This window comes from Budorcas taxicolor, chromosome 9 (genome assembly GCF_023091745.1).
Source record: "Budorcas taxicolor isolate Tak-1 chromosome 9, Takin1.1, whole genome shotgun sequence".
Taxonomy (NCBI): Eukaryota; Metazoa; Chordata; class Mammalia; order Artiodactyla; family Bovidae; genus Budorcas; species Budorcas taxicolor.
The window spans coordinates 44,756,420-44,900,598 of NC_068918.1; the positions used below are offsets into that span (position 1 = coordinate 44,756,420).

Genomic DNA, 144,179 nt, shown 5'->3' on the forward strand with positions numbered 1-144,179 from the left:
ATGTCTCTTTGGACCTTTTTATTCTGTTTTCAACAGTAATAGTCACTGCAGCCTTTATACCCCTGTGAACTTCTAGTGGGGATTCTCCTTGGTCCTTCACAGACCAGGGGAGAGGGTGGCAATCCCAGCAGTCTGCCACTGAGGGCTGACCATAAGGCATAAGTGCCCCTCTTCATAGGAACACAATTTCCACTCATTCTCGAAATTCTTAACTCTCAGTTGATCATTTTCATGACTTTTGCACGGACAAGTCAAAGAACCAGTTTATAAAACTACTCTGATCATTCCATTTGGCATTTTGGAAGCATCTAAATACATATATGGCAGAAAAATTTGACATTTGTGTTCTGCCTTATGAGGTAGAATATTGTAAATCACACCCATAGATGGTTCTTTGAAGCAAATTAGATAATATATATCAAAATACCTTAAAACAATTATGAGTTATGGAAAAATAAACCTTGCTGAAATATATAGGAATTAATGGTAGAAAATTTGAAGAATATATATAGTTTGTTGTCCTAATAGTGCTATAACATTTGGTACTGATCAAAAAAAGCTTACCTTCTCATTAATCAACACTTAACTTAAAAATACCTGGTGGGGAGGTGAGTGGGGCGTACGGGATTGGGAACACGTGTACACCCATGGTGGATTCATGTTGATGTGTGGCAAAACCAATACAATATTGTAAAGTAAAAAAAAAAAAATTATAATTTTTTAAAAAATGAGAGAAAAAAATAATGAACTAAATCAGCCAAAAAAAAAAAAAAAACAAAACCTAGTCACTCTTGAAGAAACTCAAAACAGCGATGAAGAGACTGGGAAGATAGTGAGATTTATTTTCTGCTTGTATATAGTCTTTTGTATCTTTTGAATTTTGTACCAAATGACCTATTTTAAAAACTAAATGAAATCTTAAAAGACTAAACTTACTTAAGTCACTTGTTCTTGATGATAGAACATAAGGACTAGAAGAGATAGATCAATTTTAACTCCTTATTTTACAGGGATAGAAACTAAACTCCAAAGAAGATGTTTATAGATCTAGTATTTTTTCCAGAAAAATGGAATATATCTTCCAAATAAAATTTTGTAAATACTTAGAAGGAAATACCCACATTGCTAATCAAGACGAATTTTAATAAAACTTCTTTTCAGACTAGATTACTAGTTAGTAAAGATTGAACTTTAGGACCAAATTGTTAAATAGAAATGAGATTTTCTTTAAAATCAGCGGAAATTTAATGCCAGTTTAGTGACCCATTTTAAAGAGTTTTGCATGTACCACTGTTTTGGTAATTTCACACAATTAGTTTCTCAACTTTGCTCTGCATGATCTCATTTCTCTAAAGGAAAGAGAAAGAATTGACTTCCACTTTCCAATATATTAGTTGTACAACCAACCACTCCTTACTTCAATAGTTTACTAAAATAATTAAATCTCAGTCATTACAGGATGAGGAAAGATAGAGAAAGAAGGAAGGAAGATGTGGAGACGTAGAAGAATTATAGAGAAACTTGGAGAAAGGAATCCCCTATAGATACAATAAGATATTTAGAGAGAAAGCGTCTAGTGCTGCAGTCATTTTGACATTTTTCATTCTCTTTAAAAAATACTTCTGATCTCAGCCCATTTTCACAGTATCACTAGATCTAGGAGCTGAGAGGGATTTTTGAAATTCTCTAGTTTATTCCTGTCATCTATCATGTGAGAAAAACTGAAGTCCAGGAAGGCAAATTGACTTTTTTTAAGCTTACAGAGTGGTCATTGAAAAAACTTCATCCAGAATTCAGATCTCCAGGCTCCTTATAGAAGCCATTTGCTATCACTGTTTTCATACAAATACAGGCAAAACTTTGTTATGAAATGACAGCTTTGGTTACCACTGTGATTTTTTTAAAAAGGGAAGAGGTGAAGTTCACTTCCGTTCAGTCGCTCAGTCACGTCCAACTCTTTGCAACCCCATGGACTGCAGCACCCTAGGCTTCCCTGTCCATCACCAACTCTCGGAGCTTGCTCAGACTCATGTCCATTGAATCGATGATGCCATCCAACCATCTCATCCTCCGTCATCCCTTTCTCCTGCCTTCAATCTTTCCCAGCATTAGGGTCTTTTCCAATGAGTCAGATCTTAGCATCAGGTGGCCAAAGTATTGGAGCATTAGCATCAGTCCTTCTAATGAATATTCAGGACTGATTTCCTTTAGGGTTGACTGGTTTGATCTCCTTGCAGACCAAGGACTCTCAAGAGTCTTCTTCAACACCACAGTTCAAAACATCAATTCTTTGGAACTCAGCTTTCTTTATAGTCCAACTCTCACATCTATACGTGACTACTGGAAAAACTATAGCTTTGAGTAGATGAAACATTTTTGGTAACGTAATGTCTCTGCTTTTTAATATGCTGTCCAGGTTTGTCATAGCTTTTCTTCTAAGGAGCAAGTGTCTTTTAATTTCATCACTGCAGTCACCATCTGCAGTGATTTTAGAGCCCAAGAAAATAAAGTCTGTCACTGTTTCCACTGTTTCCCCATCTATTTGCCATGAAGTGGTGGGACCAGATGCCATGATCTCAGTTTTCTGAATGTTTAGTTTTAAGCCAGCTTTTTCACTCTCCTCTTTCACTTTCATCAAGAGGCTCTTTAGTGCTGGCACTATCTGTACCCAGCACTCTACCTTTTCACAGTGTCCAGGTTACAGCCTCACATGCATGAAGAGAGGCAGTCATTACATGCCTGAAGGCAAGCTGCCACTAGCTGTACAAAACCATGTCATTAGCCTCAAAAGCAAGTACATGTTCCCCCCAACATTCGAGACAATTCAATTTCTATTGGTTTTTGCTATAGTTGTGTGTGTTAGTTGCTCAGCGTGTCTGACTCTTTGCATCCCCATGGACTATAGCCAGTCAGGTTCATCTGTCCATGGGATTTTCCCAGGCAAGAATACTGGAGTGGGTTGCCATGCCCTCCTCCAGGGGCTCTTCGCAACCCAGGGATCAAACCAGATCTCCCACACTGCAGGCAGACTCTTCTGAGCTACCAGAGAAGCCCTTTGTTATAGTTATTACTGATTAACTGTGCAGTTGGGAAGAAAAGCTTTATCTTCTGCATCCTCACCTAAAAAATTGAGGTAATGATGTGTGTGCATGTGTGGTGTGTGTGTTTGTGTGTATGTCTGTGTGAGTTTATATGCTAGGAAGAGGGAGTTTGGATTTGGGTTGGAGAAGGGGTGGAGATTAAGGCTAACTAGTTTTCCTAGTATTTATGCCTGAAGCAAAACAATCCTCCTACCCAGAATGTGATTTAAAAAAATACAAGGCAGGGTTATATCCTGTACTTTGTTGATAACACTAATCAATAATTACAAGCTACTCTCTTGACAGTTTCAAATTTGTTGGTGATGGAGTGGGTGGCCACTGAAATAGTTACAGGGTAATCTTTAAAATCAGCTCTAATTTTTATCTGTTCTCAGTCTCAGAGATTTAACCAGAGTCAATTCTTGGTATCTGTCAAAGGAAAATGATTGGACCCAAAGTATTCATGGCCTTCACTCAGCACTTGTGGGTTACAGCTTTGGCAATACAATGTGTGGATCTCAGGTTGTTTATGCTAATTCTGTGTATAAAGCAAAGGGGAAAATCTGTTGTCATTCCTTTGGAAACCAAATGTTCACAGTATTAGTTGACAAGTACTGGTTACGATTTAGTGTTAATTTCATTTTCACCCCAGAGCTCACTCAATGTGCGAATTTTTAAGGCCTGCCAACCTGTCACACTAGCGGTAGCAGAGCCCCCTGCCTTGTTCAGGCCTGTGTCCCTGGCACCTGAAAGAGAGCCTGGCCTAAGTATCTGTTGAATGAATGCAGGAAGAAAGTTGAAGCTTTGGCCATAGGAAAACTATTTAGGGTCAAACTGCCACTCCCCTCCTACTTTAGAAATCGGACTGATCCAGAGTCTTTAAATGACTGTCTTTGAATAACATTGCTTTCTGTGACCTATTCCTGGTCTAAGTTCTTTAGCATAGCGTTTCAGACCTTTCAAAATCTGGCATCTGCGTTGACCTGGTTTCTTCAGTTTTAAACCCAACAACATCAAACGGTTCTCTGAACACGGTGAACTTCATTTCTGTAGTTTTCACAAAGAGCTCTTGAGTGCCTAACATAGTGCTTGGCAGTGAAGGTAAACCTGGGTCTCTCCTTGTGAAAAACTTCTACTCTGGCATGGGAGAGACTTACAAATAAGCACCTTACTCCATCACTCTGCCACCAGACCAGAGTCCTGGCTCTAAAACTCCACAGCTCTCCATATGTCAGCACACACTGTGCACCATAGCCCTAGTTAATCGTCCTTCCTGCTCAAAAGGGAGCTTCAGGCAGGACAGATGCTATGTTGGCCCCAAACTGGCTCATGTCTAGCATATTATCAACACATGCTGGTCACTCACTAAATATTGTGGATGAGAGGGAGTGCGAGGAGAAAGGAGAGGGCATCTGGACATGAAAACTTGGATGTAGGCACAGGATGCCCTGGAAATTTTAGGAGATTTCTAGAAAATGTCAGGTAATGCTTCATCCAGAGCTGTAACTCAGTGGTAAAGAATCCGCCTTCCAATGCAGGAGATGCAGGTTCCATCCCTGGGTAGGGAAAACTCCCGGGAGGAGGAAATGACAACCCATTTCAGTATTCTGGCCTGGAGAATCCAATGGACAGAGGAGCCTGGCAAGCTACCGTCCATGGGGCTGCAAAGAGTCAGACACAATTGGGAACCCATGTGCATGTTTAGATCTGTAGCTTGAAGGTGGAATAAAAGCAAGTCTCTAAGTAAAGGTGGGCTTCCCTGGTGGCTCAGAGGTTAAAGCGTCTGCCTCCAATGCAGGAGACCCAGGTTTGATCCCTGGGTTGGGAAGATCCCCTGGAGAAGGAAATGGTAACCCACTCCAGGCTACAGTTCACGGGGTTGCAAAGAGTCGGACACGACTGAGCGACTTCACTTTCACTTTCACTTTCTAAGTAAAGGTGGGGAAAAGCAGCAAGGACTCCACACAGCTGTGTGGGAAGCAGTAGGTGGGGGTGTGGACTAGGCTAGAGATCATTGCTACAGCTGCTAGAGGGACCACACTTGGAGGGTGGTCCATACCTGGATAGGTGAAAGGTCACTTACTGTTACACGTCAGAACTTTCAAAACTCAACTACACGTTGCTATGAATAATTTTAGCCTACTGCTCTCTTCTTGCTTGGCTGAAAACCATTCTGTTAAGCAGGCCTGGGACGTATAACATCAACTGAAAATCTCTCTTATTTGGCATTTCAACAGTTTGCATTGATGACTTACATTTATACTAAACTAGAATTACAGTTGTTACTGTTGTTCAGTCGCCAAGTTGTGTTCGACTCTTTGCAACCCCATGGACTGCAGTTAGCCAGGCCTCCCTGTCCCTCACCGTCTCCCGAAGTTTGCCCAAGTTCATGTTCATTGCATCAGTGATGCCATCCAGTCATCTCAACCTCTAATGCCCTGTTCTCCTTCTGCCCTCAATCTTTCCCAGTATCAGGGACTTTTCCAGTGAGTCAGTTGTTGGCATCAGGTGACCAAAGTACTGGCGCTTCAGCTTCAGCATCAGTCCTTGCAAAGAGTATTCAGAGTTGATTTCCCTTAAGATTGATTGGCTCGATCTCCTTGCAGTCCAAGGGACTCTCAGGAGTCTTCTCAATACCACAGTTTGAAGGTATAAATTCTTTGGCTGTCAGCCTTCTTTCAGTCCAGCTCTCACACCAATACATAACCGTTGGGAAGACCACAGCCTTGACTATATGGACATTTGCCAGCAGAGTAATGTCTCTGCTTTTCACCACACTGTCTGGGTTTGTCATAACTTTCCTGCCAAGAAGCAATCGTCTTCTGATTTCATGGCTACAGTCACCACCCACAGTGATTTTGGAGCCCAAGAAGAGGATATCTGTCACTACTTTCACCTTTTCTTCTTCCATTTGCCTTGAAGTAATGGGGCCAGATAACATGATCTTAGTTTTTTAACATTTAGTTTTAAGCCAACTCTTTCACTCTCCTCCTTCACCCTCATCAAGAGGCTCTTTAGTTCCTCTTCACTTTCTGCCATTAGAGTGGTATCATCCACGTATCCAAGGTTGTTGATGTTTCTTGCACCTATCTTCATTCCACTTGTAACTCATCCTGCCCGGCATTTCTCATGATGTGCTTAGCATATAGGTATAAGCAGAATGACAGCAGACAGCCCTGTTATACTCCTTTCTCAATCCTGAACCAATCAGTTTTTCCATACAGCATTCTGACTTGCTTCTTGACCTGCTACAGCTTTCTCAGGAGACAGATAAGATGGTCTAGTATTCCCGTCTCTTTAAGAGCTTTCCATGGTTTGTTATGATCCACACAGTCAAAGGCTTTAGTGTAGTAGATGGAACAGAAGTAGACATTTTTCTAAAATTCCCTTTCTTTCTCTATGATCCAGGGAATGTTGGCAATTTGATTCCTCTTCTTTTCTAAACCTAACTTGGACATCTAGAAGTTCTTGGTTTGAGTAATGCTGAAGCCTAGCATGCAAGATTTTAAGCATGACCTTGCTAGCATGGGAGATGAGTACAACTGTCCTATGGTTTGAACATTCTTTAGTACGATCCTTCTTGGGAATTGGGATGAGGATTGACCTTTTCCAGTCCTGTGGGCACTGCTGGGTCTTCTAGATTTACTGACATATTGAGTGCAACACTTTAATAGCATCATCCTTTACGGTTTTTTGAATAGCTCTATTCCAGCAGAGTTTGCATTTATACAAAGAAGCAGGAATATTTTTGAATTAAAAATCATATTAAAGAATCTCTCATTTCTCTCAGACTTCTAAACTGGCCATGTAAAGGAATTTGTCTTTGGAAAGTTTTGGAGGTGAAATGTTTGTCCCTTCACTTGCTAATTCTGTTCTACCTGGGAGGTCTCTTAACTGAGAAGCAACCGGGCAAAGGACCCCACTCAAGTGTTTCCCACTTCCCTCCAGTGGGATTTGCCAAGGCATAGGCCTAAACTCTGCTCTCCTGGAGGGAGCCCACTGCAGCCACCTGGCAACAGGAAGGAGCACTGAGTCCGAGTTATTGCTGCTGCTGCTGCTGCTGCTGCTAAGTCGCTTCAGTAGTGTCCAACCCTGTGTGACCCCATAGACGGCAGCCCACCAGGCTCCCCCATTCCTGGGATTCTCCAGGCAAGAACACTGGAGAGGGTTGCCATTTCCCTCTCCAATGCGTAAAAGTGAAGTTGCTCAGTCGCATCCGACTCCTAGCGACTCTATGAACTGTAGCCCACCAGGCTCCTTGGTCCATGGGATTTTCCAGGCAAGAGTACTGGAGTGGGTTGCCATTGCCTTCTCCATACACAGGCTAGTTTTTATTAATCAGAATGGTAAATTAGGATTCTCTGATTATTTTAACTTTGTAGTTTAAAACTTAACAAAAACAAAGTGAAGGAATGAATACTGTTATTTCTAAGCTCTTGGCTCAGTCAAAAAAGAAACAATAAATAAATATTTTAATTACCTTGATCAGAATAACCATTGATTCTATTTTAAATGTCTTTAGTAATTTAACTTGTAATCTAGTCCCTCTTTAGATTACAGTTCATAAGATCTTTGAATTTTGAGTATCAGTTTTTCAGATAGAATTCTGATAATTACCTACATTTATTTTCATTAATCAATTTTTTTCAGATCACTTGGTATCTGAGTGAAAAGTATCATAAGCAAAGTACTAATGCTATGCTATGCTATGCTAAGTCACTTCAGTCGTGTCCGACTCTGTGCGACCCCATAGATGGCAGCCCACCAGGCTCCCCCGTCCCTGGGATTCTCCAGGCAAGAACACTGGAGTGGGTTGACATTTCCCTCTCCAATACATGAAAGTGAAAAGTGAAAGTGAAGTCGCTCAGTCATGTCTGACCCTCAGCGACCCCATGGACTGCAGCCTACCAGGCTCCTCCATCCATGGGATTCTCCAGGCAAGAGTACTGGAGTGGGGTGCCATTGCCTTCTCAAAGTAGTAATAGGTATTTTAATAATGATTTATGGTTTACAAGGGCTTCCCTGGTGGCTCAGACAGTAAAGAATCTGTCCACAATAGGGGAGACCCATGTTTGATCCCTGGGTTGGGAAGATCTCCTGGAGAAGGGAATGGCAACCCACTCCAGTATTCTTGCCTGGGAAATCCCACGGACAGAGGAACCTGGCAGGCTACAGTCCACAGGGTCATAAACAGTTGGACACGACTGAGCGACTAACACACACATGTGGTTTACAAAGTGCTTTTGGGTCTATTATCTAGAACAGTAATTCTTAAACAGTTTAAGCTTAAGAATATCTTATAAAAGCAAAAATAAACAAATAGGACCTAATTAAAATTAAAAGCTTGTGCACAACAAAGGAAACTATAAGCAAGGTGAAAAGACAGCCTTCAGAATGGGAGAAAATAATAGCAAATGAAGCAACTGACAAAGAATTATTCTCAAAAATATACAAGCAACTCCTGCAGCTCAATCCCAGAAAAATAAACGACCCAATCAAAAAATGGGCCAAAGAACTGAATAGACATTTCTCCAAAGAAGACATACAGATGGCTAAAAACACATGAAAAGATGCTCAGCATCACTCATTATCAGAGAAATGCAAATTAAAACCACAATGAGGTACCATTTCACACCGGTCAGAATGGCTGTGATCCAAAAGTCTACAAGCCATAAATGCTGGAGAGGGTGTTGAGAAAAGGGAACCCTCTTACACTGTTGGTGGGAATGCAAACTAGTACAGCCACTATGGAGAACAGTGTGGAGATTCCTTAAAAAACTGGAAATAGAACGGCCTTATGACCCAGCAATCCCACTGCTGGACATACACACTGAGGAAACCAGAATTAAAAGAGACACGTGTACCCCAATGTTCATCGCAGCACTGTTTATAATAGCCAGGACATGGAAGCAACCTGGATGTCCATTGGCAAAAGAATGGATAAGAAAGCTGTGGTACATATACACAATGGAGTATTACTCAGCCATTAAAAAGAATACATTTGAATCAGTTCTAATGAGGTGGATGAAACTGGAGCCTATTATGCAGAGTGAAGAAAGCCAGAAAGAAAAACACCAATACAGTATACTAACGCATATATATGGAATTTAGAAAGATGGTAATGATAGCCGTGTATGTGAGACAGCAAAAGAGACACAGATGTATAGAACAGACTTTTGGACTCTGTGGGAGAGGGCGAGGGTGGGATGATTTGGGAGAATGGCATTGAAACACGTAAAATATCATATAAGAAACGAATCGCTAGCCCAGGTTCCATGCAGGATACAGGATACTCGCGGCTGGTGCACTGGGATGACCCAGAGGGATTGTACGGGGAGGGAGGTGGGAGGGGGGTTCAGAATGGGGAACATGTGTATACCCATGGTGGATTTATGTTGATGTATGACAAAACCAATACAATATTGTAAAGTAATTAGCCTCCAATTAAAATAAACAAATTTAAATTAAAAAAAAGAATTTCTTAGCACCTAATAAAAGTTATTTACCTCTCCTTAAGAATATATTCACATTTCTGTGTTCATGGAACTTTTTCAAACTTGGTGAAGCCAAGGTTCTTGGAACTAGGCTGCTGAGTGGAGGTTGCCAACTACATCTCAAGAACAAAAATCCAGCCACAATCTGTGTTTGCATGGCTTGAGGCCTAAGCATAGCTTTTACATTTTTAAGTGATCAAAGAAAATCAAAACAAGGATACTTTTTTTGCTATGTGAAATTTATGACATTAAATTTTCAGTGTCTATATAAAGTTTTATTGAAAAACAGTCTCTTTCATTTACAGTCTACGGCTACTTTTGAACTATCACTGCAGAGTTGAATAGTTTTTGAAATCTAAAATATTTATTGTCTTTTCCATTTACAGAAAACATAAAATACATTTTGTGTTTTTTAGTTATATTTTGTTGAGTGTTTATTAAATTATACTTAACTAGGGTTTGAAAAGAACTTCTGCATACTGCTTAAAAAATATAAAATTATTTACTAAATGACTTTTTAAATAACATTAGAAATTATTAATATGGTGTTTGGAAAATTACTTAATGACATGGCAAAATTCTCCTAATACTGCTATAAGTGGGAAAAAAATAGGAATTAAATAATCAGTGTCATCTTGACCACATAAATATTTTTGAAGAGTAGAAAACAAGTTTAGAAGAAAATATGCTCAAATGTTAAAATTATTGATTAAAGTTATAGATTTTTAGAAAGAGTTTTTACTGTTCGTTACTTTAAAAATTGTACAATGCGTAATATATCACTTTGAAAATAAGGAAAACTATTGAACAAAATTAGATTGTAGTAATACAGTTTATAAAAAAAACTCTCAGTGATTAGAATCTTCTGTAATGGTGTAAGTGTAGAAATGTTCAAGGCATCAAATTAATAGAATGAATTTAATTACAAGGCCAGAAATAATTTTTACACCTTCCTTCATTTACGTGAGATGATAGCTTGGTGTCAGATGCATTTTTTCCTCCCTGCATGCAAATTATATCTGTGAACTGCTAAACAAATGTTGAATTTAATGTGAAGAAAAAATTTTTACATAAAGGCAAAGCATTGTTCTATACTGAGAAGCCTTGGTCAAATTTTATCATAGGCATCTCCTTGTTCACCCATGAAATGGTTATCAGCACAGTGGAGAGATTCATGATATAAGAAAAATTGAACACCTTGACCAATATTTTTATAGATATTAATACTATACTGACTTTATCTACTTGAATGAATGAGTGAATATATGAAGGAATGAACATGACTTTTTGATTCTGTCAGGAAAATGATGAATAGTTTGATACCTTGACCAGGACAGCTATTAACAGACTTTTAGAAAGTATTAGGAATTGCATGATAATGGCATTTTACTTAAATTGTCTTAGGAACAGCAAGAATCATTAAATATAAAAGATCTTTAAAGAGAACAAAATCAAGCTGGAAAGCAAGAATCTCAGAAGCCAGTTTCCCCATCATCTTCAGTGCATGTTATCATTGCAGTTAAATTGAAAATAAAACCTAAAGTGTATTCTTAAATAATGAGAAGGGAGAACCTGATACGTCCAAATGGTCTACTGCAAAATAAAACTCAAGGTCCATTGATAATTCTCTGGCAAAATGAATAAGCAAAGGAAACTCTTAAGGTACAGTAGCAGCAGAATTGTATAAGCAGAATTTGAGAAGATATAAAAGTAAAAACGACTACTGGTAGCATTATTCTATAACAAAATTGTACAAGATGGGTGTTTTTATTCCATTTAAGGAAGTGAGGCAAACTAATTTGCTCAAGTTCACAGAGGACTCAACATGGACCAGACTTCAAAGCTTTGACTCTTTCCTCTATATCACACTATCACTCTTGCACTGACTTTTTAGCCTTGCAAATTTATTTAATGAATTTAAAACTTTTTTCCCCCGTTTCCAGTGGGTTAACAGTGCAACCCAGAGGCAGCATTTGTAGAGAAGCTCATTCTATTACATCAGATCTTAAATCTTTGTTCCCTGTCTCCATGCCTCATTTTATGGTCTTTGGATTGTGTCAATAAAATGCATTCTTTCTTACTGATCATCTGAAACTTGCAACAGTGTGTAAATGCTAGAAAGTCAGCAATAACTGCCATAGTCCCTTGCTCTAATGAGGCATACAGTCTTATAGATGATAAACAAATGAGACTATAATGCGAACCCAAGAGGGTACATTGGCAGTTTGAGAATATGCAGAAGTGGTACCAAATAGATTTGGGTAGAGGGTGGTCTGTAAGTTGTTTCAGAGAAAGGAGCACCTGAATATGACTAAGGTGAGTTAGGTCTGTGGGCAGAGAGCTCTGTGGAGAAGTGCCCATGGAGGCCTGGCAGAAAAGAGGCATTTGCTCAGTTCCTGTTTTGCAGAAGGTCATGTGCTGTGACTGAGAAGTAGAGTGTGTTATGTGTGTGTGTGTGTGTGTGTGTGTGTGTGTGCGCACATGTGCATGCCTAGGTGTGCCCATCAGTGCAATAGGAAAAACTGTTTTGGAGAAGACTATGGAGGCCAAATGATAGGATACTGAAAGAGGAACTCCCCAGGTCAGTAGGTGCCCAACATGCTACTGGAGATCAGTGCAGAAATAACCCCAGAAAGAATGAAGGGATGGGGCCAAAGCAAAAACAATACCAAGTTGTGGATGTGACTGGTGATAGAAGCAAGGTCTGATGCCGTAAAGAGCAATATTGCATAGGAACCTGGAATGTTAGGTCCATGAATCAAGGCAAATTGGAAGTGGTCAAACAGGAGATGGCAAGAGTGAACATTGACATTCTAGGAATCAGTGAACTAAAATGGACTGGAATGGGTGAATTTAACTCAGATGACCATTATATCTACTACTGCAGGCAGGAATCCCTTAGAAGAAACGGAGGAGCCATCATGGTCAACAAAAGAGTCCAAAATGCAGTACTTGGATGCAGTCTCAAAAAGGACAGAATGATCTGTTTGTTTCCAAGGCAAACCATTCAGTATCACAGTAATCCAAGTCTATGCCCCAACTAGTAATGCTGAAGAAGCTGAAGTTGAATGGTTCTATGAAGCCTACAAGACCTTTTAGAACTAACACCCAAAAAAGATGTCCTTTTCATTCTAGGGGACTGGAATGCAAAAGTAGGAAGTCAAGAAACACCTGGAGTAACAGGCAAATTTGGCCTTGGAGTATGGAATGAAGCAGGACAAAGGCTAATAGAGTTTTGCCAAGAAAATGCACTGGTCATAGCAAACACCCTCTTCCAACAGCACAAGAGAAGACTCTACACATGGACATCACTGGATGGTCAACACCAAAATCAGATTGATAATGTTCTTTGCAGCAAAAGATGGAGAATCTCTATACAGTCAGCAAAAACAAGACCAGGAGCTGACTGTTGCTCAGATCATGAATTCCTTATTGCCAAATTCAGACTGAAATTGAAGAAAGTAGGGAAAACCACTAGACCATTCAGGTATGACCTAAATCAAATCCCTTATGATTATACAGTGGAAGTGAGAAATAGATTTAAGGGCCTAGATCTGATAGATAGAGTGCCTGATGAACTATGGACGGAGGTTCATGACATTGTACAGGAGACAGGGATCAAGACCATCCCCATGGAAAAGAAATGTAAAAAAGCAAAATGGCTGTCTGGGGGGGCCTTACAAATAGCTGCGAAAAGAAGAGAAGCGAAAAGGAAAGATATAAGCATCTGAATGCAGAGTTCCAGAGAATAGCAAAGAGAGATAAGAAAGCCTTCCTCAGCAATCAATGCAAAGAAATAGAGGCAAACAACAGAATGGGAAAGACTAGAGATCTCTTCAAGAATATTAGAGATACCAAGGGAACATTTCATGCAAAGATGGGCTCGATAAAGGACAGAAATGGTATGGACCTAACAGAAGCAGAAGATATTAAGAAGAGATGGCAAGAATACACAGAACTGCTGTACAAAAAAGATCTTCATGACCCAGATAATCAATATGGTGTGATCACTCACCTAGAGCCAGACATCCTGGAATGTGAAGTCAAGTGGGCCTTAGAAAGCATCACTACGAACAAAGCTAGTGGAGGTGATGGAATTCCAGTGGAGCTATTTCAAATCCTGAAAGATGATGCTGTGAAAGTGCTGCACTCAACATGCCAGCAAATTTGGAAAACTCAGCAGTGGCCACAGGACTGGAAAAGGTCAGTTTTCATTCCAATCCCAAAGAAAGGCAATGCCAAAGAATGCTCAAACTACCGCACAATTGCACTCATCTCACACGCTAGTAAAGTAATGCTCAAAATTTTCCAAGCCCGGCTTCAGCGATATGTGAACCGTGAACTTCCTGATGTTCAAGCTGGTTTTAGAAAATGCAGAGGAACCAGAGATCAAATTGCCGACATCCACTGGATCATTAAAAAAGCAAGAGAGTTCCAGAAAAACATCTATTTCTGCTTTATTGACTATGCCAAAGCCTTTGCCTGTGTGGATCACAATAAACTGGAAAATTCTGAAAGAGATGGGAATACCAGACCACCTGACCTGCCTCTTGAGAAACCTATATGCAGGTCAGGAAGCAACAGTTAGAACTGGACATGGAACAACAGACTGGTTCCAAATAGGAAAAGGAGTACGTCAAGGCTGTATATTGTCACCCTGCTTATTTAACTTACATGCAGAGTACATCATGAGAAATGCTGGGCTGGAGGAAGCACAAGCTGGAATCAAGATTGCCAGGAGAAATACCCATAACCTCAGATATGCAGATGACACCACCCTTATGGCAGAAAGTGAAGAGGAACTAAAAAGCCTCTTGATGAAAGTGAAAGTGGAGAGTGAAACAGTTGGCTTAAAGCTCAATATTCAGAAAATGAAGATCATGGCATCTGGTCCCGATGGGGAAACAGTGGAAACAGTGCCAGACTTTATTTTTTTGGGCTCCAAAATCTCTGCAGATGGTGATTGCAGCAACGAAATTAAAAGACACTTACTCCTTGGAAGGAAAGTTATGACCAACCTAGATAGCATATTCAAAAACAGAGACATTACTTTTCTGACAAAGGTCCGTCTAGTCAAGGCCATGGTTTTTCCAGTAGTCATGTGAGAGTTGGACTGTGAATAAAGCTGAGCGTTGAAGAATTGATGCTTTTGAACTATGGTGTTTGAGAAGACTCTTGAGAGTCCCTTGGACTGCAAGGAGTTCCAACCAGTCCATTCTGAAGGAGATCAGCCCTGGGTGTTCTTTGGAAGGAATGATGCTGAATCTGAAACTCCAGTACTTTGGCCACCTCATGTGAACAGTTGACTCATTGGAAAAGACTCTGATGCTGAGAGGGATTGGGGGCAGGAGGAGAAGGGGATGACAGAGGATGAGATATTTGGATGGTATCACCGACTCGATGGACATGAGTTTGAGTGAACTCTGGGAGTTTGTGATGGACAGGGAGGCCTGGCATGCTGCAATTCATGCGGTTGCAAAGAGTTGGACATGACTGAGTGACTGAACTGAACTGATAGAGGCTAAATTATTCAGGGTCTTGCGCTCAGGGCTCAGTTGCTCAGTCGTGTCCAATTCTTTGCAACTCCATGAACTGTAGCCCTCCAGATTCCTCTGTCCATGGGATTTTCCAGGCCAGAATACTGTAGTGGGTTGCCATTTCCTTCTCCAATTCAGTCTTAACTAGTAAGAAAAATAACTTGTGCTTAATACTTATTCTGTGCCAGACACTGTTGTAATTTTAATACATTTATTCCTCATTTTAAACCTAAGAAAGTGTTATACTGTCATGATCTTCATTTCATATGAAAGGACATTAACACACACACACACACACACGTGTGTGCACTAAGTGACTCTTCTAAGTTATCAGATTTAGTGAGGAATACAACAGAGATTTGAGCTCCAGCCAATCTAGCATGAAATGTATGGTCCATGAACCAGTATTATCAGCATCACCCGGGAACTTGTTAAAAATGCAACAACTGAGGCACCAACCCAGACCTACAGAATCAGAATATACATTTTAACAAGGTGGTTCCTGAGCACTTTAAAGTTTGGGGACTTCTGCTGTAACCCACTGAACTCTGCGACTTCTCTTTAACTTTGAGAAGGAATCTGGACATTATCCTAAGGCCAGTGGAGAGTCAGGAAAAGGCTTGAAGTAAGAGATAGTAAAAATAAATCTATTTTTAGACCAATAGTTTCACGTCAATGACTCTGGCTTCAGTATGGGGAGTGAAGCCAAAGAAGGCAATTCTGGAGGCAGGGAGACCCATGAAAGGACTACTGTTCACCAAATAAAGGAGGATGGCAGCCTGAAATAGGGTTATGGCAGTGACAAAGGAGGGAAGCTGGTGAGTGGATGAGGTAGTGTGAACAGAATTTGGAGATTCTTTGGGTATATAAACTGAGGGAGAGGTGGAGTCAGTTCACCTCCAGTTTCTGGCTTGAGCAACTGGTTGTATCATGGTGTCATTTTCTGTACGAGGATACTTAGGGGAAGCAGGGTGGAAAGTATGAGAGGTGGTTGATGAGTTTACTTTTAGATTAAAATGAGACGAGAGGACTGTGGGAAAGTCAAGGAGAGCTATTCAGTCAGGTCCGAAGAGTGAGTGCGGGGAAACCACATAAATTCCTTGGACATTTTGAAAAGGATCCCAGGGCAAATTATAGGGCAAAATTTCTACCTGGCTTGCCCTTCATGTCCCTCCACTTACTCCATTGTATTCACTAAGGTCTACACCTGCTCTGGGAAGTCCTATATTCAGCAGACAATCAGACATAGAGGTTTGTTGCTCAGGAAAGATATCTTAGCTGGACATAAAGATTTCGGACTCCTAAGAATATAGAATAGACTGTAACTGAAGCTGTGACATTGCTCAGAAAGAGAAAAGGAGTCTAGGATACAGGGAAGAGGAAGAGGAATCTGTGAAACTGCCTGAGCATAGTGGTCTTAGAGGTTGGAGAAAAACTAGCAGTTGGACATCATGGAAGCTCTGGGTAAAGAGTGTTTCAAGATGGGAAAAGTGGAGACTAAGGTAAAATGGTTCTGAAACAGCACAAAGAGAATAAGAAAGAAATTTCTGCTGGATTTAGCAATACACTAGTGATTGATCACCTCAGTGAGAGCTGGGGAAAACTGATGAGGATCAAAGCCAGACAGCAATAGATTGAGAAGTGAGGGCTAAGAAAGTAGGGATTCTTTACAGTGTAGACAATACTTTCAGAATATTGATCTATAAAGCTTAGGAATGAGGGTAAACTGGAAAAGACCTGGTAATGAAGCAGAAGCTTTTCAAGATGGGGGATTTGAATATGCTTAAATGCTGAAGAGAGGAGCCAATAAAGAAGGAGAGATTAAAGTCCGTGATCCCTGAAGTAGAGGAGATGAGATAACGGGCACTGGTTTAGATCTTTCCTTTTATGCCCCAATCTACCAATAGGTCGGTATGGGGATTTGGGAGAATGGCCAGAGAATAGGGAGGCCCCGCTTCAGTCACCTGTTCCACATTCTGGGGTCTCTAGAGGCTTAGTCCTATCATTTTTCCATTCTAAGCCTTCGTCTCCACAGAAGAAACTTATGATATTTGAATCTTCCACTTTTATATCAGTAGACATGCTATCCAGAACAAGTATGACTATGGATTAATTATGCATCTGCTTCAAAAATTAACCCTTAAATGTCATCTTCAGCTAAAATCTTTGCCTTAACCTTACCTGTCCTTGGGTAAATTGAGAGAGACAGACGTGCTTCCACCTTAATCCGTTTAAAGACTGCATAAACCCACCAACTCCAGGTTTTGTGGAGAATAGTAGTTCCTAATCAGGACACCTCAAGAATATTCAAGAACAGGTTTCAAGAGTATATCAACCCCAGAACTGTAAAGGGAAAAAAATCTATATACAATGTGCCTTTTTCCTTCTGATACATGTCTGTTGATTCTCAGATTGTTAAGAGAATCTGTGATCCCAAGTCTAATGTGGAGATAGTGCTCAAGATGATAATTTTGGAGGGATTCGAGCTGTTATGGTAGGAGGGAGTCCCGCATCCTCTTTCTCCTTCCCCTCCTATTCACAATTCCTTCCAGGGGGCCAAAAGGTAACCAAGAAAAATGATGACAATCAGAAAGGATAAAGAGAATTACAAGAACATGGAAATGTAAGGTTGTTTAACTGACATCTGATTCAGAACTTTCCATGTGAACCCAAGTATTTGGTTTCCAATTCTAAAGAGGTCATTTCCTAGATTGAAAATGTGAAAAAACAAATCTAAGCTTATGCAGCATGTTCTAGAAAAAAATTTATCTTCAATATTATAGTAGAAAGTTGCTAGCCTCGCTTAAGGAACCCAAATTAATCCAACTTTACTCAGAATGTTGTTGGCAAATATAATAAAAGTAAGAGGTAGATTTGTCAGTGAGGTGATGTTACATTAAAGCACAAATCTGCTGCTCTTGTTTAGGTAGAACAGTCCCAGAATTGGCAACTAATGACAACACATGGGAATAAATAGAACAAGTGTAGAAAACAGATGTCAGAGTTTACCTTTCCCACCAAGCAGTTTGGAGTATGGCTTTAGGCACAGATCATAACAAATATGTTAAGAAATATCCTGTGCGATGTGTATATCTGCAATTGTTTGTGCTAAATTTTAACCCATATATGTTGCTAATAAAAATCCTAGAACCTATACATGATAATATTGTGAATGTGAAATGACAGCTAAAATGACTTGTTACATTTTATTTATAAGAATTACACATTTTATTAATGATTCTTTTTGGTTCCCACATTTCCAAAACCCAAATTGACAAGTTGAGGTGTTGCATTTGGTTTTCAGATGGATGACAGACACCAAAAAGAATCTGATTAGAGAGGGAAAAAGTATAAACACATATGGGAACCATACTTCTGCTTTCATGATACTATCTCAGTTTCAAGAAGCAATGCTTTAGATTCATTTAGCATATTACACATGGGTCAGACACACAGACATTTTATTTCAGTCTTATAAAGCCTAAGATTAAGAATTGTCTTTATGCCTGCTTGTGAAAAATAGGCAGTTTTTCTTTTTTTTTTTTAATAGCAGGAATCTCACTAACTCAAAATCTGTAAATGACTTTAAATTGTGCTCTGGATATATAAATCCAGCCATAAAATATCCTTAGTGATAAAGTTAGTCATTCAAATAAATTAAGCCAATTAAAACCCCAGAATCAAGTCATTCCCTTTTTTATGAATATAATGAAGCTGTATCTCCAATTACAGACAATTTTCAGAACTCAGGAGACAACTCAAGAGTTATTTGGCTACTATGTTGCCTTTATACACATGGCATCAAATTGAGAAATCTGAAAAGCTCAGCATATAAAGTTTGATAACTGCTGGCTCAAATGCCTTTTAAAAAGTTTCTAAGAAACTTCAAGATATATACTTGCTTGCCAAGTAAAACCAAGTCACCACAAAGTTTCCTTTAAGTAGCAATGAGAAAGTTTATAAGAATCTCCCGCACTTAAAAAAAAAAAAAATTAGAAATGCAAAGACAACATTAAGGAGAAGAAAACAAAACTTACTTTTTCTTAAAGCCTCTTCTTCCAACAGTTTAAACAGGATGAAAGGAGAATATACGATGATTTACACATTTATATGTTACCTCCAAGAGGTACAGAATGGGCCAAAACTATCTGAGGGTCCCTCCCAACTGCAGCCTTTTTAACTTTGTGGAAGAAAATAGGAGGGTGTGTGGGTTTCCTCCAAGTCTTGTGACATGTACATAGCTGACTCCTACTGGACTGAAAAAGCACTCGTCAATTTTTACTTAAAATTATGAGTAGCAAATTCTCTGCAGGACATCCTTAAAGGGAAATCCTGCCAGAATTAGTACATGAAACGTCTAGATAATCTCCAGAAAGTTTAAAATATAAAGTGTACATACAGACATTCACATACACTCAAGAAATTCCCACTGCATAGTCTAAATTGAGGGTATATTTAAATTAAAAAAGTTTTTCTATAAAGGATGATGTATTTCCTGTTTTTTTTTGTGTGTGTGTTGTTGTTGTTGCTGTTATTTCAGTGACAGAATCCTTCTTATGGGTTGCTGTGTGCTGTGCTTAGTTGCTCAGTCACGGCCGACTCTTCGACCCCATGGACTGTAGCCTGCCAGGCTCCTCTGTCCATAGGGATTCTCTCCAGGCAAGAATACTGGAGTGGGTTGCCATGCACTCCTTCAGAGGATATTCCCAACCCAGGGATCGAACCCAGGTCTCCTGCATTGCAGGCAGATTCTTTACTGTCTGAACCACCAGGGAAGCCCCAAAATACTGGAGTGGATAGCCTATCCATTCTCCAGGAGTTCTTCTTATCTCAGGAATCAAACTGGAGTCTCCTGCATTGCAGGCGGGTATTTTACCAACTGAGCTAAAATCAGATCTTCTTATAGGTTAGAAATGGACAAACTACAGAGATTTTCTGTTGAAATATCTGGAAAGAGATGAGGCCCGATGTTCTCACCTGCAGCGTTTTTCGTAGCTTGAGAGACGAATCGTGGGGTGTGGCTTCTATCACTGCCTTCCTGGGAAACTGGTGAACTTTGAACCTTAGACTTGACTCGGATAACTCAAAGTAGTTACCTGCTTCTTGCACCTGTACTGTGGACCTGGCATTCCCTGCTGCTGCCTCTTTCCCTCTGAGCTGGCAACAATTGTTACGTCACGCCCATGGCTGTATGACTTCACTTAAGCACAGACTCAGCCTTTTGAAATCTGAAGTCAAGACTTAAAAAGTGGCCAGATGTTTCAGGAGATGGATCTAAAGAAATGTTTGAATACTGAACTAATCTACAACAGGAATTCTCAGTGGGTCATATTTATCTATAAAGCAGGTGACATTTACTTTTAATCTCTCTGTTTAAGGCCATTTCTTCAGTTTGTAAAGGTGGGTGAGGAAGGAAATGTTCTGCTTTCACTCCATCTATTCCCAGACCAAACTTGACCTGTCCTTGTTCCAGGTGCCAAAGAAATATGTTAGTGTTTTCTGAGGTCAAACTCAGTTACCTACAATCAAAAAACCTGAGCTAGGGAAATATATAAAAGCAATCAACTCAGTGCCTTGTTATTCACCTGACTTTGATGATAAAGTTATTATAAAAATGAAAACATTGTGATGAGCTGCAACAAATTGATTCAGTGAAAGGACAAAAGAACATTCAAACTATTATAAAAATTCAATCTAACATAAAATCTATTATTAGTAATAGCTTTTAATTCTCATGATGCCACGGGTAGACCGGCATTAATTTTCTCCTTTTAAAGGTGAGGAAGTAGAGTCCAGGAGTTATAAAGTCGCCTATGTCCCCATGTAGTTATGGAACCCTCTTTATTGCCCCCGTGTTTCCTGAGAGGGTAATCTTCATTCACGCATCCAACCTAAGATCCTCCTGCTCCATTCTCAAACTACTCCACATAGCTCCATTAAGCTCATAAAATATCTTAGTTAACACTCTAAAGAGTAACTGTCTTTGATCTTACCTGAAATTTCTCATCTCTGCCATGTCCATTTCTTTTTGAAACTCTCTTTCCTTGGTTTCACTAAGTCATTCTCTCCTAATTTTCTCCTTGGGCTTAGCATCTTCAACCTCCTTTCCCTTTATTCACCTCACTCTTCCCTAGAATTTCATTCTCAGTTCAGAATGCTTCTCTACCCTCTCCATGGATTTTCTCATGAAAACAATTAGCAATATATTATGACTGCTAAACCTGTATTCTCAGCTGGTATTGCTCTCTAAGGTTCTAGGCCTGTATCCTGTGGTCTCTTCGCTGTCTTTGCACAGAGGTCCATAGGCATCCCAAACAAACACCTTTATCTGTTCCCCACCTCCCACTGTTCAGATGAGGTCTGCCGCATTTCCTGTCTCAGGACATGGCACTGTCACCTAACCCATCGTACCTTGGACTTCTCACTTTCCTCAGTTAGTCTCCACCATCCCCATCCTCAACTTCTGGTGGTTCTACTTTGTTAAATATTTCCTAGATTTGTCATTATCCCTGCATTCTGGCCGTCACATTTCTCACTTGGATTGTTGTTATCAGTCATAAAACATTTGGCGTCTGCCTCAGTCTAGTCCCCTTCTATAATTTCTTTGTATCACTATAAAACAATATTTAAAGATATGTTTATTGAATTATAAAATACACGCTTCTTGCAGAAAGTCTGAAATAATGAAAAACATTGTTTAAAATGACTTGCAATCCAAGAGACAGTCACAATTCATCACTCAAATATCTTTGAAATATTCTGTATGCATACATGTAGCTATACAAGGAAATGTTTATGAATTTTCATGCAAATACTTACACAGCTATAGTTAAATATGTTTAATAAGAAAATCAAAACCACACTGCATATATCTTTTTTACTTAATATACTGTGATTTTCCAAATCAAATATTTTTGAAGTGGCTGCAAATAATGGCTGCAACATAATGAAGTATGTGATGGAATAACACTTCCTCTTTTTTTCTCTATGATCTGTTTTCTTCAACATCAAAACTTAGCCTCAGCATTTATAATTTATGACTCACAAGACTTAGATTCTGGTGGGAAAGAGAGAAGAAAAAAAATAGAACACTCTAAGTTCATTAATTTAAACTTAAACATTTAATTTAAGGCTGCACTTTACTAGTAAGACAGTTTAGTAGGAAAACAATTTGCTAAAATGATTTTTTCTTCTTTATAATGAATAATAGACAAAGGAGAAAACCTGTGGGGATTTTGTCTTAGCTTGACTAGTCAGAGAAAGGACTTTTCTTTGGTGGAAGACTGCCTCCTTTCCTTGAGAGATGTATCATCCACATTTCTCTTCTATCAGAGGCTGGGGGGAAAAGATTTGTACACGTTTTTAAGTTCACATTTTACTTCTCAGGAGACATTGATCTCACAAATAATACATACATTTTAAAGGATTTTGGCAAACTGTCAAATTGCCTTTCAGAATGGATGATCCTTTTAAAAGACGATCACCTCACTTCCCTGGTTCATCTTTAAAGGCAACCTCTAGCTTTTAGGAGAATGGCTAACTTCTCAGCTTAGCATGTAAGCCATTTTGTGATTCCTCCTCCTCTAGTCTCTCTAGCTTCATCTTATACTACTTCCCAAATCATTTTTCATATTTCTCATACTTTAGGAATTCCAAAATTTCTCGCTTCATATTATCTTAGTAGTCTGGAATCTCCTTTTCTCTGCCCAGAAATGCCCTTACCAGGCTAGTCCTACTTTTCTCAAGAGTCACCTCCAGCTGGTTCAGTCCCCCTCCCTGCAGTGCAATACAGTTTGACTTTCTTCTATGACATCCTCTGCTTGCTGCTCTCCAAACACTGTATTGAACTGTAACTGTTGATTCTTGCCATCACCTTGAAAGCAAGACACATTTTTAAGATTTGTATTATTATTCTTTGTACTTAGTTGTCTTACAGGATCCAGGAGATTATTGAGCCAAGGATTGAAACTCACCATGTCCTTCCTTTCCTCCATCACACCCCAGTATAATCCCTTCCTTCCTGCTCTTCAAACATGCATCCAGGTTAAGTCTTACTACTAATCGTTGAAGAGGAACAGAGGTGCAAATAGAGACAAGCCTGGTAACACAGATAAAACACAACATTGGGAACTTTAAAAAATTTAATACCTGTTTAATGTAGTAGTTCCTTCTTTTTGTGTGTGATGTAAATGGATTAAACAGTTTTTGAAGATCCAAAAGTCAGGCTTGCTTTCTTAACGATTTGGAAAAAGTCTGACCTGGGTTTGATTTAAAAAAAAAAAAAAAAATTTATAGTTGATTTACCATGTTTCAGATATATAGCAAAGTGACTTTTTAATGCTATATATATGTATATATATACACACATACATATTATGTGTGTACACATACACACACAGATACTTCCCTGGTGGCTCAGATGGTACAGAATCTGCCTACAATGCAAGAAACCCGGGTTCGATCCCTGGGTCAGGAAGATCCCCTGGAGAAGGAAATGGCAACCCACTCCAGTATCCTTGCCTGGAAAATCTCATGGGCAGAGAAGCCTGGCAGGCTACACAGTCCATGGGGTCAACAAATAGTTGGACAAAACTGAGCGACTAACACTAAAACACATGCACACAAAAATATATACATATATATTTTTCAGATTTCCCCCCATTGTTGGTTATTATCTGCTATTGAAGTTTCCTGTGCTATACAGTAGGTCCTTATTTCTATTTTATCTGAAATTCCTAACTTATCTCCCCTCTACCCACTGCTATCCCCTCTGGTAACCATGAGTTTGTTTTCTATGTCTGTGAGTCTGTTTCTGTTTTGTAAATAAGTTCACTTATATGGGCTTCCCGGGTGGTGCTAGTGGTAAAGAACCCAACTGCCAATTCAGGAGACATGAGACTCGGGTTTGATCCCTGGGTTGCGAAGATCCCCTGGAGGAAATGGCAACACACTTCAGTATTCATGCCTGGAGTATCCCATGGACAGAGGAGCCTAGAGGGCTACAGTCCATAGGTTCACAGAGTCAGACACGACTGACGTGACATAGTACACATGCATTTTCTAGATTCTATGTGATACTGTGTCTGTCTGACTTGATTCAATTAGTATGGAACTCTAGGTCCATCCGTGTTGTTGCAAATGGCATTATTTCACTCTTTTTTGATGGCTGAGTAATATACTATAGGAAAAGTGAAAGTTGCTCAGTCGTGTCTGACTCTTTGCAACCCCATGGACTACACAGGCCATGGAATTCTCCAGGCCAGAATATTGGAGTGGGTAGCCTTTCCTTTCTCCAGGGGATCTTCCTGACCCAGGGATCGAACCCAGGTCTCCCGCATTGCAGGTGGATTCTTTACCAGCTGAGCCACAAGGGAAGCCCAATATACTATATATCTCTTTATGTATAATATATATGCCCCATCTTCTCTTTCCGTGTATCTTTTGATGGACACTTACAGGCTTCTTTTATGTCCTGGCTACTGTTAAGTAGTGCTGTTGTGAACACTGGGGTGCATGTCTCCTTTCAAATTAGAGTTTTTGTCTTTTCAGGGTATGTGCCCAGGAGTGGATTGCTAGATCATATGGCAACTCCATCTTTAGTATTTAAGAAACCTCCATACTGTGCTCAATAGTGGCTGCACCAATTTATATCCCCACAAACAGTGCAGGTGGTTTTCTTTTTCTCCATACCCTCTTGAGCATTGTTTATAAACTTTTTGTTGGCCATTCTGACCAGTGTATGGTGATACACCTCATTGTAGTTTTGATTTGCATTTTTCTAATAATTATGTTATTGAGCATCTTTTCAAATACCCATTGACTATCTATGTTTTCTTTGGAGAAATGTCTATTTAGATGTATTGCCCATTTTTTTTATTGCTTTTTTGTTATTGAGTTGTATGAGCTGTTTGTATATTTTGGAAATGAATTCCTTATCAGTCATCATTTGTAAATACATTCTACCTTTTGAGGGTTGTCTTTCCATTTTCTTTGTGGTTTCTCTTGCTGTGCAATGCTCTTAAGTTTAACTAGGTCCCATTTTAAAACTTGTTTTTCTCTACATTACTCTAGGAGATAGATCAAAAAAGTTACCATTTATGTAAAGGAGTTTTCTGTATGTTTTCCTCTCTAAATTTTATAGTATCCAGTCTTACATTTAGGTCTTTAACTCTGTTGAATCTACTTTTTTAATATGGTGTTAGAGAACATTGTAATTTCATTCTTTTACATGCAGCTGTCCACTTATGGAAGAGACTGTCTTTTTTCCACTGTATATTTTTTCCTTCTTTTTCTGTAGATAATTGACGTTAAACACATGGGCTTATTTCTAGATTCGATTCTGTTTCACTGATCTGTGTGTCTGTTTTTGTGTCAGTATCATATTCTTAAGTCAGGGAGCAGGATTCTTCCAGCTCTTTCTCGAAACTGTTTTGGCTATTTGAGGTCTTTTGTGTTGACATACAATTAACAATTTTTTTGTTCCAGTTCTGTGAAAAATACAATTGGTAATTTGATAGGGATTACACTGAATCTGTAAAATGCCTTGAGTAGTATGGTTATTTTAACAATATTGATTTTTTTAATCCAAGCACACGGTAATGTCTTTCCATCTGTTTGTGTGGGCTTCAGTTTTTTTTAATCAGCATCTGAGTTTTCTGTGTACAGGTCTTTTGCAGTTAAGTTTATTTCTAGGTATCCTATTCTTCTTTATATGGGTTTCCTTATTTCTAAAATTTCAGTTAGTGTATAGAAATGTAATGGATTTCTATATATTTATTTTGTATCCTGCAACTTGACTGAATTCATTGGTGAGCCCTAGTAGTTTTCTGGTAGTATCCTCAGGATTTTCGATGTATAGTATCATGTCATCTGCAAATAGGCACAGTTTTACTTCTTTTCCAGTTTGAACTCCTTTTATTTCTTTTTCTTCCAATGCTGTGGAGTCCTGGGTTCTATTTATTCTGTTTGTGCAGTGTGGCCTTCAGAGGGGAACAACTTGAGTGAATCTGTAGGCTGTTTTAATAGCCATAACTTTAATAGTGCTCTCAGATTTTGTGGAAAATCTACATGCCAGAATTTATATATCTGTTTCTTTCATTTTCCTTATATACTGTGTACACTGGGGTCAAAGCTTCATTGGTATTAGTCAAAGACAGTGAAACTTCCATTGTCCCCACCCCTACTTAACTCACAGAAGTTCAGTTCTTGATAGGAAAAAAATCCCATTTGGCTGTGGGTCAAGTGGCATTTCTGAGGAAGGAATGAACTGTTTCTTTTCACTCTACAGACACACTACTTCAAATTACAGCTGCACTTTGACTTCACCCTTGGTGCTTCATGGTCTGACTAAAGTACATTCTCCCAAAAAGTTCAAGATGTGTCTACATTCAGGCTAAGCCACTTCTACATTTATTTTTCTAATTTTGTGTTAAGGTCTTTTTGGGAAATACACTGATTTTTGGTTAAGATATGCCACTGTTCACTGACTCTTTTTGATGGTCAGAAATGAGTTTCCTTTGACTATTCAAAAACAAATGGTCTGGAGATAGAACATATATAAATACCTGAGCATATTATTCAAATATCCCTGCCATTATGTGCAACAGTAAGAAGTACTAACAGCAGATAAAAGTTTAGCTATACATTTGCTGAAATCCAGGTAACTGAAAATGATTTATTAAGGTGAAATGGTTCATGAATGGCAAACTTGCAAGGAATGAAAGACACAGAGGACTATGGAACTATTTTTGTGTACAAACATAATAAAATCCTCTAAAAATATTCAGAATAATAATTTTAAAATGTAAATACACATGTACATCAATCCTAGTAATTAAGATAATAGATTCAAAGTACACAAAATTTAATAGAGAACTTTATTCTAAATAACATTCTTAAATCTGCCCATTAAGAGCACAGTAAACATTTTTTATTAATGAAATTAGATTTTTACATATAAAATCAGCTAAGTAATTTTATTTACAAAAATAATAAAAATTGCTTATTTAATGTGGAAAAATAACCATTTTGATAAAAGAAAATAATGAATGTGTAATGCAACAAAGTAAGAATGGCTTTTTGTTTCATTGTCTGATACTTTGACTTAAATGTGGATTACTTTGGTATCTCTTGAAACCTAAGTAATAAGATCCTTAAACAAGCACTGAATAAAAAAGTAGGCTGGGTATGTTCTGGAAGCTGAATCAACATGACTAAGTGGAGTTTGTGGTCACAGAAAACTTGTCATTTTCTTCCTTTGCCCTTATGAAAATACATTAATAGAAAATTACCAATGGAAAATACTTTAAAATTTGTAATATTCCTGTCAACTTTGACATTGCTTAGCAAATTATATTAACTTCTTTCAATCAGTGTTAATACTTTGTCTAGAATTAGGGTAGAGGTAGACTAATCTTTGTATTCAAACATTTTAAAACATCGTCTTAAATGCCATATAAGGAATAATATAAAATAGTATTTTTTTAAATATTTGAGATTTAATTTACTATATTTTAAATAGTTAAATTCCTTTTTTATATACAGTAAGTTGTTGCTTAAAACTCATTTGATTAAAATTATTACTCCAAGGAATTATTTGTCTTTTAATTGCTAATCTTTACAAATTAAGAATACCTATTTCTTAAGTTTCTATTTTGAAAAAAAGTTCCAATGATTTAAATGCATTATAGATCCCCTACAACAAAGTATTAGGTGACAGTGTCTACTGATATGAAAAATGAAATTCAGAAATGCAAACTGGGTTACAGAAAACTATTTGTAGTACATTTTTAGTAAATGTGATTTAACACCTGTAAGTAGTAAATTACACTTTTCCTCTCACTCTTGTTAGCATCTTATTTTAGAATAGAGCACAGAAATGCATGGGGCTCTCAGGTATTCTTCTATATCTGTAAACACATCCCTGAAGCCCCCAGACGCAGAGAAGTTCACTCTTGTGGGGGAAATGAGAGGCCCTCTATCTGCCAGGAATAAGAGCAAGGGCTTAGTAATAAAACAAAAACAATAGCTGGCAAACTTCTGTATTTTAGGTTTGAAGCATTCTCTATTAATTTTAAAGAAAAATACACTATTATTTTCATTTTGATACCAAAGGTTTTCCCTTTCTTTAAAAAACACTGACCACATTTTGAGTTTCTATGTAAATTATATTTACATATGTCACCTGAAATCTAGTAACACAACAAATGAGTCCTTTCCTGGAGATAAAAGATATCAGAAAATTTATTTTTCATTCAGCTTATATGAAGAAAATAATATAATGTATATTGAAATGTATAATTTTTAGAATAATGTGAAAAAGAAACCTTCCATGGAGAGCCCAATTTACAAAAACTTACATTTTGTTAACTTACAATGAATACAATGCTACTGTTTTAACTGAATTGTGGGTGTGGGAGGTGCTATTGAGGGGATTCTGGACTGTGAAATGAGGGTTTTTTTTTTTTTTGGTAACCACTCACCTTTAACTTTGGGGGAAAAATATTTACTGTATGACAACATTAAGTAAATTAAAATCATCACTCTTCTGTCACTGATGACTTCCTCGATTTGAGAACAAGGTCTTTAATGGATGAGGAAAGCTCCTGAAGTTCTTTACGAGTTGTATTAATGATATCCTCTTGTTCTTTGTCTAATTCATCACTCAAGGGATCTTCTCCCTGCCCAGTCTTCTTATTTTGACTGACTAAATGCTTTACAACCAAACCTTGATACTTTACTAAAAGAGTATGTTGATCCTATGAAAAGAGAAAGGAGAGGAAAGTTAACGAACATGATTTAATTTTCTGTGGGACAAAGTAAGATTTATTCAACCATTATACACTGCAGGTCTTCATCTTTACAAATTACTGGTCACAGAAGTAGAAGGCTGAATCTAGCAAGGTCCTTGCTCTCAAGGAGGTTCCTTGCTCTCAAGGAGGTTAGTTTGGGGGAGATAAAACATGAATACAGATAATTTTAATGTAAGTTGACTGAGCTGGGTTCTATCACCAAAGATAAAGTGACATGAAAATTCAAAGAAGCCAGTTTACTTCTAGCTGAGAAGTCCCTCAGAAGAATGTGTGTTGGGTAGGACTTTTTGAGCTGATCCTTGAAGGACAGGTTAAACCTGCATAAACTGAAATGGAAGACTGAGCATTATTATATCACTTCCAAAAGCTTAATTTCTAAATTCAGAATATCCTTTACTATAGATCTTAAAGGATCCTGAAACATTCCTGAACTAGACTGAGTTTTAAAAATCAATCTCCTCCTTCACTGTTCCCACTCTAGGAAGCAGAAACATGATGTTAATACACTCAAAATATTCAGAATCTAAAAGTTTTAAAAGTTTCAAGTACACTGAAAATATAATACCTCTGGAATTTTACTATTCAGAAAAGCAATGATCTGGGGGACACATCTTCCAGGTGCATGGAGCATGCTATGGGTTGAGAACTGAAACAACAGAACCGACGTGAGATGCAGGATAAGAGCAGGGTCTTCTGTGACTTTTAGCTGTTCAACCAGTGCTTGTCGATGCTGAAATAGTACCTGCCTAAACAAAAGAAAGTAACACAAGCATGTTATCATATTCTAACAAGTTCTCACCAATTTCAGTTCTTCCCTTCTGTATTCATTTTTAGGTTTCATAAACAATTTAAGGGACCATTTATGCAACAGACACAGTTCTGAACAGCACTGATAAACTAATATGCTAAAAAATGATAGAAAAACTATATAGATAGAAAAACTACACATCAGAGATTCTCAAAGTATGCTTTTTATTTTGAATTGTTGGGTATCACACAGAAGTGCACTGGTTTAAATAAGGCTTCCTATAAAGAAGGTCTTAAGGCTAGTAATTATTATTAATTCCTAGGCTTGATCAGCTATGGGATTAAGAACTCTGATACCTTATTCCATTGGGTCAGAGAGGGACACTTAAGGATATGAAGACTGACTATGTTTGAAGGTCTACAGCCATTTAGATACAACAGTTCTCTTGGCAGGATTCAGACAGACTTCAATTTCAGACATTAATTCAGTGTTACCTTTCTCTTTTTTTGTCTCCCTTCTTCAACATAATATCACAAGCTTCTGCTGCAGAATCCAGACAAGCAAGAAAGTCTTCTATGCTCTGGAAAGGTGTTTAAACCATTATTTACTTTTATAAACAGTCGCCTAAAGAAAAGTAGTCATTTAATACTGTTTTATAATAATTTTATACCCCAAATACAATTTTTAAAAAGGTCATTTTGTCATTAGTTTTGAAACTGTGATTTAGGACTAGACAGTAAAGTGTCCCCAGCTTCGTTTCTCTCTTCACCCTCAAAAGGGATGTCCTGAGTGTAAATTAATAGTTTTAAATTTAGTTTTCAGCTATTTTGATAAAAATCTATTCAAAGATCACAAATTCTAGTTCAAATATCTAAATACAGTAAAGCTTTATTTACCTTTTCATTCAGAGAGTTGTGGAGTTTTGTGAGAGGCACTTTTGTTTCTTCTGATAATTTGCTTAGAATTTTTTTTCTTACCTATAGGGAAAAAAAAAAAATCCGTTGAGATTGTATATGCACTACATGTCAAAGCTACAGAGTACATCATGAGAAATGCTGGGCTGGATGAAGCACAAGCTGGAATCAAGATTGCTGGGAGAAATATCAATAACTTCAGATATGCAGATGACACCACCCTTACGGCAGAAAGCAAAGAAGAACTAAAAAGCCTCTTGATGAAAGTGAAAGAAGAGAGTGAAAAAGTTGGCTTAAGGCTCAACATTCAGAAACCAAAGATTATGGCATTTGGTCCCATCACTTCATGGTAAATAGATGGGGGAAACAGTGTCAGACTTTATTTTGTGGGGCTCCAAAGTCACTGCAGATGGTGACTACAGCCATGAAATAAAAAGATGCTTACTCCTTGGAAGAAAAGTTATGACCAACCTAGACAGCACATTAAAAAGCAGAGACATTACTTTGCCAACAAAGGTCCGTCTAGTCAAGGCTATGGTTTTTCCACTGGTCATGTATGGATGTGAGAGTTGGACTGTGAAGAAAGCTGAGCTCTGAAGAATTGATGCTTTTGAACTGTGGTGTTGGAGAAGACTCTTGAGAGTGCCTTGGACTGCAAGGAGATCCAACCAGTCCATCCTAAAGGAAATCAGTCCTGAATGTTCATTGGAAGGGCTGATGTTGAAGATGAAACTCCAGTACTTTGGCCACCTGATGCGAAGAGTTGACTCATTTGAAAAGACCCTGATGCTGGGAAAGACTGAAGGCAGGAGGAGAAGTGGATGACAGAGGATGGGATGGTTGGATGGCATCACTGACTTGATGGACATGAGTTTGAGTAAACTCCGGGAGTTGGTGATGGACAGGGAGGCCTGGTGTGCTGCAGTCCATGGGATCACAAAGTTGGACATGACTGAGTGACTGAACTGAACTGAATATACATTCAAACAAAGCAAAACAAAAAATGTGTATTATTCTTGTTCTTAAATTTCAGACTGCAAACTCGGGATAAAATACACTAAAATACTTTAACATCAGAAAGCTAGTCAACAGCCAGCCAAAGAGGCTAGATGCAGCCCGCATTCATCCCATTTGCTCCTGCAGTAAAAGAGGAGGATCAGAGAGCTTGTGAGTGAATGAGCACATACCCACCGTTCATCTTGCAAGAAAAAGAGAATTTGGGGTAAGAGGCTGCTCCTTATCTTTTCCATTGTGGTGGGAAGAGTATTCTTCCCTAAGGCCAGATGAGGGAGCCCCACTCATGAAGATCAAGCGTATCTATAAGTGAGGGGACTTGAGCCATGGATAGATGGATGCTATACTGTCTGGTGTGTGGAACTTTACTGCACTCTGCCCCAGATGTGCTTTGTAAAGTTTGGTGGCATTTGTGGACAGTCTTATGGCTCCTCCTAGTGCAAAAGTTCTAGAGGAGGTCTTACTGGAATGGTGTGGGCAGCAGGCTCTAGAATTACAGTGTCTTGGAAGACTGGACAACCTACTGACTCCTGCCCTCCATGTTACACCAATCTTCCTGTGGCCCTTGAAGGGCATGGGACAGAACTCATTTGTTTCCCACAGTGGAGGCTGGCATGCAGGCAGGTACGTGAAACAGTCCACGTAGCTGGCACTCACTGTTCAAGCTGAAGAATGGAAGGGACACAGTCCCTTTCTAGGGCAGGAGGAAGAGATAAATGGAGCTCTGTTTGGAGGTTTAGGGAGAGTCCTTGATATGAGGAGGAGTTGCATGATAATAACATTTCCCCCAAACTGCCTATTTCACTTATGTGACAAATGTCACATCAGGAGAGGCCACAAGCATGAGGCTGATTTAGTTTGAACTGGATCGATGCCAGTGATATGCAGTCAGTCTCATAAAGGTACTTTTGCCTCTTTTATTCTTTCTAATCTCCAACTTTAAGTGGATCTAGGGTGGCTCAGAGGTTAAAGCGTCTGCCTGGAATGCAGGAGACCCGGGTTCGATCTCTGGGTTGGGAAGATTCCCCTGGAGAAGGAAATGGCAACCCACTCCAGTACTCTCGCATGGAGAATCCCATGGAGGGAGGAGCCTGGTAGGCTACAGTCCATCGGGTCACAAAGAGTCGGACACGACTGAGCGACTTCACTTCACTTCAGAGTGTGGAAGGAGAGGGGGATGGGGCAGACCATACTTTTCTTCCTCTAGGCAAATGGGAGCCATAGCTCCACCTTACACTGCAAAAAGGGAAGAGAGGAGCTTTGAATTTGAGATTAGACTGACTCCAGTTCATTTTCTTAAATTCTAAATAAATGATACAGTGTCATGAAATGAAAATAACTGCAAAGTTACAGAATCTGGTCAGAACTCTGATAAGGGATGTGCAACTCAACAGGAAAGAGGGGCTGACACAGCAACAATTAGGAGGAAATAAAACCTGATTTCAAAATAACTAAACACCATTACTCTTCACCCTCTCCCCACCTTGTTCTGGTTGTCTCATGGGATTCTAAACTGTTGTGCTAGCCTAGACCTCTAAGGACTTGTTAAAATTTCAGCTGCTTTACTTCTAGTCTCTGTGACAGACACCTCTTCTCCCTATCTATCCTACCTCTTTGGATAGTCACCTTCGTTCTCTGAAAGGTTATCTGGTGAAATTAAATCCAATCTGAGTCATCTGAAGAGCTTAAAAGAAGATTTTGTACACTACAGAGCTTATTTGTGTATGCATGCTTAGTCAAGACCAACTCTTTGTGGCCCCCTGGACTGCATGGGCCAAATTCAGACTTAAATTGAAGAAAGTAGAAAAAACCACTAGACCATTCAGGTATGACCTAAATCAAATCACTTATGATTATACAGTAGAAGTGAGAAATAGATTTAAGGGACTAGATCTGATAGAGTGCCTGATGAACTATGGACGGAGGTTCATGACATTGAACAGGAGACAAGGATCAAGACCATCCTCAAGAAAAAGAAATGCAAAAAAGCAAAATGCCTGTCTGAGGAGGCCTTACAAATACCTGTGAAAAGAAGAGAAGCAAAAAGCAAAGGAGAAAAGGAAAGATAAAAACATCTGAATGCAGAGTTCCAAAGGATTACAAGGAGAGATAAGAAAGCCTTCCTCAGTGATCAATGCAAAGAAATAGAGGAAAACAACAGAACGGGAAAGACTAGAGATCTCTTCAAGAATATTAGAGATACCAAGGGAACATTTCATGCAAAGATGGGCTCGATAAAGGACAGAAATGGTATGGACCTAACAGAAGCAGAAGATATTAAGAGGATGTGGCAAGAATACACAGAAGAACTGTACAAAAAAGATCTTCATGACTCAGATAATCACAATGGTGTGATCACTCACCTAGAGCCAGACATCCTGGAATGTGAAGTCAAGTGGGCCTTAGAAAGCATCACTACGAACAAAGCTGGTGGAGGTGATGAAATTCCAGTGGAGCTATTTCAAATCCTGAAAGACAGTGCTGTGAAAGTGCTGTACTCAATATGCCAGCAAATTTGGAAAACTCGGCAGTGGCCACAGGACTGGAAAAGGTCAGTTTTCATTCCAATCCCAAAGAAAGGCAATGCCAAAGAATGCTCAAACTACTGCACAATTGCACTCATCTCACATGCTAGTAAAGTCATGCTCAAAATTCTCCAAGCCAGGCTTCAGCAATATGTGAACCGTGAACTTCCAGACGTTCAAGCTGGTTTTAGAAAATGCCGAGGAACCAGAGATCAAATTGCCGACATCCACTGGGTCATCGAAAAAGTGAGAGAAAAACATCTATTTCTGCTTTATTGAATATGCCAAAGCCTTGACTCTGTGGATCACAAGAAACTGTGGAAAATTCTGAAAGAGATGGGAATACCAGACCACCTGACCTGCCTCTTGAGAATCCTATATGCAGGTCAGGAAGCAACAGTTAGTTAGAACTGGACATGGAACAACAGACTGGTTCCAAATAGGAAAAGGAGTACGTTCTGGCTGTATATTGTCACCCTGCTTATTTAACTTATATGCAGAGTACATGATGAGAAATGCTGGGCTGGATGAAGCACAAGCTGGAATCAAGATTGCCAGGAGAAATATCAATAACCAAAGTATGCAGATGACACCACCCTTATGGCAGAAAGTGAAGAGGAACTAAAAAGCCTCTTGATGAAAGTGAGAGAGGAGAGTGAAAAAGTTGGCTTAAAGCTCAACATTCAGAAAATGAAGATCATGGCATCTGGTCCCATCACTTCATGGGAAATAGATGGGGAAACAGTGGAAACAGTGTCAGACTTTATTTTTGGGGGCTCCAAAATCACTGCAGATGGTGACTGCAGCCATGAAATTAAAAGACGCTTACTCCTTGGAAGGAAAGTTATGACCAACCTAGACAGCATACCGAAAAGCAGAGACATTACTTTGCTGACAAAGGTCCGTCTAGTCAAGGCTATGGTTTTTCCAGTAGTCATGTATGGATGTGAGAGTTGGACTGTGAAGAAAGCTGAGCTCTGAAGAATTGATGCTTTTGAACTGTGGTATTGGAGAAGACTCTTGAGAGTCCCCTGGACTGCAAGGAGATCCAACCAGTCCATTCTGAAGGAGATCAGCCCTGGGTGTTCATTGGAAGGACTGATGCTGAAGCTGAAACTCCTATATTTTGGCCACCTCATACATACGAAGAGTTGACTCACTGGAAAAGACCCCGATGCTGGGAGGGATTGGGGGCAGGAGGAGAAGGGGATGACAGATAATGAGATGATTGGATGGCATCACTGACTTGATGGACATGAGTTTGAGTAAACTCTGGGAGTTGGTGATGGACAGGAAGGCCTGGTGTGCTGCGATTCATGGGTTCACAAAGAGTTGGACGCGACTGAACTGAATTGAACTGGACTGCATGTAGACCACCATGCTTCTCTGTCCATGGGATTGGACCTGTGTATCCTGCACTAGCAGGTGCATGGATTCTTTGCCACTGTGCCACCTAGGAAGCCCAATAGCGTATTTATCTTTTTTAAAAGAGGTGATGTTCTCCTGTTACTTTTTATACGCTAACAGGAAGTAGACGGCCAAGCACGCATGTTATCATATTTATTACAGGCATTTTCAGACACAATGACTACTATTTCCTTTACAATGACCAGTATTTCATTATTACTGTTAATAGACTGGTCATATTTCCAGTCCTGGTAGCAACTGTATATACAGTGTACTAAACCTGAACTAAAAATCTGACAGATTTCTAAAAACTCCTTCCTGAATCTCATTTTGCTTTTAGGATGTGAGAAAAAATGTGCCTGGACTTCAAAGCAAAACACATTAAGAGTGGCAAGAGAAACACTAACTTACTTCACTGGTAATGGTTGCAGGATCATCTACTGCCATCATTAAGTCCGAAGCTAAGAAGTTGAAAATGAGATTAGTGATATCAGTACACACTGTTTTCAGCAAGTGTTTGGTAAGAGCAGCCTGGGTATCATCTGGAAAATAAAGATGCTTTATTAAAATGAATGTCTGAGAACAACTGAGAATCAATGAAAACACACTATTAAGTACAATACCTGTAAAGAACTTCATCCCTTTTTCAAATAATCGAATATTATTGTAAAGGTTTGAAACCTCTTCTTGCAAGTCCTTGATCGTGCGCTTTCTACCAGTTCCAGAGGCCGAAGAAGTTGAAGACATGTAAACTGAATGTACCACCTCGAGGTAAGTTTTATTTAAAGGTCTATGAATAAGATAAATATATTTAGTTCATTAAAATGCACTGGGTTTATGTAGATAGGAAATTTTGCTTCTATGGAAATAAGGCTTTAAAAAGATCTCTATTTTTAAAAAAATAAGATTTGGAGAATGGTTCACAAGAATTTTTCCTCTAATTCCAGAAATTGAGAATAATTAATTTGAAGTTATAATCAAATTTATTGCACTAAAGACAACAAGAAAAACGGTTTTAACAAAAGCTTCAGTTCAAATTCAGTTCAGAGCAGGTTATAAATGTTTCCCATCCTCAGGAATAAGAAGTTATAACTTAAACTCTCAATTTCTAAAGTACTATAAAAAGATCCATATTTTAAAAAATCCTTATGCTAAACACAGAATAGACTTTTAAAATGTAGTGGCAAATAGTTAATAGTAACTATTTCGACTTTTCATATATGAAAAATATAACAATGTTACGTATTTATGCACAAGAGCATTCATTTAAAATTTTTAAGAATTGACTACAAAAGCTCTATTTCTAAATTCAAAAAGTTAGATACACTGGGCTCCTGGATTGCATTTAGAGAAGCTTATACACACAGACTAACTTGTGGGAAAACTTCATGGTAGTTAGGGATAGTCGTTATATACAATTTATTTCTGTATAAAAATAAATTTAGCCTGGCTCATTTACAAGGTAGTGCTATCTAAATTTATTCTCTCTGAGGGCAGTTTGTTACTTTATTTTCTCTCTAAAAGTGCACTGTTTATCTTCTGTTTGACAGAGAATAATCTTTTCATTGTAGATGTTACTTTTCATGCAATGTTGTTTTTCTTCCAACTAGAACTGGAAGAGAGAAGGAGAAGAGACTGCCTACACATTCCTGCCCTGTATTTTTGGCACTGCCTTGCCCAGCACACTTAAATATTTGTTGAACTACTTCTATAAGCAAATAAAATCTGGAATTCAGTGACTGTTAAATTTGAAGTTTTGAAAACACCAATATTATATGTTTTCAATGAGGCTGTGAAAATTTTAATAACTCACTAAATTTCTACCATAAAACCAAAAACATATACTTGCTTTATTAAATACTCTGCAAGCTCAGAAATAAACTCCTCAGGGGCATCTTGTAAGTGTTTTCTTAAAAAATCCTCAATCTCATCCTGGAACATAAAAGTAATCTCTGGTTTCTTCTTTCCTGTAATAAAAATGAGCCACAGGAAAAAACAACAAAAATAAGCAACCTACAAGCAAATAATGTATTTAATAAGATAGTAATTTATTCATTGCTGATCATAAAGTCTCTAATGTTAACTTTTGTCACCAAAATTGCCCATGTCAAATAGAAATAAGCAATGAAAACACTGTTAAAATAGAAAATATAGTGGCATTTCAAGTAATAACATTTTAATTTGTTTTCTACATGTCAATCAAAAATAGTAACGATGATTCTTCCCCTAATCTAATTTGGATGATGCAAATATCTGGAAATCAAAACAATCAAGTGGATTGTTAAAATCTTAGGATAATTTTTTTGTTGAACAATGGATATGGAGCAGACTGTCCTTCTTTATAAATATTTACTAAAAATCAAATCATCCTTATAATCAAGTGAACCACAATTCTAGTAGAACGAAGCTAAAAACTGTCTTTTTGAACAGGCATGGATGAAAAAACCTACAATTTTACAGCCATAATTATTTTTGCTCTCACAAAAATAATTCTATGCCAAGGAAAATTTGTATGTAATGGAAATAACTGTTAACTGAGGAAATGTCATGCCTACTCACTTACTTGGAAAAGTATGGGTTGCAAAGAAAGCTAACAATATTTCCATAATTAATTGTTAAAGTATAAAAAAGTGATTACTGCCAGCTAAATTAGGTTCCTGCCTCTAAAATAAAACCTTAGAGATAACAGAATAGCTCAAAAATCAATTTTCAGTATGCATCAAGATCTAAGTAGAGCTACTTCTTGTAGCTTTAGGATAGATAGGAAAGTACTATCCTTTTTTTTCCCCTGAGTTCTGCTATTCATTCCTGCTCTCTGACATCAAATAGTATGTGACTTCTGTCTGCTTCCTGTAGGTATTTGACTAGTTATTAAACTGTATTGTTTCCTTCCAGTAATCTTTTACACAGAGTTGAGCATGTATTTTAGCTGAGAATCAAACTGCATCCCCCATTTCTGAGGTTACAACAAAACAATTTTTCAAAAGCACTGAAACTGCCTTTTTTAAAAAAAAAATTCTTTTCTAGCTCCTCTCCTACTAAACTATACACAAAAGGACTATCACAATGCCTCAATTACTTAAGACTACAGATTTTAGAGAAGTATTTTCTTAAATGCCCCTTCACTAACTCCTTGTTTAACCTCTGAGGAACTCACACCGAATAGTTTTAATGCTAATGAAAAGTAAGGGTTGAGTTCACAGTTTCTAAGATAATTTTCTGTTAATTAATATTGCTTTATGTATGTTGAGAACAGTACCTATTTTGACTTATTTTAGAATACTTTAGATGGATCTTAAGCAATTGTTCTATTATAAGTAGTGGTGTATTAACATCTGAAGTCTTGTCACTTGATATTTATATTTCCCAAGCCAATAAATAATAAATTCTGTGGAAGAGGTACAAAAAAAATCTCAAATCATCATTTCAAGTTTCTCTTTGTGCTGGGGAAAAGGAGAAGGGGAGGTATCATAGTTTCATTAATTTTTAAAACAAACATAAAAAAATCATACATTTAGAAAAGCAAAGTAAGGTGTGTCTTGCTAACTTAACCATACCAAATACTAACTAAAGTCTAGATAAAGAAAGATGCATATATCTAGTTCCCCTGCTTAGATAGAAGCAACCAACCAATTAGGTATTACCATAAAAATTAAACATGGATAAAATTATTTTTAACTTATATTTGCAGAGAGTCACTTTTCATAAAATGTTCTAATTTGCTTTGCATGGAAGCTGGGAGACCATAAAAATCTATGCAAGCTGTAACTGTAAAATGTTTCCAATAAACAATGGGAAAATTTATGATTGTTCTGTAACCTTTTAAAAACATTTGTGAAAACATTCAAAGTTTTTATTGCTGGTTATGAATATATATGGAAATGGAAAATAAGACTAATAATTTTAATTTAGTACACTGTAATTTAGTGCATCAGAAACACTGAGAATGAAAATGTTTTCTTTGTAAAAAGCTAATCAATAATAATTTGAACACTGCTTACCTTCTTCTCATCCTGTAACTTAAAATACAGGGCAAGCATCTTTTCTAGGCCTGAGCAAGCTGTCATATTCCCTTTATAACTCTCAATCAGCTTCCAACATTTTATTCTTTGCCCTCTCAACACTGTGAAACACTTATGAGAATTCCTTTAAGGTGAAGCTTTTTTGTCAATTTCACGCCCTGCTGCTGCTGCTGCTAAGTCGCTTCAGTCGTGTCCAACTCTGTGCGACCCCAGAGACGGCAGCCCAGAGACGGCAGCCCACCAGGCTCCCCCATCCCTGGGATTCTCCAGGCAAGAACACCGGAGTGGGTTGCCATTTCCTTCACGCCTTGAAGACATCTTTATCTTTTTTGTCATAATCATTTCGCTTATTTACGTCAAGGGTGCCTTTACCAAGCTCCTCTGCACAGTTAAAGTTTCTTGAACAGAGGCAACTTCAACATTCCCACAGTCAGGTATTTCTTCTACAACTCCACTTATTCTTGATTCATATTTCCAGTGTTATCACTTTCCTTTGCCACACATTCATCTTTGTTGGCCAATTTCCTCTTTTGATTATCCATTTTTGTAAAATGTCACATGGATTTATCGCTGGGGGACAAGGAGGTAACACAACTACATGCTGTGTTTTCAGTGCATAAAGCAAGGTAAGAGACGCACAGTGATCAGTCTCTGACAAACTTGGAAATAAGCGATGTGACTGTCACGGATCACGATGCACACCTGTTATTTATGTGATCTGTGGACTAAGGAGCCAGCAGCAAAGTCTGTACCTTATGAAATTACTCAGTTAGTACACTACCCTGGTAACTGAAATATGAGCTGCACTGCTGGGGTACTGGTGTTATTTAATTGTGAAATTGTGCCCACTGAAACTCTGCAAAGCAAGGACTTCCTGCATAATCACAGACACCTCACTGTATGCATCTTAAGAAAGTAAGTTAAAAAAAAAAATCACACACATACAAAGGAGAAGCGAAATGAGCTACACACCTGTGTGAGATGACTCATCGTCACTGTCATCATCTTTTCTTCCTTTCTTCTTGGTTTTTTTAATTTTGTACTCTCTGGCATTGCCGCCACCTCCTCCTCTCACACTTCCACTGCCCTCTGGTGGGAAAATGACATTAGTTAGTATTACCTAATACTGTTTTTAGAAATGATGACACTATATTGCCAAATAAACTTAACTTTTAGCCACTTTTTAATGTTGTGGTTTATTAAAATATTTTTAAAATTCAAACAATAAAAATTAATAAATAATAAGGAAATATTTGAATTAAAGCAACTCACTTAGATAGCCTATCTACTCTAAATGCAGTCTCTCTCTAATAACATCTATTTTCTGAAGCTTTGACTTTTTCCTGGCCAAACCTATCCCTTTACCTTCCTTCTATCTTCCTCAAAAGTACCCTAAGTTGCTTATCTCTGTTACCACAGCCTCACTAACAGCCCCTATTCCAGTACCTCACAAATCTGGTTTTGTCTTCTTGATTGAAAGATTATTCCCCAGGTTTGCAGGAGACATGCTGACTCTCCCACCATCCTAAAAAAGAATGAACTTCTTGACAGTAGGGAGCCTCTCTCACTAATGTTCTCATCCTCGGGGTTAAGGCAATGCTGGACAGATAACAGGTGCTCAATAAATACTGACCATAAATTGGTTAAGTGGAAAAATATCAATCACCTACTGGCTAAATAAAGACTAAAAAAATACAAACCAAGAAACAGACTAAGACACTATCAATAAATTAGAGGTATTTCTCTATTATATATCTACATTTAAAATATCTATTCAAAATAAAATAATAATGGGATTATAACATTGAAAAATATTGAAAACATATTTCTTCATAAAAGATTCATTTTAAAAATAGAATGATATATATATAAACAAAGATTTTTTTTCTAAACTCTAAGTAGAATTCCCTTAAAGTCAAAGTGAACTGAAGTCACACAGTCGTGTCCGATTCTTTGCAGCCCCATGGACTATAGAGTCCATGGAATTCTCCAGGCCAGAATACTGGAGTGGGTAGCCGTTTCCTTCTCCAGGGGATCTTCCCAACCCAGGGATCGAACCCATGTCTCCCACATTGCAAGAAGATTCTTTATCAGCTGAGCCACCTAGATTTCATCGTATTCTATAAGTTCTATTGCTTTTATGATAGAAAATATGTTTGACATTATTCCATGAACTGTAATTAAACTATAACAGCAGTATCAGAACAAAACACCAGATGACCCTGAATTTTTAAGGATATAAAACAGACTAGTTATACTGATATAAGTACAACCATTAAGTGGATTAAGTGGATTTAAATCTTCAATTAACAAAATATGCATTGCTATGAAAATTGTGATTATAGTAATTTACCATATAGTTTTCCTAGAATAGAGAAATTTCAAAATACCATTACTGATTCTGTATAAAAAGATTTTGAAGAGAAAAATAATCTTGAAGTAGTGAACTTCCACAGCAAATAGTTTTTATAATGCATGTTCAGTATAGCTGTATTTATTGATTAAATACATTGACTATCTAATTTCTTTAACCTTGATATAGCACTAATAAAATTTTTCATACTACAAAAAGTATGGAAAATGCATGTTAATTTCCCAATGCAAGTTACTAGTATACCAGTGATACCCTAGGATAATTTCCAGTGATTCTAAATTAAAAGAATACATAAAAACAGGCCCTCAGGAAATTCATTCACTCAATAAATACTTATGGAGCACTTAAAATATGCCAAGGAGTGCTCTAAGTATTAGGGAAACAACAATAAATGAGATGGAGAAGATTCCAAAATGATAAAAGACATCACAGTGATAAAAGTGATGTAAAAAACTAGGAGAATAATATATGGAGATTGGCAGTGTTGTCTACTATTCTCAGTAGTGGTTGGGGAGGCCTCTGTAAGGAACTGACATTTCAAGGGGAGCTCTTGATGGTAAGAAGGAAACAGTTACTTGAATTCATGAGACCACTCCAGGTAGAAGTGAACATAAACTTGCAAAGTCTGAGAATCAAGAAAGAAAAAAGAAAGCTACTAGGGCTGGAACATTAAAGAGCAATGGGAACAGGAGGTCATGAAATAAGCTTAATTCTCACAAAATGAAAGAGTAACCATCAATATTTTCATTTTTATTATCAATTCATTAGCAAACGATGTGGTTAATATCAGCAGGTGAATTAAACAAATAAAAGGCCTTCCTAAAGGTCTGATCAATACAAAGTTCACTGCAATGAATAAAAAACTCATCTTGAATCTTCCATGTTATTAATAATTTGTTACCTGTTGCTTTCCTCCTTCGTTCATCTTTTTTATCCTTTTTACTTGTATTAATGCTTTCTAAAATGGAGATTTGTTTCAGATCTTCTTCAGTGATTAAATGAACAGGATTGTTTTTCATTTCCTGAAATAAAACATACTTATTTTTTGTAGGCAAAAATACAAAATATTACAAAATGCATAAAATAAAACTTGTTTATATACTCATATCCTAATTGTTTTTTGTTTGGTTTCACTGCTAAGAATTATAGAGCTTTGTCTCAGCTGCCACTCAGATTGTTAGTCCTTGCCCCAAATCAATCTCCTTCCTTGTTGTCCTTGACTTTTTGCATTTATCACCAGGTAATGAGAAATCCTATGCCTGATCACATAACAACTAACTGGCCACACAGTACTGGATGTAATCCTCTTTAAATGTTATTGGCTAATTTTGCCACTGCCTAACAGGTGACCCTTTCTCCCTCTCTTTTCAAGATTCCCATGGTCCAGTACTACTTGGATATCCGAGATGACTAGAAAGATAATGGAATCTCCACTCCCACAATAATGATCACATATGAGTTGCATACTTAGTCATGTAAACTTTTCCCCACTCTGGACTCATTCTTGATCTCTGCTTTTTTATAAATTTATGTTAGAAACAATGAACTATTTCAAAGTTCAGAAAATGGTTCTAAATCTGTAGTGAAAAACATTTTCTTGTTGAAAATATTTCCTTTTCAGTTTTTCAATGAAATGTTATATCATTTTGTTTGAGTGTCATTTTATTTGAAATGACAGTTCAAACAAAGGAATTTTTTTTTCCCCTAAATTTATTTTTGTGGTTGGAGGGAGGAAAACAAGAAAAAAGATAGTGTTAAACTGCAGTTTAGTAAAAGGTCACAATGAAAATAATAATGTAGTCATTTACTAACTGGGAGCTAACATGTATCAGACATTTTATTTACATCATTCCTTAATTCACATTTATCCTTGTAAGAATAGGCATCATCCTTTTCTTTGAAGATGGGGGAACTAGAGGTCTATTAGTCAAACACCTACAGGGTAAACAAGCTGAAATTAGAACTCAGGTTTACAGATATCAGTCCAGTGTACTTTATACTCCTCTCTGCTGGTTTGCAGGCCAAACAGAGAAAAGTTGTGTCATTTTTAAGACTATTAAGGAGCTTAAAAGGAATATAGATAAACACAAATTATATACTTAATAGGCCCTCATGAATTAACAGTCTGAGATAATAAATGGGCTTTTTCTACCTATTTGTGAGCAGGCTTTATTATGGGGGTGCTGTTAACCAGAAACATGAATTCAGCAGTCATTAAAGCAGACATGGTATGACCTCTGCTTCTAAACACTTCCACAGTAGTTGCTCTGAGGAACTAATCAATTTGGATAGTAACAATTTCTTTCCTCAGTAAGTTATCTGGCTGGTAACTACTAAATAGGTAAAATTATGAGGCTCTGCTAGACACAGTAAATATAATGTGTATTGATAAATAGATATACTCTATATTATGCATATAATCCACCGGTATCATTGTTACAGATTTTAATGTTGGACAAATACTCTCAGGTGATAAGTGTACAATTTCATTGATAAGATTTTGATTTGTAAAATCAGCTTCCTATGTTCTAACTTCTATATTCTGATGGGAATGAAGGAGGAGAAAAACAAATCCAGGAGAGGAAATAAAAAGGAATGATGCACTGAAGGAAAATAATGTATGAAACAGTGTTCAGTTTGGGGTATACTGCTTACCTTATTTTCAAAAGTCATCAGATGACTATAATGTGAAAATACTGTTAAATCAGTAGGTGAAAGGAAATCTGGCATACCTTTTCAGCTTTCTGGTGCATCAGTTCACTGAACAGATCTGTACAATCATTTATAAATTTTTCACTGACTACAATAGTATCACTAAAGACTACAGCTGAAGCCTGTTTGCTGAGTGCTCTCATTACATGTTGAAGCAATATTGCAGCGTCTTCAACTGATAAGGAACTGGGTAGCAGAGGCTAGAATTACAAACAAAATGAAAACAAAGTATAAATGCAATATAATACAGATCAACCATTTGTTATATATATGCCCTCCCTAAGTGATCTCATTAAGTTCAGTGGTTTTGGAACCATCTATCGAGGAGAGTGAAAAAGTTGGCTTAAAGCTCAACATTCAGAAAACGAAGATCATGGCATCTGGTCCCATCACTTCATGGGAAATAGATGGGGAAACAGTGGAAACAGTGTCAGACTTTATTTTGGGGGGCTCCAAAATCACTGCAGATGGTGACTGCAGCCATGAAATTAAGACACATACTCCTTGGAAGGAAAGTTATGATCAAAACAGATAGCATATTAAAAACAGAGACATTACTTTGTCAACAAATGTCCGTCTAGTCAAGGCTATGGTTTTTCCTGTGGTCATATATGGATGTGAGAGTTGGACTGTGAAGAAGGCTGAGCGCCGAAGAATTGATGCTTTTGAACTGTGGTGTTGGAGAAGACTCTTGAGAGTCCCTTGGACTGCAAGGAGATCCAACCAGCCCATTCTGAAGGAGATCAGCCCTGGGATTTCTTTGGAAGGAATGATGCCAAAGCTGAAACTCCAGTACTTTGGCCACCTCATGCAAAGAGCTGACTCATTGGAAAAGACTCTGATGCTGGGAGGGATTGGGGGCAGGAGGAGAAGGGGACGACCCAGGATGAGATGGCTGGATGGCATCACTGACTCGATGGACGTGAGTCTGAGTGAACTCCGGGAGTTGGTGATGGACAGGGAGGCCTGGCGTGCTGCAATTCATGGGGTCACAAAGAGTCGGACACGACTGAGCGACTGAACTGAACTGATATGCTGAACAACCTCCCAAATTATATTTCTAATTTTATCACCACTCTGAACTCACATATCCTACTGCTTCCCTAACCTACCTCAACTCATACCTAAAAACATGTCCTGTTCAAAACAACTTGGTTTGTGCCTCCAGGTGTGTCCAGAACCCAGTTCCCATCTTCTCTTCCCCACTGTTCCCCCATCTTAACCATGGACCCACTTTCCATTTCGTTGATCAGGCCCTAAATCTACAAGTCACGCCTGGTTCCTCTCATAAACTCACAATGTAACTTCAATTCTTGATATCCTTGCCTCCAAAATACATTTCTTCTTAGCTCTTTCTACTACCTGAAATTATTATTTTCATTAATATCCCTCTCCCTCCCTCAACCATGAAAGTATTCCTCTTTTGAGAGCTGTATCCTAATTCTTACAATGGTCATATACTAGTGAAATACCAGCTGTTCTGGGCTTAAAGGAAAATTAACAAGAAAAAGATAAAACGTACTGCAATATCAACCCATGTTCCAGAGCTGATGGCTTCCTCTACTGATGCTTCCACCTGATCCACAAGTCCTTGGCCAACACAAGCTGCTTTCAAAAACAAGAGTTGTGTAGTCTTATATCTTTTCTTTATGTAGCTCATAGCATCTGGGATTCCAAGTCTGGACAAAGCATCAAATTCTAGAAATGCATTACAAGATTGGAATAGAATTGTTAATCACTCTTAGAATTCTTAGAAAATGTTAAGTTCTATCAAAATCTATTCTTTGGGAATGCATTGTATTTTAATAGAATTTTTCAAGAATAAAACATATCACAGCCTCCTTCCTGGTTATGTTACCTTGTGCCATGTTTGCACGCATGCTCAGTTGTGTCCGACTCTTTGAGACCCCATGGACTGTAGTGTGCCCATCAGGCTTCTCTGTCCATGGAATTTTTCAAGCAAGAATACTGGAGAGGGTTGCCATTTCCTTCTCCAGGGCATCTTCCCAACCCAGGGATCAAACCCTTGGCTCCTGCTGCATCTCCTGCACTGCAGGCAGATTCGTTACTGCTGAGCCACTGGGGCCCTATGTTACACTCCCAAATTTTTATTACTGAACATATTTGTAGATAAATTGGTTCAAGTACTTCATTAATCCTGCTTTGTCTTTTACTCTCCAACTGAGGAGTCGAAGGGAAGCATGAGGACAAAAGAAAAAAGGGCAATAAAATTAGAACTGAGGATAAAGGAATGTAATGATTAGAGAAACAAAAATTGAAATTTTGCTTATCACAGTTAGCTAAAGGAATGGAATTTATTTTTCAAATGTTTTATCAGACAACTGATGATAGCAAGTCTCTAGTCTAATTTATACTAGTAAAAGAACTAGTATATAAAAAGTAAAATATTTAAAACTTAAATTTGCAGCCATTAACATTACTGGAGATAGCTACCAACCTCTCTTTGTCCTCAAGTAGTAATATTTAAGAAAATTAATTACAACAAAATTTTAATTCAAGTTCTTGGCTGCAAAGGCACATTATAGAAAGTCAAGAAAATGTAAGTCAAACCAGTACTCATTCTAGCATACATTTAAACTGAATGCTAATGACTTATAGGTTTACTTATTTTTAGGTAACTTATCTCTTGGGTTTCTCTAGTGGCTCAGGCAGTTAAGAATCTGCCTGCAATGCAGGAGACCTGGATTTGATCTCTGGGTCGGGAAGATTCCCCTGGAGAAGGGAATGGCAACCCACTCCAGTATTCTTGCCTGGAGAATTCCATGGACCAGGAGAAGCCTGGTCGTCTACAGTGCATGGGGTAGCAAAGAGTCAGACATGACTGAATGTCTAATTCACACACACAGCACTACTTGTTTTAATGATTAAATTCAATCAATGTATTTCATCCAAATGATGGAACCTCAGAAAGAGAATTGAGCATAACTTCAATGTTTCTGAAATACTGGGTAACTAATAAAAATGATAAAACTGATAGCCAATAAACTATTTCTAAGATTATGTAAGCCAGGCAACTTCATTAAGTTATAAAAACAATTACTTTTTATCAATTAAAAAGAACTGGAAGTATTTGATATATAGTATCACATTACTGGAAGGCTGGTAACAATCAATACCAGCTTTGGCCTTTCTACATTACAACTGTTCAGTGACTACAGTGACTATGGAATTAAACTCAGTTGCATGACACAAAAACCTTCAATGTGACTACTTTCATATTCAAAGAGAACCACTCTAGTCTGCCGGCCAACAGTAAAGTACATGTGTACTCACTACCAGGATTAATGCAGTCTTTCTAAGAATGTGTTTAACATTAGAAATGATTTTTCATTTAAAGAAAAAAAAAAATTACCCAGATAGCCATTCTGCCTGAGAAAAGAATCCACCCAAGTACTCTGTGTTCTGGAGTAAATGTCAGGGATAAACACTGCCTTATCCTGTCTCCCACCAACCACAGTGCCTCGTAAGCGTCCATTATTAACAAGTTCTTCAAGAACAGCTTAAAAGAAAAACAAACAAGTATAAACAGAGCAGATAAAAATCTCAAAAACACTTTACAATTTCACTATTTATTTATTATCCTTAAAAAAGCCATTTAAAATTCAAGTTGCATACTAAATAAAGACATTATATTTTAGACAAAACTTTCCTGCCATTTATGAGAATACTCATGTCATAAATTCAGGAAAATGTGCCAACTAGATAAAGATGCTGAACTGTAATTCAAACTAATTAATATTAATGTTGAACGGTTTAGTCTGAGTTATTTTGGAAAAACATTCCATTATCTATCTCATGATTAAAAGTAGACGACTATACACTTTCAGAATAGATAATACACAATCACTGGTATAACCAAGTTCAATATTCTCATATTTAGAAAATCAAGACACCTGGATCCTATTAGAATCAACAGTGTAAAATGAAGCCATGAAAATCTTTATAAATTATTATACTTCCACTGTTTAAACTGAAGCAACACATTTAAACCCTACCTATAACAGAAGTATAACGCATGGTTAAGAGGATGGGTATGGACCCAGAGAGCGTAAACTTCAACTCTGCCACCTACTGGTGCTGCCATTGACACCAAATTTATGCTTTTTATTTAAACTGTAACATTTAACTACATACTTTGTTGTTTTAAATATCAATCCCCTAAAAAAAAGATAAAGCAGATAGGAAGGAGTTATTTCTAAGTGTACCAACAAGAGCATTCAAAAGATGTCTGGGACAAAATGATTCAGGAATTTAGCCTACATCAGAAATAAAAATTAGTTTAAAAATGAATTCAGAATTTCATTACTGAGTAAATCAGAATACATCAGAAAGGTCTAGATTTCAAACATAATTTAAAAGTTTGTGTGACTGTACAACACAAATCCAAGCTAGATTCAGACCCAAATTATCAAGTTATCAGTTATTACTTAAAGAAGTTTACATTATAATGAAATTCCACCAAACCCAATTAAGCAGATTCCAAAATACATCATATTTTTAATTTTAAATTTGTCTTAAAAAATTTATCTCCACATTCTGAAAAACATACTGAATAAAAATTAAACTTTTGGTAGTGAATAAAAATTAAACTTTTGGTTCTGAATTTGAATTTCTTTTCTATTATTTATTTTAATTCTTATATTTGCATAGATACCTGAGTTGAAAAATTAGGCCACTGCTTTAAAAAATTATTCCAGCCAAGCTTAGGAAAAAAAAAAAAAAACACCCTTCAAAACCTCTTAAGAGTTTCACAAATGAATAGCGAAAGAACTCAGCCATATATATACACATATAAACTACCACACTGTTAATCAGCTATACACCAATACAAAATAAAAAGTTTAAAGTTTGGAAAAAAAAAGTTTCACACACAAAATAGGCAATGGACCAATATTATTTTAGAGAATCACTGTATTTTTTAAATGCTAAGAGTATACTTTTAATGCTATAAGCATTTTGTGTAATTCTTTTAGCCAAACACCCCATGGATGATAGCCCACCAGCTCCTCTGTCCATGGCATTTTCCAGGCAAGAATACTGGAGTGGGTTGCTATTTCCTACTCCAGAGGATCCTCCTGATCCAAGGATCAAACCCAGGTCTTCTGTATTGCAGGCAGATTCTTTACCATCTGAGGCACCAAGGAAGCCCCCCCACACTTATTTTCATAAAAAAATTTAGTAAAAATTGATAAGAAACAAAGTGAAAATTATTCTTAATCCTAAAATTTTAAATCTCTCTATATATGTATACACACAACAGAGTATTTTATACACATACACAATTTCTTTAAAAATTCCATTCCTCTTGAGGTACCTAATACTAAATGGTGGATATAACAGATAAGACTCATACATGAAAAATAGTATAGAGAAACTTAGCAACTAGAAATATTTTAATAAGTTTTATGATTAAAAGAGGTAAAAATATTATAATTAGTTAAGTTTTATATTTAGTCTATTCAAAAGCTAATTAAGTGAAATGCAATTTAAATCAAACTCACAGTAAAGAAGCTGCTCCTGAAATCCATATCTTGAAATCAAAGAATTCACTGCTGTAGGCCTTTATGTACAGAAAACAAAACAAAAACCTTACTGATTATAGAGTTGCACATAGTTAGGAATTAAATAAACTAGGATGATTAGCTTATGAAAAACATAAATTAATTTAGAAGAAAAAAAATGAAGGCAAAAATTGTATCAGAGATCAAGACGGTGGAAAAGTAGGATGTGGAGTTCATCTCCTCCCATAAATACATCAAAAATGCATCTACATGTGGAGTAATTCTCATAGAATACCTTTTGAAAGCTGACAGATTTCATTCAATGGAAGTTGCAAGAAAGATCACCAAGAAACTGGGTAGGAAGAGAAAAAGGAGTTGGGACAGGATCTATGTCCTCAGAAAGGACCTGTGAAAGAGCAAAGGTTCCTTCACCCTGGGAACCCCGTTCACTGGCTGAAATGTCAACCAGGATGGAAAAAGAGCTTCAGAGACTCAGAGAAGTGTGGCAATAACTGGTCTGCCACAGGCAGAACAGAGAGAGATTGGCACTAATGGTCCTGTCCACCTCGCTGCAATCCCCAGCCAAGGACACACGTCTGCTAGTGGACATCACGGGCTGGGTGCTGAAACTTGGGGTCCAGGGGACAGACCCGGGGAGAGGACAGGGGTTGGGTGTGCAGAAACAGCCTGAAGGAGGTGGAGTGTGCTTCGGAGGTGTACACAGGATTGACCCTGAATCTGCTGTAGAAGCCCCACTGTTAATACAGTAACCCTCGAGAGAAGGGAAGGGCAGGGCCCCACAGTAGAGTGCTCACAGTAGTGTGGCTCTTCCTTTATGAGCTCTGGGAGGATGCAAGAGCTGGAGTGATGCCCACATTTGGAGGTGGGACTGAAATCTGAGCTGTCTCAGCAGTTGATCAATCTACAGATTTACGCCATGCTGGTGTTTTTGCAAGCTCAGTACCTGTTGGACATACAAGCAGATTACTGGTGCTCCTGTGGCTGGGGCAGGTCTGGCATGAACAGTTGCAAGCTTTGGGGGCATGCATATATATAGGTGGGACTGGGGTCTGTAGCTCTCCTGGCAGGGCCAGGTGTGTGACCATGACAGCTTAGGTGCCTAACTGCAGGGGACCTGAGCCTGTAGATCTGTGCTAGTGGTTTTGTGAGCACAGTGCTTGAGGGTAACCCAGGCCAATGTCCTGCATTCTCATGGTTGAGAAGGTGTTAAATGCACTTTATGAGCCCACATGATGATGGAGAGGCAACACCACAGAATGCACTCCCAGTGGACAGCTTCTGTGGAGGAATTACTCAGTGCTTTCTCCCGCTGTGGGAACACTGCAGTCCTGTCCTTCTCATACTACAGCTTTGGAATGGATTTGGGGACTTCTACTCCAACAACTGGGGAGCAGCTCTGTTCCTAACAGGGCTCTGAGAACCACAGAGCAAAGAAGAGGCCCTGCTCAATATTCACTGGAAGCTCTGGTCACCATACCAGTCACACCCCCATCAAGGGGATAATGGCCAGCACATACTGAGAAAAGACTTGACAAGCACCTGTACTAAAAAGAGCCCTCGCATCAAATATTAGATTCATGCAGGCTACCCAGGGATGCTCCTACATAAAATCAGTTCTCTAAGACAACAGTAGATAGCTATTTCTCCTAAATTAACAGAGTCAGAAAAACGTAAGTAAAATTAAAAGATCAGGACAATTCCCCTGTAAGAAAAAAAAAAAAGAAACAAACTTCTCCAGTCTACTAGACCCTGAGTTCAAAAAGGAGGTAATAAAATTACTGAAGAATTAAGAAAGGTTATCAACAGAAATGCAGATCTCTGTAACAAGTAACTATAAAGAGGAATCAAGAAAAATTTGCTGAGATTAAAGCCAAGTTAAAGGCAATAAACAGCAAACTGAATGATACAGAAAATGAATAAATGATCTGGAAGGTAGAATAATGAAAATCACCCAATAAGAGCAGCAGACAAAAAGACAAAATGAAAAAAAATGAAAGCAATATATGAGACCTATGGGATAATATAAAGTGTGCCAATCTGTGCATAACAGGATCTCAGGAGAAGAGAAAAGGGGATTGAAAACACTGGAAGAAATTATGGCTGAAAATCTCCCAAATCTAAGGAAACAGATATCCAGGTAAAGGAAGCACAGAAGCTCCCTCCCAAAAAAGATGAACCTAAACAAACCCACAATAAGACATATTATAATTAAAATAGCAAAGTTAGAGAAAGGTTTCTAGGCAGCAAAAGTAAAAACAGAGTTACAAAGGGAACCCACTTAAGCCTATCAACTGATTTCTCTACAAAAAGGTTTCATGCCAGAAGAAAGTGACATTTGATGTCTTGAAAGGGAAACCTACAACTTAGCAAACTCTACCAGCAATATTGTCATTTAAAATAGGAGAGATAAAGAATTTCTCAGACAAGCAAAAACTTAAAAAACAAACAGCAATACTAAACCTATCCTAACAGAAATATTGAAAGGTCTTCTCTAAATAGAAAAGAAGGAAGAATCTGTAGGGGGAAAAAAAATCACAGCTGGAAAGTAAATCACTTACATAGGCCACTACACAGATAAAAAAATATTGTGAAAGAAAGTGACAATAACTACAATGACCAGCAACAGGATAAACATGTGTGAAAGAGGACATCAAAATCATAAAATATGGGGGAAAAGAGTAGTAAAATATAGATTTTTTAAGAATATGTTTGAGCCTATATGATTACCAGTTTGAAGCAAGGGTTTGGAATGTATTAAAACATCTGAAAAATAGGGTAATCATAAATCAAAAACACACAATAGATTCACAAAACCCAAAAGAGAACAAACGCATAATATAAACGAAAACCATCAAACCACAACAGCAAAGACAAAAAGAAAAAGGAACCATTAGGAAATACAAAACAACTGGAAAACAAGGTTTAAAATGGAAATATATACCAATAATTACCTTAAAGGTCAATAGACTAAATGCTCCAATCCAGAGTCAAAGAGTGGCAGATTGGATGGAAAAAAAAAAAAAGGGCCTACAATATGCTGCCTACAAAAGATCCATTTTAGGGGGCAAATGACACATAGGGATTAAAGTGAGGGGATGGATAAAAGTATATCATGCAAATAGCAGTGGCAAGAAAGAGAGGCTAGCAATACTCATTTGAGGAAAAATAAACTTTGAAATAGAGACCATAAAAAAAGATAAACTAGGACACTATATAATGATGAAAGGATCAGTACAAGAGGATATTACACTTGCTAACATATACACCCAACATAGGAGCATCTGAATACATAAAACAAATACTAACAGACATAAAGGGAGAAATTGATGGGAATACAATAATAGTAGGAAACTTTTTAGCACCATATTCACATCAATGGAGAGATCTTCCAGACAGAAAATCAATGACACACTACAACAGATTTAATTGATATTTTCAGGACACTACATTAAAAAGATCCAAGAATACACATAGCTTCCGAGTGCACATGGAACATTCTCAAGGAGTGAACACAGATGAGGCTATAAAACAAACCTCAACAAATTGAGAGGGCAGAAATTATTTCAAGTATCTTTTTTGACCACAACAGTATGAAACTAGAAATCGACCACAGAAACAGAAACAAGAGAAAAATAACTATTAGTGGAGACTATACAACATGCTACTAAAAAAATAATGGGTCATGATAAAATCAAAGAGGAATGCTGAAAATACCTCGGGATAACTGACAATGAAAGCACAACCATACAAAATCTCTGGGATGCAGCAAAAGCAATAATGATACAGGCTGTCCTCCAAAAACAAGAAAAATCTGAATTAAACAACCTAACACCTAAAAAAAACTAGAAAAAGAAGGAAAAATAAAACCTACAACGAACAGAAGGAAGGAAATAATGAAGCTCAGAGAAAGATAAATAAAATAGAGTTAAAAAAACCAGAAATAATCCAATGAAAAAATGGGCGGAATACTTAAGACATACATTCCATAAAAGACATACAGATGGCCAATAGGCACATGAAATAATGTTCAACATTGTTAATTATTACAGAACTGCAAATCAAAATTACAATGAGGTATCACCTAATACCAGTCAGAATGACCATCATCGAAGTCTACAAATAAATACTGGAGAAGGTGTAGAGAAAAAGGACCCCTCCTACACTGTTGGTAAGAATGTGAATCTGTACAGGGACTATGGAGAACAATATGGAGGTTCCTTAAAAAACTAAAAACAGAGCTACCATGTGATCCTGTAATTGTACTCCTGAGCATCCAGCTAGACAAAACTATAATTTGAAAAAAACATGCATCCCAATATTCATTGCAGCACAGCAACCTAATGTCCATTTAGCAACCTAAATGTTTAGTGACAGATGACTGGATAAAAAAGATGTGATACACCTCCCCCCACACACAGTGAGGTATTACTCAGCCATAAGAAAAATGCTGTTTTCTGCAGAAACATGAATGGAGGTGGAGACTATCATACTAGCAGAAGTAAGCCAAATAGCATACGATATTGCTTATATGTGAAATTTTAGAAAATGATATGAATAAACTTACTTACAAAACAGAAACAGACCCACAGGCATAGAAAACAAATTTAGTTACCCAAAGGGAAAATGGGGGGAGAAACAGGGGAGGGATAAATGAAAATCTTGGGATTAATACATATATACTACTATATATAGGGCTTACCTGGTATTTCAGTTGGTAAAAAATCTGCCTGCAATCTGGGAGACCTTGGTTCAATTCCTGGGCGGGGAAGATCCCCTGGAGATGGAAATGGCAACCCACTCTAGTGGAAAATCCCATGGACAGAGGAGCTTGGCGGCCTACAGTCCATGGGGTCACAAGAGTTGGATACGACTCAGTGATTAAACCGCCACCCAGGCTGGGCTTGTGAACCATAAACTTCCAGATGTTTAAGCTGGTTTTACAAAAGGCAGAGGAACCAGAGATCAAATTGCCAACATGCGCTGGATCACTGAAAAAGCATGAAAGTTCCAGAAAAACATCTATTTCTGCTTTATTGACTATGCCAAAGCCTTTGACTGTGTGGAAAATTCTGAAAGAGATGGGAATACTTCTGGGTGAACCAGAAGAACTTCCAGAGTTCCAGAAGAAACCTGTATCCAGGTCAGGAAGCAACAGTTAGAACTGGACATGGAACAACAGACTGGTTCCAAATAGGAAAAAGACTATATCAAGGCTGTATATTGTCACCCTACTTATTTAACTTATATGAAGAGTACATCAAGAGAAACGCTGGACTGGGGGAAGTACAAGCTGGAATCAAGACTGGCCGGAGAAACATCAATAACCTCAGATAGGCAGATGTCACCACCCTTATGGCAGAAAGTGAAGAAAAACTAAAGAGCCTCTAGATGAAAGTGAGAGTGGAGAGTGAAAAAGTTGGCTTAAAGCTCAACATTCAGAAAATGAAGACCATGGCATCTGGTCCCATTACTTCATGGCAAACAGATGGGGAAACAGTAGAAATAGTGTCAGACTTTATTTCTTGGGCTCCAAAATCACTGCAGATGGTGACTGGCAGCCATGAAAAGATGCTTAGTCCTTGGAAGGAAAAAGATGACTAACCTAGACAGCATATTATAAAGCAGAGATATTACTTTACCAACAAAGGTCTGTCTAGTAAAGGTTATGGTTTTTCTAGTAGTCATATACGGATGTGAGAGCTGGACTATAAAGAAAGCTGAGTGCTGAAGAATTGATGCTTTTGAACTGTGGTGTTGGAGAAGACTCTTGAGAGTGCCTTAGACTGCAAAGAGATCCAACCAGTCCATCCTAAAGATCGGTCCCGGGTGTTCACTGGAAGGACTGATGTTGAAGCTGAAACTCCAATATTTTGGCCACCTGATGTGAAGAACTGTCTCATTTGAAAAGACCCTGATGCTGGGAAAGATTGAGGGTGGGAGGAGAAGGGGACAACAGAGGATGAGATGTTTGGATGGCATCACCAATTCAATGGAGATGAGTTTGGGTAACCTCCAGGAGTTGGTGATGGACAGGGAGGCCTGGCATGCTGCGGTTCATGGGTTTGCAACGAGTCAGACACGCCTGAGTGACTGTACTGAACTGAACCACTGTATAGCATAGGGAGTTGTACTCAATATTTTGTAATAATCTATAAGGGAAAAGAATCTGAAAAGGAATATATACACACACATATACAACTGAATCACTTTGTTGTACACCTGAAACACAACACTGTAAATTAACTATACTGCAATTTAAAAAAAATAGAAAAAGAAAATCAATAAAACCAAGAGTTGGTTCTTTGAAAGGGTAAACAAAATTAGCAGACCTCTAGCCAGGCTCACCAATAAGAAAAAGAGAGAACCAAATAAAATAAGAAATGAAAGAGATGAAATAACAACCAATATCATAGAAATATACAATATCTGTTATAAGAGAATACTATGAGCAATTACATGCCATCAAGTTAGACAATCCAGAAGAAATGGACAAGTTTCTAGAAATATACAGCCCACCAAAACTGAATCAAGAAGAAGTACATAATCTGACCAGACCTATCCCTAGAAGTAAAGTAGAATCTTTAATTTAAAAGCTTTCTACAACAAAAGTCTAGGACTTGATGGCTTCACAGGCAAATTCTACCAACCATAAAAAGAATTATACTGATCCTCCTCAAAATCTTCCAAAAGACTGAAGGGGAGGAAACATTCCCAAAGACATTCTATAAAGCCACAATCATCCTGATACTAAAACTAAACACACCATCAAAAAAAAGAAAAGAAAATTACAGGTCAGTATGTTTGATGAATATAGATGGAAAAAATATCACCAACATATTAGCAAACTGCATCAAACAACACATAAAAAAGACCATTCACCATGACCAAGTGGAATCTATCCCAAGTTCACAAGAATGGTTCAACATATGCAAATGAATGTGATAACCCATATAAAGAAAAGAATAGACAAAACCACATGATCTCAACAGATGCAGAAAAGCATCTGACAAACTTTCATTATAAGCAGATGACATGATACCATATATCAACAACCATTCATGAAAAAAATTCTTACAAAGTGGGTAAGAAGAACATATCTCAAAATAATAAAAGCTATGTATGAGAAATCCACGGGTAAGTTAATACTCAATGGTGAAAAGCTGAAAACCTTTCTAATAAAATTTTGGAACAAGACAAGCATGCCCACTCTGACCACTTCCGTTCAACAGAGTATCAGAAGTCCTAGCTGCAGGAATCAGACATGAAAAAGCAATAAAGGGTATCCAAAATAGAAGGGAAGAGGTAAAATTTTCATTATAAGCAGATGACATGATACCATATATAAAAAACTCAAAAGATTCCAAGAGATCATTCTATGCATGGACATCACCAGATGGTCAATATTCTTTGCAGCCAAAGATGGGAGAAACTCCATACAGACAGTAAAAACAAGACTGGGAGTTGACTGTAGCTCAGATCACGAGCTCCTTATTGCAAAATTCAGGCTTACACTGAAGAAAGTAGGGAAAACCACTACGCCAGGTATGACCTAAATCATATACCTTATGATTATACAGTGGAGGTGAATAGTTTCAAGGGATTACATCTGATAGACAGAGTGCCGAAAGAACTACAGATGGAGGCTCATAACATTTTACAGGAAGTGGTGACCAAAACCATCCCAAAGAAAAAGAAATGCAAGAAGGCAAAATGGTTTTGAGTAGGCTTTACAAATATCTGAGGAAAGAAGCTAAAGGCAAGGGAGAAAGGGAAAGATATACCCAACTGAATGTGGAGTTTCAGAGAAGAGCACGGAGAGATAAGACTGCCTTAAGTGAATAATGAAAAGAAACAGAGGAAAACAACAGAATGCGAAAGACTAGAGATCTCTTCAAGAAAACTGGACATATTAAGGGAACATTTCATGCAAAGATGGGCATGATAAAGGACAGAAATGGTAAGGACCTAAGAGAAGCAGAAAAGATTAAGAAAAGATAGCAAGAATACACAGAAGAATTATACAGAAAAGTCTCAATGACAGGATAACCACAATGGTGTGGTCACTCACTCAGAGCAAGATATCCTGGAGTGTGAAGTCAAGTGGGCCTTAGCAAGCATTACTATGAACAAAGCTATTGGAGGTGATGGAATTCCAGCTGATCTATTTAAAATTCCTAAAAGATGATGTTGTTAAATACTGCACTCTGTATGTCAGCAAAATTGGAAAACTCAGCAGTGGTCACAGGACTGGAAAAGGTCAGTTTTCATTCCAATTCCAAAGAGGGACAATGACAGAGACTGTTCAAAGTACTGTACAATTGTGCAAGCTTATGCTGCATGCTAGGCTTTAGCAGTTGCGTGAACCAAGAATTTCCAGATGTACAAGCTGGTTTCAGAAAAGGTAAAGGAACCAGAGATCTCTCGCCAACATTCGTTGGATTATAGAAAAAGCAGGAGAATTCCACAAAGACATATACTTCTGCTTCACTGACTACACTAAAGACTTTGAGTGTGTGGATCCAACAAACTATGGAAAACTCTTAAAAAGATGGAAACACCAGACCACTTTCCTTGTCTCCTGAGAAACCTGTATGCAGGTCAAGAAGCAATAGTTAGAACTGGACATGGAATAATGGACTGGTTCCAAATTGCGAAAGGAGTATGACAAGACTGTATATCGTCACCCTGCTTATTTAACATCTATGCTGAGTATATCAAGTGAAATGGTGGACTGAATGAATTACAAGCTGGAATCCAGACTGCTGGGAGAAATATCAACAACCTCAGATATGTAGATGACACCACTTTAATGGCAGAAAGTGAAGAGGAACTAAAGACCTTCTTGCTGAGGGTGAAAGAAGAGAGTGAAAAAGCTGGCTTAACACTCAACATTCAGAAACTAAGATCATGGCATCTGGCCCCATCATTTCATGGCAAATAGAAGCTAGAAGAGTTGAAATGGTGACAGATTTTCTTTTCTTGGGCTCCAAAATCACTGCAGACAAGCACTGCAGCCATGAAATTCAAAGATGCTTGCTCCTTGGAAGGAAAGTTATGACAAACCTAGAAAGCATATTAAAAAGCAGAGACATCTCTTTGCCGACAAAGGTCTGTATAGTCAAAACTATTATTTCCAGTAATCATACGTGGACTTGAGAGTTGGATCATAAAGAAGGCTGAGCACTGAAGAACTGATGCTTATTAATTATGCTGCTGGATAGTCAGTTCAGTTCAGTCGCTCAGTCGTGTCGGACTCTTTGTGACCCCATGAACAGCAGCACACCAGGCCTCCCTGTCCATCACCAACTCCCGGAGTTCACTCAGACTCACGTCCATCAAGTCAGTGATGCCATCCAGCCATCTCATCCTCTGTCGTCCCCTTCTCCTCCTGCCCCCAATCCCTCCCAGCATCAGTCTTTTCCAATGAGTCAACTCTTCGCATCAGGTGGCCAAAGTACTGGAGTTTCAGCTTCAGCATCATTCCCTCCAAAGAAATCCCAGGGTTGATCTTCTTCAGAATGGACTGGTTGGATCTCCTTGCAGTCCAAGGGACCCTCAAGAGTCTTCTCCAACATCATGGTTCAAAAGCATCAATTCTTCGGTGCTCAGCTTTCTTCACAGTCCAACTCTCACATCCATACATGACTACTGGAAAAACCATAGCCTTGACTAGATGGACCTGTGTTGGCAAAGTGATATCTCTGCTTTTCAATATGCTACCTAGGTTGGTCATAACTTTTCTTCCAAGGAGTAAGCGTCTTTTAATTTCATGGCTGCCATCACCATCTGCAGTGATTTTGGAGCCCAGAAAAATAAAGTCTGACACTGTTTCTCCATCTATTTGCCATGAAGTGATGGGACGAGATGCCATGATCTTTGTTTTCTGAATGTTGAGCTTTAAGCCAACTTCTTCACTCTCCTCTTTCACCTTCATCAAGAGGCTTTTTAGTTCCTCTTCCCTTTCTGCCATAAGGGTGGTGTCATCTGCATATCTGAGGTTATTGATATTTTTCCTGGCAATCTTGATTTCAGCTTGTGCTTCTTCCAGCCCAGCGTTTCTCATGATGTACTCTGCATAGAAGTTAAATAAGCAGGGTGACAATATACAGCCTTGACATACTCCTTTTCCTATTTGGAACCAGTTTGTTGTTCCATGTCCAATTCTAACTATTGCTTCCTGACCTGCATATAGGATTCTCAAGAGGCCGGTCAGGTGGTCTGGTATTCCCATTTCTTTCAGAATTTTCCACAGTTTATTGTGATCCACACAGTCAAAGGCTTTGGCATAGTCAATAAAGCAGAAATAGCTGTTTTTCTTGAACTCTCTTGCTTTTTCGATGATCCAGCGGATGTTGGCAATTTGGTCTCTGGTTCCTTTGCTTTTTCTAAAACCAGCTTGAACATCTGGAAGTTCACGGTTCACATATTGCTGAAGCCTGGCTTGGAGAATTTTGAGCATTACTTTACTAGCGTGTGAGATGAGTTCAACTGTGCGGTAGTTTGAGCATTCTTCGGCATTGCCTTTCTTTGGGATTGGAATGAAAACTGACCTTTTCCAATCTTGTGGCCACTGCTGAGTTTTCTAAATTTGCTGGCATATTGAATGCAGCAGACTCTTGCAAATCCCTTGGACCGCAAGGAGATCAAACCAATCAATCCTAAGGGTAAGAAACACTGAATATTAATTGGAAGGACTGTTGCTGAAGCTAAACCTCTAATACTTTGGCCTCCTGATGCAAAGAGGCCACTCATGGAAAAGATCTTGATGCTGGCAAAGAATGATGGCAAAAGGAGGTAGGGGCAGCAGAGGATGAGATGATTGGATAGCATCACCAACTCAATGGACATGAATTTGGGCAAATTCCAGGAGATACTGAAGGACAGGGGAACCTGGCATGCAGCACTCCATGTCTGGCTGCAAACAGTCAGACATGACTTAGTGACTGAACAACAACAAAAGAGTCTACACAAAAACTACTAAAACTGATAAATGAATTAAGCAAGGTAGCATGATAAAAGATTAACATATAGAAATCTGTTGCATTTCTTTATACTAATAATGAAAGGTGTCAGAAACAGAAAGTAAAAAAGCAATCCTTTTTAAAATTGCATCAAAAAATACTCAGGAATAAACCTCATCAAAGAGGTGAAAGACTTACATGCTCAGAAGTACAAAACATTAACAAAGGAAACTGAAGATGATGCAAACAAATGGAAAGATATCTCATGCTTTTGGACTGGAAGAATTAATATTGCTAAAATGTCCACAGTATCCAAATCAATCTACAGATTTAATGTGATCTGTATCAAATTACTCATGACATTTTTCACAGGACCAGAAAAATCCTAAAATGTACATGAAACCATAAAAGACCCAGAATTGCCAAAGCAATCCTGAGGAAAAAGAACAAAAGCAGGAAGCTCAATCCTCCCAGACTTCAGATAATATTTTAAAGCTATAGTAATCAAAACAGTATGATATTGGCAAAAAAACAGACATCTAGAACAATGGAACAGAAAAGAGAGACCAAGGAATTCCATGGTGGTCCAGTGGTTAGGACTCTCAATTTCCACTGCTGATGGCACAGGTTCAATCCCTGACTGGGGAATTAATATCCTGCAAGCCATATGGCAAAAAAAGCGCCCCCCAAAACAAAATACAGAGAGAGCTTAGAATAAACCCACCACCCATGGTCAATTTATCTTTGACAAATGAGGCCAGAATATACACAGAGAAGAGTCTCTTCAGGAAGTGGTATTTGGAAAGCTGGAGAGCCATATATAAATCTATGAAATCAGAACAGTCCCTCACACCATACACACACAAAAAAACTCAAAATGGCTTACAGACTTAAACGTAGGACATGACACCATAAAATGCCTAGAAGAGAAGCCAGGCAAAATATTATCTGACATAAACTGCAGCAATGTTTTCTTAGGTCAGCCTCCTAAGGCAACAGAAATAAAAGCAAAAATAAACAAATGGGACCTATTCAAACTTATAAGTTTTTACACAGCAAAGAAAACCATAAACAAAATGAAAGGACAGCCTACATATTGGGAGAAAATATCTGCAAATGATGTGACCAACAAGGGATTAATTTCCAAAATATACAAACAGCTTACATATCTCAATTAAAAAAACCAAAAACCCAATCAAAAAATGTGCAGAAGACCCAAATAGACATTTCTCCAAAAAAGACATACAGACGGCCAACAAGCACATGAAAAGATACTCAATGTAACTAGAGAAACGCAAATTAAAACTTCAATAAGGTATCACCCTCATATGGGTCAGAATAGCCATTATCAAATAATAAATACTGGAGAGGATATGGAGAAAAGGGAACCCTCCTACACTGTTGATGGGAATGTAAATTGGTAAAGCCACTATGGAAAACAGTATGGAGGCTCCTTAAGAAACTAAAAATAAAGTTGCCATATGATCCAGCAATCCTGCTTCTGGGTGTATAAACCGGTCAAAACTATGATTCAAAAAGATGTATGCACCCAATGATCAAAGCAGCACTATTTACAACAGGTAAGACATGAAGCAACCTAAGCGTCCATAAACAGAGGAATGGATAAAGATGTGGTGCATATCAGTTCAGTTCAGTTCAGTCGCTGTCGTGTCCGACTCTTTGCAACCCCATGAATCGCAGCACGCCAGGCCTCCCTGTCCATCACCAACTCCCAGAGTTCACTCAGATTCATGTCCATCAAGTCAGTGATGCCATCCAGCCATCTCATCCTCTGTCGTCCCCTTCTCCTCCTGCCCCCAATCCCTCCCAGCATCAGAGTCTTTTCCAATGAGTCAACTCTTCGCACGAGGTGGCCAAAGTACTGGAGTTTCAGCTTTAGCATCATTCCCTCCAAAGAAATCCCAGGGCTGATCTCCTTCAGAATGGACTGGTTGGATCTCCTTGTAGCCCAAGGGATTCTCAAGAGTCTTCTCCAACACCACAGTTCAAAAGCATCAATTCTTCGGTGCTTAGCCTTCTTCACAGTCCAACTCTCACATCCATACATGACCACAGGAAAAATCATAGCCTTGACTAGACAGACCTTAGTCGGCAAAGTAACGTCTCTGCTTTTACATATATACAATGGATTACTACCCAGCCATAAAAAAAGGATAAAATAATGCCATTTGCAGCAATATGGATAGACCTAAAGATTATCATACTAAGTGAAGTTAAGTCTAACACAGAAAGACAGATATCATATAGTATCATTTGGATGTGAAATCTAAAATACAATACAAATGCTCTTATTTAAAAAACAGAAACAGACTCAGACACAGAAAACAAACTGATGGTTACAAAGGAGAAAAGGGGTAGGAGAGGGATAAATTAGAAGTTCTTGATTACGGGACACTAATTACAATGGATAAATACGGTTCTACTGTATAGCATAGGGAACTATATTCAATACCCTGTAGTAAACTATAATGGAAAAGAACATGAAAAATATATACATATATATGTACACCTGAATTACTTGCTTTACATGAGAAATGAACACAATACTGTAAATTAACTTAAAAAAAGAAACTGCACCAAACTTTATATCCTTAAGCAGAATTATGCTACTGAAATACCAGGTAATTAATCTGTCTTCCTATTCCAGGATCAGTTTCCTTTCCAACCAAAATTTAACTTCAGATTTAGTGATTTTGATCCTGGGTGGTCATTAGAAGGACTGATGCTGAAGCTGAAACTCCATACTTTGGCCACCTGATGCGAAGAGCTGACTCATTTGAAAAGACCCTGATGCTGGGAAAGATTAAGGGCAGGAGGAGAAGAGGACAACAGAAGATGAGCTGGTTGGATGGCATCACTGACTCAATGGACATGGGTTTAGGTAGACTCTGGCAGTTGGTGACGGAGAGAGAGGCCTGGCGTGCTGTGGTTCATGGGGTCACAAAGAGTTGGACATGACTGAGCTACTGAACTTAGCGATCTTGACTATCTGCCTTGCCCCTTATTATATATTAATATATTTTTGTTTATTTTATTCTGTCTGAGAGACTGTCCTCACCTGGGAAGTCACTGAATCTTATATGATTGTATTTTTGAAGAAAAATGAGATCAAACACAAACTGAAAGGAAACTGGAATGCTGTATTCCAGTTAAGGAATTTGACTGGGAGAGATCCACTTTAATTAATCTCTTTTGTTTATCAATATTTTCTGTAATGACTGCACGTATTTTTAAAAGCAGCTTGAAAGAGATATATAAAACTTAAATATAAATCTAACCAATTCTAAATATAGAATTCAATGACCTCAATAAATTAATAGAGCTGAGCAACCAACACCACAATCCAGTTTTAGAAGGTTTCCCTCACCCCAAAAGTTTCTTCCTAGATGTCTGCAGTTAATTCCTGTTACCACTTGTAACCCAGAGAACCACAGATTGGATTTCTGCCTCTACAAATGTGCCTTTTTAGAGATTTCTCATAAATGGAGTCAGTATGTGTCTAGTGCATCTGGCTTCCTTTGAGTGAGTGAGTGAGTGAAGTCGCTCAGTCGTGTCCGACTCTTTGCGACCCCATGGACTGTAGCCTACCAGGCTTCTCCGTCCATGGGATTCTCCAGGCAAGAATACTGGAGTGGGTTACCATTTCCTTCTCCAGGGGATCTTCCCGACCCAGGGATCAAACCTGGGTCTCCTGCACTGGGGACAGATGCTTTAACCTCTGAGCCACCTGGCTTCCTTACTTAGCATGTTGTTGAGGTTCATGAATAATAAAGCAGAGATCAGCATTCATTCCTTTTTATTGCTAAAGAGTATTTTGGTATATGGATATGCCACATTTTGTTGTTTGTATCCATTATCAGTTGATGGACACTTGGATTATTTCCAGTTTGGGGCTATTATGACTAATGCTGCTATGAAGATTTGCTTTCATGTCTTTGTGTAGAGATATGCTTTAATTTCTTTTGGATAGATTCTTGTGAATGCTTTTCTTTTACAATAACTATAAGTAAATCATTAAAAAATAAATCCAGATTTTTTTCTGACTCCAATTCTTTTCTTCCCTATTTATTTTAAGCCAATTATACCAGTTCTCTGGTTTAGGTTTAGTCTGTATTTTTGTTGTTATGCACTAGCTAGAGACTCTTGCAGGGCACAAACAAAACCCTGTGCTCACTGGGATCCAGGGAAAGAAAGGAGCAGTAACCACCACATGAGACTGAGCCAGAACTGCCTCAGTGTTTGAGGATTTACTGGAGAGGCATGGGTCAGCAGTGACCTGCCACGGGGACAGGGACACTGTTGCCAGCAGTCCTAGGAGATGCAGCTTGTTGGCATAAATCTTCTTGGAGGAGGTTGCCATTAGGCCTAACAGAGACTATACCCCTTCCACAGAGACCACAAGACTCCAGGACTGGGCTACCTCAGGCCAAACTACAGGGAGGGAACACAGTCTCACCCATTAGCAGATAATTGGATTAAACATTTACTGAGCATGGCCCTGCCCACCAAAGTGAAACGGAGTTTTCCCCACAGCCAGTCTCTCCCAACAGGAAGCTTGCACTAGCCTCTTATTCTCACCCATGAGTGGGCAGAGAGAATGAAAACCACAATTACAGAAAGCTAACCATATGATCACACAGATCACAGGCCTGTGTAACTCAATAAAACTGTGAGTCATGCCATGTAGGGCCACCCAAAATGGATGGGTCATGGTGGAGAGTCCTGACAAAACACAGTCCACTAGAGGAAGGACTGGCAAACTACTTCAGCATTTTTGCCTTGAGAACCCCATGAACAGCATGAAAAGGTAAACCGATATGACACTGAAAGATGAACTACCCAGCTCAATATGCTACTGGAGAAGAGCGGGGAAATGCTCCAGAAAGAATGAAGAGGCTGAGTCAACGTGGAAATGATGCCCAGTTGTGGTTGTATCTGGTGGTGAAATAAAGTCCAAAGCTGTAAGGAACAGTACTTATTGTGTAGGAACCTAGAATGTTAGGTCCATGAATCAGGGTAAATTGGAAGTGGTCAAACAGGAGATGGCAAGAGTGAACATCGACATTTTAGGAATGAGTGAACTAAAATGGACGGAAATGGGAGAATTTAATTCAGATTACCATTATATTTATTACTGTGGGCAAGAATCCTTGGAAGAAATAGAGTAAGCCTCATAGTCAACAAAAGTCTGAAATACAGTACAAGGGTGCAATCACAAATACGACAGCATGATCTCCGTTTGTTTCCGAGGCAAACCATTCAACATCATAGTAATTCAAGTCTATGCCCCAACCACTAATGCTGAAGAAGATGAAGAATGGTTCTGTGAAGACCTACAAGACCTTCTAGAACTAACATCAAAAACAGATGTCCTTTTCGTAACGGGGTATTAGAATGCAAAAGTAGGAAGTCAAGGGATAACCTGGAGTAACAGGCAAGTTTGGCCTTGGGAGTACAAAATGAAGCATGGCAAATGCTAACAGTTTTGCCAAAAGAATGCACTGGTCATAGCAAACACCCTCTTCCAACAACACAAGAGATGACTCTACACATGGATCATCAGATGTTACATACTGAAATCAGGTTAATAATATTCTTTGCAGCTGAAGATGGAGAATCTGTATACTCTCAACAAAAGCAAGACCAGGAGCTGACCGTGACTCAGATCCTGAACTCCTTATTGCAAAATTCAGACTTAAATAGAAAAAAGTAGGGAAAACCATTAGGCCCTCAGGTATGACTTAAACCAAATTCCCTAGGATTGTACAGTAGAGATAACAGATTCAAGGGATTAGATCTGATACAGTGCCTGAAACACTGTACAAGAGATGGTGACAAAACCATCCCCAAGAAGAAGAAATGCAAAAGGCAAAATGGTTGTTTGAGGAGGCCTTACAAATAGCTAAGAAAAGAAGAGAAGCAAAAGACAAAGGAGAAATGAAAGATATATCCATTTGAATGCAGAGTTCCAAAGAATAGCATGAAGAGATAAGAAAGCCTTCCTCAGTGATCAGTGCAAAGAAATAGAGGAAAATAATAGAATGGGAAAGACTAGAGATCTCTTCAAGAAAATCAGAGATACCAAGGGAACATTTCATGCAAAGATGGGCTCAATAAAGGACAGAAATGATATGGACCTAACAGAAGCAGAAGATATTAAGAAGAGGTGGCAAGAATACACAGAAGATAGAAAAAAGATCTTCATGATCCAGATAACTATGATGGTGTGATCACTCACCTAGAGCCAGACATCCTGGATTGTGAAGTCAAGCTGTCCTTACGAAGCATCACTATGAGCAAAGCTAGTGGAGGTGATGGAATTCCAGTTGAGCTATTTCAAATCCTAAAAGATGATACTATGAAAGTGCTGCACTCAATATGCGAGCAAATTTGGAAAACTCAGCAGTGGCCACAGGACTGGAAAAGGTCAGTTTTCATTCCAATCCCAAAGAAAGGTAATGCCAAAGAATGTTCAAACTACCACACAATTGCACTTTCACATGCTAGCAAGGTAATGCTCAAAATCCTTCAAGTGAGGCTTCAACAGTATGTGAACCAAGAACTTCCAGATGTTCAAGCTGGATTTAGAAAAGGCAGAGGAACCAAAGGTCAAATTGCAAACCACCACTGGACTATAGAAAAGTGAAGGGAATCCAGAAAAACATCAACATCTGCTTCACTGACAACGCTAAAATCTTGACTATGTAGATCACAACAAAATGGAAAATTTTAAAGAGATGGGAGTATCAGACCATCTTACCTGCCTCCTGAGAAACCTGTATGCAGGTCAAGAAGTAACAGAACTGAACATGGAAAAATGGATTGGTTCAAAATTGGGAAAGGAGCACATCAAGGCTGTCAACTGTCCCCTGCTTATTTAAATTATATGCAGAGTACATCATGCAAAATGCTGGGCTAAATGAAGCACAAGCTGGAATCAACATTGCTGGGAGAAATATCAATAACTTCAGATATGCAGATGACACTACTCTAAAGGCAGACAACAAAGAGGAACTAAAAAGTTTCTTGATGAGGGTGAAAGAGGAGAGCGAGGAAGCTGGCTTAAAACTCAACATTCAAAATACTAAGATCATGGTGTCTGGTCCCATCACATCATGGGGAAAAAATGGAAACAATGGCAGATATTATATTTTTGGGTTCCAAAATCACTGTGGACAGTGACTGCAGCCATGAAATTAAAAGACGCTTGCTTCTTGGAAGAAAAGCTATGACAAATCTAAACCGTATATTACAAAGCAGAGATATCACTTTCCCAAAAAAGGTCCATCTAGTCAAATCTATGCTTTTTCTAGAAATCATGTATGGATATGGAAGTCTGACCATCAAGAAGACTGAGTGCTGAAGAACTGATGCTTTTGAATTGTGCTAGAGAAGACTCTTCAGAGTCCCTTGGACAGCAAGGAGATCAAACCAGTCAATCCTGAAAGAATTCTACCCTAACTATTCATTGGAAGGACTGATGCTGAAGCTCTAACACTTTGCTAACAGCTGACTCATTGGAAAAGACCCTGACGGTGGGAAAGATTGAGGACAGGAGAAGAAGGATGAGATGGTTGGGTGGCATCACCAATTCAACGGACATGGGTTTGAGCAAACTCTGGGAAATATGAAGGACAGGGAAGCCTAGCATGCTGCAGACCATGGGGTCACAAAGAGAGGGACATGACTGAGCAACTGAACAACAAAAATATGACTAACAGACTTTTAAGTTATTCAAACTACTTGACCTTCTCTTGTTGACTATTTAAGACATTATAATTTTTCCATATAACAGACCTAGGAGAGCAGAAAATATTAAATCAAAATATGACTTAATATTTAAAACCTCTGTATGGGGATTTTTGATTAAATTATTATTTTTACCAAATTTCTATATAGGCCAATTTGGTTTTATTATTTTACCTAAAATATTCAGCTAAATTATCTACAGTTCCTGAAACCAATTAGCCCCTTCATGGATCACTTGTGGTGGTAAAGGGGCATGTCAGACTCAGGGAAGCTATGAGCCATGCCATGTAGGGCCACAAACACAGATGGGTAAAGTGGAGAGTTCTAACAAAACATGGTCCACTGGAGGAAGGAATGGCAAACTACTCCAGGATTCTTGCCATGAGAACCCAATGAACTGTATAAAAAGGCAAAAACATATGACACCGAAAGACGAGGCCCACAGGTTGGATGGTGTTCAAAAAGCTACCAGAGAAGAGCAGAGGACAACTACTAATAATAGCTCCAGAAACAATGATGTGGCTGGTCCAAAGCGGCAGTGATGCTTGGTTGTGGATATATCTGGTGATGAAAGTAAAATCCAATACTATTAAGCAAAGAATTACATAGGGACCTGGAATGTTAGGTCCACAAATCAAGGTATATTGGATGTGGTCAAGCAGGAGATGGCAAGAGAAAACACTGACATCTTAGGAATCAGTGAACTAAAATGGATGGGAATGTGTGAATTAAGATGACCATATATCTACTACTGTGGGCAAGAATCCCATAGAAGAAACGAAGCAGTCCTCAAAATCAACAAAAGAGTCTAAAATGCAATACACTTGGGTGCAATCTCAAAAATGACAGAATGATCTTGGTTCATTTCCAAGACAAGCCATTCAACATCAGAGTAATCCAAGTCTATGCCCCAACGGATGTGGAAGAAGCTTAAGTTGATCAGTTATACGAAGACCTACAAGACCTCCTAGAATTAACACCAAAAGAATATGTCCTATTTAACAGAGGGGACTGGAATGCAAAAGTAGGAAGTCAAGATACCTGGAGTAACAGGCAAGTTTGGCCTTGGTGTACAAAACGAAGCAGGGCAAAGGCTAACAGAATTCTGCCAAGAGAAAACACTGGTCAAAGCAAACACCCTTTTTCAACAAAGCAAGAGACGACTTTACACATGGACATCACTAGATGGTCAATATCAAAATCAGACTGATTACATTCTTTGTAGCTGAAGATGGACAAACTATGTACAGTCAGCAAAAACAAAACCTGGAGTTGACTGTGCCTCAGGTCATCAGCTCCTTATAGCAAAATTCACGCTTAAACTAAAGAAAGTGGGGAAAACCACGAGGCCAATCAGGTACGACCTAAATCAAATCCCTTATGATTAGACAGTGGAGGTGACGAATAGATTCAAGGGATTAGATCTAGTAAATAAAGTGCCTGAAGAACTATGGACAGAGGTTCGTAATATTGTACAGCAGGCAGTGAGCAAAACCATCCCAAAGAAAAAGAAATGCAAGAAGGCAAAGTGTCTGAGCAGGCTTTACACAGTGGCTGTCTGAGGAAAGAAGAGAATTGAAAGCAAGGGAGAAAGGGAAAGGTATACTCAACTGAATGCAGAGCTTGAGAGAAATGCAAGGTCAGAGGAGAAAGCCTTCTTCAATGAACACTGCAAAGAAACAGAGGATAACAACAGAATAGAAAGGCTAGAGAGCTCGTCTAGAAAACTGGATATATCAAAGGAACATTTCATCCAAAGAGGAACACAATAAGGGACACAAACTGTATGGACCTAACAGAAGCAGAAGTGATATAGAAGAGATGGCAAGAATACACAGAAGAACTGTACAAAGAAGATTTTAATGACCCAGATAACCACGTTGGTGTCATCACTCATCCAGAGCCAGACATTCTGGAAGTGTGCAGTCAACCAGGCCTTAGGAAGCACTGCTGTCAGTAAAGCCAGTGGAGATGACGGAATCCCAGTAGAGCTATTTAAAATCCTGAACGATGATGCTATTAAAGTGCTGCACTCAGTATGTCAGCAAATTTGGAATATCCAGCAGTGGCCTCAGGGCTAGAAAACTTCAATCTTCATCCCAAATCCCAAGGGTAATACTACAAGATGTCCAAACTACTGGACAATTATATTCATCTCCCATGTTAGTAAGGTTATACTCAAAATCCTTCAAGCTAGCCTTCAGTGGTATGTGAACTGAGAACTTACAGATGTTCAAACTGGGTTTAGAAAAGGCAGAAGAACCAGAGATCAAACTGCCAACATTTGCTGGATCACAGAGAAAGCAAGGGACTTCCAGAAAAATATCTACCTCTGTTTGATTGACTACATTAAAGACTTTGACTGGTGGATCATAACAAACTGGAAAACGCTTAAAGAGATGGGAATACCAGACCGTATTATCTATTTCCTGAGAAACCTGTAAGCGGGTCAAGAAGCAATAGTTAGAACTGACCTAGTTCAAAACTGAGAAAGGCATACGACAAGGCTGTTTATTATCACCCTGTTTCTTTAACTTTTATGCAGAGCACATCATGCGAAATGCTGGGCTGGATGAGTTACAAGCTGGAATCAAGATTGCTGGGAGAAATATCAACAACCTCAGATATGCAGATGATACCACTTTAATGGCAGAAAGCAAAGAGGAAGCAAAAAGCCACTTGATGAGGATTAAAGAAGACCGCAAAAAAGCCAGCTTAAAATTCAATATTAAAAAAAACTAAGATCATGGCATCTGGCTCCATCCCTTCATAGCAAACAGAAAGGGAAAGGGTGGAAGTAGTTACAGATTTCCTCTTCCTTGGCTCTAAAATCACTGTGGATGTTGACTGCAGCCATGCAATTAAGAAAGGAATGCTTCTTGGCAGGAAAGTTATGACAAACCTAGACAGTGTATTAAAAAGCAAAGACACCCCTTTGCTGACAAAGGTCTGTATAGTTAAGGCTATTGTCTTTCCAGTAGTCATGTATAGATGTGAGAGCTGGACCATAAAGAAAGCTGAGCACCAAATAATTGATGCTTTTGAACTGTGGTGCTGGAGAAGACTCTTGAGAGTCCCTTGGACAGCAAGGAGATCAAACTAGTCAACCCTAAAAGAAATCAACCCTGAATACTCATTGGAAGGACTGATGTGGAAGCTGAAGCTCCAGTACTCTGGCTAACCTGATGTGAACTGCTGACTCATTAGAAAAGACCCTGATGCTAGGAAAGATTGAAGGCAGAAGAAGAGGGTGACAGAAGATGAGATAGTTGGATGGCATCACCAATTCAACGGACATGAACCTGGGCAAACTCCAAGAAATGGTGAAGGGCAGGGAAGCCTGGTGTGCTTCAGTCCATGGGTTGCAGAGTTGGACACGACCTGGCGACTGTACAACAACAACAACAAACCAGTTAGGTCCAATTACATGCTCTGTGAATTTTGCTCTCCTCTGTTTATCTTATTACAAGCTTCTCATGTTTTTTATTTTCTGTTCCTTTCTACCTGAATGTATTCCTACAAACGTGCAAAGGGCTCCTTGAAGAACTTTATCTTAAAACTACTGGGTGCATAAATTATTGTGGATGTTCAATAAAAGTTTAATTGGACTGCACAAAATTTCTAGCTTTTTCAGTACAAATGAAACTTAGCTGCTGGATTTTTATTTCAACTTGGAATTGCAATGTAGTTTACCTACATATCTCATTCTTCTAACTAATTACCTCAGTGTGAACTCATGGTTTTGATACACAAAAATAAAAATGCAAAAAAGAAAATATATATATAGGGGTATACATGTATGTTGTCGTTGTGCGACTCAGTTGTGTCCAACTCTTTGTGATCCCATGGACACCAGGCCTCCCTGTCTTCCCAAGTGTATCATTTAGCTTGTCTGCTGAGGGCTTGGGAGCAAGAACAACCCAAACGGCAATAAACAATCTAGTGTCCAGATCTTGGTTTCTAAATACGCTACTAAAATGGCTGATTCTAAGGTCAAACAGGCAAAGGATAACCTGAGACTGGAACTTCTTTGCATATCAGAAAGAAAAGAAGTGTTGGAAAGATTGAGAAATGTCAAAAGAACAAAGAAGCCAGACTGAAGGGCATTCCACTAACCTTAATCAGAGCCAACCTGAAAATCTAAATAATGATAACAATGGATTATAAGCCAAAGAATAATATAGAAAGCCTTAAGTCTGTAGTGATTTAATAAATGAATAAATTGAAAATTTGATGAAAAACAGGGTAACTCACAAGATCTCAAATTGCCCTCCCCACAAATAATTATAAAGGGAAACAAAAAACCTTAATGAGAAATCTATATACATTCTTCTTAAGAAATTACAATGTACCTCATCAGTAATTCCTGGAGAAGGAAATGGCAACCCACTCCAGTATTCTTCCTGGAGAATCCCATGAACAGAGAAGCCTGGCAGGCTACAGACCATGGGGTTGCAAAGAGTCGGACACGATTGAGCACAACACAGCAGCATCAGTAATTGGAAAAATCTAAATTGCATGCCACCTGATAGGGTTCAATGACAAAGACATATAATCACTTCTGTGATATTCCTGCCAATGATGAATAACCTGAATTATCAGTAGAAAAATGTAGCAGAAAGGAAAGAATGAATATTCTCATGAAAGTAAGGTAGGTATTCGAGATTGAAAGGGACCAAGGAGACTTGACAAGTACATGCAATATGTGATTCTGAACTGCAGTATGTGATTCTTTTTCTATATACAATACTATTAGGATTCAACTGGTAAATCACAAATGGGATCCAAAGATTGGATGGTAGTAATGGATCAAGGTCAATTTTCTGATTTTGATATTTGTATTATAGTTTTATAGGACACTGCCCTTGTTTGTAGGAAACAGACTAAAGTATTTTTGGTTATGGGACATAATGTCAGCTACTTTCTTTCAAATGGAACAGAATTTGAAAAAAAGGTTCTCTCTCAACTTCTCTATTAATATAAGTGTGAGATTTAAAAAAAAAGAGAGAAAGAATACTATTGCATTAGATTGCAAGCTATCTCTTCTAACCTTCTAGTGTTTTGTTCTACTAGGGCCCTGCATGTATCAGGTAGTCAATCAGCGTGTCTGATTTACTGAATGACAAAAGGAAATCACTGTGGCTTTCATGCAAAAGAGCATCCTAAAACATAGTAAGAATAGAAGAGGAGGGACTTGTTAGAAAGCTACTAAAACAGTCCAGTAAAAAATGGCCTGAACTGGTGAGAACAGTGATGTCAGAGAAGTAAAGATTACATAAATATTCAGACTATGACTTCAAAAGATGTGTTATGGAAACGGAGGTGAGAGAAAGGTGGCATAAAGGATGACTCCCAGGTTTCTGGCAAAACCAACCTGATGATGGCGTTTACTGATAATGGAAACACAAGTGGAAGAATTCAGAAGACATGAGGAGTGGGACAGCTCAAGACAGCGAGTTAGTTTAAATATGTTGAATTTGAGGCACTTGTAAAACACTTTAATGGAGATACTGTACAAGTTGTACATGTCTGGAACTTAAAAGTAAAAGCACCTATGCAGGTAGTGCAGGACTGAGAAGAGAAGATGGCCTGAAAGAAAACTTTCAAGACTAGTGAATGGAGGAAGAGCCGGAAAAGCTGACTTATAAGGCACAGACAAAAGAGGTTAAGAAGAAAGCAGGAAAGTGTGGTGTTTAAAAAAAAAGAGAGAGGAGAACATTTCAAGAAGATATAATTGGAGTTAAATGGTGCTACAAAGTCAAGTAAAACAAGGACAGGAAATAACCATTAGATTTAACGAGACTGACATCATTGCTGTGTAAGTGGAAGAAGCCAGATGGGTAAGCTGAGAAGTGACAGAAGGTAAGAAAACTGAGACAATAACTGTAGACATCAATTTCAGATGGTTCGCTTTAAGGAAAGGAATAAACAAGATGGTAGAGGGAATGGAATCCAGGGTTAAGAGAGGTTTGATTGTTTTAAAATGGAGAAATCTGGACATTTATATGCTGGGGGACCAAAAAAACCACTGAGATAAATTTAATGACACAGGAGAAAAGAGAAAACTGAGAATGCAGGTTTTCTTAATTCCATGCTGGAGTTTGTCACAGAGGCCCCAAACATTCAGTTAAAGTGATTTTGAAAGTACAATGGTTATTCATTAGACTACTAGAATTTTATTTAATAAAGAGTTCTAAAGTCATCCAGCACCATCTGAAGCTCAAAGAAGTTAGGTAACTAACTTACCTCTTCAGGGTCACATGGTTACTATATGATAGAGCTATGACCCAGGGGTTTCTGACTGCAAGCTCTTTCCACGATCCCAGAGTGACTATATACGATCTGAGTATTCTGCAGAAGTGCATTTGGGATCTTAAGGGTGGTGAAGGTAGAGGAAAGAGATGTGGGTTGGAGAGAATGTGGACACATTCTAGAGTCTGGAATCCCCATTCCTATTTCATGGGAGTTCCCCTTCTGTTTAATAAACTAGGGTCCTGAATAAGATTTAAGGAAAAAAAAAAAAAGAAAGGCAAACAATGATCAAAGAAATGTAAAAACACACATACTTTAAAACTTGCTTACCGGGTAATAGCACTGAACAGTCCACGGATGCGTGCTTTATGTCTAGACACAAAAGCTTCAGTAAATATTACTCCTCTGTTATCAAGATCAATTTGTCCATTAATAATTCTACCTAGTCGCTGAGTTAGTGCCTGAGGGTAAAGATGGATGAAAATTCTTATTAAAATGATAGAACAAAATTACAGATTTACATTTGTACAAGTTTACTAAAGTCATGCTGCATGCTGATGCTGTATTAATCCTATGATTGAATAATTTCAGCAAGCATGAATTAACAAGATATATAAAGTAAAATAAAGACTTAGGATCTAGGAAACTTCATAATCTTATGGTGAAAACAAGAATTGAATGAGTCTAATAACTGATATGTTAAAAAACTCAGCTACCTGCTAATAAGGCCTATTTATAGGGTAAAATAAAAGAGATTAACCAGTTTTCCAGATATAGGCAGCCTGAAACACAGAAAACCAAGACAAGGACCCTGGAGAGGATCCTATATGGAACTGTTAATACTAACAGAGAAATAAATATTATCCCAAGATTCTATAACCTAGGGATATATAAGACCTGAAAAGTTATACTCTATGATGCAAATATTAACAAACTCTGTCCATAAATCTATACTGACAGACAACCTGATTTCTTGGTAACCTGAGGAGGGCATTTCTCCACAGCTACACTATGACTGGGATCAGGTTTATGAAATAAGCTTGGACGTATTTCCCTTTCCAGGACAAGTTAAATCTACTCGAGTCAGCCTGGCTGATACTTCTATGGTACAGAAAAATGCTTTTCAAACAACTTTTTTTAAGGATCTATTTTTTTGCCATCCCATGAGGCATGCAGGATCTTAGTTCCGTGAGCCAGTATTAAACCCGTGCCCATAGCATTGGAAGCTCAGAGTCTTATCCACTGGACTGTCAGGGAAGTCCCCCAAACAACCTCTTAGTGAGCTTTTACAATACTGCCTATGATACTGAGAAAAATTAAAACCGAAAAAAGAAACCATATATATTTCTAAAATGTATCAGCAGCACAATAAGAAACCACTTGATCTGTTCTGATATTTTAATGTAAAACTGACTAAAAATATCTTTTTTTTTGCCTTCTGTGATTTACATGTATTTGCTCATTTTATCTTCTGTAATTTACATATACTTGCTCAGGAGCTTAGTCTCCTGAAATGCTTTGTAAAACAGATCTATATGCTCAATGGTATTTTACATGCAATGAGGAGAAATCACCCACTTAAAATGAGTGAGTAAATCTGTTTCATCATAAATTAATCTCATGCAATTATGGTTTGGTAATTTCTGTAAGATGGATTTTCTTAAAGTATACCTAAAATGATTTGGCTTTTCCCTTATTTGTTCCAGTAAATATATAAACAAAACCATCATTTATTGAGTACTTCCTCTAGGCCAGCCATTTCACCAGATATACCATGTATATGACACCTCACTGACATCTATGAGAGACAATTATTCCCATTTTCAGATATGTAACTTGAAGCACAAACAGGCATAAAAATAATTTTTCTGACCCTAAGTAACTAAGCAGTGTCATAGACAGAATTTAAATCATGGTCTGTTTAACTTCCACTGTTCCAAACAGACTTCTAAAACGTTAAACAACTTTAAGGAAACTGAAATAACAAACAAGGAAATAGCCTCTATTTTCAGGCACCATTGTAATTTAACTTATAAAGATAATTTGATTTGAGTATTGATGCAAGTACCAAAAATTAAGAGACTATAAGCCATTCTTCAATTCCTCTCCCTATCATGCTCTTAGTTTAGACGAAAAAAAGTGACATCAAAAGAAGTTGGTACTATTGACATTTGCGGAAGAAAATTTTCTATTTGGAAGGGATGCTCTGTGCACTGCAGGATGTTCAGCAGCATCTGTGACCTTTACTACACAAGATGCCAGTAGCACCTCTTATAAATTATAATCTTCATCAGCTGTTTCTTAAATTATAACTAGCAATCAGAACTGAAGATATCCTTGCTAAAGAAGCATTCAATAAAGATGTACATTTCTGGTATACTTGCTGCATCCAAGCAGACCAAGACCTTAAGTCTACTAAGTTTAGGGTATCTCTGGGTTCAGGAAGATTAAAATCACTTCTAAACAATCTTATCAGAGCCATCAATGTTTAAGTATCCCCCAAATATATTGCTAGAACATAGTCAAAACTAGAAAATAGTCAAAACGCTTGCAAAAAAACAAATAATAGTAAGTCTAGTTTTTCCCCACCCTTTCAAACTTGGCATTTACTTGAAAAGACAAATTATACCAATAAGGAAAAAAAAATACCTGTGTCAGAAAGTTTCCAGGAAGATCATAGGTTTTACACAGTTCTGCTATGGTTACTTGACCACTTTCCTGTAATTTATCATTTACTTCTTCTGCTAAACGATCCAAATAGTTCCTTAGTTTAAATTAAAAAAAAAAAAAAAAAAAGGAAAAACTCAATTAGGAATAATAATTTTCCTCTATCTTTTTATGTTTAATTTCTGCTGCAATAAGGCATTCCCCAAAAGTAATTAATATGGTATGTTTAGGTAAACACCATTCATTAATCATATTTTGAAATTTTTCTTATCAATGTAATAAATGGAAGGTTAATCAAATAAATGCTGAAATTGTTTTCAACAATTAAAATTTTACAGTCATTTTCATTAGGACTTTTTAGCAATTCTGCTTTCAGAGTTAAGCTCACATAAGAAAAATGATAAAAATTATGTTTTGTGTTACTTTAAAACAATAGAAAAAATTAAAAGTTTATATTATTTCCAAGTATTCCACACAAGTAAGCACTTACTGTTTAAGTACAATAATGAAAATCAGTACTAGAAGAGTACTAAAAACTGCCGTAGTGCCACAGTTATTCTAAATTTAAGTATAAACTTACAAAAAAAGAAACACAAAAAGGTATTCTTAATTATTGTACTTACTCATCTATCAGTTGTCCCAATACTAGTTGAACATGTTTTTCTGATTTAACAATGTCACCAATTCTATTTTCAATATGAGTCAGATCCACATTAATTACCTGGAAAACAAGTACACATTCTATTAGTAGTAAGTTCATATTGTTTTTAAATTTGAAATTATATATTTTAGAACTTTGAAAAAAAAATTTTCTTCCCCTTAGATGAATTTCAAATTGATTTGAAATATTATAAAAAATCTCAAACAATTAGGGGCTTATTGCTTATTCACTTTCAATTCTGAACCTGTACACTTTTACTCGCTAAGAAAACCTGCACTACAAAAATCACACAACTTCAAAGGTCTTTTCGCCTCCAGAGTCCTACCTAGTCCCCAAGGAGGCAGACAGGAGTAAGAGGGAGTGCCTGAAGCAGTGCAACAAGCAGGTCCTGACCTGCTGACATCATGCAGTGAGTCTGTGAGTCTATGACGCAAACTGCCCACTGCCTCTGAGCAATCGCTGGACTGATGCCCCATAGGGAGCCTCCTGGCCCAAGGACCATCCCAGCCCTGATTCTCTCACTCAAGAGAGGCCCTGCAGGCCAGCACTCAGGGGGTCAAGACTGCTGATACATCTCAGCCCATGGTGTGATCCATGGGCCTGCAAAGAAGTCAGCCAAACCCACTGTCAGCGTCGTGAATGAGGTTTCTCAGCAGATCCTGGCTCATGGTTCTGAGGTAGGAGGTAGATGGGTCGCTGAGCTGAACAGCTGGAGATTGTCAAGTGGAGTAAACTGGACCTTTGCTTCCCCTAGACATTTCAAGGATAAAGTTAATAGCAGAAGCTGAGCTCTGCTGGAGTCAAGAAATAAGATGACTGCATCTATCACTCCTGAGGTCAGGATCTCTAGGACTGCACATGTGTAGAAAGACTTGGGGGTCAAAAAGGGAGGGGCACTATCCCATAATAGGTGCTGTCAATCTCCTATAGGCTTCCATGCTAGAATCCATCTTGGCAAAAAGATGCATAAGTATATCAGGAAGAATCAAGTCTGAGGTGGGAAATGAAGAAAGATGACTGGCCAGAGGAAATAAAAAACCCAGGAAAAACTGCTTCCATGTAAATGATTTAAATCACCTCTCTGGGATGCTCCTCATTAGGGTGGACACCCACACTCTTTCCTGTGTGTGTATTTCTGCTTTGTTTTAAATAGACTGCTTCTTTGTTCTCTTTGCATGTACTGTGCTTCCAATAAATTCTGTGTCTGCTTTAAAATGTCTCTTTGTGGAATTCTTTCTCTGAAGAAGAAAAGAACCAAGGTCCTCTCACTTGGTAACATCATCTGGTGCCATGATTCGGATTGCTGCTAAGGTAATTTGCAGGTCTCGCTCAACTATGGCAAGAGATCTCTGCGTGCACTATCTTCCTTGCTTCTCCTTTGGATTGTGCCTTTTTTTCCTACTTATCTTGCACAGAAGGGCCTGTTTTTCACTACATATGTTCAACATCCTCCTGGGAAAAGATCTTTTGCTTTTTATTTCTAAACTGCCAGTGCTGTCTTCATCAGGCTGAATGCACAGGTTCCCTGAGGTCTTATCTTTGTTACACACATCTGAAATAATTATGCTTCTCAACTCCAATTCCTCCAAGAGTTTTTCCTTTTACTTCTCAGCTGGACCCCTCACCCTGACCCCAGGCTTTGGCAACCCATACACTGCTATGCACAGCCTAGTGAGTCTGGCCAATTCTCAGTAGATCACAACATAAATTTTATAAATACTCAATCCTGAGGAGTATACCCCAGTACAGGAAATCTTGTTATAGGACACAGGGGAGATCTGTTGTCTATAAAGGCTTAAGGGAAAACTTGGCAACTGCTTTGCACTGGTTCAAATGTCCACCATAGGCAGGGAGGGAGAGCACCTTGAAAGGAACCAAAGCTGACCAGAGATGTCTGGTTAGAAACCAGTGAGGGAGTAGAGGATGCTCCAAAGCCCATCAGCATAAAGATCAAAGGTAATTCAGAAGATGTTATGAATCCCTTACAGGTGCCTCCTAGTAATGTTTCCAGGATGCTGGACTTCATTTCTAGGAGCGCTGTTCTCGGTTGCAGGTTATTCAACATGGGAGGATCTCCTAAACCCAAAGAAACACCCCTTGAAAACGCTCCTAGGACACTAAGTTTTTTGTTCTTTCTGATCACTTTCAGTTATAAACACCACTGACGGTACCCCTGGGACAACATTTCATCAGCCAGTCTGCCCCTCTTATTACTGTCAGTTTAAGCACTATTTGGTCTAAATTTTAGCTATATAACTATGAATACAAAAAAAAGATAATTTTTGACACTGTGAAACCACAATATTCTTTAGATTCCAGAGAAAACTGGTTAAAACTCTTTTGAAATTGCAAAATTGGTTCTTTCTTAAATATGTTTTTAATTGGAGGATAATTGCTTTACAATATTGTGTTGGCTTCTGCCATACAACAATATGAATCAGTCATAAGCATACATATGTTCCCCTCCCTCTTGAACCTCCTCCATCTCCATCCCATCCCTCTAGGTTGTCATAGAGTACCACTTTGGGTTCCCTGTGTTACACAGCAACTTCCTGTTTGCTATCTATTTTACACATGGTAATGCATAAAAATGTTTCATGCTTCTCTCTCAATCTGTCCCACCTCTCCTTCCCCAACTCTGTCCACAAGTATTTTCTCTATGTCTGCATCTCTATTCCTGCCCTGCAAATAGGTTCATCAGTATCACTTTTCTAGATTCCACGTATATGCATTAATAATGTACTTCACTCTGTATAACAGGCTACAGGTATATCCACCTCACTATAACTGACTCAAATGCATTCCTTTTCATGGCTGAGTAACATTCCATTGTTAATATGTACCAAAACTTCTTTATCCATTCATCTGTCGATGGACATCTAGGTTGCTTCCATGTCCTAGCTACTGTAAATAGTGCTGTAATAAACACTGGGGTACATGTATCTTTTTGAATTATGGTTTTCTTAGGGTTAAAGTTCCAAAATAGAAAAGCAACTCATGCAGCTTACTTAAGAAAAATAAACAAGCCAATCAAAAAGTAGGTGGAAGACTTAAAACAGATACTTCTCAACAAAACTGGTTCTTTTGCATAGGCAATTAGAGAAAGTAAGCTTGTTAAAATATTTTTTTTCCTTTGGAATTCTGACTTTGAGAGAAAACACGCCTAGAAGAAAGCCTGAAGTTAACTCTTACTATGTCCTTGAGATACAAACACAGCCCACTTTTCCTGGGACTTTGCCCTTGGATTAATTAGTAGAACTTCAAGCAAAGGTTAAAAAAAAAAAATGCAAAGAGGCATTTTAAACCTTGAGCAGAAACTGTGAGATCTCTGTTAGTCTGGATTTATGTATGTCTCCAGTACGTGTCTTTGTCTTTGGATAATATTGCTGAAGTTAATCTGTGTGGATCACAACAAATTGTGGAGAATTCTTGAAAGAGATGTGAATACCAAACCACCTTACCTGCCTCCTGAGAAACCTGTGTGCAGGTCAACAGTTAGAACCTTACATGGAGCAAGTGACTGGTTCAAAATTGGGAAAGGAGTACATCAAGGTTGTATATAGTGATCCTGCTTATTTAACTTATATGCAGAGCACACCATGTGAAATGCCGAGCGAGATGAATCACAAGTAGGAATCAATGTTTCTGGGGGAAATATCAACACCAACAGATATGCAGATGATACCACCCTAATGGCAGAAAGTGAAGAGGTACTAAAGAGCCTCCTGATCAAAGTGAAAGAGGAGAGTGAAAAACCTGGCTTAAAACTCAACATTCAAAAAACTAAGATCAGTGTTGTTCAGTTCAAGATGGCGGAGTAGCAGGATGTGTACTCATCTCCTCCTGCAACACCACAAGAACTGCAACTAGCTGTTGATCAACCATTGACAGGAGAATGCTAGAACCCACCAAATAAGATACCCCACGTCCAAAGACAAAGAAGAAGCCACAGCAAGATGGTAGGAGGGGGCACAATCACTGTAAAATAAAATTCCATTCCTGTGGGGTGGGTGACCCACAAACTGGAGAACAATAATATAAAAGAAGTATTCTCATTGTTGTGAAGCTTCTGAACCCCACACCAGGCTTCCCAGCCTGGGGATCTGACAAAAGGAACGGGAACTCCCAGGGAATCTGGCCTTGAAGGCCAGTGGAATTTGTCTGCATGACTTCCACAGGACTGAGGGAAACAGAGACTCTAATCTTGAAGGGCACAAACAAAATCTTGCAGGCACCAATACCCAGAGGAAAGCAGCAGTGACCCAGCAGGTGACTGAACCAAAATTACCTGCTAGGGTTGGATGGTCTCCTGTGGAGGCATGGGTTGGCAGGGGCTCACCACAGGGACCAGGGCCCTGGCAGCACATCAGGTTGGGAAGGTCTCCCTTGTAGTTCACCATTAATGTTACCATAGAGCCCATAGCAAACAGAGGTCAAATTGCCACATCTGTTGGGTCATCAAAAAAACAAGAGAGTTCCAGAAAAACATCTATTTCTGCTTTATTGACTATTTCAAAGCCTTTGACTGTGTGGATCACAACAAACTGTGGAAAATTCTTAACAGATGGGAATACCAGTCCACCTGACCGGCCTCTTGAGAAATCTGCATGCAGGTCACGAAGCAACAGTTAGCCTTGACTAGATGGACCTTTGTTGGCAAAGTAATGTCTCTACTTTTTAATATGTCTAGGTTGCTCACACCTTTTCTTCCAAGTCTTTTAATTTCATGGCTTAGTCACAATCTGCAGTGATTTTGGAGCCACCCAAAATAAAATCAGCCACTGTTTCCTCATCTATTTGCCATGAAGTGTTGGGACTGCATGCCATGACTTTAGTTTTCTGAATGTTCAGCTTTAAGCTGACTTTTTCCCTCTCCTCTTTCACTTTCATCAAGCAGTTCTTTAGTTCGTCTTCACTTTCTGCCATAAGGGTGGTGTCATTTGCTTATCTGAGCTTATTGATATTTCTCCTGGCAATCTTGATTCCAGCTTGTGCTTCATCCAGCCCAGCATTTCGTATGATGTTCTCTGCATATAAGTTAAATAAGCAGGGTGACAATATAAAGCCTTGATGTACTCCTTTCCTGATTTGGAACCATGTCTAGTTCTAAATGTTGCTTCTTGACCTGCATACAGATTTCTCAGGAGGCAGGTCAGGTGGTCTGGTATTCCCATCTTTCAGAATATTCCAGTTTGTTGTGATCCACAGAGTCAAAAGCTTTGGCATAGTCAATAAAGCAGAAGTAGATGTTTTTCAAGAAGTCTCTTGCTTTTCTGATGATCCAGTGGATGTTGGCAATTTGATTTCTGGTTCCTCTGCATTTTCTAAATCCAGCTTGAACGTCTGGAAGTTCACAGTTCACATACTGTTGAAGTCTAGCTTTGAGGATTTTGAGCATTAACTTCCTAGAGTGTGAGATGAGTGCAACTGTGTGGTATATTGAATTCTTTAGCATAGGCATTCTTTGGGACTGGGATGAAAACTGACCTTTTCCAGTCCTGTGGCCACTGCTAAGTTTTCCAAAATTACTGACACACTGAGTGCAGGACTTTCACAGCATCACTGTTTAGGATTTGAAATAGTTCAACTGGAATTCCATCACCTCCACTGGCTTTGTTTGCAGTTATGCTTTCTAAGGCCCACTTGACTTCACATTCCAGGATGTCTGGCTCTAGGTGAGTGATCACACCATCATAGTTACCTGGGTTACGAAGATCGTTTTTGTATAGTTCTTCTGTGCATTCTTGCCACCTCTTCTTACTATCTTCTGCTTCTATTAGGTCCACACCATTTCTGTCCTTTATTGAGCCCATCTTTGCATGAAATGTTTCCCTGGTATTTCTAATTTTCTTGAAGAGCTCTCTAGTCTTTCCCATTCTGTTGTTTTCCTCTATTTCTTTGCATTGATCACTGAGGAAGGCTTTCTTATCACTCCTTGCTATTCTTTGGAACTCTGAATTCAAATGGGTATATCATTTTTTTTTCTCCTTTCCCTTTAGCTTCTCTTCTTTTCTCAACTATTTGAAAGGCCTCGTCACACAGCCATTTTGCCTTTTTGCATTTCTTTTTTTGGAGATGGTCTTGCTCCGTCTCCTGTACCATGTCACGAATCTCTGTCCATAGTTCTTCAGGCACTCTATCAGATCTAATCCCTGGAATCTATTTGTCACTTCCACTGTATAATCATTAAGCAATCTGATTTATGTCATACCTGAGTGGTCTATTCGTTTTCCCTACTTCCATTTCAGTCTGAATTTGGCAATAAGGAATTCATGATCTGTGCCACAGTCAGCTCCCAGTCTTGTTCTTGTTGACTGTATAGAGCTTCTCCATCTTTGGCTGCAAAGAATATAATCAATCTAAGTTTGGTATTGACCATCTGGTAATGTCCATGGTAGAGGCTTCTTTCGTGTCGCTGGAAGAGGATGTTTGATATGACCAGTGTGTTCTCTTGGCAAAACTCTGTTAGCCTCTGCCCTGCTTCATTTTGTATTCCAAGGCCAAATTTGCCTGTTACTCCAGGTATCTCTTGACTTCCTATTCTTGCATTTCAGTCCCCTATAATGAAAAGGACATCTTTTTTGGTGTCAGTTCTAGAAGGTCATGTAGGTCTTCACAGAACCATTCCACTTCAGCTTATTTAGCATTTCTAGTTGCGGCATAGACTTGGATTACTATGATATTGAATGGTTTGCCTTGGAAACAAACAGAGATCATTCTGATTCCTAAGATGTCGATGTTCACTCTTGCCATCTCCTGTTTGACCACTTTCAATTTGATTCATGGACCTAACATTCCAGGTTCCTATGCAATATTGTTCTTTACAGCATTGGTCTTTACTTCCAGCACCAGTCACATCCACAACTGGGTGCTATTTTAGCTTTGGCTCCATCTCTTCATTCTTTCTGCAGTTATTTCTCCATTGTTCTCCAGTAGTATATTGGGCACCTACCAACCTGAGGAGTTCATCTTTCAGTGTCCTATCTTTTTGCCTTTTCATACTGTTCATGGGGTTCTCAAGGCAAAGATACTGAAGTGGTTTGCCAATCCCTTCTCCAGGGGACCACGTTTTGTCAGAACTCTCCACCACGACCCATCCATCTTGGGTGGCCCTACATGGCATGGTTCATGGTTTCATTGAATTAGACAATGCAGATGGTCAAAAAACATGAAAATATGCTCAACATCACTAATTATTAGAGAAATGCAAATCAAAACTACAATCAGTTATAACCTCACACCAATCAGAAAAGCCATCATCTGAAAGTCTCCAAACAATACATACTGGACAGCGTGTGGAGAAAAGGGAACCCTCCTAAGACTGTTGGTGGGAATGTAAAACTGGTATAACCATTACAGTGAACAGTATGAAGTTTCTTAAAAAACTAAAAATATAATTACCACATGGTCCAGTAATCTCACTCCTGGGCATACATCTGGAGGAAAGTGCATTTTGAAAAGATACATTCACCCCAATGTTCACTGCGGCACTATTTACAACAAGTAAGACATGGAAATAACCTAAATGTCCACTCACAGAGGAATAAATATAGAAGATGTGGTACATATATAGAGTTGAATATTACTCAGCCATTAAAAGAGAGTGAAATAGAAGAGAAGCGAAAAGCAAAGGAGAAATGGAAAGATATACCCATTTGAATGCAGAGTTCCAAAGAATAGCAAGGAGAGATAAGAAAGGTTTCCACAGTGCTCAGTGCAAAGAAGGAGAGGGAAACAATACAATCGAAAAGACTAGAGATATCTTCAAGAAAATGATGGGCTCAATAAAGGACAGCAATGGATGAACCTAACAGAAGCATAAGATAATAACAAGAGGTGGCAAGAATACACAGAAGAACTGTACAAAAATGATCTTCACGACCCAGGTAATCACGATGGTGTGATCACCAACCTAGAGCCAGACATCCTGGAATGTGAAGTCAAGTGGGCCTTAGAAAGCATCACTATGCATAAAGCTAGTGGAGGTGATGGAATTCCAGCTGAGCTATTTCAAATCCTAAAAGATGATGCTGTGAGAGTGCTGCACTCATATGCGAGCAAATCTGGAAAACTCAGCAGTGGCCACAGGACTGCAAAAGGTCAGTTTTCATCCCAATCCAAAAAAAGGCAATGCCAAAGAATGCTCAACAACTGCACTCATCTCACATGCTAGTAAAGTAATGCTCAAAATTCTCCAAGCCAGGATTCAACAATACATGAACCGTGAACTTCCAGATGTTCAAGCTGGTTTTAGAAAATGCAGAGGAACCAGAAATCAAATTGCCAACATCCGCTGGATCATCAAAAAGGCAAGAGAGTTCTAGAAAAACATCTATTTCTGCTTTACTGATTATGCCAAACCCTCTGACTGTGTGGATCACAATAAACTGGAAAATTCTGAAAGAGATGGGAATACCTGAATACCTGCCCTGCCTCTTGAGAAATCTGTATGCAGGTCAGGAAGCAACAGTTAGAACTGGACATGGTAGAACAGACCAGTTCCAAATAGGAAAAGGACATCAAGGCTGTACATTGTCACCCTGCTTATTTAACTTATATGCAGAGTACATCATGAGAAACGCTGGGCTGGATGAAGTACAAGCTGGAATCAAACTGCCAGGAGAAATATCAACAACCTCAGACATAGAGATGACACCACCTTTATGGCAGAAAGCAAGAAGAACTAAAAAGCCTCTTGATGAAAGTGAATGAGGAGAGTGAGAAAGTTGGTTTAAAGCTGAACATTCAGAAAACGAAGATCATGGCATCCGGTCCCATCACTTCATGGCAAATAAATGGGGAAACAGTGGAAACAGTAGCAGACTTTATATTTGAGGGGCTCCAAAATCACTGCAGATGGTGATTGCAGCCATGAAATTAAAAGACGCTTGCTCCTTGGAAGAAAAGCTATGACCAACCTAGACAGCATATTAAAAAGCAGAGACATTATTTTGCCAACAAAGGTCTGTCTAGTCAAGGCTACGCTTTTTCCAGTAGTCATGTATGGATGTGAGAGTTGGAGTATAAAGAATGCTAAGTGCTGAAGAACTGATGCTGTTGAACTGTGGTGTTGGAGAAGACTCTTGAGAGTCCCTTGGACTGCAAGGAGATCTAACTAATCCATCCTAAAGGAAATTAGTCCTGAATATTCACTGGAGGGACTGATGTTGAAGCTGAAACTCCAATAGTTTGGCCCCCTGATAGAAGAGCTGACTCATTTGAAAAGACCCTGATACTGGAAAAGATTGAAGGCAGGAGGAGAAGGGAATGACAGAGGATGAGACAGTTTAGTTGGTTGGCATCACCGACTCAATGGACATGAGTTTTAGTAAACTCCAGGAGTTGGTGATGGATAGGGAGGCCTGGTGTGCTGCAGTCCACAGGGTCACAAAGAGTTGGACATGACTGAGCGAGTGAACTGAACTGATACACACTACTATGTAGAAAATAATTAACAAGGACCTACCATATAGCACAGGGAATAGTATCCAGTGTTCTGTAATAATAACCCATGTGGGAAAGGATTCTAAAAAAGAACTATAAATCAACTATACCCTGAAAAAAAAAGAAAAATTTTTGAAAAAATAAGAAATTAAACCTATTCACTCAAAAATGGCCAGTTTCCTGCATATAGTGTAGTGTACCTTACTGATGCACCCTAATGGATCACAGCTCTGTCAAGATGAAGGGGCTTGTCAAACTCAATCAACCTACGAGCTATGCCCTGCAGGGCCACCCAAGACAGATGGGTTATGTTGGAGAGTTCTGACAAAATGTGGTCCACTGGAGGAGGAAGTGGCAAACCACTCCAGTATTCTTGCTGTGAGAACCCCATGAACAATAGAAAAAGGCAAAAAGATACAATATCAGAAGATGAGTCCCCAAGGTTGGAAGGTGTCCAATATGTTACTGGGGTAGAGCAGAGGGCAATTACCCCAGACTGATAGCTCCAGAATGAATGAAGCAGCTGGGCCAAAGCAGAAACAATGCTCAGCTGTGGATGTGTCTGGTGGTGAAAGTAAAGTCCAGTGCTGTAAAGAATAATATTGCATAGGAACCTGGCAAGTAGGTCCATGAATGAAGGTAAATTATATGTGGTAAACCAAGAAATGGCAAGAGTGAACATCAACATCTTTGTAATTAGTGAACTAACATGGATGGGAACGGGCAAATTTAATTCACATGACCATTATATCCACCACTGTAGGCAAGAATTCTAAAGAAATGGAAAAGCCCTCATAATCAACAAGAGTCTAAAATGCAGTACTTGTGTGCAATCTCCAAAACAACAGAATGATCTCAGTTTGTTTCCAAGGCAAATCATTCAATATCACAGTAATCAAAGTCTATGCCCCAACGAGTAATGCCAAAGAAGCTGAAGTGGAATCGTTCTATGAAGACCTACAAGACCTTCTAGAACTAACACCAAAAAAAGATGTACTTTTTATTATACGGGACTGGAATGCAAAAGTAGGAAGTCAAGAAATACGTGGAATAACAGGCAAATTTGGCCTTGGGATACAAAATGAAGCAGGGCAAACACTAGCAGAGCTTTGCTAAGAGAATTCACTGGTCATAGCAAACACCCGTTTTCACCAACACAAGAGACAACTCTACACGTGGACATTACTATATGATCAATACCAAAATCAGACTGATTACATTCTTTGTAGCCAAAGATGGAGAAGCTCTATATAGTCTGCAAAAACAAGACCTGAAGCTGACTGAGGCTCAGATCATCAGCTTCTTACAGCAAAATTCAGGTTTGAACTAAAAGAAAGTAGGGGAAACCACTAGGCCATTCAGGTACAACCTTAATCAAATCCCTTATGATTATTCAATAAAGGTGATGAATAGATTTTAGGGCTTATATTTGGTAGACAGAATGCCTGAAGAACTATGGACAGAGCTTTATAACACCGTACAGGAGGTAATGACCAAAACTATCTGAAAGAAAAAGAAATGCAAGAAGGCAAAGTGGCTGTCTGAGGAAACTTTACAAATAACTGAGGAAAGAGATGTGAAAAGCAGTGGAGAAAGGGAAAGATATATCCAACTGAATGCAGAGTTCCAGAGAAGAGCAAAGAGAGATAAGAAGGCCTTCAATGAACAATGCAAAGAAACAGAAGAAAACAACAGAATAGGAAGGATTAGATATCTCCAAGATAATTGCAGACATCAAAGGAGTATTTCATGCAAGGATGGGCATGATAAAGGGCAGAAACGATAAAGAATTAACAGAGGAAGAGATTAGTGGCAAGCATACACAGAAGAACTGTACAAAAAAGGTCTTGATGACACAGATAATCACTATGGTGTGGTCACTCACCTAGAGTCAGACATCCTAGAGTGTGAAGTCAAGCAGGCCTTAGCAAACATTACTACCAAAAAAAAATAGTGGAAGTGACAGAATTCCAGATAAGCTATTTAAAATACTAAAAGATGATGGTGTTAAAGTGCTGCACTCAATATGTCAGCAATTTGGAAAACCCAGCAGTGGCCATAAGACTGGAAAAGGTCAGTTTTCATTCAAATTCCAAAGAAAGGCAGTGCTAAAGAATGTTCAAACTATCAGACAATTGCGCTCACTTCCTTGAGCTAGTAAGGTTACGCTCAAAATCCTTCAAGGTACGCTTCAGCCGTATTTGAATCAAGAACTTCCAGATGTACAAGATGAGTTTAGAAAAGGCAGAGGAACCAGAGATCAAATTGCCAACATTCACTGAATCATAGAGAAAGCAAGGGAATTCCAGAAAAACATCTACCTGTTTCATTGACTACACAGAAGCCTTTGACTGTGTGGATCACAACAAACTGTGGAAAATTCTTAAAGAGATAGGACTACTAGACCATCTTACCTGTCTCCTGAGAAACCTGTATGTGGCCAAAAGTCAACAGTTAGAATCTTGTATGGAACAACTGACTGGTTCAAAACTGGGAAAGGAGTATAACAAGGCTGTATATGTCAGCCTGTTTATTTAACTGTATGCAAAGTACATCAGCGAAATGCTGAGCAGGATGAGTTACAAAATGGAATCAAGACTCCCAGGAGAAATTATCAACAACCTCAGATATGCAGATAATATTACTCTAATGGCAGAAAGTAAAGAGGAACTAAAGAGCCTCTTGATGAGGGTGAAGGAGGAGAGTGAAAAAGCTGACTTAAAACTCAACATTAAAGAAAACTAAGGTCATAACATCCGGTCCCATTCCTTCCTGGCAAATAGAAGGAGAAAAAGTAGAAGCAGTGACAGATTTTTTTCTTCCTGGGCTCCAAAATCACTGCAGATGATGACTGCAGCCATGAAATTAGAAGATGTTTGCTTCTTGGAAGGAAGGCTATGGCAAACCTATACAGTGACAAAGGTCTGCATACTCAAAGCTATGGTCTTTTCAGTAGTCATGTACAGATGTTAGAGTTGGAAAAGAAGGCTGAATGCCGAAGCACTGATGCTTTTGAATTGTGGTGTTGGAAAAGACTCTTGAGAGTCCCTTGGACAGCAAGGAGATCCAACCAGTCAAGCCTAAGCGAAATCAACCCTGAAAATTCTTTGGAAGGACTGATGCTGAAGCTAAACCTCCAATACTTTGGCCACGTGATACGAAGAGCTGACTCATTAGAAAAGACCCTGATGATGAGAGAGATTGAGGCAAAAGGAGAAAGGGCAGAAGAGTATGAGACAGTTGGATGGCGTCATTGATTCAATGGACATGAACTTGGGTGAACTTCAGGAGATGGTAAGGGACAGGGAGGCCTGTCATGCTGCAGTCCACAAGGTCGCAAAGAGTTGGACACGACTTAGCCACTGAACAACAACAAAACCCTTACTGATGACACGTACACTTGTATTTTCTAAAAATATCTTCTAGGTTTAACTTCCACATACTAAAAACAAGTCACCATGAAACTACTGATTTTTCTCTCAAAATTACATAAACTCTATAATTACATAAAATGGTGACTATGAGTTTATTTTGTAAAGAATAAAGTGTAAGCAAGTCAACTGAGAAAGAAAAACTTGTTAAACTGATTAAATGTATCAGTGATGGTCATATAATTATTTCTTCACAAACACAATATGATACCAATATCAAGTGGCTACTTAAGGCATTGAAAAAATTAGTAACATAAAAAGTTGAGAAATCAAAGTAAAAACTGTTATAAAGCTGAAATTTACCTGTTGCAGATCAACGATGTTTACTCGACCTTTAAAGAAAAGACATTCATTTAAGTTATCAGTAAGTACATACCAGCCCCAAACTGCAAATTCCAACAGATTCATGTTTTGGACATTTCAAGATCCAAAACATAAATCTTTCTGCAATGCACACAATGAAAGTGAAAAGTGAGAGTCGCTCAGTTGTGACCGACTCTTTGTGACCCGCCAGACTGTAGCCTACCAGACTTCTCTGTCCATGGAACTCTCCAGGCCAGAATACTGGAGTGGGTACCTGTTTCTCCCAAGGGAGGGCTCGAACCCAGGTCTTCTGCATTGCAGGCGGATTCTTTACCATCTGAGTTACCAGGGAAGCCCAAGAATACCGGAGTGGGCAACTGTTCCCTTCTCCAGCGGATCTTCCTGACCCAGGGATCAAACCAGGGTGTCCTGCATTGCAGGTGGATTCTTTACCAACAGGGCCACAGTAATTAATGTCTTCAAAGATAAGTTATTAGCATAATAAGTATCCATGGCTAAAATACAGAGGATAGCTTATTTTCAAAGTTCACTTGTCATATCAAACCAATAACCAGCATCAGCTGATACTGAGTTGGGCAGACCAATGAGGGTTATTTTCATCCCTTCACAATTTATCTACTGTGACCAAAGACATTATTAACAACAAAATTCAGATAAATTATTTTCAATTATTTGAAACCGGTAGGTTATCATTTATTAGCTAAAGAATATCTGTTAAGCATTTCAAATTATAGCTAGTATTTTATTAGGACTATGCACTAAGATAAAAAACAAACACCTAGGGTATATCTAATAACATCTAACAAGTTGTTTTCACAGATGCATCTATTTTAATCAAACATATTTAAATTTGCTCAGTAATTTCTTCATATTTCAAAAAGGCAATGGAAACAAAAACTTTTTTGTGTTTGTAGTAGCTTTTCCTACAATCTGATATAACACCATACTAAATTATTTTGTAATTTGCAAACCAAATTTAAAAAAGACATGGTATTGCAGTCTTGCTTTTCAATGATCTGTAATTTAAAAGCTCTGTTCCCTTTTCATAATTATCACCTGATAACAGACAGCTAAGTCCACCTGAGTCACCCAATAAATTCAAGAACTGTGAAAAGAAACAGCTAATTCACAAACAGAACACATAACTCAAAATAAAAAATGCGATTTTGTAAAGTGACAATATTTGACTTCATTTAAATTATATAATGTTCACCAAAATCTGTTTAAAAGTATTAAGGCTGATTATCATATTAACAATTGAGAAGGGTATCCTATAACCTCCAAATCATTTATGATTTATCATTTGAAAGGTGATGCCCAGGCCCCTTTCCGAAGAACCAGAAGAAAAAACTAAGGAATTACTTACCACCTCGAACATGTAGCTCATCTCTCATTTCTTTACTAATTTGGGCTGGAGTAATATATTCCTTTCCATCAAGTGTGTGAACTACTTCTAGCTGTTTCTGAGCAATCAATTTATTCACAATCTCAATGCAGTTTCGCTCTGACAATCTGAGGGAAACAAAAGTTTTAAAAATGAATGTTACATCCAGTGCTCAATATGTTTACGGAGATGTAAGACAATGGGTTTTTAAAAGGTTTGGACAGTCATTAGGTTCTATATTACAGCATCTGTATCTTTTTTCGTGTAATACTAATTCAATACATTTTTTAAAATTCTAGGGCATAAATAGGTTTACATTAACTTAAATTATGTAGTTCATTGTTACAAATCTACTGTAGATTTCGAGTTTGCTCTTTCACGCATGCTTCTAATCTTCAAATCTGAATAGAAAAGTAAGGACATGTAATTTAAGTAGAAGAAAAAACACGTCCTACTTTTGGTTCAATTTTCACTTTCGCTTCAGTTAAAAAAAAAATTTCTTTTATTAAATGCACAGTTGCCTCACTCCTATCTATAAGCTTTGTAAGCAGGACACCTAGCTAGGCCATGGCAACCATAATTTGCAACTGATAGTTACACAAACACTTAAGTGTCCTCGTTCGCTAGCAGTGATACAAAACACAGCATCAGAGGATTAAAGTCTTTAGCTCCAGAAGGAACAAGGCAAGAAGTAGCCAACAGATAAAAAAGGGTTCTATTAGCATTATATGTGTTCCATAAAGGTGAAAAGCCAATTTAGGGGGCTTTTTCAGGACACACCCCCCAAAACGTCAAGTGACTGGAGTCCCTAAAAACGACAGACGGAAGTAAGGCTCTGGCCTACCACACCTACACTGGTAAACAAGAAGGCAAAATGTTTACGGAGTCAACATAGTATTTGCAAAATACTGTACCTTGGGGTTAGCCTCTCCTTTCAAGCTTTAAGTCAGGAAGTGTATAATAGGCAATGATGCTTCAAGGACTTGATAACAGTTAAGCAAGGATCAGAGGGATAGTCTTAGGAGTGTCACCCGCCCCAGCCGTTGAGGTGGGGTGGCCTCGCCTGCACCTGGCTGGGGCTTGAAGGGAGTGGGAAGGAATGTTCTAGGTCTTCCCCATCGAGAACTATTTCGGAAACCGCACTCCAGCCTCTGGGAGGAAGGGAGGGGGCGGGAACGCTGATAGGGGATGGGAAGGTCCGGGGTTCAGGGCCTGGGGTTTGCAGCCTCTGATCCCGGAGTGGCCACCCGAGCCTATTTAGGACTCCAGAAACGGAGAGGGAGGGTCAGGCACCTTTGCGTGGCCTCTGCGAACTGCGCCCGCTGAAAGTCTGCCGCCAAACGCCTAATCTCTTCCCAGGCGTCCGCCATCTCGGCCCTATTCGCCCAGCCGCCGACGAACCACAGACACGTCAGCCCAAAGGCCACTGGAGCCGAGGCGGAACGGGCCGCGCGGAGGGACAACAGACTCTCCGCGACGCAGCTACGGGACGTGCGCGACTTGCGCCGGAGGGGGCGGGGCCAGAAAAGCCGCAGCCCCGCCCTCCCCGCGTCGGAGGTTTGTCCTGGGCTGTGAGATCCTTGCGCGGCTGCGGAGAGCCGGGCCTCGTCTCTGTACTCGTCTGCCAGAAAGCCAAGTTGATAAAGTGTTACTTCAAGTCTTTGTTTGCATTATTCCTAATATTTTGGCGCGGTGATAATCAAGTTGACCACTCTTGTTTTTTTTCCCTCCCTGCCCTCTCTTTGATTTATTTGGGGGTTGTGCCCCAACCTGCAGTTATCATTACCTCTTCTCTGTTAACGTAGGGCAGTTCGATTTGCGTAGGGAATCATGCTATGGGTCACAGAGTTCCTTTGGATTTTCCCTTAACATCTTACGGGAAAACCTGAAAGAAGGTTTTGACTAACCCAGTAATATTTTTAGGTCAGTAGCTCAGCCGTGTCTGACTCTTTATGACTCCACAGACTGCAGAATGCCAGACTTCCCTATCCTTCCCCAGCTCCCAGAGCTTACTCAAACTCATGTCCATCCAGTTGGTGATGCCATCCAACCATCTCATCCTCTGCTGTCCCATTCTCCTCCTGCCTTCAATCTTTCCCAGCATCAGGGTCTTTTCCAATGAGTCAGTTCTTTACATAAGTTGGCCAAAGTATTGGAGCTTCAACTTCAGCATCAGTCATTCCGATGAATATTCAGGACAGTGACTGATTTGATCTCCTTGCAATCCTCTCAAGGGGACTCTCAAAAACTCTCAAGAGTCTTCTCCAACACCACAGTTCAAACAATCAATTATTCGGTGCTCAGTTCAAAACTGTAATTTGTAAGGGACAGCTTGTGGTGCCTAAAAGGATAGTCACTAGATAGATGAAGCTATTTAATTAAAATTGGGCTGGAAGAAGCACAAGCTGGAATCAAGATTGCCGGGAGAAATATCAATAACCTCAGATATGCAGATGACACCACCCTTATGGTAGAAAGTGAAGAGGAACTAAAAAGCCTCTTGATGAAAGTGAAAGTGGAGGGTGAAAAAGTTGGCTTAAAGCTCAACATTCAGAAAACGAAGATCATGGCATCTGGTCCCATCACTTCATAGGAAATGGATGGGGAAACAGGGGAAACAGTATCAGACTTTATTTTGGGGGGCTCCAAAATCACTGCAGATGGTGACTGCAGCCATGAAATTAAAAGATGCTTACTCCTTGGAAGAAAAGTTATGACCAACCTAGGTAGCATATTGAAAAGCAGAGACATTACTTTGCCAACAAAAGTCCGTCTAGTCAAGGCTATGGTTTTTCCAGTAGTCATGTATGGATGTGAGAGTTGGACTGTGAAGAAAGCTGAACACCGAAGAATTGATGCTTTTGAACTGTGGTGTTGGAGAAGACTCTTGAGAGTCCCCTGGACTGCAAGGAGATCCAACCAGTCCATTCTGAAGGAGATCAGCCCTGGGTGTTCGTTGGAAGGACTGATGCTGAAGCTGAAACTCCTATATTTTGGCTACCTCATGCGAAGAGTTGACTCATTGGAAAAGACTCTGATGCCGGGATGGATTGGGGGCAGGAGGAGAACGGGAGGACAGAGAATGAGATGGCTGGATGGCATCACTGACTCGATGGACGTGAGTCTGAGTGAACTCTGGGAGTTGGTGATGACAGGGAGGCCTGGTGTGCTGCGATTCATGAGGTCACAAAGAGTCGGACACGACTGAGCGACTGAACTGAACTGAACTGAACTGAAGATTATATCAGAAACAAACAAGTTGAGATTGAAAACATAATGTTTTCAGTAACAACCCCCCAAATGAAATACTTAGGTATAAATCTAACAAAATATGTATAAGATCTACATGAGTAAAACTATAAAATCTAATGAAAGAAATCAGATAAAAACTAAGTAAAAGGAGAGAGAGTCAATATTCATGTGTAGGAACAGTCAATATTATCCAGATGCAAATTCTTCCAGACTTGATCTGTAGATTGAGTACAATCCCAAATAAAATCTGGGTAATTTATTTTGTGGATATCAACAAGCTCTTTCTAAAGTTTATATGGAGAATCAAAAGACCCAGAATTGCCAACATGGGGTTGAAGAAGAACAAAGTTGAAGGACAGACACTGCCTGAATTTAAGACTAATTATAATGCTACAGTAATCAAGACAGTGTGGTATTGATGAAAGAATAGACAAATATATCAATGAAACAGAATAGAGAGTCCAAAAATAAACTCACATAAATATAGTCAAATAATCTTTGACAAAGGAACAAAATCAACACAATGGAGCAAAGATAGTGTTTTAAATAAATGGTACAGAAACAACTAGACTTTCACATGCAAGAAAGAAAAGAATAATCTAGACATAGACCTTACACTCATCATATAAGTTGACTGAAAATAGATCACAGACCTAAATGAAGAATGCAACTATGGAACACCTAGGAAATAATGGGAGGAAATTTAGATGACTTCTAGAATGTCAGTAACTTTTAGATACAACAACAAAGGCACAACAGATAAAATAAATCATTGATAAGCTGGACTTCATTAAAATTAAAAATTGGTCTGCAAAAGTCCATGTCAAGAGAACAGAAGACAAGCCACAGCATGGGAGTAGATATTTGCAAAAGACACACCTGATAAATAACTGTTTTTCAAAAGATATAAAAAAGTCGTGACATTCAACAATAAAAAAAAAAGAAAAATGGACCAAAAACTTTAACAGATAACTCACCAAAGTAGATATACAGACGACAAAGCAGCATATGAAAAGATGCTCTGTATCATATGTCATCAAAGAAATACAAATTTAACCAATGAGATGCCGCTGCACACCTATCAGAATGGTTAAAATCTGGAATGCTGACAACACCATATGCTGGCTAGGATGTGCAGAAACAGAATCCTCATTCATGGATGATAATGCAAAATAGTGCGGCTGTCTTGGAGACAGTTTGGCACTTTCTTACAAAGCTAAACATGCTCTTAACATATGATTTAGCAATCACACTCCTTGGATTTCACTCAAAGGAATTGAAAAATTATGTCTACATAAAACCTGCACACAGATGTTTATAGCATCTTTGTTTGTAATTGCCCAAACTTGGAAACAACTAATATTTCTTTCAAAGAGTGAATGGATAAATGAACTGTGGTACATACAGACAATGGAATATTATTCAATGCTAAAATGAAATGAGCAAGAAGTCATGAAAAGACATGCTGAAAACTTATATGCATATTACTAAGTAAAGGAAGCCAATCTGAAAAGCCTACATACTGTATAATTCCAACTTCATGACATTATGGAAAAAGCAAAACTATGGAGATTGTAAAAAATCAATGGTTGGCAGCATTTGGGAAGGGGAGAGGGATGAACAGGTGGAACAGAGAGGCTTTTTTTAAGACAATGAAAGTACTCTATATGATACTATAATGATAGACACTTGTCATTACACATTTGTTCACATAAATTGAATGTGCAACATCAAGAATGAGCCATTATGTAACTATGGGCTTTTGGGTAGTTTTGATGTGTAAATAAATGTAAGGATATCGATTGTATTAATAGCAAATGTACCACACTGGTGGGGGATATTGATAATGGAGAGGTTATGTGTGTGTGGGGAATGGGGTATATGGAAAGTCTCTGCATCTTCCTCACAGTTTTGCTGTGAAGTTAAAACTGCTCTAAAAGTAGTCTTTAAAAATACATGTATCGTTTAATATTAGTTGTTTAGTCACAATAGGTACGTTTCAACCGCTCAATAGCCACATGTGGCTCATGGGTATCTTATGGGACAGTACAGAAAACCAATTTTACCCTCACCAAAAGTTCTATTGGATGGCTCTGGTTTAGACTGTTGATAACGGCACACATTTGTTCAGACTCCAAGATCATGAGATTCAAAGCAACCACCTCCAGTTAGCAGCCACATATCATAACTATAATTTCAGTCATTTTGAATGAAGGATAAAAATTTGAATGGTAAATAGTTCAGTGTTGGCCAACATCTGATAGATTACCTGATAGGATAATGGCAAATAGCACAAGTCGGCTACTGAATAAGAGATGAAAGATTCCTTTTAAGAACAAGCTTGTATAGATTTGAAAAATAGCATTTCAATTCCCTAGAATATTTTCTAACAGTTTGTGTCTACAAACCTAAGTCAGATTATGACATGTTCATTATGTGTAAAGGACTCAAGGTCTTTTCAACTACACTAGTATGTGGTTGTGGCACCATCCTTAGATTCATCTAAGGGTAAGTAGATATTCTAACATTTGTAATGTGGGTTGTTGGCTTCACTGAGATGGCAGGGGATGTGATCCTGTAAAGTTCCTCCAAGATAAACTTTCTCCAACTCAACTAGGAAAATGAAACAAAACAATGGCAAAATGGGTATTTTCAGGCAAGTCAGAATTTACAATTTGTTACTGTACAGTCCCCCTTTTCATTATAGGGGACTGGAATGCAAAAGTAGGAGGTCAAGAAACACCTGGAGTAACAGGCAAATTTGGCCTTGGAATGTGGAATGAAGCAGGGCAAAGGCTAATAGAGTTTTGCCAAGAAAATGCACTGGCCGTAGTAAACACCCTCTTCCAACAACACAAGAGAAGACTCTACACATGGACATCACCAGACGGTCAACACCGAAATCAGATTGATTATATTCTTTGCAGCCAAAGATGGAGAAGCTCTATACAGTCAACAAAAACAAAACCAGGAGCTGACTGTGGCTCAGATCATGAACTCCTTATTACCAAATTCAGACTTAAATTGAAGAAAGTAGGGAAAACCACTAGACCATTAAGGTATGACCTAAATCAAATCCCTTATGATTATACAGTGGAAGTGAGAAATAGATTTAAGGGTCTAGATCTGATAGACAGAGTGCCTGATGAACTATGGAATGAGGTTCGTGACATTGTACAGGAGACAGGGATCAAGACCATCCTCATGGAAAAGAAATGCAAAAAAGCAAAATGGCTGTCTGGGGAGGCCTTACAAATAACTGTGAAAAGAAGAGAGGTGAAGAGCAAAGGAGAAAAGGAAAGATATAAGCATCTGAATGCAGAGTTCCAAAGAATAGCAAGGAGAGATAAGAAAGCCTTTCTCAGTGATCAATGCAAAGAAATAGAGGAAAACAACAGAATGGGAAAGACTAGAGATCTCTTCATGAAACTTCGACATACCAAGGGAACATTTCATGCAAAGAAGGGCTCGATAAAGGACAGAAATGGTATGGACCTAACAGAAGCAGAAGATATTAAGAAGAGGTGGCAAGAATACATGGAAGAACTGTACAAAAAAGATCTTCATGACCCAGATAATCATGATGATGTGATCACTAACCTAGAGCCAGACATCCTAGAATGTGAAGTCAAGTGGGCCTTAGAAAGCATCACTACGAACAAAGCTAGTGGAGGTGATGGAATTCCAGTTGAGCTGTTTCAAATCCTGAAAGATGATGCTGTGAAAGTGCTGCACTCAATATGCCAGCAAATTTGGAAAACTCTGCAGTGGCCACAGGACTGGAAAAGGTCAGTTTTCATTCCAATTCCAAAGAAAGGCAATGCCAAAGAATGCTCAAACTACCACACAATTGCACTCATCTCACATGCTAGTAAAGTAATGCTCAAAATTCTCCAAGCCAGGCTTCAGAAATATGTGAACCGTGAACTCCCTGATGTTCAAGCTGGTTTTAGAAAAGGCAAAGGAACCAGAGATCAAATTGCCAACATCCGCTGGATCATGGAAAAAGCAAGAGAGTTCCAGAAAAACATCTATTTCTGCTTTATTGACTATGCCAAAGCCTTTGTCTGTGTGGATCACAATAAGCTGTGGGAAATTCTGAAAGAGATGGGAATACCAGACCACCTGACCGGCCTCTTGAGAAATCTGTATGCAGGTCAGGAAACAACAGTTAGAACTGGACATGGAACAACAGACTGGTTCCAAATAGGAAAAGGAGTACATCAAGACTATATATTGTTCCCTGCTTGTTTAACTTCTATGTAGAGTACATCATGAGAAACGCTGGGCTGGAAGAAACACAAGCTGGAATCAAGATTGCCTGGATAAATATCAATAACCTCAGACATGCAGGTGACACCACCCTTATGGTAGAAAGTGAAGAGGAACTAAAAAGCCTCTTGATGAAAGTGAAAGCGGAGAGTGAAACAGTTGGCTTAAAGCTCAACATTTAGAAAACGAAGATCATGGCATCTGATCCCATCACTTCATGGGAAATAGATGGGGAAACAGTGGAAACAGTGTCAGACTTTATTTTTGGGGGCTCCAAAATCACTGCAGATGGTGTCTGCAGCCATGAAATTAAGACGCTTACTCCTTGGAAGAAAAGTTATAACCAATCTAGACAGTATATTCAAAAGCAGAGACATTACTTTGCTAACTAAGATCCGTCTGGTCAAGGCTATGGTTTTTCCTGTGGTCATGTATGGATGTGAGAGTTGGACTGTGCAGAAGGCTGAGCGCTGAAGAATTGATGCTTTTGAACTGTGGTGTTGGAGAAGACTCTTGAGAGCGCCTTGGACTGCAAGGAGATCCAACCAGTCCATTCTGAGGGAGATCAACCCTGGGATTTCTTTGGAAGGAATGATGATAAAGCTGAAACTCCAGTACTTTGACCACTTCATGCGAAGAGTTGACTCATTGGAAAAGACCCCGATGCTGGGAGGGATTGGGGGCAGGAGGAGAAGGGGACGACCCAGGATGAGATGGCTGGATGGCATCACGGACTCGATGGATGTGAGTCTGAGTGAACTCCATGAGATGGTAATGGACAGGGAGGCCTGGCGTGTTGCGATTCATGGGGTCGCAAAGAGTCAGACACGACTGAGCAACTGAACTGAACTGAACTGTACAGAAATTACAAAGATATTGTTAATTACATAGCTAATATTATCTTATTGCCGTTTGGGATTTAAGAGTTACCTTAATCCCACCATCAAAAATGGCACTTTAATCCTATACATAGAAAGCATCAATGTCTCAGGAAACTAGTATGAGTCACGAGTGGAAAAAGTCCATTTGCTTTTAGGGCAAAGAGGTTGAGATTTTTTTTTTTTCTTTTGGTTGCTGTGTGCCATATGGGATCTTAGCTCCCCAACCAGGTATAGAACTCATGCTCCTTGCATTGGAAGAGTGGAGTCTTAAACACAGGACTGCCGGGGAAATTCCTGGTTGTGACTATTAAGAGGCAATTTATTTTTTCCTTCTGAGGTTTCAATGAATGTTTGATTGTAGGACTATCTAACGAGCAAATGAGAGTAATGGGAAAAAGAACAAAGAGAACTAATTGGGTATTAAATAAAAAGAAAAGACAATGAAAATAAAGATTTTTATGATGTTGAAGAGGTAGGCAGTGAATCACGCAGGGCTTATAGAATCAGAGTATCAGGGCACGAAAGGCTCTTCAGATCATCCATGCTAATACCCATCCACAGCAATAATTTCTTTATAAGCTCATGGCAGATTATGTACTTTTTGCTTGAACACTTAAAATGATGAAGTGTTCCCTTCTTTGCAGGGCAGATTAATCCTGTTTGGGACAAACCTAAGTGTTAGAAATTCCTTCTTTATACTAAAGCAAGATCTGTTTCCCTGTCACTTCAATATTCTTTCCTTGGGTGGCTCAGAGGATGACTCTAATATATCTTTCCCATGACAACTCTTTAGATATTCAAAGCATGTCCCTCTTGCTTTCTTTTTCCAAGTTAAACATCTCAGATACTTCAATTATATCTCCTGACAAGATCTCCAGATTTGTAAATATCTTGACTACCCTCTGTTGTTAAACTCTAGCTTGGCAATGTCAGCTTTAGAAAGTGATGCCCAGAAGGAATTTAGTATTTTACACATAGTCTGACTAGAGCAGTGACAGTGAGATTAATTTCCCTAGATATTATACTTCTGTTAATTGGACTCTTGGCTTAAATTGAGCTGGTAATGAACTGTATCTGACTGGTATTTATCTAAATTGCTATCAAACCAAGTTCAGTCTATTCTGTACCTGAACAAATTAATTTTATTTTATAACTTTCACCTTGTTATTTTTGACCCATTCATTCATTTATTCTTTCAACAAATAGTGTTTGAGGTCTACTATATGCCAGACTTTATGGTATACCCTGGGGATACCAAGAAGAACAAACTATTATTAAGCTCAACTAATTAGCTGAGATTAGTTCAAAAATGAACTGTGTCATTCAACATTGTCATTTCTGCCATCACCTGCCTTCTATAGTGATTAAGTATTCAACTTAACAACAAAATTGATTAAGAGTGAATCAAGGATATATACCTGTGATGACTGGTGACACTCATACAATAGGATCTTAGATTTAAAAAATTTTAGAGCCAGAAGAAATTTAGGAAAATCTAATAGTGTGATTCATATATTTTTTAAAAAGAGAGTTAGCATAACTATAACATGGCAATAGTTGTCTTAAACACCACGCATGTGCCTGTTCTAAGTTACTTTAGTCATGTCTGACTCTTTTTGACCCCATGCACTGTAGCTTGCCAGGCTCCTCTGTCCTGAGATTCTCCAGGCAAGCATACTGGAGTGGGTTGCCATGCTCTCCTCCAGGGAAACTTCCTGACCCAAGAATTGAACTCACATCTCTTAAATCTGCATTGGCAGGTAGATTCTTTACCACTAGCACCACATCATGCTAGTCCTTTTGTTTAAGGGGAAGATCATGGAATATCACCTGGTTTATAGAATTTCATAATTCAAATTTATTAATCTGAGGACGAGCAAACTTTTTAAGATTTACTCTTAAGAAATTCACACTATTTTCTACTAACCACCATTTTAAAGATGTAAACCTTATGAAGTCATTTACTTAATGATTTCTCTTAGAATATGTCCTATTTTGCATATTGTTCTTTTTCTTCTTACTCCAAAATAAGGCTTAAAATTCACTTTTGATATCTGTCAGTTTTGTTGGGAGGTAAGGGAGCAAATTTCTGCTCATTGTGACCTTTCATCCTCATCAGTTCAGTTCAGTTCAGTTCAGTCGCTCAGTCGTGTCCGACTCTTTGCAACCCCATGAATCGCAGCACGCCAGGCCTCCCTGTCATCACCAACTCCCGGAGTTCACTCAGACTCACGTCCATCAAGTCCGTGATGCCACCCAGCCATCTCATCCTCTGTCGTCCCCTTCTCCTGCCCCCAATCCCTGCCAGCATCAGAGTCTTTTCCAATGAGTCAACTCTTTGCACGAGGTGGCCAAAGTACTGGAGTTTCAGCTTTAGCATCATTCCTTCCAAAGAAATCCAGGGCTGATCTCCTTCAGAATGGACTGGTTGGATCTCCTTGCAGTCCAAGGCGCTCTCAAGAGTCTTCTCCAACACCACAGTTCAAAAGCATCAATTCTTCAGCGCTCAGCCTTCTTCACAGTCCAACTCTCAACTCACATCCATACATGACCACAGGAAAAACCATAGCCTTGACTAGACGGACCTTAGTCGGCCAAGTAATGTCTTCTTCCTCATCAGTAAAGCAATAAACAGCATCGCTTCTGGTTCCCGTCAATTTATCTTTGGTATATAATCGTTGTAGTCTTGACCTATGGAGTCAAATGCACGTAAATACCTTGTTAACTATACAATTTTATGTTTATCCTCCCTATTTATATCTCACTAAGGCAATGGCAACCCACTCCAGTACTCTTGCCTGGAAAATCCCATGGGTGGAGGAGCCTGGTAGGCTACAGTCCACGGGGTCGTGAAGAGTCCGGCACGACTGAGCGACTTCACTTTCACTTTTCACCTTCCTGCATTGGAGGAGGAAATGGCAACCCACTCCAGTGTTCTTGCCTGGAGAATCCCAGGGACGGGGGAGCCTGGTGGGCTGCCGTCTATGGGGTCGCACAGAGTCGAACACGACTGAAGTGACTTAGCAGCGGCAGCTGTGTTATTTGTGATTATATTGTCAGAATTTCATTTTACAGCCACACCTTTTCTGCTACTATTTATTCCAAAAGCACTAAGCATTCTTTTGTTTCCAAGGGAACAAATTCTATATTAGTCTTTTCTGGTTTCACTTTTCTCCCAATTCCTTCACAATATTGTATTTAGAGCCAGACTTCTTAGCTCCAGGCAACACTTGCTTTCCTGTATACACTTCTCCACAGCGTAACTCCCAGGCAAAATGACAATAAGGCAAATTCGTAAAGGAACAAGTTAGTGCTCTTGTCAGTGCTTGAGCTTTGCTCTCCAAGGAGCTGAAAATTCTTCTATTTCACCAACAAAATATGATTTAAAAGAATATATCGCCAGCTAGTATCAGTGCTAAGGCAGTCGTGTGTAGAGTTAATAGACACAGGAACACATTCTAAAGAAATACTTAATATCTGTGTTTCCTGCCAAGCAAGGGAAAAGTTAGGCTGGCCCGGATCTCCAGGAGCAACTTGTGTCTTTCTTTTTCTTTTCTTCCCCCCGTTCTTCTCCTTGTCATCACCATCATCATTATCATCTTTCTTCTCCTTTCACTTCTTTTTTTTGTGTCTTTGGACAACATTCACCTTTTTCATCCACTCCTAATCCTTTACCTCTGGCAATTACTAGTCTGGTATTTGTATCTGAGTTAAAAAAAATTTTTTTTTTAAGATTCAACATATAAGTGATATCATTCAGTATTTTTCATTGCTTGATTTCTTTCTTCTTTCTCTCTTGTTCTTCTTCCTCTTTCAGTTTCCTCCTTCTTCCTCTATGTATTATTTATTAATTACCCCAACAAGATGACATGTTGTAAAGGAATAGGACTTGCAGCAGATGCCACTCTATAGCAGAAGCAGTGACAACATCTGGGAATTGTCAAGAGCCACACCTGGCATCTTTAAAATTCACCTTACTAAATTTCATTCTGAGGAGATAGCTTCCAAAAGTAAGTTTGGCCAAGTTCCTAAAATGCCATAATCAAGAGTAGTTGGCATCTATCCTAGTTCGTGTGAAAGGTAAAAATGTCCTCGGATATATAGATATACAGGCTATGCAATTACACCCTTTAAGGCAAATCTTATGCTTTTTAAAATGAATTTGTTATTCTGAATCTTAAAAAATATGCCTATATTTTAAATGAATTGAGTGTGCTTATGAGGGAGATATTGTCACTGATATCTGTTATTATCCAACATAGTATCTATATTTTTGGGTAATTTTTTCATGTACTAAACATTTATTGTCTTGCTCTGTAGCTGTTTGACCACTGCTGCTGCTGCTGCTAAGTCGCTTCAATCATGTCCAACTCTGTGTGACCCCATAGATGGTAGCCACCACGCTCCCCTGTCCCTGGGATTCTCCAGGCAAAAACACTGGAATGGGTTGCCATTTCCTTCTCAATGCATGAAAGTGAAAAGTGAAAGTGAAGTTACTCAGTCATGTCCACAGCAATTCTAATAGATTTTATAGGGTCAGCAAACACACATATACAAGCTAACACATCTAGGACTCAGGGCAGACCACTAATCAATGATGGCATTTGTCTTGCTAAGCCTGGAAATACCTCAGATTTCTTTGCAATGTTCCAGCCAACCGCTAACAATATATCAGAGTTGGCACTTGCTATGAAATATATTTGCCATTCCAGAGCAAGGCCGTATCTCTGAGAAATAACCTCATGTAAAATGATCTGTGGGCAGTGGTATCAGAAACGTAACAGTCACTGATCAAGGATGTCAGAAGTCTCTCTGATTGGGGAATTTTGCCAGGAAAATCACATAGAAATCCTAATTTCTCAGGAGCCAGGAATTGATGAAAGGTACACTTTTCACTTTCATGCATTGGAGAAGGAAATGGCAACCCACTCCAGTGTTCTTGCCTGGAGAATCCCAGGGATGGGGGAGCCTGGTGGGCTGCCGTCTATGGGGTCACACAGAGTTGGACACAACTGAAGTGACTTAGCAGTAGCAGCAGTTCTGATTTGGAGTAAACGTCAGACGGAAGTGAAAAGAGAAAACGAACTTTGGGGCTGTACCTCTAGATCTGTATATTGTCTATCCATGTAGCCATCACTCATATTCCTCTCACTCTATTGAGCATTTTGTGTGTGTGTGTGTTCCAAGATGTTGCCCAATCATGACATCATAGGTGTTCCCTGGAACTAGCAGTCCAAAGGAGGAAAGAAAAAACATTTATTTTTGTTTTTGTGTTCCTACTACATATAGGAAGGAGCTCCTTTTTTTGTTTTTAACCTTTGCTGTTGCTCAGTTGTCAAGTCATGTCCGACTCTGCAACCCCACGGACTGCAGCACACCAGCTTCTCTGTGCCTCATCATCCCTCAGAGCTTGCCCAAGTTCATGTCCAGTGAATTGGTGATGCCATTCCAAACATCTCATTCTCTGTTTCCCTCTTCTCCTCCTGCCCTCAGTCTTTCCCAGCGTCAGGGTCTTTTTCAGTGAGTCAGCTCTTTGTATCAGGTGGCCAAAGTATCAGAGCTTCAGTTTCAGCATCAGCCCTTCTAAAGAATTGTTGCTGTTGAGTCGCTAAGTCATATCCCACTCTTTGCTACCCGATGGACTGTATACAGCCCACCAGGCTCCTCTGTCCATAGGATTTTCTCAGCAAGAATACTGGAGTGGGTTGCCATTTCCTTCTTCAGGGGATCTTCCTGACCAAGGGACCGAACCTGACTCTCCTACTTTGCAGGCAAATGCTTTACAACTGAGCCACCTGAGAAGCCCCTTCCAAAGAGTATTCAGGGTTGATTTACTCTAAGATTGACTGGTTTGATCTCCTTGATGTTCAAGGGACTCTCAAGAGTCTTCTCCAGCACCACAGTTTGAAAGCATCCATTCTTTGATGCTCTGCCTTCTTTATCACAACAAACTGTGGAAAATTCTTAAAGAGAGGAGAATACTAGACCACCTGACCTGAAATTCCTGAGAAACCTGTATGCAGGTCAGGAAGCAACAGTTAGAACTGGACATGGAACAACAGACGGGTTCCAAATTGGGAAAGGAGTACATCAAGTCTGTATATTGCCGCCCTGCTTATTTAACTTCTATGCAGAGTACATCATGAGAAACGCTGGACTGGATGAAGCACAAGCTGGAATCAAGATTGCTGGGAGAAACAACCTCAGATATGCAGATAATTCGACCCTTATGGCAGAAAGCTAAGAACTAAAGAGCCTCTTGAAAGTGAAAGAGGAGAGTCAAAAAGTTGGTTTAAAACTCAACATTCAGAAAACAAAGATCATAGCATCTGGTCCCATTGCTTCATGGCAAACAGATGGGGAAACAATGGAAACAGTGAGAGACTTTCTTTTTGGGGGCTCCAAAATCACTGTGGATGGTGACTGCAGCCATGAAATTAAAAGATGCTTGCTCCTTGGAAGAAAAGTTATGACCAACCTAGATGCATGTTAAAAAGCAGAGACAACAAAGATCCATCTAGTCAAAGCTTTGGTTTTTCTAGTAGTCATGTATGGATATGAGAGTTGGACTATGAAGAAAGCTGAGCACAGAAGAATTGATGCTTTTGAACTGTGGTGTTGGAGAAGACTCTTGAGAGTTCCTTGGACTAAAGGGGATCCAACCAGTCCATCCTAAAGGAAATTAGTCCTGAATATTCATTGGAAGGACTGATATTGAAGCTGAAACTCCAATACTTTGGCCACCTGATGCAAAGAACTGATTCATTTGAAAAGACCCTGATGCTGGGAAAGATTGAAGGTGGGAGGAGAAGGAGACAACAGAGGATAAGATGGCTGGATGGCATCATCAACTCAATGGACCTGAGTTTGAGTAAGCTCCAGGAGTTGGTGATGGACAGGAAAACCCGGTGTGCTACAGTCCATAGGGTCACAGAGAGTCAGACATGACTGAGCGACTGAACTGAACTTCATTTTTTATTGTCCTTTTCAGCTTAGTGATTCTCATTTTTTACTCTCAGGAATATTTCATGGTCTTAATAATTTTGAGTATCTCCTAAGGAGCTTTTGTATATGGGTTATATCTAACAACATTTATCATGTTAAAAATTAAAAAAGAAATAAAATAATCATTGAAAGTGTCTTCAGCAAATGCCTGTTAACATACATACATATTTGTGGTAAAATTATCAATCTCTAGAACAAAAAGAAATACTGAGAAGAATGTATGGTTTCACATTTCATAAATTGTTATAACATTTGGGTTTGTCAAAAGAAAATTCAGAGAACTTTACTTGATACAAATATTTTATTAATTAAGAAACAAATAACTTAAGAACAAGGAGACTTCAAAACTAAGAGTGGTAAAAGATTGACTTTCAAAGTTATAGCTCAGGTTTACAAAGCATGAATGAGGAAGTACAGTGATTCTTATTGTGATTGGTAACTAGAACTTTACAGTCTTTTTAGGGTAATAGCAATTTATTATTTGAATTGTTTGCATATATGTTCACTTGATTGGCTAGGCAGCTGTAAGTTGATGCTGATAAGAGGAAAGCTAACGTTTCCTTTAAGGTCAGAGTCAGCATTATAGGGAAATTGAGGCAGGTTTAAATTTTGGTTACAAGACTATAAACATTTAGCCTAGAGGTCTATTCAAACTGTGCCCTCCCTTTTAGTGTCTTTTTAAAAGGTTAATAGAAAGTAGCTAGTTTCTTAATTCAATTTGTTAAGCTAGTCACACATCATGCAGTCTCTGGAAAACCTCACTATATACTCTTGATGCAATAAATGTGAAAAAAACAAATGTCTTAGTACTATTTTGAAAATAGTTTTGACCTTGCAGAGACCCCCTTGAAAGATTCTGGGGACAGCAGAGGTTCGTGACTGATGTTCTCAGACCTGACTCCTTAACCCATTCTGGGAAGACTTCTGACTTGATGTAAAATGAATGCTGAAAGTCTCTTGGTAGGACTGTCTCTGTCATTTTTTACCATGCAAAAAGTATCAAGCCTGTGGAAACAATATATGTTGATTGAGGAAATTTATTCAATTAAATGTTTATTGAAGATATTTTCAAAATTATTGATTCAGAAATAAACATTACTTAGGTGACAAAGTTCTGTCTAGTCAAAGCTATGGTTTTTCTGGTAGTCATGTATGGATGTGAGAGCTGGACTATAAAGAAAGCTGAGTGCCAAAGAGCTGATGCTTCTGAACTGTGGTGTTGGAGATGACTCTTGAGAGTCCGTTGGACTGCAAGGTGATCCAACCAGTCCATCCTAAAGGAAATCAGTCCAGAATGTTCATTGGAAGGACTGACGCTGAAGCTGAAACTCCAATACTTTGGCCACCTGATGTGAAGAACTGACTCACTGTATAAGACGCCAATGCTGAGAAAGACTGAAGGCAGGAGGAGATGGGGACGACAGAGGATGAGATGGTTGAATGACATCACCAACTGAATGGATATGAGTTTGAGCAGGCTCTGGGAGTTGATGATGTACAGGGAAGCCTGGAGTGCTTCCACAGGGTCCATAGGGTCTCAAAGAGTCGGACATGACTTGAACGACTGAACTGAACTGATAAATAAAAAACGGGCTTTCCAGGTGGCTCAGTGGTAAAGAATCCTCCTGCCAAAGCAGGAGATGCAAGAGACACAGGTATGATACCTGGGTTAGGAAGATCCCTTGGAGTAGGAAATGGCCAGCCACTTTAGCATTCTTGCCTGGAAAATTCCATGGACTTAGGAGCCTCATGGGCTCCTAGGGTCACAAAGGGTCAGACACGACTTAGCACTCTCTCAAATAAAAAACAGTGTGGTATAGAGAAATACCAGAAAAACTGGAAAGTTGAGATCTGGAGAGACAATGATAGTGTAGGGTTTCCATGGTGGCTCAGTGGTGAAGAATCTGCCTGCCCATGCAGGAGACACAGGTTCAATTCCTGGTCTGGGAAGATCTCATTTGTGGTGGAGCTACTAAGCCTGTGCACTACAACTACTGATCCTGTGCTCTAGAGTCTGGGAGCTGCAGCTACTGAACCTATGAGCCACGACTAATGAAGCCTGTGCACCCTAGAGCCCACGCTCTTCAAAAAGAAAAGGCACAGCAAAGAGAAGCCTGAGTATGGCAACAGGAGAACAGCCTCTGCTCACTGCAACTAGAGAAAGCCCATGCAGCTATGAAGATCCAGCACAGCCAATAGGTAAATCAATCAATCAATAAAAATTTAAAACGACAGTGTAGATATTCAGGCCACGTAACCTTGTAAAGTTGCTCATTCATTTATTTAATAAATGTTTATTGAGCACCCTGCTGAGTAATTGATGCTTTTGAACTGTGGTTCAAGTGGAGAAGACTTTTGAGAGTTCCTTGGACTGCAAGGAGATCCAACCAGTCCATCCTAAAGGAGATCAATCTTGAGTGTTCATTGGAAGGACTGATGTTGAAGCTGAAACTCCAATACTTTGGCCACCTGATGCAAAGAGCTGACTCATTTGAAGACCCTGATGAAGGGAAAGATCGAAGGTGGGAGGAGAAGGGGACAACAGAGGATGAGATGGTTGGATGGCATCACTGACTCAACGGACATGAGTTTGGGTAAACTCCAGGAGTTGGTGATGGACAGGGAGGCCTGGTGTGCTGCAGTCCATGGGATTGCAAAGAGTCAGACACAACTGAGCGACTGAACTGAACAGAACTGATCAGGCATAAGGGATACATGAATGTGACTAAGACAGTCCCAATTGTTACCTTTATTGAGCTTATCTTCTAGTTGTATCACTTGAATCCTAAATATGACTTCAAGCAATATAAGAATGAAACAAAAAACCAAAACCCAAATCAAACAAACAAATATATCAAACACAAGATAATCATTGACAAAAGTAAAAAGGACCTCTCTGGAGAAGCAGAGATTTTTGGAGATGTTTTGGAGATGATTTTTGGACATTTCCTACAGAAATGTCAGAATGGATTTCATGTAGCTATTTCTTAAAGCCTGCATTGGTGAAAGCTGATGGCATGAGAACACAATGCAGCTGAGACTATCACAGAAACCACTTTTTATGAAACGAACATTATAATCCATTTGTTGCCAGTCTTATGAGACCATGACTCTAAAATGAAATTGCTTTTCTTTTTTATATTCACATTTTCATAGTACAAGCCCCTACTGGTCCATTAGAACTGCATACTGCCTATTGAAAATTAGTCCCAAGGCTCTAGCTTATAGCAAGAGGGCCAGGAAATGTAGAGGAGCACAGGATATTTGATGGGAAGTAAATGTCTTCTTATACAGAAGGAACTTTGAGGGAGTAGTTCTTTTGAAGGGAAGTTTTGGTTGCTACTGTTGTTTTCAGAGTGGGAAAGAATGGTTTGTGTTATGCCCTGAATTGTACTTGCCCCAGATTTATAGGTGGAAGTCCTAATCCTCCTTCCCCTCCACACCAGAACGTGACTGTATTTGGAGATAGAGTCTTTAAAGAGGTTATCACACTAAAATGAAGTCATTAGAGTGGTCCTTAATCCAATATGATTGATGTCCTTCTAAGGAGATGAAATTAGGAGACAAATTTACAGAGTGAAGACCATATGAGGGGAGAGAGAAGAGGCTGCCTTTAAGCCAATGAGACAGGTCTCAAAGGAAATCAATCCTAACAACCCGTTGATCTCAGACGTTTAGCCGCAGAATTGTGAGAAAATAAATTTCTGTTGTTTAAACCACCCTAAATGTGATACTTCATTATGGTAGCCCTAACAGACTGTGAATATATGATGAGGGAAGGAAATCATTGACAAGGAGGAGTCAAAGGTATGAGGGGAAGGGAGGAAGAGGCAAGAGGCGGGGTGGAAATCAGAGGGAGAAAATCTCAGCACAGGTAGGAAAGTGTGGGATGAAAACACAGATAGATGGTATAGTAGGTTGAAAAAGATATTCCTGTTAATTCCCTAAAATCTGTTAATAATATATGATAAAAGAAATGGTAAAGTTAAGGCTCTTGAAAGTTTTATTTTGGATTATCTGTTGTTGTTTAGTTGCTAAGTCATGTCCAACTCTTTTAAGACCTCATGGACTATAGTCCACCTGGTTCCTCTGTCCATGGGATTTCCCAGGCAAGAATACAGAAGTGGGTTGACATTTCGTTCTCCAGGGGAATCTTTCTGACCCAGGGATCAAACCTGTCTCCTGCAATGCAGGTGAATTATGTACCACTGAGTCACCAGGGAAACCCACCTGGATTATCTGAATGGGCCCTAGATGCAATCACATATATCCTTGTAAGAGATAGGTAGAAAGAATTTCAAGACAGACACCAGAAAAGCAGAAGATAAAGTGCAACCTCCAGTCAAAGAACATCTGGAGCTGCCCAAATCTGGAAGAGGCTAGGAAACTTCTGTTATTTAAGTTTGCAGTAATTTATTACAGTAACCACAGAAAACCAAAGAGGACTAAGCTTGGATATCAGGGGCAACATTTTTTCCTTCTAGACCTGAAGTACAAAAGTAAGTATGGTTATACAATGAATATCTTGGAGGTGGTGGTGATACAGTAAAGTAATTGGAGACTCTCCATTTTGTAAATAATGAACCTCAAGAACTTTTCTGATTTTTTAATTAGGTAGAAAACCCAGAGTTTAGACTGGACTCCAAATATAATAGAAAACATTGAGTTTCCTTTAAATTAAAAAAAAAACTTTTAATACCAACAGTAAAGCTTCTTAATTTGCTTCTTTAAGTCTTTAGTTATAAATAAAACATTAGAGGGTAAACAATGGGTCAGTAAGAAAATATCCAACTCCTCAAGGTGTGTATTTTTCAAAAGTTGTTAGAAATTTTCAATTGCTTTCCCTGAGGTTGGAGCAAATTTCGTTAACAAGATTGCTTCTTTGAAATACTGTTAACATTACAATGTTCTAGATTATGATATACTGCAATATGTTAAAATCTAGTGATTTTTCTTCATAAAAATCCATAATATTACTATGATTGAACTCTGCTTCAGAATTTGGTAAATACAAGGTTTTTCTAAAATCTTCTATTTGTTATCACACTTATTGTGGCAGGTGGGGGAACATTTGGGTGAATGCTTGTTGTTAACAGAAGGATGAATTAGTTCTGCAGCATGAGTTGGCATTCTGTAAAATCCAGTCACAAAATAATTGCTTACTGGAGTTTTTCATCATTATAGCTGAGAAAAAGACACATCTGTGCTCCTTGCAATATGAGACATTCATCTATCAAGCAAACGATACATGCTAGAATAGATTAGGATACAGAGGGAAAAATATTCAGTAGTTCTACTTGAAACTGATTCTAACACTAGCAGCAGAATTGAGATTCAACTCTATAGCTATACCATGAAAAGCCACAATAACCATATGGAGGTTTCACACATTTCAATTCTGTTTATGATAGCTTTCTTTTGGGTAATTTGGTAGAGAAAAACAATATGAAAAAGAAACATGTTAGAAGTCCACAAAGTATTACTAATTATTTATGGGCTTTCAGAAATTTGATATATTGCCATCTTAAGTGAAGAAAACATGCTCTAATTTTAATATACAGTATGAAATAATATTCTAAATTCAAAAATGTTTTCTTTTCCTGATAATATTTGTTCAACAACATACAAGCCAAAAAATGGAAAAGGACACTGTCTGTGCCTGGGTATTAGAGAGGGGAATAGGAGGTACAGGAAAAGCAACCACAGGAAACATCCTTTGGTACTTCTCGAACCCCAAAGATTCGTTGTCTCTTATCTCTGACATCCTTCACTTCTTTCCAATTCTAACAACCACCAGCAACCTATCTCATAAATTACCCAAGTCTAGGAACAAAGTCATTCATTTTTGTACTCAACAAGTGTAGACAGCACAGTGCCTTGTTGTTGTTCAGTTGCTCAGTCGTGTCCGACTCTTTGTGACCCCATGAATTGCAGAACGCCAGGTTTCCCTGTCCTTTGCTGTCTCCCAAAGGTTGCTCAAATTCATGTCCATTGAGTTGGTGGTGTCATCCAACCATCTTATCCTTTGTCATCCCCTTCTTCTCCTGTGCTCAGTCTTTCCAAGCATTAGGGTCTTTTCCAATAAGTTGGCTCTTCACAGCAGATGACCCAAATATTGGAGCTTCAGCAGCAGTCCTTCCAATGAATATTCAGGAATTTCCTTTAGGATTGACTGGTTTGATCCCCTTGCTGTCCGAGGGACTCTCAAGAGTCTTCTCCAAGACCACAGTTCAAAACCATCAATTTTTGGCACTCAGCCTTCATGTTCATGTTCCAATTTTCACATCTGTATGTGACTATTGGGAAAACCATAGCTTTGACTAGATGGACTTTTGTGAGCAAAGTGATATCTCTGCTTTTTACTGTACTGTCTAGGTTGGTCATAGCTTTCCTTCCAAGGAGCAAGTGTCTGAATTTCATGGCTGCAGTCACTGTCTGAAGTGGTTCTGGAGCTTAAGAAAAGAAATCTGTCACTGTTTCCATTTTCTCCCCCATCTATTTTTTAAGAAGTGATGGGACCAGAATCCATGATCTTAGTTTTTTGAGCATAGAGTTTTAAGCCAGCTTTTTCACTCTCCTCTTTTATCCTCATCAACAGGATCTTTAGTTCCTCTTCATTTAGAGTGGTATTATTTGTATATCAGAGGTTGCTGATATTTCTCCCAGCAATCCACCTTATTTGATTTTTAGCAGCTGAACAACAACTTGATTTATATATATATATTTTATGTATAGTTTAAATATATAATTATTTTATAATTACAGGTATTTTTATATATTTGTAAAAACAGTTATGAACTGTTTTGTTGATTCCATTTTTTGTACAATGAGGGATATATGTATTCATGTTTTTGTTTGTTTTTGTATGTTTTATTGTTGTTGTTTAGTTGCTAAGTTGTGTGCTAAGTTGTGTTTTACTCTTTGCAACCCTTGCGCTGTAGCCCACCAGGTTCCTCTGTCCATGAGATTTCCCAGGCAAGAATGCTGGAGTGGGTTGCCCTTTTCTTCTACAGGGTGTTTTATTAATTTCAGTTTACATTTCTATAACATATCTGTATTTAAAACATAATTGTATTAAAATATAGCTTAAGTCATACCACTTGTGCTTTTAAAAACATTAGATGGTTCTTCATTGTCAAAGAAATAGATTCCTAAAAGTCTCCTGAAATAAACCTACACAACCTATTCCCAAATAATAACCCCAGCTGCAGCCTAAGGAAGGCTGGGATTCAGGCTTGTGCCACATTATCACTCTCTTATTACCTGCAGGATTCCTGGAAGACTCTACAGACTTACACAAAACAGTTTATCATTCTGAAATAGCCTTCCCACTCTTGTTCATCCCTGGCAAAGTAGGGTTCTCTCTCATTTTTGCTCTAACAACCTTTATCTGCTCTACTCTTAAATATTACAAAGACCCGTGAAATGGAGTATTTCCTGCCATATCAATAAACAAGGATGCCATCAGTCAGTTCCGTCAACAGTCAGTTCAGTCATCAGTCAGTTCAGTCGCTCAATTGTGTCCAACACTTTGTGACCATGAACTGCAGCACGCCAAGCCTCCCAGTCCGTCACCAACTCCCAGAACTTATTCCAACCCATGTCCATCGAGTCAGTGATGCCATCCAGCCATCTCATCCTCTGTCCTCCCCTTCTCCCCCTGCCTCCAATCCCTCCCAGCATCAGAGTCTTTTCCAATGAGTCAACTCTTCACATGAGGTGGCCAAAGTACTGGAGTTTCAGCTTCAGCATCAGTACTTTAGCATCTCCCTTAGGATGGACTGGTTGGATCACCTTGCAGTCCAAGGGACTCTCAAGAGTCTTCTCCAACACCACAGCTCAAAAGCATCAATTCTTCGGAGCTCAGCTTTCTTCACAGTCCAACTCTCACATCCATACATAACCACTGGAAAAACAATAGCCTTTACTCGACGGACTTTCTTGGCAAAGTAATGTCTCTGCTTTTCAATATGCTATCTAGGTTGGTCATAACTTTCCTTCCAAGGAGTAAGCGTCTTTTAATTTCATGGCTGCAATTACCATCTGCAGTGATTTTGGAGCCCACAAAAATAAAGTCTGACACTGTTTCCACTGTTTCCTCATCTATTTGCCATGAAGTGATGGGACCAGATGCCATGTCTTCGTTTTCTGAACGTTGAGCTTTAAGCCAACTTTTTCACTCTCCTCTTTCACTTTCATCAAGAGGCTTTTTAGCTCCTCTTCACTTTCTGCCATAAGGGTGGTGTCATCTGCATATCTGAGGTTATTGATATTTCTCCCGGCAACCTTGATTCCAGCTTGTGCTTCTTCCAGTCCAGCGTTTCTCATGATGTACTCTGCATAGAAGTTAAATAAGCAGGGTGACAATATACAGCCTTGACGTACTCCTTTTCCTATTTGGAACCAGTCTGTTGTTCCATGTCCAGTTCTAACTGTTGCTTCCTGACCTGCATACAGATTTCTCAAGAGGCAGGTCAGGTGGTCTGGTATTCCCATCTCTCTCAGAATTTCCCACAGTTTATTGTGATCCACACAGTCAAAGGCTTTGGCATAGTCAATAAAGCAGAAATAGATGTTTTTCTGGAACTCTCTTGCTTTTTCCATGATCCAGCGGATGTTGGCAATTTGATCTCTGGTTCCTCTGCCTTTTCTAAAACCAGATTGAACATCTGGAAGTTCATGGTTCATGTATTGCTGAAGCCTGGCTTGGAGAATTTTGAGCATTACTTTACTAGCGTGTGAGATGAATGCAATTGAGCGGTAGTTTGAGCATTCTTTGGCATTGCCTTTCTTTGGAATTGGAATGAAAACTGACCTTTTCCAGTCCTGTGGCCACTGTTGAGTTTTCCAAATTAGCTGGCATATTGAGGGCAGCACCTTCACAACATCATCTTCCAGGATTTGAAATAGCTCCACTGGAATTCCATCACCTTCACTAGCTTTGTTTGTAGTGATGCTTTCTAAGACCCACTTGACTTCACATTCCAGGATATTTGTACAGTTCTGTGTATTCGTGCCACCTCTTCTTACTATCTTCTGCTTCTGTTAGGTCCACACCATTTCTGTCCTTTATGGAGCCCATCTTTTCATGAAATGTTGCCTTGGTATCTCTAATTTTCTTGAAGAGCTCTCTAGTCTTTCCCATTCTGTTGTTTTCCTCTATTTCTTTGCACTGATCACTGAGGAAGGCTCTTATCTCTCCTTGCTATTCTTTGGAACTCTGCATTCAGATGCTTATATCTTTCCTTTTCTCCTTTGCTTTTCACTTCTCTTCTTTTCACAGCTATTTGTAACGCCTCCCCAGACAGTCATTTGCTTTTTACATTTCTTTTCCATGGCCATGGTCTTGATCCCTGTCTCCTATACAATGTCACGAACCTCCATCCATAGTTCATCAGGCACTCTATCTATCAGATCTAGTCCTTTAAATCTTTTTCTCACTCCCACTGTATAATCATAAGGGATTTTATTTAGGTCATACCTGAATGGTCTAGTAGTTTTCCCTACTTTCTTCAATTTCAGTCTGAATTTGGCAATAAGGAGTTCATGATCTGAGCCACAGTCAGCTCCTGGTCTTGTTTTTGCTGACGGTATAGAGCTTCTCCAACTTTGTCTGCAAAGAATATAATCAATCTGATTTCGGTGTTGACCATCTGGTGTTGTCCATGTGTAGCGTCCTCTCTTGTGTTATCAGAAGAGGGTGTTTACTGAGACCAGTGTGTTCTCTTGGCAAAACTCTATTAGCAATTGCCCTGCTTCATTCCATACTCCAAGGCCAAATTTACCTGTTACCCCAGGTGTTTCTTGACTTCCTACTTTTGCGTTCCCGTCCCCTATAATGAAAAAGACATCTTTTTGGGGTGTTAGTTCTAAAAGGTCTTGTAGGTCTTCATAGAACTGTTCAACTTCAGCTTCTTCAGCATTACTGGTTGGGGCGTATACTTGGATTACTGTGATATTGAATCGTTTGCCTTGGAAACGTACAGAGATCATTCTGTCGTTTTTGGGATTGCATCCAAGTACTGCATTTTGGACTCTTTTGTTGATCATGATGCCTACTCCATTTCTTCTGAGGGATTCCTGCCCACAGTAATAGATATAATGGTCATCTGAGTTAAATTCACCCATTCCAGTCCATTTTAGTTCGCTGATTCCTAGAATGTCGACGTTCACTCTTGCCATCTCCTGTTTGACCACTTCCAATTTGCCTTGATTCATGGACCTAACATTCCAGGATCCTATGCAATATTGCTCTTTACAGCACCAGACCTTGCTTCTATCACCAGACACATCCACAGCTGGGTACTGTTTTTGCTTTGGCCCCATCCCTTCATTCTTTCTGAAGTTATTTCTCCACCGATCTCCAGTAGCATATTGGGTACCTACCGATCTGGGGAGTTCCCCTTTCAGTATCCTATCATTTTGCCTTTTCATACTGTTCATAGGGTTCTCAAGGCAAGAATACTGAAGTGGTTTGCCATTGCCTTCTCCAGTGGACCACATTCTGTCAGACCTCTCCACCATGACCCGCCCATCTTGAGTGGCCCCACACAGCATAGCTTAGTTTCATTGAGTTAGACAAGGCTGTGGTCCATGTGATCAAATTGACTAGTTTACCATCATTATGGTTTCAGTGTGTCTGCTCAAGGATGTCATGCTGCTGCTAAGTCACTTCATTCGTGTCCGACTCTGTGCGACCCCAGAGATGGCAGCCCACCAGGCTCCTCCATCCCTGGGATTCTCCAGGCAAGAACACTGGAGTGGGTTGCCATTTCCTTCTCCAATGCATGAAAGTGAAAAGTGAAAGTGAAGTCGCTCAGTCATGTCCAACTCTTAGCGACCCCATGGACTGCAGCCTACCAGACTCCCCCATCCATGGGATTTTCCAGGCAAGAGTACTGGAGTGGGGTGCCATTGCCTTCTCTGCAAGGATATCATAGACATCAGCAATTCCAGTCCTCCAGAGCAACCAGGAAGGAGAATAATACCTGTGATCTGGCAGTGCCAAGAATCAATGCCACTCCCTGTGATGAGAGAGGAACTAAGGATGTGAAAAATCAAATCTCAGAATGTTGGCCCCAGACAGCTGAGATGCATGTGAAAGGAATGATTTCAGTATCTCCCCATACATAGAAAAGTGTTAAATCCCTTAACTTGAGATATCTGGTTTTCCTTAAATAGGAATAATCTTTTTATATTCAGACTACTTTGTCGAAAATTTCTGACTTCTCCCCACCCCCCAGTTCTTCCCTCCTTGGAACAGTTCCCCCAGGGTCACTTGAGATGCTATCTCCTGGGCTTGGAGTTCTAAAAATTCCCACCAAGTAAAATATAACTCTCAACTTCTAGGTTGTGATTATTTTTTTAAGTCAACAGACCTTAGAAAACTTTAATTTTTCCCTTATGTGATTTTTAAACTCTATTCTACTGTTTTTATTGTTTAAATTAGTCAGGGGTTTAACATTTTCCTTCCTCTGAGTTTCACCTTTCATCTATTCCTTTCTTGGTTCAAATCACTTCATTATGAAGTAGATCCATTAATGCTCTCTTCAAAGACCTATTAGTAGTAAAACTATTACAGCCTTTAACTATTCATTAGTAAATCCCATCAGATCCTCAAAATATCTGCAGAAATCCAACCACTTTTCACAACCACCACCACCACCATCACCCTGGTCCTCTCCAAATGGGTGATGGAAAAAGTTCACCAATGGACTGTCTTGCTTCTATATTTAAATATTGCTAATTATTTCCCAAAGATCCATTCTCTCTTCTTTTGTTAAAAGTTATATCTTAACTACAGTAGAGTAACAAAGTAACTAGATGAAAAAATTTCAGTTCCTCACATTTATTGCAAATGAAGGGGTCAAGGAGATGTCATAGTTGCCTTTGGGGGAAAGCTCTTTGAAGTTGATAAATCTGGGAAGAAGAGGTTTCTCTTGCCTCTTCCTACATTTTAATACCTATAACATGAATATGATAGCAAGAATTTTAGGAGCCACTGAGTCCACAAAGTAAATCCGGGAGAGTTACTGAGACTTTGGTACTGAATCTTTGACTAGAGTTTATGCGAGTAATTTTCTAATAGCTCCTCAATAGATTTCTTGATGTTTATCTATTCTAGGTTTCCTAATGCTACCTGAATCTGTGGCTTGATCTCTTTTGCCAGCTTTGAAAATTTCATAGTCATAATCTTTTCGATGATTTTTCAGCCTCATTTTTCTCTCCGCTTCTTCTAAACTGCCAATTACACATCTTTTCAAATTTTTCATGGTATTTATTATCAATCTCCTATGTAATTTTCTCTTTTTTCCCTTCCTTTTGTTTCTATGTAATTTATTCTGTACAGTATTTTCTGACATATTTCCCAGGTGACTTATTCTTTTACATCTGTAACTAATTTATTATGACCCTATATATTGATTTCTTAGTATTTGGTCATAATTTTTTTCAGCTCTAGAATTTTTATTTGATTCTTTTTAATGCAACTTTTAGTTATCTGCCATGTTTTAAATCTTATCTTTTATTGCCTTGAAAATATTCAAGTCTCTTTCTAAAAATATATTATTTGAATTTTTTGTTTGTTTCTATTGTCCGTTTTTCTCTTAGTTGTGATCAAGCTACCTTGTCTCCCTGTATCTTGTTTATTTTTTAATGTAAGCAACACATTTAATGCAAAGTAATAGAAATAACTTCAGTCTGTTCAGTCGCTCAGTCGTGTCCGACTCTTTGCAACCCCATGAATCGCAGCACACCAGGCCTCCCTGTCCATCACCATCTCCCGGAGTTCACCCAGACTCACGTCCATCGAGTCCGTGATGCCATGCTGCCCTCCCATCCTGGGTCATCCCCTTCTCCTCCTGCCCCCAATCCCTCCCAGCATCAGAGTCTTTTCCAATGAGTCAACTCTTCGCATGAGGGTCCAAAGTACTGGAGCTTCAGCTTTAGCATCATTCCTTCCAAAGAAATCCCAGGGTTGATCTCCTTCAGAATGGACTGGTTGGATCTTCTTGCAGTCCAAGGGACCCTCAAGAGTCTTCTCCAACAGCACAGATCAAACGCATCAGTTCTTCGGCGCTCAGCTTTCTTCAAAGTCCAACTCTCACATCCATACATGATGACAGGAAAACCCATAGCCTTGACTAGATGGACCCTAGTCGGCAAAGTAACGTCTCTGCTTTTGAATATACTATCTAGGTTGGTCATAACTTTTCTTCCAAGGAGTAAGCGTCTTTTAATTTCATGGCTGCACTCACCATCTGCAGTGATTTTGGAGCCCCCCAAAATGAAGTCTGACACTATTTCTACTGTTTCCCCATCTATTTCCCATGAAGTGATGGGACAAGAAATAATTTAGGGGTATATTAATGTCATCTTCCACCAGAGGGGACTTTTATTTTTTCTGTTAGTTAGCTAGAAATTTCAGATCATCTTAATTTAATGAAAGTTTGAGATGATTCTTATCTGGGCTTCAGTTCTCGTAAAAGCCTGTCTTTTAATGATAGAACCATATTTGTAGGCTATATTTCTTTGTGGTTCCAAACCAGTGTCCAAGGTATTTATCATTATCCCTGTCTTATGCAGGCAGTGAACTCCAATATTTGTTCCCTTGGCACAAAGATCTGTTCAAAATCCTGCTAAGTTCCTGATTCTCTCAGATGGTCTTTATGATGTAAATATGTACATTAAAGTGGCCTCAAATTCATAACTCTTCTTTTTTATTTCATCCCCTAGAGCTTGCTCTTTTAATTAATCCCTGCCTCTTTTATTCTCAAATGGAATCCAGCAGATTTAATAAATTTTTTTTTGCCAGTTTAATAGTTCTTAGCTTGAAGGCAGATCTGATTTACTTTGCTAAGAATTACTGAAAATGAATTCTTATAAGTTCCGTTTACTTTTAAAACATTTTTGTACAGAGTCTCCTTCTTCTGGTATGTTTTAGATTCCTTTTATACATCTTCTATTTTTATTCTAAAGATAGTTATTTTGTAGTCCCTACTCAATAATTACATTATTAGCGGTCCTTGGAAGGTATAAAGGGTTTCCCTGGTGGCTCAAACAGTAAGGAATCTGCCTACACTGCAGGAGACCCAGGTTTGATCTTGTGTGGGAAAGATCCTCTGAAGAAGGTAATAGCAACCCACTCCAGTATTCTTGCCTTGGAGAATTCCATGGACACAGGAGCCTGGTCACAAAGAGTCAGACATGACTAGAGGATATAATCCTGTTGTTTATTGTTTGTGTGTGTGTGTGTGTGTGTGTGTGTGTGTTTAAGGGAGTTCTAGATTTACATGGGCTTCCCTAATAGCTCAGTTAGTAAAGAATCCACCTGCAATGCAGGAGACCCTGGTTTGATTCCTGGGTTGGGAGGATCTGCTGGAGAAGCGATAGGCTACCCACTCTAGTATTCTTGAGCTTCTCTTGTGGCTCAGCTGGTAAAGAATCTGCCTCCAATGCTGGAGACTTCGGTTCTATCCCTTGGTCGGGAATGTCCCCAGGAAAAGGGAAAGACTACCCACTCCAGTATTCTGGCCTGGAGAATTCCATGGACTATACAGTCCATGCGATCACAAAGAGTCAGACACGACTAAGTGACTTTCACTTTTCTAGATTTACATACTAGATTGATCCCTTAATTGTTAGACTTCAGTCTGCTTAAATTTTTAAGGCTTGATTTTCTCCACCTTTCGAAATGGAAACAATGTTGAACATAATGTACATAGGTAGCTGTTGCAATGTAGATTTTTATATTTACCTATTAATATAATAGTGAGGAATCATGGATGATTGTTTTGCTTTTGACCAGAAAATAAGTTTTAATACAAATATTTCATTTTGTAGATAAATAAAACTTGGTATTTTGGAGCTCCTCATAATTGCAGTGATTCAGTTTGACATTACCTTGACAGACAGAACTCACATTTTTACTGCTAGAGAAACTTTGGGATTTTTGCTTCCAGCAATATCGAGGGCTAGATCACCTACTACAAATGCACTGGATATAATGCAACAACATTTTAAAGTTCACAAGGACACTCCTCATTGTTTACAAAAAAGAAAAAGCAGCAATCTGGCATGGTAAGTCTATATTAGATTTGTGACTGCAAGCAGGTATTTTCTGATTCAAGGAGACTTGTGTTTTTATGATTCAATACTTTTCACTTATGCAAAGTGATCCCTACAGTCAATTCCTTCAAAGGGATATGTGCTCAGTGAAAAGACAGGCTAGGAAAATAACATCTTCTTACCAGCAAAGATATGTGACAAGGTCAATTGTTTGTCCTTGGCTCTTATACTAGGTAAGGCAAAAAGAATGTGCTTCTTAACAATTTCTAAATATAACCACAACTTCATGTGGAATCTGTAGTTGGATTTATATAATCTAAATCCTGGAAACTAAAATACTGTGGCCATGGGTATCTGGCAGAAACAAATAAAGTTATCCTCTAGAAAGACCCACACTTAACTCAGATCCCCACATTATAGGTTTAAATTAACTGAGCTTAAAATTCAAAATCATAAAACACTCAAGAAGTAAATCATCACAAATGGGAATCAGTATGAACAACAATGGAGTTTGAAATGTGGTACAGCATCAATGGGAATTTTTCTTTTGCCCCCTTTTTTTTAAGGTGGAATAGACTTAAGTCTATTTCTAGGTCAAGAGGAGAAACAGATTTTAGATGGGAGAGTCAGGGGAAATAATTGATAGAAATTCTGCCAGTACACGGGAAGAGAGATGGAGAGCAGAGGTTGAAGGGAGAGGGCCCATTCATCCCCTGAGGAAGGGAAGCTGATGCTGACATGTTGAGTTAGAAATGGACAAGTGCTTGACAGATTCATGGTTCAATTTTCTCAAGTAATAGGAAGACAAAGAAGGTGAGAGTGAGTAGTGGAACTGGAAGCCTGTGGAACTAGGTAAAAGTTCAAATTATGCATGAAAGAGAGAGAGATGAACAAGGAAAAGAGAAGGGCTGCTGATCAGTGTGTGCAACCTGAGTATGGACATGGAAATTTGAAATGTACTCATTTCGTGATGTTGTGACATATCAACCATGGAAATGTGGAGAAGCTGTAAACCACAATTCTAATTAAAGGCACATTTAGAGCAAAGTCAAATGAGTAACTAGAATTCTTGTATCAGGAAAAAGATGAAGTTCTATTTAGTGTTTAGATTTTAGGAAAGAAAGAAAGAAATTATTATAGGAATTTTGAAGTCTTTGGTTGAAGATTATTATATTATAAATATAATTATATATATTATATTATAAATATAATATTATAAATTATTACAAATTTAAAAGTTTTATGCTAGAAAAAGTAAACTATCATGAAAATTTCCTTACATCTACAAATACTGGACCAATGAACTCTTACTGAATTTCTTTACTTTTTACCTGGTTAAACTGATTGCCAAAATCAATTTTTAAAATTTTTGTTTCTCTTTCTCGATATGTATTTATTTAGCACAACATAAAGAAAAAAAATCAATCTTAAATCTCTTTCAAACAATATATTCAGAAAGTGGCTAGGTACTATGCATGTTAAGTTTGAAATCTTGATAGCCATAGAAGGTGTGTATGAATTTTAAGTGGTTTCCAATATCTTCATTTCAACTCCACTGGAATCATTCACTGTGTTAGGTGTTCTAATCATTTATTGATCTTCCGGCAACTAGCATGGCAGCTTCAACAAAAGCCCTACTGTATTTCTGTCCAGAATCCCTGCTGCACCACAGCACCTGCTGTGAAGAAAATTAAGTATGGATGAGAGATCCTTGCTGATTTCATTCCCAGCAGGCCACATGAGAGAAACACACAGGCACACACATACACACAAAACTTTGGTTCAGGAGATCCTAAAGCAAAAGAGAAAATAAGGAGAAATTAGAAGGATGTTAAACGATAAGAGAAAAAATAAGCTGAAAAAGTAAACAAGGTCTGACGGCATTAAACAATTGTGAAATTCAGAGATTATAAGAAGAAAGAGTATCTCCAATAATGGTCTGGAGAGAGAGTTCAATTTGGGAAGTGCCCAGAGTCTAAGAAAGCAGCGATTTGATCTGATTCCAGTGTTCTTGGCATCTCATACAGCTCTTTGGCAAGCGTGCCTCCTCTGGAGGCTGCTAACTGCTTAGGGCCATTCAGGGGGAGTTTATGCAGAACATCAAGTAATCTAGAGCCTTGTTTAACTTAGTCGCTACGTCCAGTTGGTTGCCAACATTTTCTTTTTGTTATTTGATACCATTGTGATGTTAATTTTGAAGGACAGTGAGAATTAATTAAAATGAGGTATATTTTAAGTCTGACTAAAATATTATCAGGGCCAAGAAACTTTTTATCCCATATCTCTTGGACTCATTATTTTGACTCAAGGAAGCTCAAGGAAGCTACTATTTCCAAATCACTCAGTTGTTTAATCCCTGGACAGCATGCTGCTTCGGTTCCTCTGCACTCTGCTTCAGCTTCTGCCTTAGGAGAAGGAAGCACCTAGTGGGGGGTAACTGAAAATCAACAGAAGCATACTCATTGAAAACATGCTTAAAGGAAGTAAAGTTTTTGTTCATGAATGTGACAAACTGCTTCTTACAAAATGGTGGTGATATACCATAAAAACAGAGCATCTGAAGTGAGAGAAAAATAAGAATCAGGGTGTTTAAACATCACATCATAAAGACCATAGGGTTTATTTTACAGGAAATCCCCTCAGGTCCTCATCCAGAGCTATTTTGTGCATTTTGTGTAACACTCCTACGTGCCTGATTATCTACTTTTTCAACTTACAAATGGTATATAGAATATGTAAATCTAGATAACTGTGAGAAATCTGCTATCAAGCTCCATGAGGATAGAGGCTGTATTGATCTCATTCAGTTTTTGGATTTCCAATGCCTAGTATATGCCTACCATACAGCAGCAACATGAAAAATATTTGTTGAATGAATAAATGAATGGAAATTAATTAGAGTTATCAGGAAATCTAGATTTTTTTCATTGAACCAGATGTGTGATATATCCTGAGAGACTTGAAAAAAGTCTCAGCTGTGATGCTAACTGTGTTACTTTTTAGAGGTAATTGGAATGGAAAATATTTCACGATTTTTTCCCTGAAGTCTGTCAGCTCTGTCTTGAATGACTTAAACTGTGAAATCTATAACAGAATATTCACAACTACGTAGATTGAAAACAACTCAACCATAATCAAAATAGTGACCTCCAATAGAAAACCAATATCCTTTTATTAGCTTCTTAAGCCAGACTTTGGGCTTCCCTCATGGCTCAGATGGTCAAGAATCTGTGTGCATCGCAAGAGACCCGGGTTTCATCCCTGAGTCAGGAAGATCCCGTGGAGAAGGGAATGGCTACCCACTCCAGTATTCTTGCTGGAGAATCCCATGGACAGAGGAGCCTGGTCAGCTATGGTCTATGGGGTCAGAAAGGGTTGGACAGGTTTGAGACTAACATTTTCACTTTTCTTTTCAAGCCAGACTTTTAATGTGTTTTAAATATTTGAAACACAGCCCTTACCAAACTTAACTCTAAAGTACAATGCATATGACCTAAATCTTATCTCTACCAAGAATCTTTTAATGAAATGAATAATCTACTTATTGATTTAATTCAACACAGAGGAGCTGGTTTTATTTTACAGTGGAATACAATATCTGAAATAAAACAGCAGGTAAGGTGGAGTGGAAGAAATAGACAGGGGCAGGTTATGCAGGATATTGAAGGCCATATCTAGAATTCTGGTTACAATTCTAGGTGTAATGAGAGCCATACAAGGGTGTTAGAAGAGTAATCTCAGTTGTTGCAGACAATTGGACTGACCTTTTCATAGTAACAACTGGAACACATATGTGTGTGTATGTTTGTGTGTATATAATTTGAAGGCATTGAATAGTAACTAGAAGCAAAGAGACTTAGGATTTAACCCTTAAAAGAAGACACTCACATGTGCAGGAGATATTCACATTTATATGGACCCCCCCCCCCTTTTTTTACACAAGTCTCTCTGCTGTCTGTGCAATATAGAACATCTAGACTTAAGCAGAAAGTCAGAATACCACTGGCTTGAGAAATTAAAAGTTGGTGTTCAAGGATCCCAGAGTGGCTGAAAATTTGGGAGGACACACTATAAGAGGAATTCCTAGACAAGGAGACACAATAATATGAAGATGAACTCTATTCAAATACTTGGCTGACTTCTGGACTATGTAAGTATGAGGGAGACTCCAAGAAACCCACTTAGAAAATAGTAGCTGAAAGGATGAAAAAGTGAGTAGAGATATTAGATGCTTCTCAAGGCAGAAAAGAGTTTCGAGTCTGAGTTCTTTCAAACTAAGGTTTAGATAAACTCCCGGGGTTTTTCAACTACCTACCCTAGAAAATCATTACAATAAGCATCCACAAGTTCTAGGTGATCATCCAATAATTTAACTCACTTCTAGAACAAAAATCAACAATCTTCCAGTGACGAAAATAGATTACAGTATTTTACAATGGAACATAATACCTGATGTGAGATAAAAGCTATAAATATGCAAAGCAGAAGAATGTGACTTTTAATCAAGGGGGAAAACCCCCAACATAAATCAGGTGTACAAATTAGCATATGACGACTTTAAACTTGATTTTATAAACATGTTTAATGACCCAAAGGAAACAATGGTTATAAAGAGTGAACATGAGAAATCTCAGTAAAGAAAGAAAATCTATTCAAAAAAGAAATTTTAGATTTGAAAAGTACAGTTTCTGAAATGAAAAAAAAAATCACCAAATTGGCTTAAGAACATATTGGATGATACAGAATAAAGTCAGTAGTGAGAAGACAAGTCAAAAAAAGTGATCCAATCTGAAGATGAGAAGGAAAGCAAAGATTGGGAAAAAAATCATATCTTCAATGGCCTCTGGGATAATATTGAGTGATCCAATATATGTCTAGTATGAATTCCAAAAAAGATATAGAAGGGGAAGAAATGTTTGAAAAACTAATGACCCAAATTGAGTGAAAAATATAAATTTACAGATAGGAAGCTCAGAACACTCTACACAGGATAAATCAAAGAGAACTAAACATTAGGTACATCATAGTCAAAGTTTTGGAAAAGCCAACATAAGTTTAAATTTTGGAAGTGGTCAGAGAAACAAGACACATTACATACACAGGAATAATGATGTGAATGGTGGCTGTTTTCTCACCGGAAACATTGGAGGACTGAGGACAGTAGAATGCCATTTTTAAAGTAGTGAAATAGTATATGTATGCCTCTACCATCTATGGTTCTATATCCAGTGAAAATATTCTTCTAAAATAAAAGCAAAATATAGATGTTTTCAGATAAATGAAAGCTGACAGAATTAGTTATCATCAGGTCTGTTCTTTCAAGAAATACTAAAGAACGTCCTTCAGGCCAGAGGGAAATAACACCTGATGAAAATTGAATCTACTGCAGGGGAGAAGAGAACAAGAAATGGGAAATATATACATAAATATAAAAGACAATTTCTTTCTTCTTTCATTTCCTTTATAATACAACTGACTAAGGTTTGTGAAACATTTATAATACAAGTAAAAAATAATAAAAATAGTACAAAAGAGGAGATAGTTAAATGGAATTTTACACTTATAAGATTTCTAATTTTATATTAATTAACACACTATTAAGTATAAGTATAGTGTGATAATTAATCCCTAGGATAACCACAACCAAATAATACAAACGGTAGTTCTAACTAAGAAGTCAATACATAAGTTAAAATAAAATGATAAAAATTATTTGGTTAACCCCTCTTTCCTCCCAAGAAAGGCAAGAAAGAAGGAGCAGAGAATCAAAAAACAATACACAGAAACAAACCAGAGCAAATAGAAGCCAAGTAGTAAAGTGGTATAATTACAATCAACCATATCAATAATTTTATTAATCTTCTTTTCATTAAAAAAATTATCTTTATTTAGGTTTATGATTCAGCACATGTCTCAAAGGCTAATAAACATAAAGAAGTAAATAAGACATTAATTGAAAGTCTTACATCTCCCTAAATTCTGACCAAGAAATGTCAATATTGCCACTATCAGCAGAACTCCAACTGAGTCAAGTTGTAGATAAGCTATCATGAATGACGTGCAGTGTGCACAGATTCACAGAGGCCAAAGACATGCTAGCACTTGGCTCCTTCCTCTTCCTTGTTGATGTCTTTCCTTGGGACAGTCTACTTTTGCTTTCCAGGCCTAGTTCAAATAAAGTCCAAAGAAGGCTCAGGGTCACCCTGATTCCTCTGCTGGAGGGATGCATTCTCTAACCGTTGTTCTGGCAACTTTGTTTTTGCCAGGATGAAGTTCAGACTGAGATGTGCAATACAATCTAGATGACAGTGCAGACTAGGTCAAGAACTAAAGTTGAGCAGTAATCCAAGTTAAGGCATGAATGCACACACGCATTCTCGCACACACATGCACACACACAGCACCCACACTATCCTGAATAGAAGATTCATTATTTATTTATTTATCATTTAGTTTAATTGCATTAAATTGAAATGGTCTACTGGGCCAATCGAAAGGCAAAGTGGATGACACTAAAGATGGAGTTAAAAGGATGAAACGGAGAAAGGCACTGGTAGTAGGTGCTTGCTATTGTTGTTCAGGAGAAGTTGTATAGCATGAAGATTATCTGATGCAATGTGATATTGCTGTATTGTATATGTTAGAGCTTTGACTGATTCGTCAGACTTAACTTTACAAGTAGAACTCCCTATTGTTGCTGGTTTACCTCATTCTGTGCACACTGGAAATGAAAGCACATATCCAGGTACTAAATTATCTTTCTTTGGGATGTTTACAGCCTGGAAAGCATTGAAATAGCTAAAGAATAATGAAACAGGAGAACTGGGGCCAATGCACCCCTGGTTATTTCTTTCCTGAGTTATTACATTCCTTTATATCATCCAGCACAAAATAGCATGTATCTATTTTTAATGACACCCAGGGGATAATATTTCTCTTGGAAACTTAGAGCAATGTTTAGCAGGTGTCTGTGCAAAGGGATGCTTTATATGTAGCATGAATCCTTCTTGCTGCTCTTTGAGTTTATTTTTAATGAGTTAAGAATTTGTTGAACACCTGCTATGCACTATACACTGGGGAAGGACAATTAGTCAAAAGCAATGTTAAAAGTGTCTCTATTCTTATTAAGATCAAATTTATGTGAAGAAAGGTATATAAATATTCAAGTAGTTAATTAAAAATACAAGGAATAGGATAGATATTAATTGGCTTGCAAAGATAATAAACACAGTACAAATCACTAATAAGTATAGGGACTGTGAAATGGGCTAATAAGGAAGAACTTCAGAGAGAACATGTGACTTTCTCTGAACCCAGAATCATGGGTAAGGTTCAGATGGTAGGGAAAAGGATGATAACTCATTCCAAGTGAAGAAAATTAGGGAACAATGCTGTGCACAGTGACTCACATGTTGTGCTTGAAAGGCCAGACAAGCCCAGCTATGAGAGAGACTTTGAGTGGCCACGCACCAGGCTCTAAGGCAGGAAATGCAGGCTGGACAAAACCTATAAGACGCACAGAAGGTGGGATAGGTTGCTTCAGCTTCCACCAGGAAGCCACTGGTTGTGTTTGAGGGGAAAAGACACATGGCAGGCATAATTCATGAAAACAGATTAATCTGAGTGTGAAGAGTTGCAAGGACAGGAGGGGAGAAGATTCCTTTTATTTTGCCCTTAGTATACTCAGAGGAGGAGTTGAATAAAGCAAAGTTGTCTGTGGAAAAGAGTAAATACATTTACGATATATTATTGGAATATATTGAAGTCACTCAGTCACGTCCGACTCTCTGTGACCCCATGGACTATATATATAGCCCACCAGGCTCCTCTGTCCGTGGGATTCTCCAGGCAGGAATACTGGAGTGGGGTTGCCGTGTCCTTCTCCAGGGGACCTTCCCGACCGATACTCTACCTTAAGCCAATAAGGGGATGCTAATATTAACTGTGGAACTCTTTCGATGAGAATATTACACATTGTTGAGTATCTGTTATTTTTTGGTTGAGAAAACGTATGTGACCTCAGTTATGATCTACTAGTAATCATATAGTTGTATCCTCTAACAGCCGAGAACTCCTTTAGGATGAACTGCACTGGGTCCCTAGGAGAAAGGGCTTGGAATTTTAAAGTCTTCCTTGGTGCATCTTCATTAACTCTCCTTTGTTCATGGGAGATAGAAGCTATCCATAAAAACTTAATCTTTTTTAAAAAATAAATATAAATTATTAATGCCGCCATAGAGACTTTCATTCTGTATTTCATTTTGACTTCAGGCTTATTTCAATCACCTTTGTGATGAAGTGGGAACACATTTTTATCATATTTGCTGTGAAAGATTTATGTAATTCAGGTACCAAAATATCTAGAACACCTTCATAAACCTGGAAACTTTATAGTGTTAATTGGCAATATGGTACCCTGCCAGATAAGCACATCAGATGGAACTCTTAAAAAAGAAGTATCAAAAACTCTTTTATGATAGTGGCTAAATTTGTTTACTATGAAATATTGGAAGTGGAATTAGAGGCCAGACTGGAAGAGAATTTAAGAAGATATTTTAATGTAAAAAAATTTTAGAGAAAAGTTTATTCTTTTCAGCTCTCCTTGTGGTATTGTACCACCTGCTTCCATAATGCTAATGGGCATCTTAGTCAATGAAATTTTCTATGAATTCTACTCTATCTTGTATATATCATCCTGGTATATCAAGGAAGCTCTATCTATCAAATGAAGTCCTGGGAGCAGTACAGATAGGACTTTGCAGTGCGATGATAGGATCACACTACATGTTAGAGCATTTCATGGAAAAATTTGGTAATCAGTAGACTAGATATGATTTATCATACAGTTATGAATGAAAATTCTAGGAACGCATTCAAATCTGATTTCTTTTAATTTTTAGCATTTACATATTGTTTTGAATCACATGAGGTTACTAGAATTTGGTGAATGAAGAGATCAATTACTATTATCCAGAATTCTACAAACCTAATATTATTTGGAAACACTGTAGATGGTTAGAATTACTGACCTTAGATAAATGAATGGTGTGCATCAAGATAATTTTATATGCAAAGTTTAGTCATTTCTAAGACATGATTTTTGAATTACTTTCTGCTCTTACATTGCTTTAGCAGAAACATTAAAAGAAATCAGGGAAAATTCTCTTGCAAAAAGTATCCAGCATGTTAGAATCTGGACATGTTCTTGGCCAGGCCATTACCACCATAGATAATTCTAAGATAAATATTCTTAACTATTTAATAGCCATTCAGAGTATGAGAGTAAGAGAGTAGCCATTCAGAGATAAAATGGCTTATTCTGTAATCCATCCTCTTCTTGTTCTGAGATTTCACATGAATAAAATTTTAATTTCCATGAAATGAAAGCTTCCCACCTATAAATGTGAAAGATGAATATGCAAATATTCACATGTTGACTTTCATCTGCATCTCTCAATGCTTTAGAGATGTCCTACTGAAATGTTGCTGAGCCATGAAATACACCAGGATTCTTGGCTGCCGGAGGAGAAGAATTCAATCTGAGGCCAGTGATGAGGCTTGATTGCTCAGAACTATTGTGCAATTAAGTTTTATTAAAGAATAAAAGAGATAGAGAAAAATTATGACATAGACATCAGAAGGGGGCAGAAAGAGTGCCCCCCTGCTAACATTTAGCCATGTTATATACCTATCAGCAAGCTATTAATTAGAAAAAGGAGATGTCCCCAAACTCAGTGGCACCAGGACCCTCACCCACAACATGCATTTTGAGATAATATTGGCAACAGGTGAGTCACACCAGGCCATTAAAACCATTGACATGAATCTTCAAGAAAGGCAGGTTTCCATGTAAGTGTACAGATTCATTAACATAGATTAGGAGAACAATGTGTAAGTAAAACATACAGGTTTGTTGAGCCCTTATCAATTCTGAGTCTTAAGCAGAACCTATTTGAAGAAAGACAGAGTCTACAGTAAATACATATTCCAATTAACATAACTGAAGGAAAACATTTCCATAATAAAAAGGCATTGTTTAGGTCAACCTTTGAGAATAGTTAAGTTCAGGTGGAAATAGGTGTCATCACAGCAAGACAGAATTTTAAGAGAAACATCTTTTTAAATTTGTATCAGTCAGTCAGTCAGTTCAGTCGATCAGTTGTGTCTGACTCTTTGTAACCCAATGGACTGCAGCACACCAGGCTTTCTCGTCCATCATCAACTCCTGGAGTCCACTCAAACTCATCTCCATTGAGTCGGTGATACCATTCAATCATCTCATCCTCTGTTGTCCCTCTCCTCCCACCTTCAATCTTTCCCAGCATCAGTGTCTTTTCAAATGAGTGAGTTCTTTGCATCAGGTGGCAAAAGTATTGGAGTTTCAGTTTCAGCATCAGTAGTTCCAATGAATATTCAGGATTGATTTCCTGTAGGATGGACTGGTTGGATCTCCTTGCAGTCCAAGGGACTCTCAAGAGTCTTCTCCAAAACCACAGTTCAAAAGCATCAATTCTTTGGCGCTCTGCTTTCTTCACAGTCCAAGTCTCACGTCCATACCTGACTACTGGCAAAATCATAGCTTTGACTAGACAGACCTTTGTGGGCAAAGTAATGTCTCTGCTTTTTAATATGCTGTCTAGGTTGGTCATAACTTTTCTTCCAAGGAGCAAGTGTCTTTTAATATCATGCCTTCAGTCACCATCTTCAGTGATTTTGGAGTCTCCTCCCCCCATAAAGTCTGTCACTGTTTGACTGTTCCCCAAAACTCAGCAGTGGCCAAGGACTGGAAAAGGTCAGTTTTCTTTCCAATCCCAAAGAAAGGCAATGCCAAAGAATGCTCAAACTACTGCACAATTGCACTCATCTCACACGTTAGTAAAGTGATGCTCAAAATTCTCCAAGCCAGGCTTCAGCAATATGTGAACTGTGAACTTCCTGATGTTCAAGCTGGTTTTAGAAAAGGCAGAGAAACCAGAGATCAAATTGCCAACATCCGCTGGATCATGGAAAAAGCAGGAGAGTTGCAGAAAAACATCTATTTCTGCTTTATTGACTATGCCAAAGCCTTTGCCTGTGTGGATCACAATAAACTGTGGGAAATTCTGAAAGAGATGGGAATACCAGACCGCCTAACCTGCCTCTTGAGAAATCTGTATGCAGGTCAGGAAGCAACAGTTAGAACTGGACATGGAACAACAGACTGGTTCCAAATAGGAAAAGGAGTACGTCAAGGCTGTATATTGTCACCCTGCTTATTTAACTTCTCCGCAGAGTACATCATGAGAAACGCTGGACTGGAGGAAACACAAGCTGGAATCAAGATTGCCGGGAGAAATGTCAGTAACCTCAGATATGCAGATGACACCACCCTTATGGCAGAAAGTGAAGAGGAGCTAAAAAGCCTCTTGATGAAAGTGAAAGAGGAAAGCGAAAAAGTTGGCTTAAAGCTCAACGTTCAGAAAATGAAGATCATGGCATCCGGTCACATCACTTCATGGGAAATAGATGGGGAAACAGTGGAAACAGTGTCAGACTTTATTTTGGGGGGCTTCAAAATCACTGCGGATGGTGACTTCAGCCATGAAATTAAAAGACACTTACTCCTTGGACGAAAAGTTCTGACCAACCTAGATAGTATATTCAAAAGCAGAGACATTACTTTGCCGACTAAGGTCAGTCTAGTCAAGGCTACGGTTTTTCCAGTAGTCATGTATGGATGTGAGAGTTGGACTGTGAAGAAAGCTGAGTGCTGAAGAATTGATGCTTTTGAGCTGTGGTGTTGGAGAAGACTCTTGAGAGTCCCTTGGACTGCAAGGAGGTCCAACCAGTCCATTCTGAAGGAGATCAACCCTGAGATTTTTTTTGGAAGGAATGATGCTAAAGCTGAAACTCTAGTACTTTGGCCACCTCATGCAAAGAGTTGACTCATTGGAAAAGGCTTTGATGCTGGGAGGGATTGGGGGCAAGAGGAGAAGGGGAGGACAGAGGATAAGATGGCTGGATGGCATCACTGACTCGATGGACATGAATCCGAGTGAACTCCGGGAGTTGGTGATGTACAGGGAGGCCTGGCGTGCTGTGATTCATGGGGTCACAGAGTTGGACATGACTGATCGACTGAACTGAACTGAACTGATGGGACCAGATGCCATGATCTTAGTTTTCTGAATGTTGAGGATTAAGCCAAATTTTTCACTCTTCTATTTCACTTTCATCAAGAGGCTCTTTAATTCTTCTTCACTTTCTGTCATAAGGGTAGTGGCATCTGGACCTCTAAGGCTATTGATATTTCTCCTGGCAATCTTGATTCCAGCTGTGCTTCATCCAGTTCAGCGTTACTCATGATATACTCTGCATAGAAGTTCAATTAGCAGGGAGACAGTAAACAGTCTTGACATACTCCCTTCCTGGGTTGGAACCAGTCTGTTCCATGACCAGTTCTAACTGTTGCTTCCTACCTGCATACAGATTTCTCAAGAGGCAGGTTAGGTGGTCTGCTAGTCCAGTCTCTGAGAATTTTCCACAATTTGTTGTGATCCACAAAGTCAAAAGCTTTGGCATAGTCAATAAAGCAGAAGTAGATGTTGTTTTGGAGCTCTCTTGCTTTTTCAACGATCCAATGGATGTTGGCAATTTGATCTCTGGTTCCTCTGCCTTTTCTAAAACCATCTTGAACATCTGAAAGTTCATGATTCATGTACTGTTGAAGCCTAGCTTGGAGAATTTTGAGCACTACTTAACTGGCCTGTGAGATGAGTACAATTGTGAGCGAGTTTGAGCATTTTTGGCATTGCCTTTCTTTGGTACTGGAATGAAAACTGACCTTTTCCAGTTGTTGGGGGAGTGTGTAATATCCTCGGTTCTGTCTCATCACAACAAAAATTTGAAGTGACAGATGGACCATTGTTGGATGGGCCAGTGTTACAGCTCAGTTTTATTTAGAAAGTAAAGGAAAATCCAGCCTCGAGGGATGAGGGTGAGCAGGCCCAAAAAAATGTGAAGAGAAGAGAAGCCCCTGGCTCAATTTTGGCTCCTCTTTTTATATTTTTTCTCCTCCCACTGAGCCTATCTATGGAAATTGGGCTAACCAGGAGGGCTGTCTGTTTTATCTGAGGTCCTCACTCAGGTCCTTGGACCTTCCTTTGTTCTATTTTTGTGGGCTTTTCCCTTCTTTGTCTTTTAGCTGCTGCCATTTTCACAGCATCATCTTTCAGGATTTGAAACAGCTCAACTGGAATTCCATCACCTCCACTAGCTTTGTTCATAGTGATGCTTTCTAAGGCCCACTTGACTTCACATTCCAAGATGTCTGGCTCTAGATTAGTGATCACATCATCATGATTATCTGGGTCATGAGGTATTTATCCAGAAAAACATGTCTCATTCAAGATGGCTCAAGTCCTTCCTTGCTCAGGGATCAGGAGATCTATCTCCTGTTTTTTTTTTTGGAGTACTACCCCAGCCAAGCTGTGTTGGCTCTTTAGAGATATCCTGAGAAATCTTATCTCCAGAAACTTAATTTTGGGGTTGTTCATAAGAATGGCACTCATTGGTAGTTCTGAATAGGTATCTGAGATCTCCCAGGGGCTCACAGGTGTATTGAGTGTTCTCTTCTATTTTCTTCCATGACTTGACTCGTGAGTAGTGAATCTGGGAGTTGTGTCCTGGTACCTTGACTGCTATGGAGGTAGAAAGTATAACAGGGTAGGGGCCCTACCATGTCGGCTGGAGTTGAGCCTTGGAGACCCATCTTTCCAGACTTTAACTAGGACTTGAATCCCTGGAGCATATAGTGGTGACTCTTTAGAGTCTTTTGGGTCCTGGTTGACACCCCACAAGTGTATATCCTGTTGGAATTATCCAGTGGCCATGGTATAAGACCGGAGGGTCTGAGCCTCTGGATCTAGGAAGAGGTCACTGACATAAACAAAAGGTCTCCCATATAACATCTCATAAGGACTAAGACCAATCTGTTGCTTAGGGGCAATATGGGTGCGGAGGAGAGCTATTGGCAAAGTCACCGTTCATTCCAGGGAGGTCTCCTGGGTAATCTTATTTATCGCTGATTTTAAGAATTGGTTGGCTCTTTCTACTTTTCCTGAAGATTGAGGCCTCCAGGCACAATGGAGATAATAAGTAATGTGCAATGCTTTAGAGACCCCTTTTGGGTGACCTTAGAAACAAATGATGTCCTATTGTCATTTTGTAAAACCCAGGCAGACCAAATCTAGGAATGATTTCATGGAGCAGTTTTTTTTACCACCTCCTCAGCCTTCTCAATCCAGGTGGGAAAGCCTTCAATCCATCCTGTGAATGTTTCTATCATGACTAATAGGTATTTATGCCCTTGAGAAACTGGCATCTGTGTGAAGTCCATCTGCCTGTCCTCTCCATGTCATTGGACAGGCTGGGCCAGCTGGGGTCTTCAAGCTCCTTGGGGGCTGTTTAATTGGCAAGTGGGACAAGAGAAGAACAGTTGCCTTATAATCGTTTGGACGCCTGTTCCTCTGAAAGACCTTTCTAGCATCTTTGGAGGGTCTTCTCCCCTAAATGAGTGGTGGCATGTAAGGAGTTAACTAATATCCATTGGAAGTTCCCAGGCATAAAAAGGAGTCCCTCCTTTTGGAACCACTCCATATGATCGTCTTGAAAGCCCTCACTCTTAGCTTTAAGAGTCTCACCTTCGGCATATGAAGGAGTTTCTAGCAAATTAGTCTGTGGAACTAAAGTGGCAACCCCTATTAGGTCATTGTTCTGTAATGCTGCTCTCTTAGCTGCCTAATCATCTGCTTGGTTCCCTTGTGCCACTTCTGTGCTCCCTTTTTGGTGTCCTTTACAGTGGGAGATTGAAACCTTGGCAGGCAGATGGACTGCCTCCAAGAGCCTAAGGATTTCATCACCTTATTTGATTAGGGACCCTCAGGTGTTCAAGTGGCCTCTTTCTTTCCAAATAGCAGCATGTGCATGTAGCGCCAGAAAGGCATACTTGGAGTCAGTATAAATGGCCACTCTTTTTCCTTTTCCCAGCTCTAAAGCTTGAGTCAGGGCTATGAGCTCAGCTAACTGGGCTGAAGTACCTGGTGGCAAAGGTTTAGCCTCTATGGTCTCAAAATTACAGACTACTGCATATCCGGCTCTTCTTTTTCCATCCAAGACAAAGCTGCTTCCATCAGTGTACCAGATTTCCTGAGGATTGGTCAGAGGATCTTCTGACAATCCCTCTCAGGGTTTTGTCCAGAAAAGCGAGAGGGCCCTCGGGGGTAGGCAGGAGGGTGGCAGAGTTAAGAACCTCACAAGGGGATATAGTGAGGCCTGGATTTTCCATCAGCACTACTTGATATCTTAGGATTCTTTGATCAGACATCCATAAATGGCCTCTCCCATTTCAGGAGTTGTTTCACTTGGTGGCTGATAAAAATAGTTTGCCCCTAAGAGAGAGTTTTAAGGCATCTTTTATCAGGATTGCAATAACTGTAAGATTTCAAAGGCAGGTAAGATATCTTCCCAATAAGGGAGTTGGATACTCAGGGACCACCAGAAACTTGTGGGAAAATGTTTGTTCATCCCAGCAATGAAGTAGGGCTTGGATGAATCATTTGTAATTGTTTTTCCTGTAGCAGCCAAAATGGTTCAAGTTTGGGAGGAAAGGCTGTGGAGTAGGAAGTCAGGAAGAGTAAGTAGCCCCTGTGTCAACCAAGAAATTCTCGGACCTACCTGCCACATCCATTTGCACTTTTGGCTCCAGCCCTGTGATGGTTATCTGTGACATGTGGGCTGGCTGGAGTGGGCCACTTCAGTCCTGTTGAACCATCATGAGGGAAGGCTTTGCGCTTGACCTTGAGGCTCTTGGGTTGCAAGGGCAGAGTGTCACCCAGTGTCCCAATTGATGGCATTTGTAGCAAGCCATTTTAGGAGACATGTCATGACTTGGACACTCTTTGGCCCAATGCCCCACCTATCTATAGATTAGGCACTTGCCTGGTGCCTTGTCCTTCAAGGACTCGGGGTTTGCTATAGGGCTTCCCTGGAGGGCGGCCAGCATCTGAGCATGCCTTATCTCTTTCCTTTTTCCCTTTTCCTGGGCCTTGGCCTCCCTCTCCTATTCTCTGTTATAAAAGGTATTGGTGGCTGTCTGGACCATCTCATCTAAAGAGACAGCAGAGTCCTGCTACTGTAGCTGTTGTAAATTTATCCTGATGTCTGATACATATTGGGACAGGAATTTGTCCTTTAAAATCACCTGTCCCTCATAAGAGTCTAAGTCCAGATTGTAAACTTTTAGAGGGCCTCTTTTAGCTTTTCCAGAAAGGCAATGGGGTTCTCATTGGTCTCCTGAGTTATTGCTGAGACTAGGCACAGTCCCAGAAGTAATAGGCTTCCTTCTATTTCCATGGGTGGACTTCCTTAGGGGTGAGTCTTTTTGAAACTTATCCTACGCAATCCTGCAGCAACCTGAGAGCCAGGCATCCCTGGGTCAGGGTGCAGATCCCCAGGCAAGCTGAGGCGTGACAGCCTCCTGGAGATTGAATCCCCAAGCAGGTCGAGGCAGGTCGACCTCCTAAGAATTGGGTCACTGGGCAGGTCGAGGAGTGTCGACCTCCTGGGACCCTGGAGTGGTGGATCCCCAATAAGGTTGAGGCGTGACAACCTTTTGAGGACCAGATCTCTAGGCAGGACAAGGCAGGTTGACCTTCTGGGACCCCCTGGACTGGGAGATCCCTGAGCAGGTTGAGGCGTGACAACCTCCCAGGAACCAGATCCCTAGGCAGGGCAAGGCAGATTGACTTCTTGGGATCCCGTTCTGATGGATCCCTGAGCAGGCTGAGGCGTGACAACCTCCCGTGGCCTGGATCCCTAGGCAGCTCGAGGCAGGTCAACCTCCTGGTACCCCCAGGCTGGAGTTGGTTGTCCCCAAGGTCTCCAGCGTGACCAGTGCTGGGTAGGGTTAAGGGGTTGTAATTTTAATTTATTGCCAGTTCGTTCACCACATATAGGAATAGATATCATGATGTAAAGCAACCCAAGCCTGGGCCCTGAGACTGGAAACCTGGTGAAGCAGCCTTAAGCCTTATCCTGTAACTGCTCTGAGGATATGTAAGTCATTGATTTCCTCCCTTAGTCCTCCATAAGAGCAGTTTAGGGTGTTTTCAATGGTAAACATTTGATTGTCATAGACTCACTTTAGGTTATAACAGAAGTAATGATAAAGGACTGGGTTATCTGGTCCTATAGTGGCATTAAGAGTATTTTAATAATAGGCTGGGTGGAGTGATGTTGTCCTTCAAGGGGGCAGGGTCCTGTTTGTAGGAGTTAGTAAGTGACTTAAGAACAAATTGATAAGAGGCAACAGACCAGATGTTCCATAAAAGTAGAGTGGAGATTTGATCTGGGGGTATGTTTGTAACTTTTGGAGAAGGGTAGTAAGGGTTTGGGCCCAAACGGCCTGCAGGGCTAATTCCCAAAGTGGCAAACATTATCCCTGGAAGCCCAGTTGCCTTTAAAGGGATGCTAACACATGGACTTCTAGCAGGCATTTGGTGCCTGTCTCCTGCCCTAGTGGATTCACTGACAGATGCTGATGTTGCACAGGTTGTAGGAAACATGGAAGATGAAGGCCTGAATATCTAGAGGGATTGGAAATTATACAGCATTTCCCTCCCAAGGGCCAGCTATTTCCTGGTTGTCCCTCCAGAAGATTGTAGAGGCAACATTGTAGGCCTGGCTGGGGCTCAGGAAAAGAGCATGAAACAGGAAGGAAGGGGGCAGGGCACAGCTTCTGACAGAATGACAAAGTGCAAAGGCATAACATAAACCAAATAAAAGCAAATATGTCCAAGATGACAAGGCAAATTCAACTAAACCTTGATCCCCAATCTTCAAGCTAAATGACACATCCAGAGGTGGCAGGACACTTCCAAGGCACTCTCAAAAGACAGAGGAGTGGGTGGTTCCCCAATGATTGGGATGATCCTCTCACTCATTAGCATATGAATTCACCCAGCTGTGATTGCCCATACCCTGTGGAGTGTGCTTCTCTCTGAATCAAAACAAATCCACCTCTTACCTATCACTGTGTCTCTAACTGAATTTTTGCTCTGATAAATCAGACATCAGAGCCTGAGCTTCATTAGATCCTGAAGCCAGGCACCAAGGATTTTGGCCAGGCCCAAGTCCCAGGAGAGAGAAGCTGAAGGATGGGAGGAAAAAAGCCATGGAAAAAACGTGCTGAGGAATCCCCTTCATAACCTGCTGGAAAATCTGCTAAATACCTGATCTGTGCTCACAGTTTTCATTGACCTGATCCTTGGCACAAAGAAAATTAGACAGAAGAACCCCCACTGGACTGGGTAACAGTTACTGGGGCCCAGCAGATAGTGGAGGCTTTGGGACACACTGAGAAGTAGCCCCTGCAATCCCTCAATTGCACCTACTGCCACTCACCTCTTCATGGTGGGGGGGGCGGGGGGGGGGTAAGGTTGAGAAAACAAGAAATGAGATAGTAAAGGAATTAAGATTTTGTTAAACATATGTCCTTCCAGCCATAGGAGTGAGGACCTTCTACCCTAACTGGAGGTCTTCTGGAATCTGAGACTGAGCCATGTGAGATTTCTGCTGAGTTCGTTTTTCACTGTTCCAGGTTCCAGCACACTGGGCTTCTTGTCACTTCCCCTGTGGTGGGTTTTCTTCACATTCAGCTTTCACCATGGGAGCTTTCACTGAGTTGGGCTCCTGCTGTGTTTTGCCTGCTCCTTGTGGGGGCCGTGCGGAGGTTGTTTCAGCCAGGGTAAATCCGAGAAACGGCACCATAGATGTTGGGGGTAGTGTGTAATTTCCTCTGTTCTGTCTCGTTGCAACAAAAATTTGAAGTGATGGGCTGACCAGTGTTACAACCCTTGGATGGACCAGTGTTACCGCTCCGTGTTACAGCTCAGTTTTATTTAGAAAGTAAAGGAAAATTCATCCTCGAGGCATGTGGGAATGCCATGCCAAAAGATGCAAAGAGAAGAGAGGCCCAGCTCAATTTTGGCTCCTCTTTTCCTATGTTTTTTCCTCCTCCCCGTGGGCCTGCCCTATGTAAACTGCACTAGCCAGGAGTGCTGTTTGTTTCAGCTGAGGTCCTCACTCGGGTCCTCGGACCTTTCTTGGTTCTATTTTCACAGGCTTTTCCCTTCTTTGTCTTTTAGCCACCGCCATTTTAGACTCCTTTTTCCTAGTCTAACTACCTAATGGTCTTGTGACCCCTGCTGAGTTTTCCAGATTTCCTGGCATATTGGGTGCAGTGCTTTCATAGAATCATCTTTTAGGATTTAAAATAGCTCAACTGGAATTCCATCACCTCCACGAGCTTTGTTTGTAGTGATGCTTCATAAGGCCCACTTGACTTCTGTCCTTTATCGTGCCCATCTTCTCATGAAATGTCCCTTTGGTATCTCTAATTTTCTAGAAGAAATCTCTAGTCTTTCCCATTCTATTGTTTTCCTCTATTTCTTTGCACTGATCACTGAGGAAGGCTTTCTTATCTCTCCTTGCTATTCTTTGGAACTCTGCATTCAAATGGATATATCTTTCCTTTTCTCCTTTGCCTTTTGCTTCTCTTTTTTTTCTCAGCTACTTGTAAGGCCTTCTCAGACAGCCATTTTGCCTTTTTGCACTTCTTTTCTTGGGGATGGTCTTGATCCCTGCCTCCCATACAATGTCATGAACCTCTATCCATAGGTTTTTAGGCACTAAAATCTTGAACTTATTTCTTACTTCCACTGTATAATCATAAGGGATTTGATTTAGGTCATACCCGAAAGGTTTAGTGGTTTCACATACTTTCTTCAACTTAAGTCTGAAATTGGCAATAGGGAGTTCATAATCTGATCCACAGTCAGCTTACAGTCTTGTTTTTGCTGACTATATAGAACTTCTTCATCTTTGGCTGCAAAGAATATAATCAATCTGATTTCAGTATTGAGCATCTGGTGATGTCCATGTGTAGCCTTCTCTTGTGTAGCTGGAAGAGGATGTTGGCTATGACCAATGCATTTTCTCGGCAAAACTCTATTATCCTTTGCCCTGCTTCATTCTGTACTCCGAGGCCAAATTTGCCTGTTACTCCATGTTGACTTCCTACTTTTGCATTCCAGTCCCCTATAATGAAAAGTACATGTTTTTTTTTTTGTGTGTGTGTGTGTCTTAGTTCTAGAAGGTCTTGCAGGTCTTCACAGAATCATTCAACTTCAGCTTATTTGGCATTACTGGTTGGGACATAGACTTGGATTACTGTGATATTGAGTGGTTTGCCTTGGAAACAAACCAAGATCATTCCTCTGTTTTTGAGATTGCACCCAAGTACTGAATATTGGACTCTTTTGTTGACTATGAGGCCTACTCCATTTCTTCTAAGGGATTTTTACCCACAGTAGTAGATGTAATGGTCATCTGAATTAAATTAACCCATTCCAGTCCATTTTAGTCCGCCGATTCCTAAAATGTCAATGTTTACCCTTGCCATCTCCTGTTTGACCACTTCCAATTTACCTTGATTCATGGACCTAACATTCCAGGTTCCTATGCAATATTGTTCTTTACAGCATCGGACTTTACTTCCATCTCTATTTACATCCCAACTGGATGTTGTTT

General features: G+C 39.0%; 1 protein-coding gene and 1 non-coding gene across 2 annotated transcripts; one reads left to right on the forward strand and one right to left on the reverse strand.

The window, feature by feature from the left end:
• The first annotated feature begins 4,836 nt into the window (after positions 1–4,836).
• Positions 4,837–4,908, forward strand: TRNAW-CCA (transfer RNA tryptophan (anticodon CCA)). Its single transcript has one exon. It is a non-coding gene; the product is annotated as a tRNA-Trp (tRNA).
• Positions 4,909–28,454: 23,546 nt separating this feature from the next.
• On the reverse strand, positions 28,455–94,445 carry UFL1 (UFM1 specific ligase 1). Its single transcript, XM_052645843.1, has 19 exons — positions 94,369–94,445; positions 93,058–93,203; positions 91,671–91,699; positions 78,455–78,552; positions 77,814–77,928; positions 75,495–75,625; positions 50,161–50,219; positions 48,012–48,158; positions 46,161–46,336; positions 44,659–44,838; positions 42,828–42,948; positions 40,525–40,641; positions 37,380–37,497; positions 36,154–36,320; positions 35,942–36,072; positions 30,567–30,647; positions 30,165–30,250; positions 29,488–29,668; positions 28,455–28,868 (listed from the first exon to the last, which is right to left on the reverse strand). The coding sequence occupies exons 1-19, from the start codon at positions 94,443–94,445 to the stop codon at positions 28,650–28,652; spliced, it is 2,379 nt and encodes a 792-aa protein (XP_052501803.1). The 3' UTR covers positions 28,455–28,649.
• Positions 94,446–144,179: the final 49,734 nt, after the last annotated feature.

Excerpts from the sequence above, each read along its gene's own strand:
- UFL1 (XM_052645843.1), bottom strand. The coding sequence starts at position 94,445 with ATGGCGGACGCCTGGGAAGAGATTAGGCGTTTGGCGGCAGACTTTCAG. Across the intron at positions 93,204-94,368 it reads TTCGCAGAGGCCACGCAAAG|ATTGTCAGAGCGAAACTGCA; the intron begins GTGCCTGACCCT and ends TGTTTCCCTCAG. Across the intron at positions 40,642-42,827 it reads ACGAAGGAGGAAAGCAACAG|AGGGCAGTGGAAGTGTGAGA; the intron begins GTAACAAATTAT and ends TTTTCCCACCAG.